Here is a 144179-nt window from a genome sequence, read left to right on the forward strand (position 1 = left end):
AGTGCACTGATTGCCTCTAATTTCCTGTGGTCTCCCTTGTCTGAACATAGATGCCTGCACAGCTCTGGCCTTGTAAAGGGAGCAAGGTGGAAAATCGAACCTGCAGTCCCAATCAAAGGGATGTGGACACTTCAGTGTAAATCATAGAATCATAGAATGGTTACAGCACAGAAGGAGGCCATTCAGCCCGTAGAGCCCGTGCCGGCTCTCTGCAAGAGCAATCCAGCTAGTCCCATTCCCCCAACCCTTTCCCCGTTGCCCTGCAGATTTTTTCCCTTCAAGTACTCATCCAATTCCCTTTTGAAAGTCACGATTGAATCTGCCTCCACCACCCCCTCAGGCAGCACATTCCAGATCATAACCAGATCATTGTGTAAAAAAGTTTTTCCTCATGTCGCCTTTGGTTCTTTTGCCAATCACCTTAAATCTATGTCCTCTGGTTCTCGACCCTTCCGCCAATGGGAAGAGTTTCAGTCTATCTATTCTGTCTAGACCCCTCGTGATTTCGTACATGTCCATCAAATCTCCTCTCAAATATCGGACAATTATATAGTTTCAGCCTCTAGAAAGGTTCAAAATGAATTTAAGATATTTGTCAAGGCTGCGGGGGGAAGGTAGTCTCAGCTCATTTCTGGATATTCTATAACATCAGTGCACCCACCACTGTTTCTGATTTGAATTCCCAGCTGATGGGATCTGCACCTGGAGTGTGCATTTATAGAAACAAGAGCCCATGAAGGGAAACCTGCTGTATTGATTGTGACTTAGCTTACCTTGACGAATGTACAAATTTTCCAACCTCCCTTCTCTTTCCCCCTCCTCCCCCACCCCATCCCATCAATTTAAAATGAAATTATATGTCATTCATTTTATTTTATCCTGGTTGACTGAAACATGAAGAAGATAAAAGATGCTCAGCGAGTTGTTGCGATCTGGAACGCGCTGCCTGAAAGGGCAGTGGGAGCAGGTTCAAATAATAACTTTCAAAAGGGAATTGGATAAATACTTGAAGGGAAAATGTTTGCAGGGCTATGAGGAAAATGCAGGGGGATTGGGACTAATTGGCTAGCTTCTTCAAAGAGCCGGCACAGGCATGATGGGCTGAATGGCCTCCTTCTGTGCTGTCTGATTCTATAATTCTATGTAAGCAAGGGGACCTACACCTTTAAGAAGCAATGACTGAATCAGGTAAGTTTGGAAGTGACCCTACTTTACACAGGCGCACAGTGATCCATTTTACACGCAACAATTGGAAAATATAGGGATGGGGTGCCCTGTCTTAATTTGCTGTATGATTCGATATGAGGACTGAGTGTTGGATAGAGCAGAGTAAGGAGGTAAGGGGATGCGGGCTTTGTCTTGCTGCCATTTATTGAAGGTTCGGGGACTCTCCAGGGGTGTCCATGGAGAGTTAATATCTTCAACTTCCTGTCTGGCTGTGGGTACATTAGCATACGCCAGATGGGGGCCCAGTCTGACAACCCAGGGCTCAGTTGCAAAACCGAGACAGAAAGCTCTCCCGCACTCAGCACAGAGCGCAGCTCAAAACTTAAACCAATTCCTCAACACTGAAACCAGAAAGAACTTGGTAAGTGACAGGGTTATTTTATTAGTAATTCAAAAGAATGTTTTCGTCCTGTTGCGTCTATCAGAAATACATTACAAATGCAGCAAAGTAAGATATATACTAATGGTATACTAATGGTATATATACTGTGTATTTGAACTTCAGTCATGACATTATATTGTTACTAGTTGGAGGGTGTAGTGGGGGGGGGGGGCGGTGGGGGGAGGTGGAAAACTAAGGCTCTCAGTTATAAACAGACTAGTGTGTAATTGCAGTCTGGGCTAGCATTAAGAGTCCCATAGAAGAGAAACAACTAACTCAGCATTGAGTACTCATCCCATGTAACAGGTAGCACTGGACCAGCACTGTGTATTGGGTCTGGCTGTGTTAACATTGTGCAGAAATCCCATCTAACAAGTATAGATGGACAAGTGCAGAGCAGGGGTCCGATGTATCAGGTATGGATGGACCAGCACTCGGTTGGGGTCTCATGTAATGAGTATGGCTGGGTCAACACTCAAAAGGGGTCCCAAGTAACATATATGACTGGATCAATAGGAGTCCCATGTAACAGGTATGAATGGGCCAGTGGGAGTCCAGTGTAACAGATATGAGTGGGTCAGTAGGAGTCCTGTATAACAGGTATGAGTGGGTTAGTGGGAGTCCCGTGTAACAGGTATGAGTGGGTCAGTAGGAGTCCTGTATAACAGGTATGAGTGGGTTAGTGGGAGTCCCATGTAACAGGTATGAGTGGGTCAGTAGGAGTCCTGTATAACAGGTATGAGTGGGTCAGTAGGAGTCCTGTATAACAGGTATGAGTGGGTCAGTAGGAGTCCTGTATAACAGGTATGAGTGGGTCAGTAGGAGTCCTGTATAACAGGTATGAGTGGGTCAGTAGGAGTCCTGTATAACAGGTATGAGTGGGTCAGTGGGAGTCCCATGTAACAGGTATGAGTGGGTCAGTGGGAGTCCCGTGTAACAGGTATGAGTGGGTCAGTGGGAGTCCTGTATAACAGGTATGAGTGGGTCAGTGGGAGTCCCATGTAACAGGTATGAGTGGGTCAGTAGGAGTCCTGTATAACAGGTATGAGTGGGTCAGTGGGAGTCCCATGTAACAGGTATGAGTGGGTCAGTGGGAGTCCCGTGTAACAGGTATGAGTGGGTCAGTGGGAGTCCTGTATAACAGGTATGAGTGGGTCAGTGGGAGTCCCATGTAACAGGTATGAGTGGGTCAGTAGGAGTCCTGTATAACAGGTATGAGTGGGTCAGTGGGAGTCCCGTGTAACAGGTATGAGTGGGTCAGTAGGAGTCCTGTATAACAGGTATGAGTGGGTCAGTGGGAGTCCTGTATAACAGGTATGAGTGGGTCAGTAGGAGTCCTGTATAACAGGTATGAGTGGGTCAGTGGGAGTCCCATGTAACAGGTATGAGTGGGTCAGTGGGAGTCCTGTATAACAGGTATGAGTGGGTCAGTGGGAGTCCCATGTAACAGGTATGAGTGGGTCAGTGGGAGTCCCGTGTAACAGGTATGAGTGGGTCAGTGGGAGTCCCGTGTAACAGGTATGAGTGGGTCAGTAGGAGTCCTGTATAACAGGTATAGCTGAACCAGATCTTTTGGTGATGATCAATGAACAACCTGCTTTGAAATCCATAGCACAGAGACCTCTGTGATGGGTTTAATTTGGGACATTTATAAAATGGGGCTTTTTCTTGGTTAAACCCAGTACGTAAACGCTAAACCAGCAATGACAGATGCAATTGTAATAAGCCTGTGCTTGAAGTCTCATGCTATTCCCACACACAAATCAATGGATGAAAAAAATGGCTGTATATTTTTTAAACCATCTGTGAGCCTTTCAGTCTGGAGAGACCTGAAAGTTGCAATCAACTTAAAACATTAATGTGTTTACAGCCTTAATATCAATATGTGTATATATATATATATATCATGAACTCATTGGGGGTTATTTTGACTTTGTGCGACAGTGTAAAACGGGTGATCGACAGTCGATTTTACATCTCTCCCAATTTTTATTTCTATTAACTTTAATGGAAGTGATAATTGTGAGAGATGTATAACAGGCGGCCGATTCGCTATCGCCCGTTTTACACTATCGCACAAAGTCAAAATTACCTCACTCAGTAAATCATTTGTACTTGATGTATCATTTTAAAATTAACATAGGTTAGAAATTACAGATGATGATAATAGCAGATGATAGCAGATGTCCCATTGTCCATCATTTTAATGCAGGCATTATTTTAAATGGCTTAACACTTGCACTAAAATAACAGAAAACAGAATGTCGTGCAAGCGCATTTAGTGTTTTCTCATTAATATTATGAGCAGTAATTTCTTGGCCCCCCTCTCGAGAACGAGTTGAATCTCTATTCCAACTTCTTTGCTTTTTCTTTGAGAGTTCGTGAGAGCTAAAAGTTAGAGGGTTGTGGGATGTTCTTATATGGAGGTTGTAATTTATTGAGCAGGACAAGAATGAGATATCACACCCCATATAAAAGTTGAAGATGCATCTACACAGAAACACATACACAGAAGTTGCAACAGGGAAATAGGCCATTCGGCCCAACCAGTCCATGTTGGCGTTTTCCCTTCACGCGAGCAATTAGTTCCAATCACATTTACCCACCCTGTCCCTCTATCCCTTCAACCCCCTTTCCGTCATCCACATATCCAACCTGATTTCAATGTTGACCTAGTTTCTGCCTCAACCACTAACTTTGTGTAAAGAAGTCTCAGCCGACGGTTTAGGTATAAACCCTTCCTCCAAAGCAGTCAGCTGTGGCTCAGTGTGTAGCACTCTTTGCCTCCTCTGAGGCAGAAGGTCATGGGTTCAAGTCCTACTCCAGTGACTTGAGCACACAATCCAGGCTGATACTCCAGTGCAAGTACTGAGGGAGTGATTCACTGTTGGAGGTGCTGTCTTTCAGATGAGATGTTAAACCAAGGTCCCATCTGCCCTCTTAGGCAGATATAAAAGACCTCATGACACAATTTCAAAGAAGAGTTCTCTCTGGTGTCCTGGCCAATATTTATCCCTCAATCAACATCACCAATCCGGATGATCTGGCCATTATCATAATGCTGTTTGTGGGACCTTGCTGTGCATAAATTGGCTGCTGCATTTCCCTACATTAGAGCAGTGGCTATACTTCAAAAAGTACTTGATTGGCGTAAAGTGCTTTGGGACATCCTGAGATTGTGTAAATGCAGGTTCTTTCTTTTTTTTTCTGGAGGGATGCTGCCTGATCTGACGAGTCTCTCCAGCGCTTTCAGTTTTTGTTTCGCATTTCCAGGATCTGCAGTATTTTGGGTTTTTTTTTGCGGAACTTGTCACTAACTTTCCCTTCCTCCTACAATCTTCAGTTTTGTGAGCTGCATGTCTCAGGCTGTCTGTGGGAATTGTAAGAGTTGAATCAACAGTCACGTCTATGAACAAGCTGTAAGATCAAACCTCCAGCTTAGAAAAAGCTCTTAGTTCCAGGAAATCATCAGTGCGGTCTACTCCCCCACCCCCGGCCCATGCCTGGGTATGTGCCAGCCTCACTTTTATCAATCCCTGTGGACTCTAAGTATTTTCCCATTGCACTTTAGCCCTCGGCACTTTGACTTAAAGGTATAATGTCCTGGCCATCCTCGATTGTTCGCTGGAGAGATTGCTGAACAGATAGCCTACCTGAACACGTTCACCCTTTCAGTTCTGAACGAGCCCCCCCACCACCACCTCCCGCAGCAGTTTCCGCAGGCGATGGGGGTAATGTGCAGAGAAAGGCTCCTGTTACTTTCCTGAACTGAAATTTAACCCATCGTGGATTTCATTGCTGGGAAACAGCCAACTAAGTTATTTTCACTGGATTTCGAGTTCACGCCAAAATCGCCGGATATAAATATTTCCGGGGATTTTTCTTTGGTGCATTTTGTGCTCGTCAAGTTGAGTAATTCTCTCAGGATGTGGGCAATCCTGACAAGACCCCATTTATTGCCCATCCCTAGTTGCCCTGAGATGATGGTGGTGGGGGGGGGCCTTCTCCTTGAAGCAGTTGCTTCTGTACAACTGAGTGGCTTCAGAGAAACATTAAAGGCAGGGAATTTCCTCACATCTACTCCCGCTCCGCCACTGTAACCTCGCCAGACGTGCGGCAAACGTGGTTTATGACCAAGTCACGGCAGGGGGAGCGGGAGCAACTCCGAGGAAACTCCTGGCCTTAAGAGTCAACCACAAGGCGTGGACTGGAGTCACCTGTAGGCCAAGGCTGGCAGGTTCCCTTCCACATTAGCAAACCTGTTGGAGTTTTTATGACCGATATCTAATATATTGGCTGGTGCAATTGCCAGATTGATTGAACCCAGGCTGGCACAACAAGTAATGGTTGGGATTCTGAACTTGCCGCCTCCGAGCTGCTAGACCAATATCACAATCGCCACCCGGCCAAACCCATCAGCAATCCAGGGGGCAATGGAACTCTTTCTAATTTGGTCATGCAGTGTCAGCACTGACCACTCCTAGAACAAGTACAGCATGGTGAGATGCCAAGTGACGCTCCCTCTACTCAGTCCACAACTGCAGTGACTGCACTTCAAAAGTAATTCATTGGCTGTGAAGGATGTGAAAGACGCTCTGTAAATGCAAGTTCCTCTTCTTACTCTACCTAACAATCGGCCCCCAGCCCCAAACTCGGATGAGTGCCCCCCGAGTGTACCAAGGTGCTGTATGTGCATGTCCAGCACCAAACTGGACTTTGTGAGCTTAAATTAAAAAATCTTGCTAAAAAAGTAATGCGAGAAGTGTAAAGAACAGTCCTTAAAGCCCAGTATTTGCAAAGTGACGCGGATGCCCTTTTCTGAATGGTGCTGGTATTTATCAGAGAAGGATGTTTGGCGTAGGCGAGATGTTTTTGCTTTGCTTGTTGCTTGGTCCAGCCCTCGCTCAGGGTCCATTTGGAGCTGATTTGAAGAATGTCAGTGATTCTAAAGAATCACTTTCTCCTCCTGCTACAATAAGAGTACATTTCGGATCATGTGACTGCCGGTATTCCAAGCCTCCGTCTTATCCAGTTTTTTGCCTCGGGAATACTTATTGTGCCGTAGCCCAGATTTTGATTATCCAAGCTGCTAACTGGCTTCTCACCGAGGGATTAAAGTATTTCAAGGGGGCTGGGATATTAATTGCAATGATGTACTAGCCCTGATTTCTCACATTACAACAGTAACTACACTTCAAAAGGACTTCATTGGCCTTAAAGCACTTTGGGATGTCCTGAGGTTGTAAAAGGCACGATATACAGTAAATGCAAGTTCTTCCTTCCTTTCTTTCTCATATTGTGCGTGTGGCCTGAGTGCCAGATTAGGATCAGTACGTTGGGCCTGCACCTATCCCAGGCACATGTCACAGTCAAAGACACAGCCAGAGTCACAGTCACATGTCACAGTCACATGTCACAGACACGGTCACAGTCACAGTCACAGACATGGTCACAGTCACAGTCACAGACATGGTCACAGTCACAGACACGGTCACAGACATGGTCACAGTCACAGACACGGTCACAGACATGGTCACGGTCACAAACATGGTCACAGTCACAGTCCCGGTCACAGACATGGTCACAGTCACAGACATGGTCACAGTCACAGACACAGTCACAGACATGGTCACAGTCACAGACACAGTCACAGACATGGTCACAGTCACAGTCACAGTCACGGTCACAGACATGGTCACAGTCACAGACATGGTCACAGTCACAGACACGGTAACAGACATGGTCACAGTCACAGACATGGTCACAGTCACAGACACGGTCACAGACATGGTCACAGTCACAGACACGGTCACAGACATGGTCACAGTCACAGACATGGTCACAGTCACAGACACAGTCACAGACATAGTCACGGTCACAGACATGGTCACAGTCACAGTCCCGGTCACAGACATGGTCACAGTCACAGACATGGTCACAGTCACAGACACAGTCACAGACATGGTCAGTCACAGACATGGTCACAGTCACAGTCCCGGTCACAGACATGGTCACAGTCACAGACATGGTCACAGTCACAGACACGGTCACAGACATGGTCACAGTCACAGTCACAGACATGGTCACAGTCACAGACACGGTCACAGACATGGTCACAGTCACAGACATGGTCACAGTCACAGTCACAGACACGGTCACAGTCACAGACATGGTCACAGTCACAGACACGGTCACAGTCACAGTCACAGACATGGTCACAGTCACAGTCACAGACATGGTCACAGTCACAGACATGGTCACAGACATGGTCACAGTAACGGTCACAGACATGGTCACAGTCACAGACATGGTCACAGTCACAGTCACAGTCACAGACATGGTCACAGTCACAGACATGGTCACAGTCACAGTCACAGTCACAGACATGGTCACAGTCACAGACATGGTCACAATCACAGTCACAGACATGGTCACAGTCACAGACATGGTCACAGACATGGTCACAGTAACGGTCACAGACACGGTCACAGTCACAGACATGGTCACAGTCACAAGCACAGACATGGTCACGGTCACAGACATGGTCACAGTCACAGACATGGTCACAGACATGGTCACAGTCACGGTCACAGTCACAGACATGGTCACAGACACGGTCACAGACATGGTCACAGTCACAGCTCCCCCTCTCCGGGCAAACAAAATGGTGGAGTTATGGATGAGTTTCTGGGGGTGACTTTTCTGTAACTTCACCTGTCTAGAAATTCCCTAATGAGACAACACTGCGCCCAACTCTCAGCTTAAATCAACCTCCAGACCTTAGGATAGTGGAGGCTGTAATCTCCCCTCAGGACTGTCAGTCCAGGTTGCATTCCATTAATCTCTTAATTGAACGTCTCCTCCTGGATTGGTGCACTTTCTCCTCGGCGATTCACTCACTGTGGAGCTGGGAGCAGCTGAGCAGAGAAAAACAAAACAATTACAAGGATTGTGAGCTGTCACTTCTTACCCGGGCTGGGCAATTAGCCGCCTTCCACTTTTGCTCACTGCCCTCAAACCCACTCCAACCATTAGGTTTAGTGCTGGTGGTGGTACATTGTGTCTCTATGAGGTATCCCTCATAGTGCCAGCTTGGCTCAGTGGTAGAACTCTCGCCTCTGAAGTAGATGGCCGTAGGTTCACAGGACTTAAGCACGTAATCGAATACCGAGGGAGTGCTGCGTTGTTGGGAGATGCCGTCTCTTGGATAGAGCATTAAACTGAAGCCCCGTCTGCCCAGGTGGATGTAGAAGATCCCATGGCACTATTTCAAAGAAGAGCAGGGGAGTTCTGTTGGTTTCCTGGCAAATATTTATCCCTCTATCAACATCACTAAAAACAGGTTAACTGGTCATTCATCTCATTGACGTTTGTGGGATGTTACTGAGTGTATTGGCTGCCATAACAACAGTATCTGCACTTCAGAAGTACTTCCTTGGTTGTGAAGCACTTTGGGGTGTCTTGAGGATGTGATAGGTGCTATATAAATGCAGGTTCTTCCTCTCCTGTGCTGTACTGGTGTTGGCGATCGGGCGAGGGAAGCTCAGGGCAGAAGAGACCCAAGGCTTCCTTGTAATGCCCAGTGGAGCACTCCTGCTCCTCCTGGCCTACCTGGAAAGCACAAAAAAATTAACTTAAATTTACTCTCAACTCTCAAGGCCTCTTCGTGCCCCTGCTCCTGTCGACCGAGGGCTTCCCCCACACGGGCTTCGGGTTAAAATTGCAGTCGGGCCCAGATGTTGTCATCGGGATTCGATCTGCACATTTAAAGCAGGACCCCGCTGCCTATCCCACGGGTGCCCGGCTCGCCTAATCAAAAACAACGGGATCGCAGCGTGTAAGTCACTGCGGCCATTTTAACTGCTCCCACGCTCTCCCCTCCCCTCTGTTTCCGCCGAACGGGCAAGTGAATACCGGCCCTTGAGTGTCTGCGGGCTATTCTACCACAGGGGCACCACAGCCGAGTCCAATCCTGCCCTCGCCTGAATGCCTCGCGATGCTGCAGAAACATCTGTTCAGCCAGCAATGGTCAGTTCTGCCATTTAAGCTTCTTTTTGTGCACGCAGGAGCAGAGCTGCATTGTCTGGGAGAGAGTTCCGCAGGCAGGAGAGGAGGCGTGTGCGTGCGAAGTTTTGTCTCCCCCTGGCGTTCTGTGCAGGCTTCTTGCATCGGTACAGGAGGCTGAGCTGCAGCTGAGGCCGCTCGTGTGTTCTTGGCATCAATGTGGAAGCCTTGGCATCGGTGCCCGTAACCCCTGTGGTGCCAATTGAGCAATGATCTTTTTGCAACAGCGAAAGCTTTCATTACCAGCGGTTACCCTGCAGCCCAAGGGATATTTTCCTGTAGCCCCCTTGGGTTTTGAGTGCACTGGCCCCTTGTTTGAGCCCTTTCCTTCTTCAGGTGGCTGTTCCCGCAACAAACACGTACGTACTGAGGAAGGAACATAGGAACAGGAGTGGGCCATTCAGCCTGTTCCACCATTCAATTAGATCATGGCTGATCTGTACCTCAACTCCATTTACCTGCCTTGGTTCTGTAACCCTGAGTACCCTAACCCAACAAAAATCTATCAATCTCAGTTTTGAAATTTTCAATTGACCCCCAGCCTCAACAGCTTTTTGGGGATGATGCCGGTGATGGACTGGGGTGAACAAATGTAAGGAATCTTACAACACCAGGTTATAGTCCAACAGTCCAATAGTCCAACAACCTGTCTGAACACCAACGACACCTTTGATTGCTGTGACCGTCTCCCAGCCTAATATATGCTATGCGATTTTAGAACCCTTCACTCACCTGACGAAGGAGGCAAGCTCCGAAAGCTTGTGATTTTCAAATAAAACTGTTGGACTATAACCTGGTGTTGTAAGATTGGTAACTTTTTGGGGGAGAGAGTTCCAGATTTCCACTACCCTTTGTGTGAAGAAGTGCCTTCTGACATCACTCTTGAACGGCCTAGCTCTAATTTCAAGATAATGCCCCTTTGTTCTGGGCTCTCCCACCAGAAGAAATAGTTTCTCTCTATCCACCCTATCAATTCCTTTAATCACCTTAAGACACCTCAGATTAGATCACCCCTTAATCTTCTATACTCAAGGGAGTACAAGCCTAGTCTATGTAAACCTGTCCTCATGATTTCAACCTTTTAGCTCTGGTATCATTCTGGTGATTCTGCACTGCACCCACTCCAAGGCCAGTCTATCCTTCCTGAGGTGCGGTGCCCAGAACTGAACTAAATGGAGTCTAACCAGAGCTTTACATAACTTCCACCCCTTTGTATTCCAGCCCCCTTGAGAAAAAGGCCAACATCCCACTAGCCTTTTTAATTATATTTTGTACCTGTCCACCAGCTTTTAGTGATTTCTGTACTCGTGAGATGTGGCGGGTAATGGGTTAACACGATGTCGCAGTTTCCCCCTGGAGTGATCTTCTGGTGTTTGCCTGAACATGAATGTTTATTCTAATCTATACAGTGCCCTGCGGACAGGCAGGTTCAGCCTCTCTCTCTCTCTCCTCTCTGCACCAGTCTGTGATGCTCTCACCCCCCTCTAACCATTCACAGAGACTTAACCCTCCAAGCTGAAGCTGCAATCACCTGACCAAAGCTTGGTTTATTTTTAACTTGTAGTGATTGCAACTGTCTCAACTCATTTCCCAGGTGATAATTTATTTTCAAGGACGTGACCCTTTCCTGGGCCTAAAGCAACTTCTACACACAGTAGCGAGTTGGCACCAGGGGGCTGGTAGTGTGTTGTACATTTTTATCACGTTGTAGTTTGTGGGATCCTGCTGTGCGCAATTTGGCTGCTGCGTTTCCCAACAATGACTCCACTTCAAAAAGTACTTACTTGGCTGTAAAGCGCTTCAGGGCATGAAAGGCGCTATATAAATGCAACTTCTTTCTTTTCTTTCTATTCATACTGGAGGCCCGTGCCACCTGTACGGAGATGACGCACAAAGAAGTACAGCCTCTTCACTCACCAACGCATCTCATTGTATCTACTGTTCTCAGCTTCGATACACACAGAGCTGCTACTGAGACACGAGTGAGATGCATTTATATTCCTCCAGCACTGTCACCTCTTAGTTGGGCGGTTCTCATGTCGTCGACAGATCTGGCAAATATAAACTTACCAGCCCCTATAGAAGAAAGGACTTGCATTTATATAGCGCCTTTCGTGACCTCAGGATAGTCCCAAAGTGCTTTAGAACCAATGAAGTACAACAAAGTCACTTTTGTGACATGGCAGCTAATTTGCACACGGCAAGGTCCCACAAACAGCAATGAGATAAATGACCAGACAATCTGTGTTTTAGTTGAGGGATAAACATTGGCCAGGACTATGACTCTATGACACCAGGAGAACTTCCCAGCCCTTCCTTGAATAGGACCTGTGAGGGTGGATGGGGCTTGTTCAACTCTGCACTGAAGCATCAGCCTGGATTATATTTTTAAGTCCTAGAAGGGGGCTTGACCCCACAACCTTCATGAACACTGAGGTAAGAGTGCTACCCACTGAGCCAGGCCTGACACCTAATATCGAACTGTTTTGGCACAGAACTGTTGACCTCCAGGATATCAATTTACGTAATGCTGAGTAGAGTCGTCTCATTTGACATACTCCCAACTCAGTAATATTGATGCTTATCAAACTGAGCCCCTCAAGGCCTGATCTCTGAGGGTCTCAATAGCACTGACCTGCGAGGTCACCTAGGTGCTGACATGAGTCTTACTCGATTGTGTTGGACCTCTTTCATCTTCTTAACAGTGACCCTGAGACACCTGCTTGCCTCTGCCATCTGCCGGTGCTTTGTGTTGAGGGCGATGGGTCACGCTGTGGGATAACTGTGGAAGAATAGGTCACCAGGGTCACAGGTCAAGTGGCGATCCATTCACAGAATGAATGAACGCAGCACCTGATTCATGGGTTGAGAGAGAATTGACTCCCCCGGACAGAATGATTTTGAAAATGGCATCAATGGTGGGGCCAGTTCCAGTGCCTGAAAGCAGTCAAAGGAACATATGAAAAGTCAGGGGTAAGCAAAGGCCACGTCCCACACACTACAACTTTAGCATTCAGCTGCATTTTGCACAGCCTCAGTTACATTCGGTCTCCACCAACCTGTTATTTCTCACTCTGTTACTAAAAGAGTTCTCTCTGATATTTGTGTTTTAAAGTTACTTTTCAGGGATGTGAATGACGCTGCCAAGGCCACATTTATTGCCCATCCCGAGTTGCCCCGAGTCAACCTTCTCCTTGAACGGCTGGTCTACTTTCTCAGCTTGCTTTCAAGTAATAATGAACTGCTCCAGCTCCGCCACCCTTGGAGAACTCTGCGTTCCTCCAACCCTGATCTCTTGCTCACCCCCCACTTCCTTCGCTCCACTATTGGCTGTGCCTTCAGCAGCCTCGGCCCTAAGCTCTGGAATTCCCTCCCATTACCTCTCCGCCTCTCTCTCCTACTTTAAGACACTCCTTAAAACCTACCTCTTAGACCAAGCTTTTGACCGCCTGTCCTCATGTCTCCTTCTTCGGCTCGATGTCAATTTTTGTCCGACTACGCTCCTGTGAAGCGCCTTGCGACGTTTTACCACATTAAAGGCGCTATATAAATGCAAGTTGTTGCTCTTGCAACAGCTTTAAGGTGTTGAGTCAGGGTTTTAAGGGAGAATCGATCTGTTGTCAGAATGAAAATAGGCAGACGTAAGATTTAGGATTCACTTTCAGAGAGACAAATCAGGGAAACTTTTTTGGTTCAGTGATGTATCAGTGGCCTCCGCAGTTCAGTGACAGGAATATTTAAAGTGTTACCGTTCAAAAATTAAACACGGCGCGATTTCTACAGTGGGAACGAGGCACGTAGTGACTTTTGTTCAAGTTCTTTGCTCTTTGTTTGCCAACAGGTGACACGCAGACTACTCAGGCCAGAGAACGACCGGGTTTGCTCTGCATTTGGAGAGCATTTAACAGCCAAGAAATGCTGCCAAGGGAAGGGAGCTTACTGCACACTGGATTGGTGTTCATCTTGTCCCTGTGCCACTTGGTTATGTCCATCGAAGTCCCGCTCGATCGTAAGTGTTACAACTTAGCAAGTGTGACGTTGCAGGGCTGAATGTGGTTAGGTTGGGTGTGTGTGTGTGTGCCAAACTCCAATGGCCAATTTCTCACCCAGCTCAACAAGCAGGGTGTATTAACGATCAGTGTGTGTTAATAATCAGTGTGTATTAATAGACAGTGTCTGTTAACAAGCAGTTTTTATTAATAAGCAGTGTGTTTTAATATGCAGAGAATATTAATAAATATTATATTATTAGGCAGGGTGTATTAATAGGCAGTGTGTATTAACAAACAGTGTATTAATAAGTGGCATATTAATAAACAGTGTGTATTAATAAGCAGTGTATTAATTACATAGAATTACATAGAATGTACAGCACCGAAACAGGCCATTAGGCCCAACAAGTCCATGACAGTGTTTATGCTCCACACAAGCCTCCTCCCTCCCTACTTCATCTAACCTCTCCTTAAATGCATCTATGCCATTCACCTCAACTACTCCTTGTGATAGCGAGTTCCACATTCTCACCACACTCCGGGTAAAGAGGTTTCTCCTGAATTCCCTATTGGATTTATTAATGACTATCTTATATTTACGGCCCCCTAGTTCTCGTCTCTCCCGCAAGTGGAAACGTCTTTTCCACGTCTACCCTATCGAACCCTTTACATAATCTTAAAGACCTCTATCAGGTCACCCCTCAGTCTTCGTTTTTCTAGAGAAAAGAGCCCCAGCCTGCTCAATCTTTCCTGATAGGTATAACCTCTATTTTAGAATAAGGAGACCAGAACTGTTTGCAGTACTCCAAGTGTGGTCTAAGCAAGGTTCTATACAAATTTAACATTAATAAGCAGTGTGTATTAAGAAGCAAGTGTGTGTTAATAAGCAGTGTGTATTAATAGTTCCTCTATCTAGACTGTGGTCATGGTTCTTATCTCTTTCACTAACCTGTTTGTTTCCTCACCTCTATGTTCCCTCAATTTGCCAACAATGGGACAAAAGCAAACCTTCAGAGAGAGTGTAAGTTCTCACCGTTTCTCTTTATGTCTGTAACTATCGGGTGCCCTGTTGAGCATGCTCGCTCTCCTGCCTCCAGCTCAAACCAAGAGTGAGGGGTTGGGTTGGGATAGACAATGACACAGATGCTGTGCTGTTAAGCCGAGCTCCAGATGTTTTTGAAATGTAGAGTAGAGGGCTGGCAGAAATCCCAGGGCTGCCCCCATCCCCATCCAAATCTCCACTGTGATGCCCCAACAGTCGAATAACCTGCAGCTACTTATTGTTTAGGCTGCACATGAAGAATGCCCATTTGGGTGAGGGTCAAGAGAGTACCAGGTGTCCGTGGAATCATGCCCAACATGGGTCAACTTTATCCTTTCTTGACAAGGAGTCCCAATGGGAATGCAACTATACAACATTGATAAAAAAGAAAGACTTGCATTTATATAGCACCTTTCACAACCTCAGGATGTCTCAAAGTGCTTTACAGCCAATGAAGTACTTTTTTTGAAGTGTCACTGTTGTGATGTAGGAAAACACGGCAGCCAATTTGCACACAGCAAGGTCCTACAAACAGCAATGAAATAATGTCCAGAGCATGTTTTTTAGTGATGTTGGTTGAGGGATAAATATTGGCCAGGTCACCTGGGAGATCTCCCCTGCTCTTCTTCAAAATAGTGGCCATGGGATCTTTTACGTCCACCTAAGAGGGCAAACGGGGCCTCGGTTTAAAGTCTCATCCGAAAGACGGCACCTCTGACAGTGCAGCACTCCCTCAGTACTTCACTGGGAGTGTCAGCCTGGATTTTGTGCTCAAGTCTCTGGAGTGGGGCTTGAACCCACAAACTTCTGACTGGCGAGAGTGCGACCCACTGAACCACAGCTGATGCCAGTTTGAAGGCCAATGAGAGGAGGCATGCCAACTTCCTGACTCTGGTGAGGGTCAGTGCCGGAGGGCACCAGTGTCGGGTCTCAGCGTGACTGCTGGGATCACGTCTCCGAGCAATTTTGGGACCATAAATGTGCTACCCGTTTTTAGCCATTTGAAGGAGCCTCCAGCTTGTGTCACCTTCATTGCTGCATCATCCACATGCAATATTAATCTCCTAAAGATTCACATTTTAGATTTTGGCTGTGAAGGGCAAATTCCTCTTGGGTCAGCTGTTTGCTGCATGAGACTGCAGCCCAGAAGCGTCTATAACCGGAGCACTTGTATCTTGGGCTCAGTAAAGACTTAACCCCCTAGTGTTAAATCCAGTCACGGTTGTTTGATCCGTCTTGTTTGTATTTCCTTGTCTTCCATTAGCAAATCGCTGCCAAGCTTAGTGTGATCTTTAGAGGCCAGGATTAGACTCTGTCGGCTGCATGGCACTGACACCTGGGTCTCCTTCCATCTGCCTCTTCCCATCTGGGTCCCCATTCTCTTGTGATATTATTGGATCCATCTGCACATTGCATCCGAGTCCAACCTGGGTCTCCTTTCTCTTCAGACGGTCTCTCCCCTCTGATATGCTGGAATGTGTGTCAAATCTAATAGAGCGTTCGATATCAAAAGCTACTTTTCACCCTCCAGCCTCAGGATCTGCATCTCTGCACTGCTACACAAGGGAGTGGTGTCACAATGGCTGTGTGCATTTCATTATGAGTTCATATCATCATTCCTCTTTTTGTTTCTGATAAAAACAAGCCCAAGGATGTCGGCAAGGATTAATTTGATTTGTCTTCTCTTCATTTCTCTCGTCTCCTCTTTTTTCTTCACTTCTCTTCTTTTCTCTTCTCTTCTCTTTGCTCTTCTTTTCACTTATCTCCTCTTCCTCTCCTTCACCTCGCCTCCCCCCTCTTCTCCTCCCCCCTCTTCTTCCTCCTCTTCTTCCTCCTCTTCTCGTCCATCCTCTCTCTCCCCAGGCTTCCGTTCCTCCTAAAGGGTTTTGTCCACAACTGGAGTATTGTGCCCAGTTCTGGGCACTGCACTTTAGGAAGGGTGTGAAGGACTTAGGAGAGGGCGCAGAAAAAAATTTCTGGAATGGTTTGAGGGATGAAGAACTTCAGTTACGTGGATAGACGGAAGAAGCAGGGGCTGTTCTCCTTAGAGCAGAGAAGGTGGAGAGGAGAATTGATCGAGGTGTTCAAAATCATGAAGGGTCTGGACAGAGTGGATAGAGAGAAACTGTTACCATTGGCTGAAGGGTCAAGAACCAGAGGACATAGATTTAAGGTGATTGGCAAAAGAACCAAAGGCGACATGAGGAAAAACTTTTTTTTACACAGCAAATGGTTAGGATCTGGAATGCGCTGCCCGAGGGGGTGGTGGAGGCAGATTCAATCATGGCTTTCAAAAGTGAATTGGATAAATACTTGAAGGGAAAAAATTTGCAGGGCTACGGGGAAAGGGTGGGGGGAATGGGACTAGCTGGATTGCTCTTGCAGAGAGCCGGCACGGACTCGACGGGCCGAATGGCCTCCTTCCGTGTTGTAACCATTCTCTGATTCTATTATTCCTCCTCTCCTCTCCTCTCCAGTCCTCTCCCCCACCCTCCCCTCATCCTCTCCTTCCCTCTCTCCAGAAGGTGCTGACTCTTCCCGCGGGGCCCTTTCAATGGCCCCGGTCGCTTTCTGATACCTTAACCCAAATGCCCATTTTTTAAATGTGTGTGAGCCTACACCGTAAGTGTTGACAGGATCCGCGACAATATTGGGGGGGCCGGGAGTCGCCGCTGGGCTTGGCCCTGTTCTCGCCCAGCACCCTCGCATATTCACTTTCCACCAGTGGCCAGCGCTCAGGAGCAGGAGCGCTGGCTGATTTCATGAAACCCTTTAGGAGGAAGGGAAGCCTGGGGAGCGACGAGGAGCTCCACAGTCTGTGGGGAAACCAGGTTGGAGCAGGAGATGGTGCGACGAGTCTCGATTTCAACTTAGAGCAGGAACTCGACAAAACAACTGGGCGTTGAGGGAAGGGAAAGAAGGTTACGGTGCTGTTCTGTCTGTACCGCAGTTTGAAACATGTTTATAAACACCGTTATATTTTGTTCTTTTGCAGTGGCCCAGCCTCCAACCATCATGAAGCAGTCTCCAAAGGATTATATCGTAGATCCACGGGATAACGTAATTATACACTGCGAAGGGAAGGGGAACCCAACACCGGCGTACGTAACTCTTCCTTTGCAGTGACGTGATGGGATGTATTCTTGCCCAGTGTCTCCGCGTGACTTCGGGGGGAGAAAGCGCCCGGAGCCCTGCAGTGCGCAGCTTCTGCCGCTGGGGCGCACCCGCGAGCAACTCTGTGGCTTCAGCGACCTCTGGTGCCTGAAACCAGGTGCTGCCGGCCAAAAGTCCACAGCAGGAACCCTCAGCCTGCGTTAATCGCGCCGTTCGATTCCGGGGAGTGTCCTCGGGACTTTACCTGCTCTGCTGCCGTAACTTCGGTGGGAGGCCCCACTCACCCGCGTGAATCGGGTTTCCGCTAAACATCCGCCAAAGTAACGTCGGCAGAGCAGAAGTCAAGAAGAAATTGATCCCAATGCGTGGTAGAATCATGGAAGGACTTGCATTTATATAGCGCCTTTCACGGCCTCAGGACGTCCCAAAACGCTTTACAGGCAATGAAGTACTTTGTGATGTAGGATAGAATCATACAGCACAGAAGGAGGACACTCGGCCCATCGTGCCTGTGCTGGCTCTTTAAAAGAGCTATCCAATTAGTCCCACTCCATTACTCTTCCCCTGCAGCCCTGCAAATTTTTTACTTTTCAAGATTTATCCAATTCCTTTCTGAAAGTTATTATTGAATCTGTTCCCACCACCCTTTCAGACAGCGCATTCCAGATCATCATAACTCTCCTCAAAATCTCCTCCAAAAATTCTCCTCATTTCCCCTCTGGTTCTTTTGCCAATTACCTTAAATCTGTGTCCTCTGATTACTGACCCTCCTGCCAGTGGAAACAGTTTCTCCCTATCTACTCCATCAAAACCCTTCATAATTTTGAACACCTCTATTAAATCTCCCCCTAACCTACTCTGCTCTAAGGAGAACAGTCCCAGCTTCTCTAGTCTCTCCACATAACTGAAGTCCCTGTTGTGTTGTGATCCAATTTGGTGTGACTCTGTTGCTCTTGGGTTCCCCCTCTCTTTCGCCTTGTCCTGATCCTTCTGTAGATTATTGGGCTGCGGTCAGGTTTATATTGCTGGTTTGCCATTCGGCCTATTTGGAAGGCCTGCTCGGTGTGTTACGTCGAGTTACATCGAAACTACAGCACAGGAACAGGCCATTCGGCCCAACTGGGCTATGCTGCACACGAGCCTCCTCTCTCCCTACTTCATCTTACCCCATCCCTTTCTTCCTCGTGCCTATCCAGCTTCCCCTTTAATGCATCTATGCTATTCGCCTCAACTACTCCTTGTGGTAGTCGTTCCACATTCTCACCACTCTCTGGGTAAAGAAGTTTCTCCTGAATTCCCTATTGAATTTATTAGTGACCATCTTATATTTATGACCTCTAGTTTTGGACTCTCCCACAAGTGGAAACATTTTCTCTACGTCTACCCTATCAAACCCTTTCATTATCTTAAAGACCTCGATCAGGTCACCCCTCAGCCTTCTCTTTTCTAGAGAAAAGAGCCCCAGTCTGTTCAGCCTTTCCTGATCAGGATCTCCTCTCAGTTCTGGTATCGTCCTTGTGAATCATTTTTGCACCCTCTCCAGTGCCTCTATGTCCTTTCTATAATATGGAGACCAGAACCGTCCAGAGGACCTGGGCAGGAGATGGATGTTTTTCTACTGGTGCAACCCACCTGCCCTCTGCCCCTTTCAGAAAAGCCAGGGCCTGATCTTTTCTGTTCATGGCCTTAGACGTGCTTTTGAATCCTGGTTGATGTAATCCTGTCAAGACAATTACTCCTTGTGTCAGGTTGTTGCTCGGATCCGAATGTCAATTAAAGTGGATGGAGACGTTGCTGAGTTCACAATGTTTATTTTTAACCTCTGCTGATTTTAATCCTTCATTCTGCAGACTGAATCTCAATGAAACTGAAAGGGAGGATGTGACGGAGGTGAACCTGTCTCACTGTAGCGTCTTTTGGCCAAATTTTTAACCAGCCTATTAACCAGGGTGTCTACTTGGCGCAGTGGGCAGCCCTCTCGCCACTTAAGTTAAAAGGTTGTGGGTTTAAGTCCCACTCCAGAGGCTTGAGCATCTTAATCCAGGCTGACACTCCAGTGCAGTACTGAGGGAGTGTTGTCACTCCCCCCCCCCACAGCCAAGTGACCATTCCACCTGGATAGTGGTGCTCCGTAGCTATTCAACTGTGGGGAGCATCACAGCCGAGCCTGACATCTGCAAGCATATACATTCCTGAAGGGGGTGGGTGTCACCGGCTGAGCAGAACCAGAGCTGACTTATTTCCCTGGGCCGGTGAGATTTTTTTTTGTTGGTACTGACTGAGATCAACTAACTCAACACACACCAGGGATCGGATCTGGGGCCTCCCTGGTCTGTATGGCTGAGGTTGTTTGTTCAAATTCATGGCTAGTTTGTTGAATGGAACTTGATAAATGTGACTATTTGTGGACCCAACCAAGAAATGAGCGTGATGCTGTCGTAAAAACCCAACTGCTTCACTAACGTCCTTCGGAGCAGGGAACCTGCCGCCCTGCCCAGTTTGACCTACACGTGACTGCGACCCAGTTTTGGCCCAGGAGTGCGTCAGCGTCTGCAGTGGGGGTTCCCGGGAATGTGTCAGCGTCTGCAGTGGGGGTCCCTGGGAGTGTGTGGGGTTTTTTTTTTTTGAGAGAGACCCTGGGTGCGTGTTCGTCTTTGCCGGGGTCCCCGGGAATGTGTTAGTACGGTGGAATTAGGGATTGAGATATCTACGTACATATTTCCCAAATAATTTTGAACAAAAAGTGCTTCTCCTGGACCTTTGTTTTAGACAGAGGCCCCTCGCGCGATCAGTTGATTAATTGGCTGACCGTGTCTCCACAGCTTTTCCTGGACTCGCAATGGGAAGTTCTTCAACGTTGCCAAAGATTCCAGAGTATCGATGAGATCCCGGTCGGGAACCCTGACCTTCGACTTCCATTACAGTGGCCGGGCGGAAGACTACGAGGGGGAGTACCAGTGCTCAGCCAGAAATGACTATGGGACCGCTCTCTCCCACACAATATTCCTCCAAGTGTCCAGTAAGATGGGGGCTGAATCTGTGCTATTTGGGTTACAGTTAGAAATAGTCATTGTCTTTAGTGTAGCATGTACGGTGGGGTATATGATCCCAGTTTCCTACTGTACCTTCTGGCGGTTTGAAAAACTGAATTCAGTTCACAGAAAGATCAGCAAAAGTGATTGTGAAGCTGTCAGACTATTGTTAAGAACCCAACTGGTTCACTCATGTCCTTTCGGGAATGGCAACTTAAACCATTCTGGGCGTATATGTGACTCCAGTCCCACACCAGTGTGGTTCACTCTTAACTCCCCTCTCAAGTGGCCTGGCAAGCCACTCAGTTCTAGGGGTGGGCAATAAATGCCGGCCTTGCCAGCAACGCCCACACCCTGAGAACGAATGCCTTTTAAACAGCAGCTCCTGTGGGCCTGTATGATTGGATGATGCACGTCGTATCTGGTAAACACCCATTTTCACCGTTTCTCCGTGTGGCCTGCCGATCGCTCATCGAAGGCACAGCAGGAAATTGGGACGCCCCACTCCGAAGTTGCACAGCCGGGTCCTTTTCTGAGTTCTGACAAAGAGTCTGTACCCGAAATATTTAGGCCCGGAATTTCCTGCGACGTCATGCCAAAATTTACACCCGCATTTACCCCGATCTTGCCAATGGCCACTCACGCCGAAATTTCCTGCCATATTCTTTCTTTAAGCCTCTCTTTTTATGTATGTAAATTAAAGTTTGAAGCCATCAAACCATCACTGATGCACATTAGGCACAGCAAGTTGAAGGGAATGCAACCGTGACAGTTTTCGATTTTCAGTGTAACTCATTCTGATGCCATAAAAATGTTTTCAAAGAAACCGAAAATACAGAGTGGGACTCAGTGAGGAGAAATACGTTTTATTTTTAAACAAATCATCATAAGACATCAGAAATAGGACTTTGGGTCCTGCTGCACCTAATATTTTGGGGGTAAATTTACATTTCAGAACTAGTGTAAATGCAGGAAACTCGTCCGAGCTGGTCCTTTGCATGGGGAGGGGGGGTTGGGGCAGAGCTGGGAGTGGCTCAAGGTTTCATCGCTGGTTTTGCTGAATCGGCGCAAAAAGATTGAGGAAACTCGGGCAAAGCAGAAAAACGGGCGTAAGCCTCTTCTGCGCAAATTTCCTCGATCTTTTGCGCCGAATAACCGGCATTGTGCCGTACTTGCGCCATTGTTGCGCCGAAAAATACTGGGAAATTCAGGGCCCAACTTGTCTCTTTGCTTTTCAGACACAAGGTGGGTCCATTAACTCAATCTGTGGGATTATTGACACCTTCCCTCACTCCGCCTTTTCCACCTGCTACCCTGCATTGGGTTATAGGTTTTTGCAACTTGATTTCAGTTCTCTGTTTTTAAAGGTTTCTGCCGGTGACATTTGAACTTTTCCTCTGTCGCCCTTTTCCACTTTCTGTCCTCCCCACGGGCGTGTAACGTGGGTGTTTTCGATCCCGGCAGAGGCCTGCGGCTTGTTTAAAGCCAAGCCAGTGCTGTTTGTTCCTCACTGTGGTGACCCATTGTCCCTGACGATCTCTTGTCTCCTGTGGTTTGACCTACAGAGGCCCCCCTGTGGAGGAAGGAGAACCTGGAGCCTGTCGTGGTTCAGGAGGGAGCGCCTGTAATTCTTGCCTGCCAACCTCCTCCCGGACTCCCCCCTCCAGTCATCTTCTGGATGGACAGCTGTAAGTTTTACCGAGGCGTGAGTTGAACTCGGGCTTTTTATATTCTGTTAATGTTTAGTGAAGTCACAGAAGTTACGTTAAAGTTGTGCCCCTTTTGTTAATAATATGCGTCCAATAACTGGAGTAAGTAGGTTGGTAGATGTGATGTTTGCTTCACTGATTATCTTTTGTTTTCAGTGTATGGGGGGTCAGGAAAATTCAAGCCAACTTTCTTCATCTCTCTCTCTCTCTTTCTTATTTCCTTTTTTCTCTCTTTGTTCCTCACAAGCAGCACGAAACGAGCTCGTAGCAAATCGCCAGCCCGTTCTACACTGCGTTCAATTTTCTTTTGCGTTGACTTAATTGTAAACCGTGCTGCTGATTTGCTACGGGCACATTTTGCGCTATTGGCAAACATCAGTTACACTCCCTTTCTTTTCTGTGTTCTCTACATCTTTGACTGCCGCACCCTCCTCTCTCTCTCACATCTTAATCTCCTCTCTCACCCTCTCTCCCCTTCCCTTTTGCTCCCTCTCGTTATCCCTCACTCTCCCTCTGTTGCTCTCCCACTCTAACTCTTACTGCCTCTTTTTCACTTCTTTCTCTTTTTCTCCCTCTGTTTCTCACACTCTTTCTCTCCCTCTCTTCACCTCACTCTCTCTTTTCTCTTTTTTTTTTCTCCCTTTTCTCTTCTGCCTCCCTCTCCTTTTCTCTCTCTTTTTCTCCCTTTTCTCTTCTGCCTCCCTCTCCTTTTCTCTCTTTTTCTCCCTTTCTCTTCCACTCTTTCTCTTCTCTCTCTATCTCTCCCTCTTTACCTCTCTCTCCCTCCCTCTGTGGTGTAACTGTACATCAACATGAGTCAGCATTCTTCAGAAAAGCAGGGGAGAAAAGTGAGGAAAATAGGGAAAAGTAAAGTACATAAGCGGCCCCATAAATTCAGAGGGCATAAAAACATGTGCCAGGGTGCGACTTACATAATGGCATGTATAACAAGTAGACAAGATGTGGTACAATGGTGAGGGGCACAGAATATGTCGGGCAGAGCTATGGTGAGGGGCACTGGTTGTAGTGGGAAGCATTTGATGAAGTGCGAAAAAGATTTGAGAGAAAGCATAGAATACACTGGGGAAATAATGCATTTCGAGGGGCACACAATGCATACTGGAACATTTCAGCAATGGACAAGAGTCCAGTGGAGAGCGCAGTGAAGGGTGCAGAGTATATCAGAGAGCGTTTCGGATCACTAAACATAAAAGCGACTCCGTACAGTAATAATCTGTGGAGCTTTGAGGGAGGAGAGCGGACAAGGCGGTAGCTTTATTCATAAGAGTTTCCTATGGAGAAGTCAGCCATAATTCAGAAAAATTAAAAAAGTTAAAAATAATTGGCTGGCAAAAATGAACATAAAGCAATGTAGATGCATAAAGCTTGAAGGTATGAGGTATTTTTCTTAGAGCTAAGTGCAAAAAGGTTTCGAAGCTGCTGTACTGAGGGGATTGGGGCTCTGGTGACAGAGGTGGCCACTGAGATTGATTGAGCCGAGTGATATCTGTCTGTTTTTAGTCATGGAGTCGATCCCTCAGGATAAGCGTGTGTCTCAGGGCCTGAACGGGGACCTCTACTTTTCCAACGTGCTGCGCAGTGACGCTCGCTTCGATTACATCTGTAACGCCCGCTTCCTCTTCACTCAGACCATCCAACAGAAAAACCCCATTACCATCAAAGTACTCACCAGTAAGTATTGCTAAATCCTCCTCCAACGGTTTTCACTCCCTGTTTGTATTTACTGTGCGCCGACAGGCAGAGGGTTTTTGATCAACGTTTTTTGATGGATTTGACGCACTGTCAAGGGATCAGTATCATGGTAGGATACAGCACAGAAGGAGGCCATTCGGCCCATCGTGCCTGTGCTAGCTCTTCGGTAGATCTATCCAATTAGTCCCATTCCCCTGCTCTTTCCCCATGGCCCTGCAAATTTTTTCCCTTCAAGTATTTATCCAATTCCCTCTTGAAAGTTACTATTAAATCTGCTTCCACCGTCCTTTCAGGCAGCGCATTCCAGATTATAACAACTCGCTGCGTAAAAAAAATGCTTCCTCATGTCGCCCCTGATTCTTTTGCCGATCACCTTAAATCTGTGTCCTCTGGTTACCAACACTTCTGCCACTGGAAACAGTCTTTCCTTATTTACTCTATCAAAACCGTTCATGATTTTGAACACTGCTATCAAATCTCCTCTTAACCTTCGCTACTTCAAGGAGAACAACCCCAGTTTCTCCAGTCTCTCCACATAACTGAAATCCCTCATTCCTGGCACCGTGCTAGTAAATCTCCTCTGCACCCTCTCTAAGGCCTTGACATCTTTCCTAAAGTGTGGTGTCCAGAATTGTACACAATACTCCAGCTGGGGCCCAAACATTGTTTTAGCATAACTTACTTGCTTTTGTACTCTATGCCTCTATTAATAAAGCCCAGGATCCCATGTGCATTTTTTTTAACATTTCTCAACTTGTCCTGCCATCAGTACAAGTGGGCCCTGCAGAATTTGACGCCAAGGAGCACATGCCCATCGATTCTGTGTGGTACAGGGTCTAGGCAGCCAGGAGCTCCCAGAAGGGATAGTGCTGAATATCACCAACTGGGCAAAGATCCCGACAAACTTAGGTTTTCCATTCATCCTAGAATTGCACGTGTTTTATTCGTGCAAATTGCTTCCTCCAGGGTGCTGCCCAGAGGTGTGCACAACAGTCTTTATCGGGGTGATTCTGCCATGCTGCACTCCCACAGTGGGCGCATGGGGCGGAGAATTGAGAGCCTCAATCTGTCACCGTACTCCAACCACTTAAAGCCACCCATACAGGTAGAGTCTACGGCCTGGAAATTCGATGACGCTGTTCCCGTTTTACAGGGGCGCGAAAGGGTCCAATATGGCGGGTGGCATTCTGAACCAGAAGTGCACCACCTGCCATGTTGGAGTAGACATCAAAAGAGGCATCCAGGACCAGGCATTAGGCCCTGTGTGTGTGCAAGTAAAGGGGCCTAATGCCTGTTTGAGGCCCCCGTTACCAGCTGCGTTCAGGAAAATGTGGCCTTCATGCGGCCTAATTGACGGTCCTTAAAGGGACTGCTACCTGCCGCCACCAGAAAGGTAAGTTTTGTAAAATTTACTTACCTGGATGTGGAGTTGGGGGGTGCAGGAGTGCTCACCGCAGCTCCAAAGACCATTGCCGGCTCCCGCTCGGCCCTTCCCGATTGCTCCCCCTCCCTCTCCCGATTGCTGCTCCCCTCCCTCCCTCACCGGATCACCCGCACCCCCCCCCCCACCGCCTCCTCTCAGGACCTGCCTGAGGGCCACTGCCAGCGACACAATGGCCCAAAATTGCAATCCTCTTCGCCGTCGAGCTGCCTGGGGACGCCCAGCAGGCGTCTGCTGCTCGCTGTTCTCGTGTAAATGAGGCCTGAAGCCCAATATCGGGTGCATCTTGGGTTCCGCCACAGGGATCGTTCCCGGAAGGCCGGCCTGAACCAATTTCCAGGCCTCTGGCTTTAGAACATGCTGCAAAACGAGACCTGGGTGTCCTTGTACACCAGTCGCTGAAAGTGAGCATTCGGGTGCAGCAAGCAGTTAGGAAGGCGAATGGTATGTTGGCGTTCATTGCAAGAGGATTTGAGTACAGGAACAGGGATGCCTTACTGCAGTTGTACAGGGCCTTGGTGAGACCACATCTGGAGTATTGTGTGCAGTTTTGGTCTCCTTATCTGAGGAAGGATGTCCTTGCCATGGAGGGAGTGCAACGAAGGTTTACCAGACTGAATCCTGGGATGGCAGGACTGACGTATGAGGAGAGATTGGGTCGACTAGGCCTGTATTCACTAGAGTTTAGAAGAATGAGAGGTGATCTCATCGAAACATATAAAATTCTAACAGGACTAGATGCAGGGAGGATGTTCCCGATGGCTGGGGAGTCCAGAACCAGGGGTCACAGTATCAGGATACGGGGTATGCCATTTAGAACCGAGATGAGGAGAAATTTCTTCACTCAGAGGGTGGTGAACCTGTGGAATTCTCTATCACAGAAGGTAGTGGAGGCCAAGTCATTAGATGTATTCAAGAAGGAGATAGATATATTTCTTAATGCTAAAGGGATCAAGGGATATGGGGAAAAAGTGGGAACAGGGTACTGAGTTAGACGATCAGCCATGATCATTTTGAATGGCGGAGCAGGCCTGAAGAGCTGAATGGCCTAGTCTTGCTCCTATTTTCTATGTTTCTAAAACATTACAATCTAGCAACCAATGATGGAGATAATAGCGGATGAATGTTTAATATGTTCATATAAAATTATTGTGTACGCTATGCTAATGCTTATTTTAAAGGAGTTATCTTCTTTGCTAAAATGGTAGGCAAAAGAATGTCACATGATCATGTGAAGCCTTCATCTGCCAAATCTCCTCAACAATAATGTCCAGGCTTAAAAACCGGGAATCCAACGCGCTCCCCTCACAGTCGTTAAATGCACTGCCCAGTGTGGGACTGAGCCTTGTAGATCAAGAAGGTCACAACTTCTATCATCGGCCTGTCTGATCTCAGCTGAGGCGGTTGTTTGGGTTTTGACTATTAACCTCAGCATCCCCGAGGCTAGAGAATTGGGGGGAGGGGGAGTGGGGGAAATCACCCAGGGTTTCCCGCTCCTGATTGCTATCTAGTGACCTCCTACCGGAAAGTTTGGCGAGGACAGTATCAGCTTTGGTTAAGATGCCCACCATAGCCAACTGGTAGGCTTACACTCAAAGAATTGGCTATTTGGCAGGAGGTGCTGGAGAAGGGATTGAGTCCATGGAGCCATAGCCCAAGCATGAGGGCGGACATTTCAGGGGCAGGAGGTAGGAGGCAGAAACACACATCTTGGCCGACTCCCAACACCGATGACTTCACTTGTTAACACCACAAAGAACCTGCCTGCTTTTGAGTGATTCTTCAGTAAGATCATCTTTAGCTGTTCAATCCCTGTAGCGGGAAACATCTCAAAGCTGTGTTCCCAGGTTTGGGAACCCGATAACAACATCCCCCCATGGTCTGACCAGTCAGCCATTAATAGCCGGACCCAAACACCAGCTCTGTTCCTGCTGTTGTAACATTATTGGTTAGATGGCACTGTTTCATGGGACTTTTTTTTTTATTCGTTCATGGGATGTGGGCGTCGCTGGCGAGGCCGGCATTTATTGCCCATCCCTAATTGCCCTTGAGAAGGTGGTGGTGAGCCGCCTTCTTGAACCGCTGCAGTCCGTGTGGTGAAGGTTCTCCCACGGTGCTGTTAGGAAGGGAATTCCAGGATTTTGACCCAACGACGATGAAGGAACGGCGATATATATCCAAGTCGGGATGGTGTGTGACTTGGAGGGGAACGTGCAGGTGGTGGTGTTCCCATGTGCCTGCTGCTCTTGTCCTTCTAGGTGGTAGAGGTCGTGGGTTTGGTAGGTGCTGTCGAAGAAGACTAGATAGGTATAGAACAAAATGAGGCTTTCTTGCTTGAGATTCTGAGCAACATTTCTCCCATTCATAGTCAATAGTTGGCAATGTACCCCTGGCACTGGTTGTTTACACAGGAACCCAGGGATCAAAGCTGAATTTTTTTTGAGGGGATCCAGGTTAGAGCTCCATCTTGGAATCACTTGAAATAAATTTTCAGGAGATGCACTGAAACTGTACAAAGGGTTTAAATATCTCAATCACAGTAAGTACTTTAAAAGACAAAAGTGAGTTGTCGTTTGATGATTGGACTCTTTGTTGCCCATTTGTGTGCGACCTATTCAGTTCTGTTGTCTAGGATTCCAACAGACACAACCCCGTCCATTCACTTCAGTTGTTGAGAATTGCAGTGATCCAATGTTCCTTTTCGTTTTACAGAGCTCGTGATCCAAACACAGCTGCCAGGAATTTCCGCAGAGATTCTCCCGATCGCCCACCGTAACTTTGGCACAAGGTCGGCGGAAGCTCCGGATAAACGCGTAAACCAGATTTGCGCCGATCGTCCTCCAAAGTTACGGCCGCCGATCGGGAGACGTCTCCCCCGCCCACCCCCACCCTTCCCGGGGAAATTCCTGGCGACAATATTTAAATATAAAGATCCAAAACCACCCATCCCATTTGCAATTAGCCCACTGCTGATGCTCAAGACGTTATTGTCCACCACCCGACTTCATTCAGAGCCAACTGCGCAATTTAAAGGTCCAAGTTCTATTATGTACCCTTATAATAATTTTGGGGGTGATTTTTGTTTAGATTGAGACTTAATTTTATCTAGAATGAGTAGAAGCCTTGACCCCAGTGGAACATTGCTTGTCGAATTAGTGAAGTTTCCAATTTAGTGGAGGTGCTTTCTTCAAGTTTCCTCCCATGATGCCTCAGTTTACCCTCCAACCATTTTGAAGACAAAGGACTCCTCCCACAATCTCCCCCCACGCCTCCCCTCCTCTCTGAACGATTTGGGGTGTGCCACCATTCTCTCCCCGAGTTCTTTGTCATAAAGCTGCCTTGCTCAGTCACGCTGCTGTTTTAAGTTTTTAATTCAGTTTTAATCACACTGAAATATTGCTGCTAACCTGTTTTGTTTTAATATGATGTGTGTTTTGATATTTTAGATATTTAGCTCACTGATCAGTAATGTATCACTGGACAGACGCTTTTCCCAATGTGTGTTTCATTCTTTTTTTTTTGATATCTTCCCCGTCCCTTACCTCCCCACTCTCCTTGATTACTTTTCTGTGTCCAATCTGCTTGTACACTCTATTCCCCCATCCCCCCCTTCCCTGCACGGTCCTCCGCAGTCCCAGCTGCTCCTTGTATCTTCTGTACCCCTGCTTCCCGCTGCTCTTCTGTGTACCCCTTCTTCCATCTACTCTCCCACGCCCCCTTTGCCCCCCTTTGTACAGCCTCCGTGCCCACACCTCCCGTGTACACTCTTGTCTTTGTGCTCTCTCTTCCACATTCTCTCCCCCAGCTCCCCGTTTCCACGATTCTCCTGCCCAGTTGCGCACGCTCATGGTGTTTTATTTGTTGCAGTGGATACCAATTATGAATCAGTGCCAACTATTCTGAATGAAACTGAATTGTCTGGTGGTGAGTTACGGCACCTTCTAGAGAACTTTGTGTTTTAACCCTCTAATCCCTTACTCAACTTACATGTGTCTTAACCTAATGTCCCAGACTGAAGCGAAACCTGAGAGCAGTATTTGATGGAAAATAAGTGGCACCAGAGTATTGCTCTCGAGGCAGTACAAAGAAGGTTCACTCGGCTAATCCCGGGGATGAGGGGGCGGACGTATGAGGAGAGGTTGAGTAGATTGGGACTCTACTCATTGGAGTTCAGAAGAATGAGAGGCGATCTTATTGAAACATATAAGATTGTGAAGGGGCTTGATCGGGTGGATGCGGTAAGGATGTTCCCAAGGATGGGTGAAACTAGAACTAGGGGGCATAATCTTAGAATAAGGGGCTGCTCTTTCAAAACTGAGATGAGGAGAAACTTCTTCACTCAGAGGGTAGTAGGTCTGTGGAATTTGCTGCCCCAGGAAGCTGTGGAAGCTACATCATTAAATAAATTTAAAACAGAAATCGACAGTTTCCGAGAAGTAAAGGGAATTAGGGGTTACGGGGAGCGGGCAGGAAATTGGACATGAATTTAGATTTGAGGTTAGGAGCAGATCAGCCATGATCTTATTGAATGGCGGAGCAGGCTCGAGGGGCCGATTGGCCTACTCCTGCTCCTATTTCTTATGTTCTTAAGTCCGCAGTCCTCTAACCTCTTCCGATGCATAAATGGAAGTGAACCATAAACGCCAGAAGGCTCGTGGAATTAGCCTTGTGCTAGTCTGACTGAAATGATTCCAACTTTCAGCCAACCACAACTTGTTTTCATCCAGCAATGTAACGCAGCGCGATGTCCCCCAATGCTTCACAGAAGAGTCATAAGGAATAGAGTTAAGGAAAGTGACCAAAGGCACGGCCAAAGAAGTAGATTTTGAGGGGTTTTTTGAAAGAGGGAGGAGAGGCAATGAGGTGCTAAGGTTTAAGGAGAGCATTCCAGATTGTGGGGCCAGGGCGGCTGAAGGCCCTGCTACTGAGGGGATGAGTGCCTGAAAGGAAAGGCAGAGTCGGAAGAGCAGAGGGTGCATGCGGGCACATTGGGTGAGAGGTGCAAGGCCATGAAGAGATTTCTGGACTAGGACAAGGATTTTGAACTCAACGCTTTAGGGGAATGTGGTTATATTTATTCCGTTCTTGGGATGTGGGCGACACTGGTAAAGCAGTATTTACTGCCCGTCCCTAGCTGCCTTGAGAGCATTTAGAGTCAACGACATAGTGTGGGACTGGAGTTACATACAGGCCTCACTGGGTAATGGGTGGCAGATCCCTTCATTGTGCCAACCCACAAATTACCATAATTCAGTTTCACAACTTGCCGTGGTGGGATTTGAACTCACAGGTAAAGAGAGGTCACAGCAGGGCAACGTGTGACCATAGCAACAGGAGTAGGACCACTCTCAAATTCGGGTTTCATTGATTCACACGACATTAGTCGGTTAAAAATACAAGCCATTGTTCCCCGGATGGCTGGCTTGTTTAAATGTGGAAAGTTGCAGGTCTGTACCGAGTGAGCTGAACTCAGCTGAGTCAGCGGTAAGCTAGGACAACTGACCTCAGTGTCTCAGGGTTAATGGGGGGGGGGGGACAATCGGCCAGGAATCCTGCTTCTGATCACAATTCAGTCACCATCGCCGAAAAGTGCGTCTGCGTAATTATCAGGATCAGACTCGGCCGCGATGCCTCCACAGTTAAATAGCCTCCCGGCTTTCACTGTCCAGGTTTCACACATGAAGAATGGTTTCTTGGGCAGGGTACCACAGGGTGCCCAGTGCCCATGGAGCTGTACACCAGCAAGGAGCCCAGTGCATTCTCGAGAGGAAGAAAATTGGCAGAAGGTAGAGATAACTCCCTCCCACCAAATATTCTACGAGTCATGGCAGCCCGGTGATGCAGCACGTTAATTTTACTAATGCCCTGCATCGTGGAGCCATTAGATGTGGGAACGGGAGGAGGCCATTCAGCCCCTTGAGCCTGTTCTGCCATTCAATTAGATTATGGCTGATCTGTATCCTGACTCCACCAACCAGCCTTGGTCAGAATCCCTTAATACTCTTGCCTAATAAAAATCTATCAATTTCAGTTTTGAAATTTTCAATTGACCCCCAGCCTCAACAGCCTTTTGGGGGGAGAGAGTTCCAGATTTCCACTCCCCTTTGTGTGAAGAAGTGTTTCCTGACATCACTCCTGAACGGCCTAGCTCTAATTTTAAGGTTATGCCCCCTTGTTCTGGACTCTCCCACCAGAGGAAATAGTTTCTCTCTATCTACCCTATCCTTTAACATCTGAAACACCTCAATTAGATCACCCCTTGGAGTTCCCATGTAGCAAGCATGCTTTGTTATGTTGGTCTCCAAGAGGAGGGATTCATAATCAAAGCCTCCTAGACCCATTAGTCAGCAGGCAATCACAGAACCGTTCTTGCAGCGACAAGAGAGCAGGGTGCCCACCTATGCTGTCTAGGCTTGCCAACTCTAGTTGGACGTAATCCTGGAGGTTTCATCACATGGCCTTCCACCAACTGCCCCACCCAGTCAAACAGCCTTTTTTTCCCCACCCGCAATACGTTTACAGCCAATAAACAAAAAATGTTCAAAGAAAATTTTTTTAAAAACAATTCCACTACGATTTTTCTCCCGGGTTTTGCTGGCGGCAGTGAACAGGAGATCAATCTTCAATTCCTGGAGGCTCCAGGACAATCCTGGAGGGTTGGCAACCCTGATGCTGTCATCTGTGCGAGAGGGTGTAACGAGGGGAAAGGCGGCTAAAGCCAATAGAGAACTAAAATTGATGGGAGAGGGATGATTCTTTTTGATCTCGACCAACCAGATAGTTTTAGATTGAACATCAATGCCCAACAAAATGGCACTGTGAATCTCCAATTGGGAAAGGACGTCAATGCTGCATGGAATTCTGGGTCTCTGAACCAGTCAGATTTCCTTCTTGTCATTTCAGCTTCTAGGTACATTAAAGTAGCTTCTTGCTTGTGGACCTGATGGAGCACAAACAGACTGGACGTGAAGAGTAATATAGACACTGTCTAAAATTCTACAACTTGCATTTTCATAGCGTATAAAACGTAGCAAGGCGCTTCACAGGAGCGTTATCACACAAAATAAATTGACGCCGAGCCAAAGAAAGAGATATTAGGACAGGTGGCTAAAAGCTCAGGCAGAGAGATAGGTTTTGAGGAAGCGTCTTAAAGGAGAGGAGAGAGGCGGAGAGGTTTAGGGAGGGAATTCCAGAGCTTAGGGCCTAGGCGGCTGAAGGCACGGCCGCCAGTGGTGCAGCGAACAAAGTCAGGGATGCGCAAGAGGCCAGAATTGGAGGAGCACAGAGATCTCGGAGGGTTGTAGGGCTGGAGGAGGTTACAGAGATTGGGGGGGGGGGCGAGGCCATGGAGGGATTTGAACACGCGGATGAGAATTTTAAAATGGAGGCATTCGGGGACCGGGAGCCATTGTAGGTCAGCGAGCACAGGGGTGATGTACTGCTGATGAAACTCATACTTCTTCATATTTTTCTCGCTCGGTTTTGAATGCACGTGGAGTCTTTGATCGATTGCAATGCGGGCTGAAGTAGCCTGTTGCTATTCCAATGCCTTTCATGGTCTAATTGGGCGTCATTGGATCAGTTGTTTTTTTGTCTTAGTAAACTTTTTTTTTCCAAAGTAAAATGCCCAATTTTCCTCCTCTACCTCCCAGGATGAGTTATCAGTCATTGCAAACCTGCTTTGGGTGAGCTGGGCCATGAGGCCCAGCTCACCCAAAGCAGGTTTGCAATGACTGATAACTCATTGAGGTACGGCTGATTAGACGGAGCTCAGCTAGACTCAAATTAGCCTGGCCTAGGCCAAATTGGGTCACAAATTAGCTTAAGGCCTATTACCCTTGCTGTTCTTGTGACTAGCACAATACTTGCAGTGGAGTGAGCAGACTTGTCAGAGACTAGTGTATCTCAACATTGGTCCATCCAGCCACGAGCAGATGGGAACCGTAGAAGGCAAGTTTAAGTGCCTGGCAGCGTAGAGGCCTACAGCCACAATCATCTGGTTCCAAGGCAAACACTCCACCAAACCCAGCAGATATGTTTGTAGATGAGGTACTGCATGACACTTCAGTGAAGGGTCCCAATCTCGCAGGTGAATGCACACGAGTGAAGTGGGAGCCTTTGTTATTTTCCATCAAATACGGTAATCCTAACAGAGAGAGCTGCATCCAGACACAAAAACTTATGAAGTGGTGAAGATATGGATTTACTGTGAGGCGCAATTGCTGTAGGAAGCTTTCTCCCAAGTACTAACCTTGTCTTGTGTTAACGATTACTGCATAAATCATGCACTGTTTTTACGTTGCTGCCGCCTTACGAGAGACATTCGGTGCAATAACATCGACAGACACGTTGACCCTGACGTCTACTCCTTCAACACAATTTACCCCAACGTGCTGCTCATTTTTATTGCCAAATGATCTTTCTCCCCCCTCTTTAATATAAGCTTCGACTGCCTGAGCTACTAATCCAGGAGCAAAAAGTCTGACCTCTCCCCAAATGCTCGTCGAGCTTATCCAGTGCAGAAACGGAAGGTCCTCAGTTCTATCCCAGGTCTGTGCTGATCCCTTAGCGGGACGGGGGCCATAATTGATCCCCAGGTTAGAGGGGGGGGGGGGAATAGTCAGTGGGAGTGGCCGCTCACGGTCGCTATCCAGCAACCCCTGCCTGAAACACATGTATATGGATGTTGGACAAGAGTAGAATCAGGCTGGGCTGTCTTGACTCACATGAACAAATAGTCAGCCAACACACATTGTCATGCTCACATGTGAATAATGCCCACTTACGCAAGCTATGGAACATAAGAAATAGGAGCAGGAGTAGGCCATACGGCCCCTCGAGCCTGCTCCGCTATTCAATCAGATCATGGCTGATGTTCTCCCTCAACTCCAATTCCCCGCCCAACCCCCATTTCCCTTGATCCCCTTAGAGTCCAAAAGTCTATCGGTCTCAGTTTTGAATGTACTCAATGACTCAGCATCCACAGCCCTCTGGGGTAGAGAATTCCAAAGATTCACAACCCTCTGAGTGAAGAAATTTCTCCTCATCTCAGTCCTAAATGGCCGACCCCTTATCCTGACACTGTCTCCTAGTTCTAGACTCTCCAGCCAGGGGAAACAGCCTCTCAGCATCTACCCTGAAGGATGACCAGTGCCCATGGAACTGGATCTCAGCAAGAATTCAATGCCTCCAGGATTTGAGAGGAGGAGAGAAGGCTTTGAGGACTCTGTCAGAAAAGTCCTGGGCTCCTTAGGCACGATGGAAAGGCAGACCACTTTTCAGGTGGTTTGGTTGTTGTATCAGTGGGTTGTTGGACACCCATTGCAGAGCACAGAGAGATGATTCAACTCGCCTCTTCTAATTGCTTGGCTGGCAAAGGTGCTCCCTTTCTTACATAAAACACACTGGGCAGGAATCACTCCCAGCTCACAGAATCCTCCAGCCATTTGCACAGCGGCACTAAAGCTTTCTGCGAACAATCCACATTCACAACATTCTGCCTCTGCGATAAAGGCAGGAGTGGGCGCAGATCAGAATTACATAGAATGTGCAGCACAGAAACAGGCCATTCGGCCCAACTGATCTGTGCTGGCGTTTATGCTCCACATGAGCCTTCTCCCTCCCTACTTCATTTCACCTTATCAGCATATCCTTCTATTCCTTTCTCCATCATGTGTTTATTTAGCTTCCCCTTAAATGTATCTATGCTATTCGCCTCAACTACTCCTTGTGGTAGTGAATTCCACATTCTAACCACTCTCTGGGTAAAGAAGTATCTCCTGAATTCCCTATTGGATTTGTTAATGACTTCCTTATGTTCATGGCCCCTAGTTCTGGTCGCCTCCCACAAGTGGAAAGATCCTCTCTACGTCTACCCCATCGAAACCTTTCATAATTTTAAAGACCTCTATCAGGTCATCCCTCGGCCTTCTCTTTTGTAGAGAAAAGAGCCCCAGCCTGTTCAGTCTGGGAAGTCAGGAAACAAAAGAAAAAAGAAGGAAGCTGAGGTACCTGAGGGGGAAACACACGCATGCGGATTGAATGTTAATATTCTGTTTTGCAAAAAAAAATTAAATTAGTGTTTAAAATGTTAAAAGGATTCGATAGGGTAGATACGAAGAAACTATTTCCTCTGGTGCGGGAATCGAGAACATGAGGACATGATCTTAAAATTAGAGCCAGGCCGTTCAGGAGTGAAACCCGGAAGCACTTTTTCACGCAAAGGGTAGTAGAAATTTGACACTCTTCCCCCAAAAAGTTGTGGACACTGAGACAGTTGGATCTTTCAAGACTGAGATCGATAGATTTATCTTTGGTAAGAGATTATGGAGAAAAGGCGGGAAAAAGGGAGTGGAGGTGCTTATCAGCCATGATCTAATTGGATAGCAGAGCAGGCCCGAGGGGCTGAATGGCCTATTCCTGTTCCTAGTGTTCCTCTCCTGTGGACTTCTCATAACGTCATTTAAAATGTGAAGGCACAGGTTCCAAAAGTGAGCATCATTTCAATCTAACCTTAGTACGGACTGACCTACATTTATACAGTCGATCCTGGTGCTGGCAAGGCCTTAGACATTCAGCAGCCAAGGAATTGTAGCCGACGCACAGAGACAAGTGCAAATCCGCTGAGGGAGAAGGTGAAAGCTAATTATAGGTATGATTAAATTGCCTAAAGGAAGACAGTGCTGTGTCAGGAGTATTTTCAACGCAATATCTCCCACGTATATTTTAAAGGAAAGAGCCCCCTTGCCCTTTAGGAGAAGTCACATTACTGTGCAGCCCTGAGGAAGTCCACACTTGAGAGTAGGACCTCTGCTGATGTCGTACATAGGCTTTGGCCAGCGGAAACAGGCACTCAAAGAACGGGGATTGGCTTCCCTCTCGCTCTCGGATTCAAATCATTAACTCACGTTCATTTTCCAACCAAGTAATTGGTAAGCAGACAATCCCCACCTAAAATGTGATTTCCCCCCCCACCGCCGTCCCAGAGGAGTGTTTTTTTTACTCGTTCATGGGACCTGGGCGTCGCTGGCAAGGCCAGCATTTATTGCCCATCCCTAATTGCCCTTGAGAAGGTGGCGGTGAGCCGCCTTCTTGAACAACCGAGTGGCTTGCTAGGCCATTTCAGAGGGCGATTAAGAATCAACCACATTGCTGTGGGTCTGGAGTCACATATAGGCCAGACCGGGTAAGGACGGCAGGTTTCCTTCCCTAAAGGACGTTAGTGAACCAGATGGGTTTTTACGACAATCCGGTAGTTTCATGGCCATCATTACTGATACTAGTTTTTTTATTTATTTATTTAATTAATTGAATTTAAATTCCCCGAGCTGCCGTGGCAGGATTTGAACTCATGACACGGGTTTGTACGGCCCATTAGGAAATCGAGCTTTTATTTCTAGGACCTGGGTCCAAACCTTATCCCATTTGATGAGATGAAGTTTCGTCTCTCTGTGGTGATTCTAATTGGAGTGAGTTTGATTCAGTCTGACCTCAGTGGATATAAATCCACAGCACAGAACTTTCTGCACCGTTCAGTGATCACACTCTGTGAGGCCACAGGATTACCTCAAGTAGGAAATGCAAATGTCGGACTGGGAACAGAATCCGTTTGGCCTTTCAACTCTAGGATCGGACTCATGGGATGAAAATCCCTTCTGTCTGTAGGGTTGCCAACCCCCCCCCTGGATTGTCCTGGAGTCTCCAGGAATTAACCCGAGAGAAAGATAATTGGGGCATTAAAAACAAAGGTGCGTTTTTTTGTCATTTTCTTCGAACGCTTTCGTTTGTAGGTGATAAAAATATTGGAGATGGGGAGAAATGGCTGTTTGACTGGGGCGGGGCAGTTGGTGGCCGGAGGTCATGTGGTGAAACCTCCAGGAAACGTCCAATTAGAGTTGGCAACCCTATCTCTGACAGCTGCAAAGTTCAATGTGAGATGGGTTTGGGCATTCTCGATCCAGTGCATGGGTCCCCAATTCAGCAGTCGCTGGCCCTAAGTTGGTTGTCTGAGAGGGCACAGGATGGCTGGTGTGGGAAATGGGAAAATGTACGGATTTAAGGGGTGCTCTTCAGAAGCTGATGTTAAATTGGGGCAGAGTAAAAGGAGCTTTACTCTTCATCCAGTATACCTGTATCTGATCTGGGAGTGCTTGATACTGACAGCGAACGGCCAATATGGAAATTGTCCCATTGCCCTGTAATAACATCCCTTATCTCGATGAGCACGGCAAAAAAAAATCACGCACAAAAAAGGCGCAGTGGGGCTGGACTTCTGGGGCTGGGGTTAAGGTACATTTTTGGGACAGTGTAGGGGGAGCAGAAGCTCTATCTCCATCTAACTCATACCACAAATGCTTTATGGCCTGGTTGCTCTCCCAAGCATCACTATCCCTCACCCCAACGAACAAAATTCATCAAAAATTTAAGAGAAACTCAGAGGATAAAGAGTAGTCTTCCTTGCTACATTTATGTGTGGCCTAGTAGTAAGCTGAAGCCTGCAGGATTCTCGATGGCCCTGAGGAAACAGATGGTCATAAATGAGTCAAACGATACGCTAACAAAAGTGATTTGAGTCAGATTAGGGATTGCCTTGACCGAATTTGACATTTGCTGCTTTCAAAAGTTATCACACCCCACGATATTCAGTTTTCACCTCGCACTGCTCTGCCCAGCTTCCAACGCTGAACGCCTTTACCTCGTCTCAGATTTGCGCATGTGGGGCGAGATTTTCGGTGGCCCAGCGCCAACGGGGAGGCTTTGCATGCAGCGAGGTGACTTGTCGGAAAATGATGGGTGCATTTGCGCTATTGACTTCTTTGGCTGGAAAATGTTGAGCAGTGAACCCCGTGCAAGGCCTCACCACTGATCACGAATCCTGGGAAGTTTTTGCCACTGTCTGTTGGGTTAATATGACTAACTATCCCAGACAATGTGACTGCTCCACAGAATCTTCCACACAGTCTGGGGGGGCGGTGGTGGGGGAATGGCCTTTTTGATGCTCCTTTCGTAAATTCTGCCATCATCAAGAAACAGGATTGGATGTTTAAAGATTTTTTAAAAATATGTAATTTGTGTGGGGCAGCTCCATGAGATACTGCCGCTGTTAACCCAATAACTCAATAACTTACTAATACTGTAGCTGCAATATAAATGGTCACTGATTGCTGTCTTCCTTTTGTTAAAGTATCTCTGTGATACTGTGGCAGGATTGTGGCACAGAATGTCAGGGAATGTACACACTTATGGTTCCCCCGTGCATTGTGTGCTGATCCTGGATACTCTGTAAGGCAGAGGCCAGGGGCTTGCCTACAGGATAGGGAGGGAAAAACCAAAGCCATTGTTTCCTCACTAGGCCACTCCTATCTGGCTCCTCAACAGTGTTAAAAGAAAGAAGCCAAGAGAAAGAAAAAAGGCCATAAATCACACCCTGACAACCCATCTGCCTCTCCAAGTGTCAGCCGTGACTCGATGATAGCACTCTTGCCTCTGAGTCAGAGGTTGTGTGTTTAAGTGTCACTCATCTAGGCTGATACTCCAGTGCAGTATTGAGGGAGTGCTGCACTGTCGGAGGTGCCGTCTTTCAGATGAGACATTAAAACCAAGGCCCCGTCTGCCCTCTCAGGTGGCTGGAAAAGATCCCAAGGCACTATTTCGAAGAAGAGCAGGGGAGTTCTCCCCGGTGTCCTGGCCAATATTTATTCCTCAACCACAGATTATCCGGTCATTATTTCGTGACTGTTTGTGGGATCTTGCTGCACAAAAATTGGCTGCCGTGTTTCCTACATTACAACAGTGAATACACTTCAAAAGTATCTTCATTGGTTGTAAAGGGAATTTGGGTCATCCTGAGGATATGAAAGATGCCACATAAATACAAGTTCTTTCTGTTAAGGTTATAATCATGCCCTCTGAGTCTATCGTACCTTACCAACCTCCATATTGTCAGTTCCCTTCATTGTTTTAAAGACTTGCATCATGTCCAGTCGCTTAATCTCGGTTGCAATAGGAACGGATTTGTCTTCTCTCAACCTCTCTTGGTATCTCAGGTTTGTAAACATTGTAATCGTCGCTGCCCTTCTCCGACTCCGTAGTGTGTTTAACTAAGAGAAACTGCCTGGATGTTTAGTTTTAACCCTTAGCAAAGTGTGCCTGAGTTAACGGCTCTGATTTTCCTGGGGTCTTGTGCTGGTGTAATGGTGCGCCTAATTCACTGGGATGCTCCAATGGCGCAAAAGAGGAAATTAGGGAGTAAGTGACTTACGCCATTGATTTTCGTGCAACTTTAGCGCCCACTCCACCATTACCCTCTCTGAAAACAGTCAGAAGTTAATTATCATTGTTCCGCCCCCCCCCCCATTAAAATCAACGGCGATTGTGATTTTCCTGCATTAAAGCCCGTTTTCACAGCACTACCACTTAGACCCGAAATTAATGGCGCTGGTGGCCTGAGTTACTGCTCCAAGATCGGGTTTAAACTCCCAGATGTTAAAAATGTATTACTGTTGCAAAGATTAAACAGCTAGGATCATTTCCTACACCCTGGATTTTCAATTTTGATATTGTCATGCCATATCTCCGGAGCCCCTTCAATTTATGAGATAATTTTCAGAATTTAAATGACCCCCTTCTCTGTTTTCCCACAGTCCCCAACCTCACTAAAGCCACTAACACAACAAACGTATCATAGAATCGTACAGCACAGAAGGAGGCCATTCGGTCCATCGTGTCTGTGCCGGCTCTTTGAAAGAGCTGTCCAATTATCCAACTATCTTCTCTTAATAACACTATAACTTGCTTATAACTATTGTTTCAACCAGTTCTGAGTAAGTTGATGTTCATACACCTCGAAAACATCTCATGCCCATCTACTCAGGAAAGTCAACACGTCATGAAGTGAATTTTTGCTGTCCACAAAGATTTGCGATCGTCAGTCTCATTCAAACACCCCCGGCTGGAAAATGGTTGGCCAAAAGAAACAGAGCAGAGTCCTGTTGTATACAAGCACCATCACAAATTCTATCCCATCGGATCCTGCCAGCTCTCTGCCCTTCATCCGGACCAGAATTTAGGGCTCCAACAATTCACCAACAACTGATGTGAGACTAACCAGCCTATAATTCCCAGGATTATCCCTGTCTCCATTTTGGAAGAAGGGAGCCACATTTGCCATCTCTCCAGTCCTCAGGCACCATTTTCCTTATCATTGAATCTTGGAAATTCATAATCAGAATCTCCACTGTTTCTTCTCTCGGGATCCTGGGACGTAAACTGTCAGGCCCTGATGATTTGCCTTCCTTAAGTTTGAGCAATTTACTCCCTTTGAATAATAACCTCCACTAACTGCTCCACACTCACCTCTGGTAGGATCTCTGCTCCCAATATCCACCTGCTCTGTGAAAACTGAGGCAAACTATTTAGTGTCTCCCATTTCCTTTCTCTCCGGTCCTATCCTTTTAATATCAATGTGCCTGGAGGAAGTTTTTTTTAATCACCCTTCATGTTTTTATGCAAATTTTCTCTCATGCTCTCTCTTAGCCTTTCTGGTCTCCTTTTTTGTAACTTTCCTATATTATTTATATTTGTCCTGGCTTTCATTTTTATTGTCTGCCCAGTAAGCATTAAATATTTTTTTCAATTTCAAATTTGATCTAACCTCCCTACTCGTGCGTGGAACCCAAACTTTCAAAACACTCCCTTATGTTTTACTTGATTTGTACCTTTTCCACCTCCTGTTTAGATATTTCCCATTGTCAATCTACTGGTCTGTTTACCAATTGTTCCTTCCATTTAATCTAGACGAGATCCCTTTTTATCTTTTGCTTTTCCCCAGCCAATTCCCCTCGTCCTCTACTTTTGTGTTTCCTTTTCTATTATTGCATTAAGCTTAATTATATTGCAGTCTCCGAGCATTCCCCATTTTAAATGAAGATGCGAATCCTTTTAACGTTCCCATTAAAGTAGCAGAGGAATGTCACAGGAATTCCCCCACGAGTAGCAAATCTTCCGTGGAGTTGTTCACAGTGAGTCAGAGGAGACGCTAAAGTGCGAGACCTGAAGTGTGATGGCTAAAGTGTGACAGGAATTAAGTGTGTCTTCTACAAGACTCCTGATATTTATAGAAAAATCTTCCACATCATGAAATAAATGATAACTGTTCTGTGTACAACCCAGATAAGGCGCTGGGTTAAACATCTGACCTGAGTTTTTGAAGAATTGAATGACTGCACTGCCTTTCTTTCTTTACAGTAAACCACGTATTTTAACAGCTGTCTTCCCAGTGATGATGTCTAAAGCCGTTCACTGAATGAGTTGGGCCTTGTTTTTCTCAGTTACTGGTTTCCTTTGATTTTTGGCTTTCAACTCATTGCTGTATATATCTGTTCCTAGCTCGACCAGTCACAGAGCAGATCCCAAGGTTCATGTCGCCAACAGGGACGTCCAGCAGCAGAATCATTCTACGAGGAGAAGACCTTTTACTGGAATGTATCGCATCAGGAGTGTACGTAAAACTAGGGCTATAACTATTTTTTAATTCATTCTCGGGGTGTGGACGTTGCTGGCAAGACGGGATTTCGTGCTCATTCCTAGTTGCGAAGGTGGTGGTGAGCCTTCTTGTTGTGGTGGGCAAACTGCTGCAGATAGCACTTTTGATTTATAAGATATTAAGGGGAACAGATAGGGTGGATAGAGAGAAACTATTTCCGCTGGTTGGGGATTCTAGGAGTAGGGGGCACAGTCTAAAAATTAGAGCCAGACCTTTCAGGAGTGAGATTAGAAAACATTTCTACACACAAAGGGTGGTAGAAGTTTGGAACTCTCTTCCGCAAACGGCAATTGATACTAGCTCAATTGCTAAATTTAAATCTGAGATAGATAGCTTTTTGGCAACCAAAGGTATGGGCCAAAGGCAGGGATATGGAGTTAAATCACAGATCAGCCATGATCTTATCAAATGGCGGAGCAGGCACGAGGGGCTGAATGGCCTACTCCTGTTCCTATGTTCCTACGATACAATTGAGTGGTTTGCTAGACCAGTTGAGAGGGCAGTTAAGAGTAAACCATGTTGGTGTGGGATTGGAGTCACATATAAGCCGGACCGGGTAAGGACGGCAGGTTTCCTTCAATAAAGGACGTTCATGAACCAGTTAGGATTTTGCGACAATCCATCAGCTTCATGGTCACTTTTACTTATACCAGCTAGCTAGTGTGAGTGAGTGTGTACATGTGTGTGTGTGTGTGTGTGCGTGTGTATGCATGTGTACGCGTGCATGCACGCACCTCCAAACGCCCCTCCCTCCACACTCCATCCTTTCGATGCCCCGCCGTCCCACGGCCAATTGGAAAGTGAACAGACTCTTCATTACCCAATTGGATAATTCTTGACTGTCAGTCAAACAGCCTTTTCCACCCCCCCCCGCCACCTGTCCAATACCTTTATAACTAGTTAACAAAAATGTTCAAAGAAAATTTTTTTAAAAACACAAATGTTTTCATGCCCCTTATGATTTTTCTCCCGGGTGCTGCTCGCTGCAGTGTCCTGGAGATTAATCTTTAATTCCTGGAGGCTCCAGGCCAATCCAGAAGGGTTGGCAACCCCCTAGTTGACTCTGAAGAGACTGTGACGGACTGTTTTCTATTTAGAACTTGTACAGAGTTAAACAAGGTCCTCCGTTGCCATTTGATCCGTGTCTCTGGAATAAATCCTTTCATTTTCAGGCCCACGGCGGATATTATCTGGTACAAGAAAGGCGGCGAGCTGCCGTGGAAAAAGGTGCGAATTGAAAACTTCAACAAGACGCTGAGGATCACTGATGTGTCCGAGGAAAACTCGGGCGAGTATTTCTGCCTGGCGTCCAATAAAATGGGAAGCATAAGGCACACCATTACAGTGAGAGTGAAAGGTGATGATTCCATTCTGATCTCTTAAGTCACTGCTCCAGCTTCCATCCCGCAGCCCCCCTCCGCCCCGCGTTCTGTCGAGGTGAATATTGCTCTTACTTTAAGTTCGCCATCTTTAGATCTCAGTTTGTTGGGAAGAGCTTCCATTGCAGAGTAGACGCTGTTAGCCAAGTAACAACTCTCATTGAATGATACAGCACAGAAGGAGACCATTCAGATCTCATTGCAGATTAATCGGCTGACCTCACTGCAGGGCCTCCAAGTCTCGTGAAAGTAAGTTGGTGATAAGCTTTTTGTAGGGGACACTTCACAGAGGGTTGCGTTGCGTTTCCACCCGTGAGTTAATTTACTTTCCCATTTATTATTGGAGAGCTTTCGGAGAGATGTCGGTGCTGAGGAACGTTTTCTGTCCTTTGCCCCCATTTTCAGCGTCAAGCGCTCATTTGTCAGATGTTGCACTGCTCAGATGCAAAGGAAAACCTCCTCTGCTTTGCGCCAACAATGTAGCTTAACCTCAACCTCAGAAGTACGATGGCCTTAGTGGGTTAATTTATGAGGAACGGTTGCAATATCTCGGCTTGTATAGACGACTGAGTATAGAAGATTGAAGGGTGAACTGATCGAGGTGTTTAAAATGTTAAAAGGATTTGATAGGGTCGATACGGAGAAACTGTTTCCTCTGATGGGGGGAATCCAGAACGAGAGGACATCATCTCAAAATTAGAGCCAGGCCATTTAGGAGGAAAATCAGGAAGCACTTTTCTCACATGAAGGGTATAGAAATCTGGAATTCTCTTCCCCAAAAGACTGTGGATGCTGAGGGACAATTGGAGCTTAGATCGTTAGATTTTTGTTGGGTAAGGTTATCAAGGGATATGGAGCAAAGGCGGATAAATGGAGTTGAGTTACAGATCAGCCATGATCTAAGTGAATGGCAGAGCAGGCTCGATGGGCTGAATGGCCTCCTCCCGTATTCCTTACAGTGTTTCCACTTCCCACACCCCGGTTGTGCTTATGCCCTCTAAGTGAGTGATAATTGGAGATTTTGTGCCCGCCAGTCTAGGCTGGAGTAGAACCCAGGTCTTAAAGGTGAAAGGACAGCATAGTGACAAACTGCACCATCCACCTTAGGAATTTCCAATGAAGCTACTGTGGAACAGCGGAAGAAAGTCTGAGGAAATTCAGGGCCCTGGTTTTCCAAATACTGCCTTTTCACCTGGCAAATATATGAACATCCAGAAAATAACAAACAGGAAAAGAGCTACTGCTCCATCCAGCCTGTCCTATATAATTGTGATGCCTTATCCATCGCAATGCATACCCCACCCTGAGCCATGCAATCTCCTGGGAGAGGCGAAAAACCCCAGATAAAAGCTCAAACAAATTGGGGGGGGGGGGTGGGAGGCACGGGAATCTGGGAGATTGCTCTCTGACCCCCCTCTTAGGCGATTGAAACTAGTCCAGGAGGCCATTCTGGCCTTGATTAACATCACAAGGTACCTCCCTCTTGTACAAGGAGATCTCCACCCCAGGCAGAAACAGATCCCAGAACCTGCACTAGGGAAAGTTTGCATTACAATGAATGCAAATGTCTGGGTTCAACATTCCCAAGTGATAGACATGGTGGGTTTGGGTGGCAGGGGGTCAGGGTAGTTGAGCAGGGTGTTTAAAGTGGTCTGGGATTAATCTAATAATGTAACTCTTTTAAAGGGATTTCCAGAGCTCCCCCGAGGGCTGAGTGGTTAAACAACTGCGTGGCGTGGGACTGAACCACACAGACCAACAAAGCCCCAGGTTTCATCCCCGGTCTTTGTTAAGTTAGCTGACCTCAGCCGGAGCCACAGCGAGAGCTTTCAGTGTCGCATCCTGAGTGCAATTTTCCGATCTCATTTCTCGTTCCTGGAAGCGGCAAAGTGTCACAATGAACATTGAAATTCCGGCACATATCTCAGGACGTCATTTTTAATGGGATCTTTAATGGGCTTGGTCTTGACCTAATGAACCGAACAAAATCAATTGGGATTTAGCCCTCATAAAGCATTAGAATAATCTAAAAATGATGATTGTACTCGTTCTATAATCTATCTAGTGTTCAGCTAACAATCAGTTTGTCATCTTTTTTATTCTCAAAGCTGCACCTTATTGGCTGAACGAGCCCCAGAACCTGGTCCTGGCTCCTGGGGAATACGGCAGATTGATGTGCCGGGCCAATGGGAACCCCAAGCCTGATATCCAGTGGCTGGTGAATGGCGAACCCATAGAAAGTGAGTTAATGATCACAGTTTTGTGGCTTCTGTCTGTCCTTCTGGTCCTGGTGTACCTCCCTAATTCTCTGATATATCCTGGTAAAATGGAGGGGAGAAATCGGGCAGGGCGAATAATGGGCCAATTCGATATCACCCATTTTACACTGTCGCCCAAAGTCAAATTTACCCCCACCATGTCAAGAATTGTTTTTTGTGAAGCCCTTAGTATCTCACAGCATGTGGGACAACACTCTAAGGGAAGGTAAATTAAACAATGACACATCTGTCTCTTTCTTTCTCTAAAGAGGCTCCTCAGAATCCAAGCCGCGAAGTCTCTGGGGATACAATCATCTTCCGGGAAGTGCAGATCGGGAGCAGCGCTGTGTACCAGTGCAACGCCTCCAACGAGCATGGATACTTATTGGCCAACGCGTTCATCAGCATTCTTGGTATGTTTAAAGGCTACATGCTTCTCCTTGATGGTTGGTGTTGAGCTGGAAGTGTTGGCTTATCACTGTGCCCACAGTGTCCCAACTTGGAGGGTTACTGCCTTGAGTTGGGATGTCCTGGCCTTGGAGGGCGTACAAGGAAGGGCAACTAAGCTGATAAATGGAATTGGACGCCTGATCTATGAGGATAGAGTGAAGGTCCTGGCAATGCTGGCACTGGGAAAAAGGCAACTTAGGGATGATCTTATCAAAGGAGTTAAGATCTGAAAAGGAACAGATAAACTGGATACCAGAGAGACAGAGGGGGAAGTCCTCTGCCCTCTCAACTCTGTACGCTGAGGATTGGTTCACTGTGCTGTCAATCAGTTACCACCTTGAATGAAATGCTCCTCCCTTGACGTGGGAGCTTGCGGGACAGGTATGTCTGTTCAGCCGAGCCCCCTGCCAGTCACGTTGAATGAAAATCATTGCAGCGCAATGGCGAGAAATACTAAGAATCAAACCTCGTCGTCTCAAAGCTGATGTAACATGCAAAAGTAAATTGTCTGATGTCTGGCTTGTCTGGTGCCTCATCTGGGAACCGTTCTATAAACCAGGGTAAGAATTTCAATGGAACATAATCAATGATTTCCCAGTGCTTCCTAATTAATATTAGGAATGGCTGTGGCAATAATTTAGATTTCACATCGAGTAACATTAAATGTTAGGTCAGGAAATGCTGTATTTAATATATAAGAAACATTAGAATTTGTTTTAAATGCTCTGCTCAGACGATGCCAGGAAATCCCCAAGTCCAATTAGCTAAACATGTTTAGTGATGCTTTTCGCCTAATAATGGTCTTTTGGAGCCTGCTCAATTGCTTTAGGGAGTCAGGGATTTTTTTTTCTTACCTGAAGTTGGCCGCAGGTTTTTTTTGCCTCCTCCAGGAGTTAGCATCACCAGCGGGCGGTGTACGAGGATAGAATGGATGAAGTGAGAATAGGTGGGCCTTATGGTCTTTTCTTATCACTCTTCCTTGCGTTCATATAAAGCATGTGATGTGCTATAGAAGCAGCCCAATGTAGGCCTGTGTAACTAGAAGTTGCTAACTGTTCACCCTTTGCATCATCCAATAGCTGGGTCCTTAGAAGGAAAAACAACAGAGAAAGGCTAATTGGTGGTTGTTCAGATCTGAAGGTGATAACAGTCTGAGGCAGACATTGAAGGGCCATCCACAATTGTCAATTTTTAACAAGAACAAAGAGTATTCTTTTACTTACCCTTTAGTCTCTCTTTTATATAGCTATATTATGTAAAGCACCACCAAGTTATCAGATGCTGGGTGAAGGGACAATGTCTACTATACTGTGCCACCCAGTCCACAGGTCCTGGTGTTATCCTTGGCTCAGTGGTAGCACTCTTGCTTCTGAGTCCAACAATTGTGGGTTCGTGCCCTTCTCCAGAGACTTGAGCACGTAAACTCGGCTGGAACTCTGATAAGTGCTATGGGAGTGCTGCATTGGCAGAGGTGCCGTCTATCAGATGAGGTGTTAAAGTGGGCCAGCCGCATGTAAATGATTCCCATTGTGGTTTTTCAAAGAAAAGCAGGCAATTTCCCTGGCGTCCTGGTTACAATGAATCCTTAACCACCAGATTAACTAGTCTTTCATCTCATTACCATTTGTTGGACTCTGCTGTGGGCAATTTGTTTGCAAAACAACAGTGACGGCACTTCAAGGTGTAATTAAATGGCTATGAAGAACTTTGGTGCCATTGACTGCAATTCTACCGTTCTTAAGCTGAAAGGACACTAAGTACTACACCACAACACCTAGTCATTAGTATATTTGGTAAGCTTGGAATGTTCTTTGTTTACAGATGTTCAACCCAGAATACTGTCCCGGCGGAACCAAATCGCCAAAGTGATTGAAAATAACCGGACAAGGCTGGAATGTCGATTCTTTGGTTCACCAATCCCCATCCTGCGATGGTAAGGGACAGGTTACTGTATCGTTGATAAGGTATTAATTTCTGAGCCATTTCTCTCTGTAGTTCAAGTGGGTCCACCGATCAGTTTTATACAGGAGACTCTGCAACTTTCAAAGGAAATCAATGATGTAAAGAGGAGGAAACATTGGAACATTAGGAACAGGAGGAGGCCATTCTGCCCCTCGAGCCTGCTCCGTCATTCAATTAGATCATGGCTGATCTGCACCTCAACTCCATTTACCTGCCTTTGCTCCATATCTCTTGATACCCTCACCTAGCAAAAATCTATCGATCTCAGTCTCAAAAGCTCCAATTGAACCCCAGCATTGACAGCCTTTTGGGGGGAGAGAGTTCCAGATTTCTGCATCCATTTGAGTGATTCCTGATTTCGCTCCTGAATAGCCTGGCTCTAATTTTAAGGATATGCTCCCTTATTTTGGATTCCCCCACCAGAGGAAATAGCCTCTCTGCATCTACCCCATCAAATCCTTTTTAACATTTTAAACACGTCAATCAGATCACCCCTCAATCGTCTATACTCAAGGGAATACAAGCCAAGTTTATGCAACCTGTCCCTCGTAATATAACCCTCAAAGCCCCGATATCATTCTGAAAGATGTGGGTAGGTCCTCTTAAATTGGCATTGTCTCCAAGAAAAATACTTGAATGAAACTTTTTATTGCTGAAGGAATGAGTTAACTCATGTGACCTTATGCATAAATGGAGCAATGACGCATTTCAACCTCGTTTGTGCCGTGCTTTTGTTTAAAAGTGAAAAATAATTTGACAAAACATTCCTCCATGAGGACAGTGAGCCTTTAATAGGGAGCACAGGAGAGAATCAGAATGGTGTGGGGTGATATTGAGGAATTGGGTTCGAATCACAAAAGGACTGGGGTGGAGCTATGGGCTAAGCAATGGTGGGAGTGGGGGGTGGGGTTTGAAGTCCAGATTGGGCCAAGTTAGCACACCACAGCCATGTCAACGTCCTCCAATGCCGCGTTTCCTTTCACGCCAGACTCAAACGATCTCAAATTTAAAAGTTAATTAATTTCAGCAATGGCCGTGTCTTTAGATAAGGAGACCAAAACTGTATGCAGTACTGCAGGTGAGGTCTCACCAAAGCCCTGCACAATTGTAGCAAGACTTCCTTACTCTTGTACTCCAACCCCCTTGCAATAAAGGCCAACATGCCATTTGCTTTCCTAATTGCCTGCTGTACCTGCATGCTAACTTTCTGTGTTTCTTGTACCAGGGCACCCAATTCTCTCTGAACACCAACATTTAATAGTTTCTCACCATTTAAAAAATATTCTGTTTTTCTATTCTTCCTACCAAAGTGAATAAGCTCACATTTCCCCACATTATACTCCATCTGCCACCTTCTTGCCCACTCACTTAACCTGTCTATATCCCTTTGCAGACTCTTTGTGTCCTCCTCAAAGCTTACTTTCCCACCTAGCTTTGTATCGTCAGCAAACTTGGATACATTACACTCAGTCCCTTCATCCAAGTCATTAATATAGATTGTAATTAGCTGAGGCCCAAGCACCGATCCTTGCGTTACCCCACATGCCTGCCAACCTGAAAATGACCCGTTAATCCCTACTCTCTGTATTATGTCCGTTAACAAATATGGATCTGCTTTCATATGTCAAACTGTGATAAATATTACAGATTTCCTTCAAACTAATCGCCAAAAAACATGCTCTTATTTCTGATTGGATAGCTTTATAACATCGAGTGACATCCCATCCTTTCTCTGAAGTTGTTCCTTTGTGTCTTGAGGTTTAAGGATGGACAGGGCAACAATCTTTATGGAGGAAACTACATCATCCACGACAACGGGACTTTAGAATTGCGAAGAGCTCGGAAGGCTGATGAGGGAACCTACACCTGCATAGCAACCAACATGCTGGGCAAGGCTGAGAACAAGTGGCGGCTGGAGGTGAAAGGTAAGATTGTTGTGTCAGGTAGTGAGGCTTCAGTCACTGTGTAGGTTTGACTTGTTGACTTGCACAGCACCTGGTATGGGTTTTGTTTTTAATTGACCTGTTTATCAGAAACTCACTGGAATGGGTTTCCAAAGAGAAAGAGATTTCAGGAGGTACTGGCTCTTTCCTTTCCTGTTTTCATTGTCAAGCTGTTTGCTTCTTTTCGGGATGTCTCAGTGGGTAAAGTGTGTGGGTTGGTGTACCCTTGAACTGAGTAGATTAAGATGGTCGCAAGCTTGATCCTCAATGCGTCAACAACTATTTTGCTTCAGCAAAGAAAGATTAAAGTGGTCCAGGTACTCAAACCATGCTCGAAGAGGTGAGATGGTTTTATCACAAATTATCTGTGATATTCGATTGACATTATGGGTTCAGTTTCCTCAGGTGATTCACTGATTAATGTATTTGCATAATGTTTGTGTGCGTACTAACATCCTCTGACCTGGATTGACAGGCTCGTATTTGTGATCTCTCCAATTGTCAGCTCCTTAGTTGTGCAATCGTAGAGGTGTAGTTGAGGTTGCTCACCCACTCCCACCGACTTCCGAGCAACAGGATACGGAGTGACGTTAGAGTTGGTCACGGAGCAAGTTGGTTGTGCGAGCTCCAAGGCAGGAAGTGGTGTGCAACAAATGGGATGGGTACAGAAAGTAACAAATAAATAGGAATTTTTATCTTAAAGGGTGTGAAGTGCATCCTTCCAATGGTATGTTTCCCCCAGTCGCATTAATGATAATGTGACACAAGCTTTTCTTTATTTCGTTTGCCATTAATTTAGACCCTACAAGGATTATAAAGGCCCCAGAATCTATCACAGTTAAGAGATCGCTTGCTGCAAAATTTGACTGTAAAGTGAGACACGATCCAACAATGAGACTGACGGTCACCTGGCTGAAAGACGACAAAATTCTATCCTTACCGTGGAGGTGAGTGGTCCTTCCTCCTGTTTGTTGCTTCCTCATCGCCTCAGGGTTTTTTCTATCCTTGCTGGAGTTGTTCTATCCCACGGGCTCCAGCTTTTTGGCCGGGACCACAAGCAACAGACTGTCCACTCTCTTTTTAATGACTCAAGTCATCGCACTTCTTGGTGTGCTGAGCAGAGGTTGGCACGGTGCAATTGACCTCAGTACAGCTGAGCTAAGGAGCACAACCATAAATCTGCCAGGATTCCCATTCTAGATTGTTGTCCTGCTGAAACGTGCACCCGTGTGGACTTTGGCCAGGATTGGATCGGGTAACCTGGCGACGCTCGGTAGGGCAGATTTTCCGAGCACAAGATGGGAACAGGGAACACCCCCCCCCCCCCCCACCGGTAGTGCGTGTCAGAAAATTGCAGGTTTAATGCCCATGAGTTTCCATCAATGGAAAGAAATTGTAGGCCAAGTGCCAATTGGTCAGTAGGTTTGGAGAATTAACCCCAGTGTCTACTGATGCATGAGAAATGGACACTTGGGGGAAGTACTGGAGGGCAACCAGCCCCTGTGGGGTCAGTACCTCACCAGCATGGGTCAGTACCTTAACTAGCATGGGTCAGTACCTCACCAGTATGGGTCAGTATCTTAACTAGCATGTGTCAGTACCTCACGAGTAGGGGTCAGTACCTTAACTAGTATGGGTCAGTACCTCACCAGTATGGGTCAGTATCTTAACTAGTATGGGTCAGTACCTCACCAGTATGAGTCAGTACCTCACCACTATGGGTCAGTACCTTACTAGCGTGGGTCAGTACCTTAACTAGAATGGATCAGTACCTCACTAGTATGGGTCAGTACCTTAACTAGAATGGATCAGTACCTCACTAGTATGGGTCAGTACCTCACCAGTATGGGTCAGTACCTTAACTAGAATGGATCAGTACCTCACTAGCATGGGTCAGTACCTCACCACAATGGGTCAGTACCTCACTAGCATGGGTCAGTACCTTAACTAGAATGGATCAGTACCCTCACTAGTAAGGGTCAGTACCTTAACTAGAATGGATCAGTACCTCACTAGTATGGGTCAGTACCTTAACTAGAATGGATCAGTACCTCACTAGTATTGGTCAGTACCTTAACTAGAATGGATCAGTACCTCACTAGTATGGGTCAGTACCTCACTAGTATGGGTCAGTACCTCACTAGTATGGGTCAGTACCTCAACTAGCATGGGTCAGTACTTCCAGGGGAGAAGGGAATAAAGTTGGGAGGAAAGGGGGAAAAATGGAAGTGTCTTAAGTCTGTCTTTACTTTCAGGATGAAGAAAGATGAGGATTCTTTAACAATCATCAATGTGTCTGAGCGAGATGAGGGGACGTATACGTGCGTAGCCAGCACAGAACTGGACAGTGACTCAGCCAAGGCACGCCTCACTGTTCTAGGTAAATTTAATGATCTTATTCGCTCTGCAATTCCAAACCGCAAGTTGGGAGTGAAGTGAATTTAATACCACCACTCTTCTAGTGAGGCAGAAATTGGACATTTCTCAATTTTTCATTCAAGCTCCATTCCCCTCCCCCATTAAAGGAAAAGGTGGAATTTTTTTTATCCCCACAGTACTCCGTCCAAGATCATAGCACAACTTCCTAGGCAATAGGGGCGTTTTTAAATGATGGACAGCCCTGAGGCTGAAGACTAATGCTTGAGCAGATGGGTCATCTGCTGGTAGTGCTTTTAACATGTTAGATGTTTAACTGGTTGGTGTTTAACCTGCTTTATGCTCGCTTGGTGCATTTTCACCGTTGTTGCCATGGTGACTGCTGCTTTTACGGCCTCCATCTTGTCGACTGAGCGTGACCCTTAGACCGTATGTTTATAGATTATTTATTTCAGGCAAGTACCATAATGCCTGAGCTGCCATATTAAGAGGAACAAATAAGAACAAAAGAAAAGTTAAGGATGAGAAAAGGTCCTTTGGCCCATCAAATCTCACCCCTTTAATGTCAGTAAAGGGTGTCTGGGTGGGTGGTCCATAGCAAGACCGGCACTGGAGGAGGTAGCAAGATGGTGAGGAAGGCAGATTCGGAACAATTCTGAGTTGCAGTATCTAAACCAAACTAGTCACAGGCCCATGGCAGACAGACCCTTTACCGAGTGTAAAGCTTCTAAGTGAAATCTGGTTTGGTATGAGTTATTGGTGGGAGGGGGCGCGTGTTTGGATCGTAAAGAGGAAAGGCAGTTTAAATCCCAAAGTTTTTTTTAGAAACCCAGTGACTAGAAGATCAAGGTGGTTTGAATTCTGAACATGGACCATCTCGACCAACCTTCCTGTTACTGGAAGGAACGATGCTGAACGTTTTAATTGGGTTTGATCTCTGACATCTGGTACCACATCTGGATGCCAATTCCCACTCAACGTAAGAGCAGTCCAAAGATGGAATAGGGAGGTGCATCACCCAAACAGGTTTCTCAGATGAGGAGATCCATGGGGGTTGTGGTGTTTGCACGGAATACGCATTGATTTTATATATTGGGCCTGACAACTTGGAAAATGGGCCTATTGAGCCTGTGCACAAGTAGCTGAGGGATAGACATCCAAGTGTGTAAACCAGCATCTTCAATATAGCATAACAGTGGTGGGCCCCTTAATTCAGGAGGGCAATTTGAGAAACTGTACAGCCCAGTGATGTTTTAGTGCTTCCAGCAACTGTGCTGGTAAAAGTTCACTATTTCCGCAGTTTGTATTTTTCTTCCCGTGTCATTAATTAAAGGGGCATTGTGGTCATGCTTGAAATTCCGATTCTATCGGAAGCAGAAGTTCAGGAAACCAAAGGTGATGGCCAACTCGTTCGGACAAACATCTGAGTACTTTCAGAGGTGGAGTCTCTGTGTAAAAGCATCTCCGTGAAGATCGTCGAGATAGAAAAATAACGGCACATGCCAAATCTTACTGATCATTCATTGTTAAAAATATAATACTGCTCCTAGAAAGACAGAAATGTTTGACCACGGTGCTCCTTCCATGGAAATTCAATCGCACCTGATCTATATGCTGCAACTTGAAAGGCCCTTTCATAGTATCGTAATCGGATACAGCACAGAAGGAGGCCATTCAGCCCATCGTGTCAGCTCTTTGGTCGAGCTAAATTGGATGTTGGTGACTGAGGTAAATTGAGGGCACCCAGCCATGTCATAATTCAGCCACAAAGTGGGGGAAGAGGAGACCACAAAACTGCAAGAATTTACGTAATAATATTTTTAAAATATGAATATAAATACAAAGTCGCTTTCAGGTGTGACTGAATGCAGTAATGGAGATGACTTGTTGGGGAAAGGTGTAACTGAGGGGAAAGCAGTCTGGGTGAACTGGGGGTTTGTCCTTCAATCACCCTGTCTGACGTCTCAGTTGCAACCCCACTGCACCTCTTGAATGTTGTCTGTTGTTGCTCAACTCGACTGGGATCTTTTTTTTTTTCAGTTGTGCTTTTTTAGGGATCAATGTGAAACTAAACTCTCTCAACCTTACTCTTACATTCACAGTTGTTCCTTCCACCCAAATTACCCCGCTTGCTGCTGTACTGAAAGGTAATCCGCTTACTAACTACATCAAACCTATTAACAATCCGTCCCGATAGTGAATGTGCGACAAGCAACATCAGACTCAACAATGGTGCAGAGGTCAAAGGTACCTGAGAACAGGCCTGGTTGTAAGTACGGCCTAACACCTTAATCGTGACAGGCACTACATTTCCTACAACGTTCCTGGTATTTTGAGGGGACGGTTTAACCAATGTATTATCAAAATGGTACAAGAAGTAACATGGTTACTGAAACTGTTTTCAGGTGTTATTTTTCTCCCTGGGGTTGCTCTCCTCCTAGGAACATAGGAATATAGGAACAGGAGTAGGCCATTCAGCCCCTCGAGCCTGCTCCGTCATTTGATAAGATCATGGCTGATCTGTGATCTAACTCCATACACCTGCCTTTGGCCCATATCCCTTAATACCTTTGGTTGCCAAAAAGCCATCAATCTCAGATTTAAATTTAGCAATTGAGCTAGTATCAATTGCCGTTTGCGGAAGAGAGTTCCAAACTTCTACCACCCTTTGTGTGTAGAAATGTTTTCTAATCTCGCTCCTGAAAGGTCTGGCTCTAATTTTTAGACTGTCCCCCCTACTCCTAGAATCCCCAACTAGCAGAAATAGTTTCTCTCTATCCACCCTATCTGTTCCCCTGTGGGCAGGATGGGACAACCTAGGTTGTAGAATCATATTTTATTTGTTCTTGGGATGTGGGCAGTGCTGGTATTTACTGCCCATCCCTAGTTGCCCTGAGAAGATGGTGTTGGTCCTTCTTCTGGAAGTAGTGATTGTTTGTAGAACTGTGTGGCTTGCTAGGCTACTTCGGAGAGCTTTGAAAATCAACCTGAAGATGTGTTTTAAAGGCAATCCAGCAGCTTTCATGACATTTATTTTTCTGGTGTTAGGATGCCTCCATATTGGTTGTTGATGTCAATCTATGTTCATCTGACAGGAGTAACACTCGAAAAGGATGGGCAGTTGGTTAGCACAAGCTTCTTTTGTTTCATGGACCTGAATTGATTCGAGTCCTAGTGTGACAGTACAGAAGTCTCCCTGATAAGAACATAAGAACATAAGTAATAGGAACAGTGGTAGGCCACACAGCCCCTCGAGCCTGCTCCACCATTCAATAAGATCATGGCTGATCTTCTACCTCAACTCCACTTTCCCGCCCTATCCCCATATCCCTTGATTCCCTCAGTGTCCTAAGTTAAATGATTTTGGGGTAGTTTCATCTCAGTTGCTTGTTAGTGTGAGTCAACAGGGTAAAACTATGCTTAATTCAGGACTATATAAGTTGACTGTTTCTTCCGGGTCACAAGAGCGATTGGGATTGAAAATGGAAATGTCAAATCGTTGGGGCAGGTGGTGCTCTTCTGAGATTGGAGCGAAGAGGGGATGTTGGGGGGGAAAGTAAAGGGAGTTTTACTCTGCATCTAGCCTGTGCTGCACTTAACCTTGGGAACAGTTGAATTTGATACTGGGTGCAAAATTTGGGAAATGGCCCTTTCCCAACACTGACATTCCTGATACAAAATTTGCAGAGCCCTGTTCTGGTGTAATCTTGGCATCAATGTACTGAGAGTGGGCTCAAGAAAGAATGATCAATTTTTATCAATTTACTGTGTGGGGAAAATCAGAGGGATAAACATGGCATAGCAAGTCAGTACCTCAAAGAGCCATGTCACTGCCTCTCCAACAAAGTCACCTTGGGCACCAAGAGCAGCATCTTGGTGGAATGGCTGAGTCACCTGTGGTACATGAAAGACTTGCTCTCCCCCACTTTTTTTTTAAGTATTTAATTTAAAAGCAAAGAAAGTTCTTTGTGATTTCTTTTCTGTATATTTATTCTAAAAAGGGAAATTTTTCCCCACTCAAGAATGCTAGCCGCAGCTGGGACTATCACCCAGATCCCTCAAGTGCATAATGCAACATAGCATTGCATTCCACTGTTGGGTATCATTGTGGTTAAAGAGGTAAGGTTGCATTGGTTGCTTGAGGTAGAATGTGACTTACCATCCTGGGACTTCTTCAGCCTCTCTGCAGGTCTCTGATTATCAGTACACCCAGTTTCACATAGAACCTGAGAGAATTCATCAGTAAGTGTCCCTAATGCCCACAGTAACCACAATAACATTACCTGATACACTAAGACCCCTGGTGTAACATGCATGGTTTATGGCCTCCTTTCTAACGGAACTCACATGACTGTGCCACACCCTCTGCCTACCATGGCCCTTACTACATCATACTCTGTTTTTTTTATATAGGCGGGGCTGGGGGAGAGGGAGGGGTTTACTGTACAGCCTAATCTATGGGTTTCTCAAGAAAAGCGCTCTTGATCGTTATGTATTGATAACAGGTGTGCAATTGGGATTCTCATCCCACCGATGATAATGAGGGGCAGCGTGGCTATGCTATTGGATCAGCAAAACTGGAACACCTAACCCATCACCATGGTGTTCACCATGGCGACACGATAGTCCAAGACAGCAGTGGGCACAAGTCAGTAGCTCTTTCTTTTATGGGGCTTCCACTGTGCCTGCCTCTTTAAGGTTATCGTTGTCTTCAAAGCACAGAGAGCACCCATATTCCCTCCTCTCTATGACTGTGGCCAATAGTGCATCTCCAAGTGTGCCCGGTGCGTTCCTCCTTCGTGCTAATTAGACTCAAAACAAAGTTTGGGCGCTGAGCTCTGGGTCCCAGCGGAGTACCTGTCCAGTATAATCCACACCAATTACCACCCCCACCCCCCCCCCCCGCCCCGCTAGCAGCACTGGAAGGGGAAGACCAGCCCCGTGACCTTCATATATTGCAGATTTGTTTTGGTATCATCGTTGGTGCATGGCACACTGCAGCACGTACCGTTAAGCTCATGTCCCAGTTTTGTACACCACAGGTGCTTGGTGCCTTGTAGAATCAGGAAGGGCTGACTGCCAGGATTGGCTGGTCCAGGAATGCCATTGTCAGAGTCCAGTGCGAACCTGGTCGGTTCTAATGCATGCTCTTTGGGTTTCAGCATCCGTTACCTTCCTTTCTCTATGGTGTCTCTCTCTTTCTCTCCCTCTCTCTTCTCCCCTCCCCCACCCTTTCTCTTTCTTCCTGTTCTGCACAGGAATCAGCCAACTGTGGTTAAAAACAATTGTTATCTGCCACCAAAGTGATTTAATTGAGTGGGTCCTGCTATCAAATAAGCAGACTATTTTATATAGACATGATGTGGAGATGCCGGTGATGGACTGGGGTTGACAACTGTAAACAATTTTACAACACCAAGTTATAGTCCAGCAATTTTATTTTAAATTCACAAGCTTTCGGAGGCTTCCCCCCTTCGTCAGGTGAACGATGTGAAACATTGTTCATCGTTCACCTGACATTAAAAACATCGTTCACCTGACATTAAAAACATCGTTCACCTGACGAAGGGGGAAGCCTCCGAAAGCTTGTGAATTTAAAATAAAATTGCTGGACTATAACTTGGTGTTGTAAAATTGTTTACAATTATTTTATATAGAGTATTAAAGCATAGAGGCAGAGAGTACAAAAAGCACGGAAGTTATACTAAACCTTTATAAATCACTGGTTAGGCCTCAGCTAGTGTACTGTGTCTAATTCTGGGCACCACTCTTTAGAAAGGATGTCAAGGCCTTAGAGAGGATACAGAGGAGATTTACCAGAATGGTCCCAGGGATGAGGGACTTCAGTTACGTGGAGAGACTGGAGAAGCTGGGATTGTTCTCCTTAGAGCAGAGAAGGTTAAGGAGAGATTTAATAGAGGTGTCCCAAATTATGAAGGATTTTGATAGAGTAGATAGGGAGAAACTGTTTCCACTGGCAGGGGGGTCGGTAACCAGAGGACACAGATTTAAGGTAATTGACAAAAGAACCAGAGGGGAGATGAGGAGAATTTTTTTAATGCAAAGACCCCGTCCGATTTACATTCCATTAAAATCAATGAAATGAAAATCAAGTGAGTTCTTTAACGGGTGGGCGATCCGCTCTGTCAGATTACCGCCCAGGAGGTGAAATGAAAGTTTACCGCAATTTGTCTTTCCATGGTTGAATGGGTACATCGTATGTACAAGTGATATGCATCCCCTTTACCAACAGTCTCCTGTAAAATCCATATACCAGGGTCTGCTCTTAAGTGTGCATCCTACAGATTAACTAGATGCCCACAGATATGCTATAAGAACGTGGCCATATTTCTGGCATTTCTGGCCTGTGGCTTAAATTGACTTGTATGTCACCAGTTCCTTTGTTCAATAAAAGAAACCCAATAATAACTCATTAGCCTCTATGCTATGAGGAAGTTCCACTCTTTAATATGTCTCATTATGTTGTACGAGGTGCCTCTCACCTCACTCTGAAAATCCCCTGAATGGCAAGTTTAAAAGTTTGAGAAATCAACATAAGTTCTCCTGTTGAGGATTATCAACCCAAATATGTCATTTTTATATAATTTTTCCCCCCTTTTTTATGTCTTGGCAGTAAAATTGCTCTCAGAATAAATCCACATATATCTTTCTCTTATTTTGCCCTATTTAAATATTGTCTCTGTCGTGTACTTCATTTGTTATTCACATCAGTTACATGCACTTGTGTATAGGGATACGACAGAAATAGGTCCCTCTATATATCCCTGAAATGGGAACAGTTGGGTTGGCATGATCTGCTTTGGGAAAGTGGGGTAGGGAAGGTTTAGCTAGATTGGGTTTGCGAAGGCTTAGGGTTGCTTTAGTTCATTTTGGTGTTGCGAGGTTGGGTTAAGTTCGTTTAGAAGATTTGGGGATGAAATTTGTCTTGGCGGCAACCTAAAACGGGAGACAGCAAATCGGCAGCTCGTTTTGCACTCCGCCCGAATTGCTTTTCCGTAGAAAAGGAAAATCGGAAGGACTGTAAAACAGCCTGCCGATTCAATATCTCCTGCTTTGCTCTACTGCCCATGGTGAATGTCACCCCCATTGCGTTTCGGAAACACGTCTGCACTCAAAACAATAACCGTCTGTTGCCTCCACTGACGTCTCCTGACCCGCTGAGTGTTTCCAGCATTTTCTGTTTTCGTTTTAGATAGGTTTTATTGGATTGGAGTATTTTGGTTTGGTTTTGAAAATTTGAATTAAGGTTTGATTGAGGAGGTTGAGTTATGGTTTGGTTTAGGAAAATTTTCGGTTTTGGAAAATTGGGTTAGTTTGGCTTGGTTTGAGAGCAGCTGGTTGGCTAGATTTGATTTGGTTTTGGAAGATTGGGTTAATTTGGTTGGTTTGGGACGGTTAGGTTAGTTTGGGTTAACTCAGCAAAATTGATCTGGGGAGGGTTTAGTTCGGTTTAGTTCAGGAAAATTGTGTTTGGGGTTTGATTGGAATGGGGAGATTCAGCTTGGTGCACTTGCTAAGCTTTTTTGACATGATTAATTTAGATCGCCCTGCACCTCCCCGAGATCTGGAGCTCACAGACCCAACAGATCGAAGTATAAGATTGACATGGATTCCTGGTGATGACAACAACAGTCCAATCACAGGTACAAAACTGGCATCTATATTAAGCAAGGCACAACAATGATTTTTATATTTCTTCTTGGCATTTTGAATGGTACCCAAAACTGACCACTAGGGATGGGGAAAGAGAACATAATTGGAGTTGTACGTACTCGAAAGCTGTCTCCTTAAAAAATCATTTATATATCAAGAGCTAATTTCGTAAAAGAAAAATTAAGATTCAACATGGATCATATTAACTGGAGGTCAACAGCCAGGACTGACGAAATCTTAAGTGTTGAGAGATACTTTCACAGAGCACAGATACGTAGAGTTAAAAAAAATAGTCACATCAGAGTCATACATCAAATTGTGAAATCTTTGAGTACCGATACTGTATGAAGTCCACATGACAACATAGATACTCAAGACCTGGGCCACAATCTTTTACAGCTATATTTGACCAGTGAAAGCTTGATAGGTATCACATATTTATTCCTGTGATAATGGAGATGCTGCACATAAAAAAGACCTTTTCTTCTGCATGGTTTCACTCATATAGGGTCATCTCCACTCAAAAGGTGTCCCACTCTGTCTGTAGGGTAAACTAAATCTAATCAACCTAATAGCCCTCCATGTGGAGCCTTGTACCACACATGTATTGCACACAAGGCTCTCAGAATTTTGGGTAAATGGTCCCACAACCTCCAGATAGATTCTACTCAATCATCTCAATAGACTGAGCGATATGTCCTTTTGGTAGGAAGAACAGTCGTGTTGAAGTGCCTGACTCTCACCTACTTTGTGATACAATTGAAACCATCACTTCCAACATGCAAGTGCAACCATTGAATAGCCTCCTGCACCTTCATGCTGTCGTCTAAGACCATGAAATTCTGAGAGTCCTTCTGCACCGGTAGAGCTACCTGGGAAAAGACGAAGAGGAACAGCCTTTAAATTTGTACAGTTCAATTCCTCAGGGAGCTAAGGGATATTTTTGAAGAGGTAATTCATCCCCTCTGAGATTGATTGCCTTTGTCTTGATGAGCCCTACGGCCTTCTCTAGGCTCTCATTGGAAGTCTTGCCAGGTATTAGCAGGCGCAGATTCTACTGGGGCTAATGTGGGTGATATTGGCGGAATTCCCAGACTAAACTGGGAATTCCCTCAGACATGCCCCCTCGCCTCCACTCACCCCCCCAGCGTAATTGGGCGGGTGGAAGACTCGCCTGCTTCCCCTGACCAGAATTGCGTGGGCTTCTTTCATGGGGTGGAAACCTGGCAGATCCACGTTTCCGCGCCAAATTCCAGATCCCCTCCTCCCCACACTGGTGGGAGATCTGCCCTCTCTCCGCTCTACCCGGCCCCCGGGAATTTCGGGACCTAATTGTCTGTCTCAAACTACGATAAAACTGCCTTGCATCACGGTACGGTGAACAGCTCAAAGGATCAAAAGGTTAAAGAGGGAGAAAATTGCAAGTGATTCCAATATGTTCCTAGAACCAGTAGTAGAAGTGATCTTGTTATTTCCATCTTTGCAGAATTCGTTGTGCAGTTCGAAGAGAACAAGTTTGAGCCGAGAAAGTGGCATAATTTGACCAGAATCCCAGGCAATATCAACTCTGCGGTATTGCAGCTTTCTCCATATGTTAACTACCAGTTCCGGGTCATTGCTGTGAATGAAGTTGGTGAGGGTGGGCCCAGCTTGCCCTCTGAACGTTATCAGACAACTGGAACAGGTAAAGATCCTGCCCTGACCTTTCTCTACCCTGTTTTCAATGGCGCAGCTCAAAGCCTTTAAAATGTGACATACAGTCTGACAGTATGACGTTACGCTGTGCATAGACACCACTGGCAAGGAGAGGAGCAATTATAAGACCATAACACCATAAGAGATAGGAGCAGGAGTAGGCCATTCAGCCCCTCGAGCCTGCTCCGCCATTCAATGAGATCATAGCTGATCTGATTTTTACCTCAACTCCACTTATCCGCCCTTTCCCCATATCCTTTGACTCTCTTGCTGATCAAAAATTTCTCTAACTCTGCCTTGAATGTATTCAAAGACTCAGCCTCCACAACTTTTTGGGGTAAAGAATTCCAAAGATTCACGACCCTCTGGGAGAAGAAATTCCTCCTCATTTCTGTCTTAAACGGGCAACCTCTTATTCTGAGACTATGCCCCCTAGTTTTAGATTCCCCCATGAGGAGTAACATCCTATCAGCATCTACCCTATCGAGTCCCCTCAGAATCTTGTATGGTTCAATAAGATCTCCTCTCATTCTTCTAAACTCCAATGAGTATAGACCCAACCTGTTCAATCTTTCCTCATAAGACAACCCTTCCATACCCGGAATCAACCTAGTGAACCTTCTCTGAACTGCCTCCAATGCATGTATGTCCTTCCTTAAATAAGGGCACCAGAACTGTACGCAGTACTCCAGGTGTGGTCTCACCAGCACCCTGTACAGATGTAGCATGACTTCCCTGCTTTTATACTCCATCCCCCCAGAAATAAAGGCCAATATTCTGTTTGCCTTCCGGATTTCCTGCTGCACCTGTATGTTGACTTTTTGAGTTTCATGTACGAGGACACCCAGATCCCTCTGTACTGCAGCATTTTGTAGTATTTTGTAGTATTTCTCCATTCAAATAATATTTTGCTTTTTTATTTTGCCTCCCAAAATGGATGACTTCACATTTTCCCACATTATATTCCATCTGCCAAATTTTTGCCCATTCGCTTAACCTGTCAGTATCCCTTTGCAGACACTGTGTGTCCTCATCGCAACTTGCTTTTCCACCTATCTTTGTATCATTAGCAAATTTGCACCTTCAAACTCAGAGGCGGGAATGCTATCACTAAGCCAACGGTTCACTCATCGAGGGTGATGGTATTGACATAAATGTACCCTATAGACCAGTTGACTGTTGACGCCACAGAACAGTTGAATTAATTTGTCTTATGCAACTTTTAAAAAGTTCTTCCACCTGGTCTCGTCGCCAGCTCCACCCTCTTTGATTGGGGGCTTTGTAAAAGGTGCCAACCCTTCTGTGACCTGGAATTAATTGGTCCAATAGGTGCAGTGCATCTCTGCTTCAATTCTCTGAATTCAATGGAGAGGGTTGTAATATCACTTTATGTTTCCCAGCTCCTGAGATGAATCCAACTGATGTTAGAGGGGCAGGAATATCACGATCCAGCATGGAGATCAGGTGGACGGTAAGCACAGTTTGTCCAGTTATTGCACACGTCTCATAAAAACCTTTTTTTTTAAAGCACTAGCCAAGGCGGCCTGTGGAGGGAATTCCTAACAGACAGTCTGAGGGAGATATCTAACTGATCGCTGGAACATTTTCAGGGAAATGTCTAACTGCTCGCTGGAACAGTCTGAGGGAGATCTCTAACTATTATCTGGGACAGTATGAGGGAGATCTCTAACTATTATCTGGAACAGTATGAGGGAGATATCTAACTATTATCTGGGACAGTATGAGGGAGATATCTAACTATTATCTGGGACAGTCTGAGGGAGATCTCTAACTATTATCTGGGACAGTATGAGGGAGATATCTAACTATTATCTAGGACAGAATGAGGGAGATATTTAACTATTATCTGGGACAGTATGAGGGAGATATCTAACTATTATCTGGGACAGTATGAGGGAGATATTTAACTATTATCTGGGACAGTCTGTGGGAGATATCTAACTATTATCTAGGACAGTATGAGGGAGATATTTAACTGCTCGCTGAAACAGTCTGAGGGAGATGTCTATAACTGCTCACTGGGACAGTGTGAGGGAGATATCTAATTGCTCGCTGGGATAGTCTGAGAGAGATGCCCAAACGCTGCCAAGGATGGAGCCATGCGTTGCAGTAATAGATCATGAGTTTGTGAACAAAGTTCCCTGAATGGGGAGCTCTGCAGTCTGAGAATGAGGAGGATTTGAGTAGAAGCCAGGGGGAGAGAGAGTGCAGGAATCACCTTACTGTCATTCTCATTTATGCCATATCATCCGGCAGAATCCTAGAGCACAGGTCACCTGCCGCTTTCTAGACTGGTTCTATTTGTTGCTCAGCATTAAACACCTCAAGGGAACTCGAGGTGTAGAGGCTAATTTACCTCAGGACAATGAAGTATAAACTAGTATGCACCTGTCTGAAGTTCTGCTGTGGTTTTGTCTGTAGCTTCTTATAAACTGTTCAACTCTTTTTACTCTGGATTTCATTTTCTGCTTTGCAGCCTCTAAATGGCACACAGATCAGCGGACCCAATCTCAAATACATAGTCAGCTGGAGACAGAGAGACGTGGGTGGAGAGTGGTCAACGGCCACAGTAACCAAGTCCAGTTACGTTGTCTCACCGACTCCCTTCTTTACGCCTTACGAGATTAAAGTGCAGGTGGTGAACGATTTTGGACCAGGTCCTGACCCAGACATTGTAATTGGGTATTCAGGTGAAGAATGTAAGTATTATTGAGTGAAACGGGTTGAGTCCTATTGCTGCTGCCACGTTACACATTCAGCATTCAAAAATACTTCGGTGACAGCGTTCTAATTGTTTGACTGCGAGTTTAAGGGGTGATTTTCTGATTTAGTCGAGGTGTCAGCCTGACCTCTGTTGGTAGCACTCTCGCCTCTGAGTTAGAAGGTTGCGGGTTCAAGCCCCACTCCAGAGACTTGAGCGCATAATCCAGGCTGACACTTCAGTGCAGTACTGAGGGAGCGCTGCACTGTCTGAGATGCCGCCGTCTTCCCGATGAGCCATTAGACCGAGGCCCCGTCTGCCCCCTCAGGTGGATGTAAAAGATCCCACGGCACTGTTGGAGGAAGAGCAGGGGAGTTCTCCCTGGTGTCCTGGCCAATATTTATCCCTCAACCAACATCACTAAAACAGATGATCTGGTCATTGCTCTTTGTGGGATCTTGCTGTGTGCAAATTGGCTGCCCCATTTCCTACATTACAACAGTGACTACACTTCAAAAGTATTTAATTGGCTGTAAAGCAGGTTGAGAAAGGCGCTATAGAAATGCAAGCTCTTTCCTTTTTTTGTTGCTGATGTGGGAACTTTCGATGCCGGGGGTAATAGTGTAAAGATTGGGGACGGACTGCAGGCAAATTTCCAACCGTGCATTTCAGTGATGGTAAAATTGAGCCACAACTGCCTGAATTTTTTTTTGGGGGGGGGCGGGGGGCGGGGGGGTGAGTGCGGGGAGGGTAGGGGGGTTAAGGCCCCCCCCCCCCCCCCCCCGACACTGGTAGCACACAGTCAGATAATCACTTTAAACCCAGCGGAGGATCGCCCAGTCCGATTAACCGTGCACCGCAATAGAATCAAAAAGTGCTGGAAATACACAGCAGGTCCGCCAACGTCTGAAAGGACTGATACCACCTCGCGTTGCAGCGGTTAAGCCGGGACTGTGCCCCCCGGGTATCTCAGAGTCTGACATGTGCTGGGAGTACTGACTTTTTGACCTGTTTTTGTGATTATATTTAGATCCCAAGGCAACGCCCACTAGTATTTCTGGAAGGATTATCAACAGCACTGCCATTCTACTACAGTGGAGGGCGTTACCACCAGATGATGTTCAGGGATATCTCATAGGCTACAGCGTAAGTAGCTGAAGGACCCCTGATTCTACTATTTAACACAGCCGCCTGCAAGATACGACTGTCATTAAAGTGAAACCTAAGAGGATTCCTTGCTGCAAAGCCTGTGTGTGTATGTGTGTGCGTACGTGTATATGTGTGCACGTGCGTGCATGTATGTGTGCGTGTTTGCATGTGTGTGCACATGCGTGTGCGCGTGTATATATGCGCGCGTGTGTGTGCGTTTGTATGTGTGTGCGTGCGTGCCTGTGTGTATTTGCGCGCCTGTGTGTACGTGCATGTGCGCACGTACCCAGGCAAAGTGCCTTGGTTATTCCCAACTTCCTATAGTCCATATTAGCCTGATGAACACCAAGCTAAGAATGGACACAGCAATCTCCAACAAATTATTCCCAGTGGCAGTTCCCTGGTGTTCATTTCTGAGCTCACTCCTGTTCCAAATTTATGTCCCAAACCTGAACAAAGCATTGAGGCTTGCTCACAGTTTTCTGCTAACATTGACATTTGGATGTATTCCATGAGCTCAAAAATAGTATCCGAAGATGTCCAGAGAAGCCTGGAAGATGTGGAGGAATGGACTTGCCAATGGCAAATTTTGTTGAACCCCAGAAGATCACAGAGGGGACTATTCTCCAAAGGAAGCAACAAGTCATGGCAGCACAGCTCGCACCCGTGATATGCTCCTCCTGCACGATGTGGGAAGTCATGGACACTACCAGTGTCCCTGGCGACCATGTGTGCAGGAAGTGTGTCCAGCTGCAGCTACTGGCTAACCGTCTTTCGGAGCTGGAGCTGCGGGTGGATTCACTGTGGAGCATCCGCGATGCTGAGACTATCGTGGATAGCACGTTCAGTGAGGTGGTCACACCGCAGGTAAAGGTTACGCAGGCAGAAAGGAAATGGGTGACCGCCAGGCAGAGTAAAAGGACTAGGCAGGTAGAGCAGGAGTCCCCTGGGGCCATCTCCCTCTCAAACAGATATTCTGCTTTAGATACTGTTGGGGGAGATGGCTTATCAGGGGAATGCAGCAAGAGCCAGGTTCGGGGCACCACGGGTGGCTCTGCTGCACAGGAGGGGAGGAAGAAGAGTGGCAGGGCTATAGTGATAGGGGATTCAATTGTAAGTGGAACAGATAGGCGTTTCTGACTCCAGGAGGGAATGTTGCCTCCCTGGTGCTAGGGTCAAGGCTTAAGAACATAAGAACATAAGAAATAGGAGCAGGAGTAGGCCAATCGGCCCCTCGAGCCTGCTCCGCCATTCAATAAGATCATGGCTGATCTGATCCTAACCTCAAATCTAAATTCATGTCCAATTTCCTGCCCGCTCCCCATTACCCCTAATTCCCTTTACTTCTCGGAAACTGTCTATTTCTGTTTTAAATTTATTTAATGATGTAGCTTCCACAGCTTCCTGGGGCAGCAAATTCCACAGACCTACTACCCTCTGAGTGAAGAAGTTTCTCCTCATCTCAGTTTTGAAAGAGCAGCCCCTTATTCTAAGATTATGCCCCCTAGTTCTAGTTTCACCCATCCTTGGGAACATCCTTACCGCATCCACCCGATCAAGCCCCTTCACAATCTTATATGTTTCAATAAGATCGCCTCTCATTCTTCTGAACTCCAATGAGTAGAGTCCCAATCTACTCAACATCTCCTCATATGTCCGCCCCCTCATCCCCGGGATTAACCGAGTGAACCTTCTTTGTACTGCCTCGAGAGCAAGTATGTCTTTTCTTAAGTATGGAGACCAAAACTGTATGCAGTATTCCAGGTGCGGTCTCACCAATAATGCTTGTGTATCGCTCGGGCGTGGCTCTCGTATTCTAATGCCACCGAAACACCCAGATCAGATTGCTACCTTGCATCTCCTTGGCATTCGCCGTGTCTTGTCTATGTTTGTACGTGTGGGATTTACCCCCAACCCTTGCTGCGAGCTTTCTTCTTTTAATCGCTTAAACCTGTCACGAAAAGAGCGCGCAAACTGATCAAGACTCTCCTTCTGCACAGATTCAGTATTGGAATGAGGGAAGCCTGCTGAAGACCAGCCGATACAGGTCACGTGTTAAGGTCATGGAGTCCCATGGACAGCGCTCACGTGCCGTTGTATCAGGGCTGCAACCGTACCACGCCTATAAGCTACGAGTGGCGGCAGTCAATGGCAGAGGTCGCGGTGAATGGAGTGAAGAGTTTGCGATAAACACCACCGAAGGAGGTAAGTGGGCGAGCCAGCCCCAAATTCCTCCCCTCCCCAACCCAACCGTCACTTACTCTGCACTTGTTATCCTGTGGTTAGAGCACAGTCTCTTCACCTCTGCGATCGGACTTTGAACCAGTGCCCCCAGAGGTGATGGAATAAGAGTCTCCTTTCTCTGCCAGTAACCATCAGTGCACAGCATAGTCAGTACTTATAGTTTGGCTGTAAAGATGGATTCAATAGGACATGGGGAATTGGAAGTGTCAGCCTGAAACAGAGGATACAGAAGATCCTTTTCTGAGGCTGGGGCTGAGGCCTTTGTTGAGGCTTTGCTTTATATTTAACCAGTGCTACATTTGAGCCGGTGGTGCATGGCATCACTCCCAGCCCTCTGCTCCATAACCAAGAGGACAGATCTAGATTTGCCAACTCTCCAGAATTGTCCTGGAATCTCCAGGAATGAAAGATTAGTCTCCTGGTCACTGCGTGAACAGCACCCAGGAGAAAAATCACAGGGGTATTAAAAAATAATTGTGTGCTTTTGTTCATTTTCTTTGAACACTTTCATTTATTATGTTGAACTTGTATAGAACCTTGGTTAGACCACACGTGGAGCACTCTGAACAGTTCTGGTCTCCATATTATAAAAAGGCACTGGAGAAGGTGCAAAAAAGATTTTACTAAGATGATACCAGAACGGAGAGTTTATACCTGTCAGGAAAGATGGAACAGGCTAGAAAAGAGAAGACTGAGGGGTGACCTGACAGAGGTCTTTAAGATTATGAAACTGTTTGATTTGGTAGACGTAGAGAAGATGCCTCCACTTGTGCGGGAGACCAGAGCTAGAGGCCATAAATATAAGAGAGTCACTAATAAATCCAATAGGGAATTCAGGAGAAATTTCTTTACCCAGAGAATGGTTAGAATGTGGAACTCGCTACCACAAGGAGTAGTCGAGGTGAATAGCATAGATGCATTTAAGGGGAAGCTAGATAAACACATGAGGGAGAAAGGAGTAGAAGGATATGCTGATAGGGTGAGATGAAGTAGGGAAGGAGGAGGTTTGTGTGGAGCATAAACACCAGCATGGATCTGTTGGGCCGAATGGCCTGTTTCTGTGCTATACATTCTGTTTAATTCTATGTATTAGGTATAAAAATGTTGGAGATGGGATAAAAGGCTGTTTGACTGGGTGGAGCGGTTGGAGGCGGGAGGTCATGTGATGAAAGCTCCAGGAATACGTCCAACCAGAGTTGGCAACCCTAGACAGATCAGAGGTTAGAAACTCAACAAGAGAATTGCAAGTGCAAACTTTATTACAAAAAAAATGTTTACTCAAAAATACTAATAGAACCCGACTGATCTCAAGGGCAATTAGGGATGGGCAATAAATGCCGGCCTCGCCAGCGACGTCCACATCCCATGAACGAATAAAAATAAAAATTTTCATTCCATTGATTTCAGCGGAATGCAAATCAGGCACGTTGTACAACAGGCAGGAAATCTGCAACGCCCAAGCAATGAAGACAAAAATTTATCCCCGGGTGTTTAAAAGTTGCTGCATATTTTAAATTTAGACTCCATTGCTTTTACCTGTGAGTAGGAACTTTCTGCAAGTTTGAGAGGTGAACGTGTGTCCAGTTCATCCTTGTGAATTCGATTTGCTGGGCTTTCGAAACCTGAGTAGGGATTTTTGGCTTTTTGACCCAGTATAAAATGGGTTCATCTTTATTAATAGACCACCTTTCTGAAATGCCCCAGAAATACAGTAGATCCGGAAGGCAATTGTTATGAGTAGTCTCCATTCTCTTTTAACTGATTTGGGTTGTCCAGTCAAGAAGACTTGTTAAGATCAGTGTGAGGGTTTTACTCCACAGGACTTGATGTCTGTTGACAGCACTGGGTGTTAGCGGTAAATATTCCTCTTTTGTGAGTTTTCTATGTCCGTCACGGCTCTCCTGACTTCTGTGTTTCCTGTTCACTTTCTCTCTTAGTGCCCGGGAAGCCAGGTTCCCTAAGGATCAGGCAACCAGACTTGGAAAGCATTACATTGCAATGGACTCACCCACCCAATCCAAATGGGATCATCACTGGTTATGTGATAACGTACCACCCACGTATGTACCCATGAAAACTGTCTAATCTGACCATCGGTGTAAATAAAACAAAATGAATGTTCAGGGACATTAATGTGAAGTTAAAAATACACTCGTCATTGCATTGTGAACACATCTTTAACACACAGAATGTAATTACAGATGATTTGGACATGGAGTGTGCGATGTCACAGTGGTGTCGCATAGATTGCAGTGGTCTGATTGTTGCCGAGGAAACAATACAGAATTATTGCCCCAGGAATAGGGTCTCTTTCGTCTTCATTTCTATCACTCCCTAGACCGCAGTCTCCCAATGTTGATGTCTAACTTAGGGCCATGGGGACAGTCGGGGGAGTTGGGAGAGGAGGACAAGTAAGGGTGGAGGCCACGTGCGCTTTTGTTAACACTGGAGGTCCTTATCTTTGGATGGATGCCTTTGATCTCATTATCCCAATTGTGCAGGGTGGATTCAGAATGCAGACAACTGGCATCGTAATGATGGTGGGCGGTAGTGCCACAATGGCAGTCGGCAATGGTGTGACATGGTGGTGGGTAGTGGTGATAGAGAGGAGTGGTATAATAGTATTGATTCTCAGATGGTAGCGGGACCAGTGAGTTGAAAGCGGCAGTGTGCAGTGACATGGCAGCAATGGGCAGAGAGGTAGCAACATTGCCAAACAGACAATAGATATTGACATGAAAGTGGGTAGGGGAGCAATGTTGGTGACAGTACTGTGGGACCTTGCTGTACGCAAATTGCCTGCCGCGTTTTCTACGTTACAACAGTGACTACACTTCAAAAGTACTTCATTGGCTGTAAAGCGCTTTAGGACGTCCTGAGGTCGTAAATGGAGCCATATAAATGCAAGTCCTTTCTTTAGTACTGAAATGGTAGTGGTGAGCAGCGAAATGAATGAAGTAGGGCAGTGACTTGACAGTAGACAGTGAGGTGACAGTGGGCAGTGTCACGATGATGGTGGTGTGAATGGGTTTGGGTTTAGTTGTCTTTTAAGGTGGAGTTTGGAACAACAGCTTTGAAACGAACTGTTACTTCACTTCCTGTATTATTTCCATAGTGACGGGCTCTCGAGCAAGACGCAATTCCACAATTCCCAGACTTCCGCCTGATATGACCAATTACAAGTTGGAGAAGGTTGATTCAAACACCAAGTATAGGTTTTACGTCCGTGCTCAAACCAGACAGGGGCTCGGGGAAGCCATCGTATTGGATTCACCTGACTTCGAAAATGAAGGTAAGAGAGCAGGGCAGAACTTTCAGATTGAATGGACTCCAGGCTAAATAACAAGTACAATCTGAACTGCAGCATTTCTTTAACGAATGAAGTGGGTGGCCTTTGTGCCAATGACAACAGATTGTGTCCCATGTGAGGATTCGGAGGAGACAAGGTGCAAGTGGTGAAATTGATTCTTGCGATATTTAATCCAAAGCTAATTTATAGGCAGGCTTAAAGACAGGTGGAAACTGCAACGGTCGTGCGACAGAAAGGTCCTGAAAGATACCAGATATCCCAAATGTAGGGACATTGCGCTGCATTAGGCCTGTTATGACCTGTTAAGTCACCCACAGGTACACACACCAGCCCTTACACACTTTAAATGGACCTTTCACTTCTTGTATACCCTGTGCATGTGCATGGCACCTCCTGACCTGTAGTCACTAAGTTACCGCTGTGACACCTTTTAATAAGAACAACAGGTTTTAGGATCACACCCAGTATTCATTGAGTCGCCTTCCCCATTTAGGTTTGAGCCATATTGGCTAATGTGTACAGTCCAAGTCTGAAGGCAACGTTAATAAGACTGATGGGCCAAAACTGAAAACTTCCATGGCGACACATTCAGTCCTACTCAGCTGATTGGCCCCAAAACGTATCAACACGGTGGCCAATCTCCAAAATGAGTAATCGTGTCCACCCTGCCGGCCAAAAAGGGAAGGGTTCACTCTCCGCTAGTACTGTACAGCCTGTGTGTTACTCCACTGTAGATGTACACTGTAAACTGAGTATGACAGGCACCTTCGTATCGCCTTTCACTCCACAGGTAGTCTAGAACATGAAGATTTCTCAAGCAATTAAGGAGGGCCATTGTGATCCCAAAATCTGATGTACTTGAACCCTCCCCTTTATCCTAATAAATATGTCTATCCTGCTTTTTTTGGGGGGACGGAAAGCAGTCCAGTTCTATCGATGCTAATAAAACGACTTTTTGCCAGTTTAAACAGGATTCAGCTGCAACCGAGGCAAGTGGGTCAAGGTTTAGAATTCAGCATTGGTTCTTTTTTTATTCATTTGACTTCAATGAAGCCAACTGAAAACGGAGGCAATTCACAGTCAGAGGTAGTGGTTAGTCGAGATTCTTTGCTCAGGTAAGTTTGGTCATGGGTGCCCCTTGTGTTGTAAAACCCTTGGTGCAGTCAGTCAGGACACTGATTTTCCATGTCCTCCTGGTGCCATCGGTCTCAAGATTCTGAGGTCCGTTTATTCAATTTACACAGGCCCCCCAAAAAAAACCCCACGGGCACAGTGATCCCGGCTGTTACATCAGGATTGCGGACCTCCGCTGCTGACCCTACCAGAGTAGAAAGGGTCTGGTGGAGCGTCACCTCGTTAGCCTCTCACCCACTGGCACCAGCACCACCAAAGGTGCATCCTGGACCCCCGCCTGCCCAAAGAGCCCGGAATATCCGGTGAATGGTTCCAAGTCCAGCGGAGTCCCAGGCAGTGCCCAGAGAGAAGTCTGAAGTTCCCCTCCATGGCTCCCTTTGTAAGGGAGCGGACAATGTCCACATACCTTTGTTTCGTTCTTCAGGGGACTTGGCTGCGATTCTGGTCTGGATCCTCAAAGCGGTCCCCATATCCACCATTGAAGGGGCCAGCATGCTCCTTTCTTCTTGGTGTCTAAAGATCCACCAGGAGAGGCTTGGGGCATAAGAACTCCAGAATTCGGTGCCCTCGACCTTGGCCGGTGAGACGCTTCATGAGGTGAGCCCTCCTGTGCCGATAGCCTTGTTTGGACAGGTGGAGGCTCCACACGCTGCAAGGCCACCAGGAAACTCTGGCGCAAGGCTGAGACCTGGCATATCCGGGAATCCTTCCACCATACACCCAGTCACAGTTTGAGTTTGACGGAAGGGCCGAGGAATTTTGGCCTCCGCGTGTTTAACTGTGCTGAGTACTCTAATGGCACCAGAGAACGGGAAGCAATGGCCACGTTGGGACTTTTCACCGTGTTGATGATTGGCCTGGCACCTGAGTAGCAGTAAAAGCCCAGCGGCCCGACATTGCGTTGCTGTTCTGACAGACTCCTGCTAGCTGCGTGATTCCCGGTCTTGCAAGCGAATTCCCACTGGGCCTTGCAAGGGAGCCTCCACCCGCACGTTATAAAGCCGTATTTCCCCCGCTCCAGCCCTCAGCTGGGACCCACCATGCGGTTAGGGTAGGGGCGTCAAGTGAGACCAAGCATTCTCGCCAACTGGGAGTTGGGGGGGAGCGATGGAGGCTTAACGGAAGTAGGTCCAACCCTGGGTTGGGGGCTGAACCCATGGAGAGGATGACCAAAATGTTTCTTAACTATTTAAAAGCAGGCCCCTTACAAAGAAGGCAGTGGAGGCTACTTCTGTTCGATAGCAGGGGGACCCAGAACCTCCTCCTTCCCCCACCCCCAGGCCTCTTCCGCTGGGGTGTCCCAGATAGATCGCCACAGGCGCCAACGGTCGACTTCTCTTGACCCCGGCTCTTGACCCTGTGAACTTGGGTGGGGTCAATGGTGGATCCTACAAGCGGCATTTACATTGGGATGAGCCCCCACCCCCCACGCCCCGTGGATTTTCGAGCTCTCGCTGTTGTGTTAGAACCCCCGATGCATAAACTATTTCTTGTCAACTGTTGCCTAAATTACTAATCTCCTTTAATGTGTATTATTTTCCCCACTCCTCTTCTGAAGACAAGGATCGTTACTTGCATAGGGTTCCACTGGTGCCACAAGTCCTCCAAGAGGACATAAGAACGTAAGAAGTAGGAGCAGGAGTAGGCGATACGGCTCCTCGAGCCTGCTCCACCATTCAATATGATCGTGGCTGATCTTCTACCTCAAATCCACTTTCCCGCCCTATCCCCATATCACGTGATTCCCTTAGCATCCAAAAATCTATCGAGCTCAATTTTGAATGTACTTAGCAGCATCCACAGCCCCTCTGGGGTAGCGAATTCCAAAGATTCACAACCCTCTGAGTGAAGAAATTCTTCCTCATCTCAGTCCTAAATGTCCGACCCCTTATCTTGAGACTATGACCCCTAGTTCTGGACTCTCCAGCCAGGGGAAACAGCCTCTCAGCATCTACCCTGTCAAGTGGCCATTCTTCATATGTGAGCCTAGACAGTGAGTGTTGGCAGATTATCTTGTCCTTAGGGGGATCACAACCAAGGCCAGTTGTGTCCTCACCACTATCCAGCAGAGTCCACTGGATCAGGAGCGGGAGCCCCGAGTCAATTAGGCTGTCTCTTCTTTGACCCCAGATGTAGAGTCTCACCCCAAAGTTACTTCCAGAACTGATCTGCAGTGAAAAGGAATCAGAATCCGTACCTTGGATTGAAATATCTATTCAGCTTCCTCAGAGAGCCTTGGGTCTATTGCCAATCGATATCTGGCAATAAATGACAGATTGTGAGTGAACCAGATGATTTATATGTGGAGTAGTAGATAGCAGACTGCAGCCTAATCAAAAGGTTCAGATGGTTTATATATAGAATAATAAGAAATGTCCAGAGTGAGTTGGGTAATCCAATCTAATTAAGGGGTTCAGATAATATATAGAATAATGGATACTTGGGAGTGAATTACTGGCTGGGATCTAATCGAGGGGTTCAGATAATATATATAGGCTGATTTGACAAGTTTGTGCTATAATCACGGACTTTGCCCATTGGCAGTGATTAATGGAAATACGTTAAAATGGACTGAAAATTGTGGGAAACGTGTCCAATGCTGCCCACAGATGAGGCATCAGACCCTTATCAACTTGTAATGTTACTCCCATGGTTTGCCAGGAATTCAATCTAATGAAGAGTGTCCAAATGAAGACCGGAGAATGAGTTATTGTCAGAATTTAATTGAGGGTTTTGAATGGTTTATATATAAAGGATACCTGGGAATACAGGCTGGAATCTAATCGATGGATTCAGATAGTTTATATATAGAATAATAGATACCTGGGAATGAGTTAGAGGCTGGAATCTAATCAAGGGTCTGACTGACCAAGCTATAAAAGCAAAGCTTGGTCTTATTTTCAAGCCTCTGACCATCATGATTAGATAATAACACACTCCAGGGCTCAGGTTATTTTTCTGGATACATGCTGTGAAGTTTGAGATGCTGAATTCTGGGTCTGTAGTTTGTATTGCTGCTGACTGCCTATGTTGTCGATATGTGATCACAGTTACACTGAAGGACTAAACACTCTGAAATAATCACTGCAAGCATATTGAGTGACCATTAACAATTGATTATGGAACATAACAGTGTGTATATTATATAATACAGTGAGTATGCATCATATAATACAGTCAGTGTATGTTACCATAAGGTGAGTGAACAATGGGCTTTTGAGAAGATGGCAATTCAGTCTTCTTTTTTGTATCTATGACTCTGTCTGCCTGTTGTCTTTTTAATCTGTAGTCTTGTTTTCTTTCCTTTTTTTCCTCCTTGCCTTTCTCTCTGAAGTCACTCCTACCGCTGAGATTGCAAAAACAGAAGGAGGTAAAGGGGGGATGGGAGATTGGGGTGGGAGGAAAGAGGGCCTGCTTGAAAGACAACATAACGTTGTGTTCAATATTAGAAAAACAGATACTGGAAAAAAGAGGGTCAAAGGCTCTAATCTAAGGGGGTGGAGTTCAGAGGTCAGCACAAGGGAAGCTCAATCAAATTTATAAATGTTGTCTGAGCCCTGGGATTAGATTAGAGCCTTGAACTCACTTCTATCTGCTATTTTTTTTAATAATATACACTGTGCGCAATTTTCTTCACGGTTGGCGAGCGTTTGCCTTTCTTGACCTCGCTGGGTACCCTCAGCAGCTCAGCTGTAGCACATCTGTGCAGTAGTGTTACCCCGGCAAGAATATACAGTAAATTCCAAGGAATTATCTGCACAGTATATATTATAACTGGGCTACACTGACTGTGGCATCATGGAGAAAGGTGTGTGTGCAACAAGATTCAACCTGGTTTATATGCTCTATGTATGTACATCACCGCCACATTCCCCTGCTTTATTATATACCCTGTGTTTATGATGAAATCCTGATAATCGTGCACTTATATATATAAAAAAAACAACAGCAAATGCTGCTGGTGATTTGCTATTCTAAGTGTTCTGTGGGGTTCCCACTTGGATTTTACATGGCGCAGTTTTGGAACGATTCTGTGAAGAATGGGTATATAGTAACGCTAAGTAGTTAGTAAGTCTACAACATCACCACTGCGGATAACTTTCTCAGCAGCACATGGACCCGGAGTATTTTGGGACGTCTTGCTCATGAGGTTCTAGTAGTTGTGAAATTCCCAGGGGAGAAGGGTAATCCTGCAGAATTATCGAACGTAGATAATTTTCGCTTAGTTTTTTTTGTGTGTGTGTGTGTGCGCACATCAAGGTGAGGAATGTTAGTGATGGTAAATGAGGCATTTTCCAGTTAGGGTACCCAATACCAAGACTAAGCACTCCCAGGTCAAGTACAGTTGCAGAGTGATGCTCTCTCTACTCTGCCTCAACAATTTTCCTCAGGTCCCACCTCAAAAGAACACCCTCTACTGCACCTAGAATCAGAGAATGTTACAGCACAGAAGGATGTCATTCAGCCCATTGTGCCTGTACCTCCATTACATTTCCCATGCCAGACATCCCATGGCCTCTCTGAGTGAGATCACCAAATTAGTGTCAGATTACAGCAGTGTTGTGCTGAGGGTCCATTCCCATTTGGAATTGGATTGAGACCGCCCAGTCCCCTTTCATGTGGGACCTCGTCAGCCAGCGGACAATGGAGACTTTCACCTCATCAGTCTGGACTGCATTTTAACCCAAACACCAAAGGTGGACCCCCACCAGCCCACAGTTTTTTTTTAAAAATGTTTATTATTATTACTTTCACGATTCCCTCCCATTTGAAGAGCTGGCAAATAGCCAAATAGTGAGGCATCAGCAGGACAGCTCCCCAATGTGGGGTAGATGCCTGCATTCTCACTAAGGGAGAGAACTCGCCTCCAACCAAAGCTGGACATTTGGTTAATGTGAAAAAAAAATGATGCGGGGGGTAAGGGGGGAATGGAATTGACACCTGCCCTACCTTCCAGCCTGTCAGGAAAGGGTTTACAGTATTTTTCCTTTCTATGAGTTTTTTGCAGTGTCGATTTTAAGGCCGAGCTGAGAGCAGCGTCTCTTGCGAGCAGACAAGATTCTTGATTGTTCAAAAACTTCCCCCCACCCTCTTCTGGCTTCAGGGCAAGCCTCTGAATCGGGATCTTGCATGATCAAGTTCCCATTAAATACTCCGGGACCCATGAGCTGCCTTTCCTGTTTGCTTGCACCGACACACTCATCCCTCGGGATAGGCACATGAACCTTGTGTAGAGCACAGTCACGCTGCCTGGCGTCTCAGCAAGTTTGTAACCACATCAGAACTACATGCGTCACCGGCTATGACAAGTGGAACTGGTGTCAAAATGATCTGGTTTCTTAGACCCTCGTTAACTAAAGTGGGAGACATAATGCGATCCACATGTAATAGTTGGCAGGGGGGGGGCAACGTGACTGGCTCCATTAAGACTGCCACTCCTCGCCATTACGTTACTCTGTGGAAACGAGATGTGGGGAATATATTTTAAAAACCAGCACATTCCTAATGTGATCATCACACCATGAGAGCACAGACTGAGAACCAATAGCTCACTTGTTCTGAAATTAAAGGGGCTGTGAGCTCCCTGCTCCTGCCTCGCTCCATCCTGACTGACAGGAATTGGACGAGGGAGGAAAGTGGGGAGCAGTGATAAAAAGGGGGCTCACATCCTTTTATTGAAAAATGGAAGAACGCCATAATTAATGACTTATTAACAAAATCGCGTCCTCGGAAATTGCAGGTGTCGAAGACATGTGTTCCTGGGATTTCATCAATGGGCCAATAATTATGGAGCTGGACAGGTGTTTGCCCACCATTTTTGTTACAGAGGGAATTTCAGCTCCTACCCTCAAGAGCTTGTGTGACTTTTGATATTGTGATAGCAGAGATGTTTGGCAGCTAGTCGCAGCACAAGGGCAGGAGTCAGGTGACGGGATGTGAACAGACTGGATGGTTACGCACAGTCACGACTTACCAGCTAACTAAGAGTTAGAGGTTGGAGCTCAGCTCACAAAATAATAATCCGTGGAGTGATGTCAGATCTCAGAACCCACAGATACGTCATTTTCTGCAGGAGTGCAATGTATACCTCACAATCCCACAGGCACATCAGGAGCTGGACAACTCCGGACCGCCTCGGGCAAACCAAGAGCGGGCTAGACAGCTTAGAACCCCATGGGCAAACCAAGAGCGGGCTAGACAACTTAGAACCCCATGGGCAAACCAAGAGCGGGCTAGACAGCTTAGAACCCCATAGGCAAACCAAGAGCGGGCGAGACAACTTAGAACCCCATGGGCAAACCAAGAGCGGGCTAGACAGCTTAGAACCCAATGGACAAACCAAGAGCGGGCTAGACATCTTATAACCCCATGGGCAAAGCAAGAGTGGGCTAGACAGCTTATAATCCCATGGGCAAAGCAAGAGTGGGCTAGACAGCTTAGAACCCAATGGGCAAACCATGAGCGGGCTAGACAAAAAGCAAGAGTGGGCTAGATCTCTAAGAGCCTTATTAACACTTCAATATTAGGCTAAACATCTTAGAAACTCATGGGAACACCAGGAATGAGCTAGACATTTCAGAGTCCCAAAAGTAGGATCGACATCTCAGAGCAGCCCAGACATCTCAGAGCCTCATAAAACACATCAGGAATGTAATACGCACACAGTCAGTATGCTGTCCGAAGTTCATAAGGGCACTAAGAATCAACTAGTCTTCCTGGAGTCCCCTGGCAAAGTACTGGAGAGAGGCCGACACATACCAGAGCTAGAGTCAGCATCTTGGGGGGTGGGAACTCCCATGAACACTTAAGGAGTGGGTTGGACCTCCTCCAAGCCCCATAAATAGTTGAATACCGCTCGTCAATGACAGAGATTCGAGTTTGCAGAATACTTAATCTGAAGAAAATAAATCAGAATAAGAATAACTTAATTCCTCAACCCAGTTCGGAGAGTCTTTGGCTGCTACCAGTCAGTCATCATTATAAGAATACTACTAATCAGAGAGGCGATTTGAATAAGATTTAAATTGGACCTTTTTCAAATTGACCCACATTTGCCCACTTCAGATCAGTTTTCACTTTGGTGAAGATTTCCTTTATGAAGTGTGAGATTCCTGATCAAAAAAAAAATGAAATCCAATGACAGCTGGGAGGCAGGAGCCATAAGGGGATGGCTTTGATTTGCTGACTTCAAACTGGAGGAAATGTTTTCTCATCCACCTCTTGAAGTCAGGCCAGGCAACTGGAGAGCGTAGCAACAACCTTTCGATGTTGGTACGAATTGATAAATTGACGGTGAAATCAAGGAACTGAAATTTGAAGTTTGAGCTTGGAAATCCAGTGGAATTAGCAGCTCCCTCTCCTTGCTCTGATTTTGCTCACTTCTGAACATAATACGGTGCCTGTTCCTATCGACTGTACCATTGATCACCCAAGTGAATAATGAGGGAGCGTTGCAAAGATACATACAGCATTCTGTCCCAGAATGAAAAGGTTATTCCATGGAACGTTGCTGCATAAATTCTATTCTGAGATTTGAGTTATGCATCAAGGAATAGACTTACTGAGCAATCAGTCCTATTATATTCACAGTCAGTGCTGGGACACTCAACCTTGATTTGTACACAATCCCTAAGTTCTAGGATAGGAATTCCACAAGGGTTTTCCGATCTCCTGCCATAACCTGGGCGAGGATTGGTGGCAAACCTGGAGCAATGTTTGTCTGGGGCTCCCACCGATCGTCCACTGGTGAACCCATTCTACCTGGTTGTCTCCTCTCCCAACATCGAAAGGTTGTTGCTATACTCTCTAGTTGCCTGGCCTGACATCAAGAGGTGGATGAGAAAACATTTCCACCAGTTTGAAGTCAGCAAATCAAAGCCATGCCCTTATGGCTCCTGCCTGTCTCCGGCCTCCCAGCTGTCACTGCAGCTTAACAGAACGTGCAGAACACACATTACCTGTCCCCAAGCTCCGATTTGCCTCCCTCCTCCCTATACTGTCATCAGTTCCATTAGCAACACCACATTCCTACACTTCCAAACATTGCCCACCTCTCTCAGTGCTGGTACTGTGTGTATAACAGTACTGACTGTCCCACTACTGACTGTGTGTATAACAGTACTGACTGTCCCACTACTGACTGTGTGTATAACAGTACTGAGTGTCCCACTACTGACCGTGTATATAACAGGACTGACTGTCCCAGTACTGACTGTGTGTATAACAGTACTGAGTGTCCCACTACTGACTGTGTGTATAACAGTACTGAGTGTCCCACTACTGACCGTGTATATAACAGGACTGACTGTCCCAGTACTGACTGTGTGTATAACAGTACTGAGTGTCCCACTACTGACCGTGTATATAACAGGACTGACTGTCCCAGTACTGACTGTGTGTATAACAGTACTGAGTGTCCCACTACTGACCGTGTATATAACAGGACTGACTGTCCCAGTACTGACTGTGTGTATAACAGTACTGAGTGTCCCACTACTGACCGTGTATATAACAGGACTGACTGTCCCAGTACTGATGTGGAGATGCCGGTGATGGACTGGGGTTGACAATTGTAAACAATTTTACAACACCAAGTTATAGTCCAGCAATTTTATTTTAAATTCACAAGCTTTCGGAGGCTACCTCCTTCCTCAGGTGAACGATGTGGAAATTTCCACATCGTTCACCTGAGGAAGGAGGTAGCCTCCGAAAGCTTGTGAATTTAAAATAAAATTGCTGGACTATAACTTGGTGTTGTAAAATTGTTTACAATTGTCCCAGTACTGACTGTGTGTATAACAGGACTGACTGTCCCAGTACTGACTGTGTGTATAACAGGACTGAGTGTCCCAGTACTGACTGTGTGTATAACAGGACTGACTGTCCCAGTACTGACTGTGTGTATAACAGGACTGAGTGTCCCAGTACTGACTGTGTGTATAACAGGACTGACTGTCCCAGTACTGACTGTGTGTATAACAGGACTGACTGTCCCAGTACTGACTGTGTGTATAACAGGACTGAGTGTCCCAGCACTGACTGTGTGTATAACAGGACTGACTGTCCCAGTACTGACTGTGTGTATAACAGGACTGACTGTCCCAGTACTGACTGTGTACTGTACCAACGAACTTGATTTTGCTTTTCTACAATACCAAATGGGGAGAAAAAACTGACAAACTGCAGTAAAACAGCTCTTTGATCAGGACCTGTCAGTCAGTGAGAAAACTTGGACTTGACGTCTAAGTGGATTTAACTGTGTGTCATTACAATCTCGTAATAATTTATTTCTGTTGCAAAACTGTCGCAGCAGCCCTTCAAAGGGTCAAAGCAGAGAGGAACAGGATGTGGGGACCACAACAAAAACTGGATAGATTTACTTTCCCTGTGTCTGAGAAACCAGAAGCTGCTTTTGGTCTGGCTTGTAAAAGGTTTGGCTTCTTTACTGTGTGTGTGTGAGTGTGTGTGTGCGTGTGTGTGTGTGTGAGCATGTGAGCGTGCATGTATACATACACACTGGGTCTTGGCGCTCAGCTCTAATGCAGGAGGTGGCTGCACTTTTGTCTAGTTTTAAAAGAATGACTCAGTGATTTACAAGTGAAGGATATGCTGGGGTTTTGAGCTGAAGCATGGCAGCGCTTGGCTTTGGAATGACCTGACGTTTTATTAAAAGCTTTGCAAGTTTTTTTGGCTGGTACGTTCAATGCTTCTCTTCTCCCCCACTCGATCCTCATTCACGTATGGCTTTCATCTTCTGCATGTTTGAGACTTGTAAGTTCAGTCACAGAACTACTCATGACTGAAAGACACCCGTTTGCAAAAATGGACAACGTTCTTAAGGGGGATTTAAACAAGTGTTGCCAATTAAAGGGCCAGTGCATCCTTTTTAAAAGCCTCTGATAAGCAGGCGGTTGTTGCAACCTTTAACAAAACATGTTTTAAAATTTGATCGGAGCATTTAATTTTTAAACAAAAGGCATATTTACAGAGTCCTAGAGTTGGTCGTTTTGCTGTTTTGTCTGAAAAAGAGAAAGCAGATTTTTAAATCTTGACCATTATTTTTGCGAGTGATATCATTCCTACAGTCTCCACTGTAACAGAACAAAGCGATTCTTATATTAAGGTTACAGCCATTCAAATATGTGTGGATGTATTTTTTTGATTCAGCCCATGTAGGCCTTAGAAAGGATGCTAGCTCTTTAAAAAGATTTTACACCCTGTGGTTACAGATCTCCCTTTTATGTGCAGTGTGTTGATGCAGTGATGGTTCTGGACAGCCGTTCATCAGGTCGGGTGACATATTGTTCGGACGAAGCCTCTGACACGATGTAAGACCAGTGGGTGCACTCTGATTGAGGCCTCACCTCATGATCCATCCCAATTGGCTCTTGCTGTCCAGGATTTTCACCCCCATTGGATGTTGTCGCACAACCCAGGGTCTTTCTTTGTGCCAGTTCCCTCACACTGTCCAGTAGGGTTGCCAACCCTCCAGGATTGTCCTGGAGTCTCCAGGAATTGGATTAATCTCCTGGACATTGCTGTGAGCAAAACCCAGGAGAAAAATCATCGGGGCTTTAAAAAAAAAAATTTTTTTTTCCATTTTTTTTTTAACACTTTCATTTATTAGTTATAAGAATATTGGAGATGGGGGGGGGGAAAGGCTGTTTCACTAACAGTCAAGATTAATCCAATTGGGTATCAAAGAGTCTGTTCCCTTTCCAATTAGCTGTGGGAAGGCGGGCCTGGAGGACGGACCAATGGCAGGAGGATTGGGAGGTCATGTGATGAAACCTCCAGGAATGCACCCAACCAGAGTTGGCAACCCTTAACTCTAGCCGTCATTCCTGAGGCCAACGATCCACTATGTTTAAAAAAAAGAAAAAAAACCGCCACAACTCCCCACGATGAACATTGAACACAGCAGATCCGGCCAGGCACAGTGCAAACAGCGTTTGCATTTCTGCGTCCAGCGCAGATCTTACCACAGCGGAGGGGCAAATTCAACAGCAAATTTCTGCAGAACAAGGAGCTACAGTGGGAGTCTAGCAGGACCCTGGGCTAAATTCCGGGGCTACTGTTTCCAATTAATTCACTATCCCTTCCCCCCCTTTCATCATTCCCTATCTCTCCTGAAAGTTGGGATATCTAATTGTCTATCCTGACCTCGCTGTAGATACATTTCAGTTACTGCTACTATTTTCATCGATGACTCTAGTTCCCCAATTTTGTTTCATATTAATATTCATACACTTTGGATTCTCTTGATTTGGCAATTTTTCTTTTTTTTTTGCTTGCCCACATCCCGAGTGTGGCTTTGACCTCTCTACCACCCAATTTTTAAGGCGTCAACCGTGGCTCAGTTGGTAGCACTCTCGCCTCTGAGTCAGAAAGGTCGTGCGTTCATAATCCCACTCCTGAGAGTATGAACACATAATTTAGGCTGACACTTCTAGTGCGACACTGAGGGAGTGCTGCACTGTCAGAGGTGCTGTCTTTCAGATGAGATGTTAAACAGAGACCGTATCTGCCCACTCAGGTGGACATTAAGGATCCCACAGTGCTATTTCAAAGAAGAGTGGGAGAGTTGTGCCCTGGCCAATATTTATCCCTCAACCAAGAACACTAAAAACAGATTATCTGGTCATTATCTCATTGCTGTTTGTGGGATCTTGCTGTGCGGAAATTGGCTGCCGCGTTTCCTGCGTTACAACAGTGGCTACACTTCAAAAAATATTTAATTGGCTGTAAAGTGCTTTGGGACGTCATGAAAGGCTCTTCCTTCCTTTCCTCCCAATTGGCATAGCACCATCCATTGGCACTCCAGTACACGGCACCACTGAACTGAACAGCCTCCGGAGCACCATTAAACCGTGCATCTCTCTTTTAAAAAGTTGTTAAGGACCATCAGTGCATCATGAGGGAAACAGAACAAATAACACTGCAAATACTCAATGTCTTTTTGAATCTAAGCGAGTTAGGGCGGTTCATTTCTGTTGTTTTTTTGTTTCTTTTTCCCTCCTCTTAGTCGTGTCAAGACTTGTACCCGTCCCAACTATTCCTGCGGTGACCACCATCACCACCGCCACCACCACCAGCGTCGTTCCCCCGATTACCACAACCACTGAGTCTGCACAGCCAGCCGTCACTGGCACCCATGTATCTGGTATCAATCTTTTCTGGTACTTTTAAGATTTACATCTGTGATGAGTCCAAAGGGTCACTGCCACGAAAGAACAAATTGGTTGTTTAAACGTGAAAGACCTCGTCTGGGTTTTAGATGATGTCCCACGACTGATAAAATGTTAATAAATTTAAAAAATCGGTGCGATATCTGACAGGGTTGTCACCACTTAGTGAGTCGGCACCAATTCTCTGTCAGGAAGATCCTGCGTTTACAAAAGGTGACGTTTTAACGTTGCACCAATACATGTGATGCTCTTTATGTGTCAACTCCAGTTGCTGCCATCTCTGCCACCAGCAGTTCCCAAACTGTACCCACTGGTAGTCACCCTAGTGTTGTACAGCTCAAAATGCTCTCACCAGCACAGCCCCCGTTTGGAAATCTATAATTGTACTGCTCAGGGTGAGACGGTAATTTTTTATTCGTCGTTGGGATGTGGGCGTCGCTGGCAAGGCCGGCATTTATTGCCCATCCCTAGTCGCCCTGAGAAGGTGGTGGTGGTGGGCCGCCTTCTCGAACCCCTGCAGTCCTTGCGCTGGTGTGGTGCTCCCCATAACATTGTTACACGGGGATTTCCAGGAAAATTTACGTCAATCATTCTGGTTTACCGAAATCCTAGTGACAACACAGCACAACAAGGACAAGGTGAGGTAAACAGGCTGCTTTCTGTGATCTGCCTGGCCTTTTAAGTATGCTAAATCTCTCTATTCATGACTGGCCATGATTTTCTAGCTTGTGAGTTATCGGATCAGCTGCAGGAGTGGAGTTATTGGTGATTGCTCAGGTGCCTGGGACCCTATCCCTTGGGCAAGTTGAGGAAGGAAGGGGTGATTCTTTTTAATCGTCTTTTGATTCTTTATTCGTCTCCCGAGGAATAATCTCGGACCACACCCAAGCATCCCATCCCTGAATCGAACTATCTTAACCCACTTCAGCACAAGCTGGAGGGATATCCGAGCAAAAATAGAGGAAATTAAATATTGGAACGTCGTGATTTTATTAAGCAATTAAAGATGCCTTTAAGGGGAAGCTAGATAAACACATAAGGGGGAAAGGAATAGAAGGATGTGCTGATAGGGTGAGATGAAGAGGGATGGGAGGAGGCTCGTGTGGAGCATAAACACCGGCACGGACCAGTTGGGCCGAATGGCCTGTTCCTGTACTGTAATTTTCATGTAATTCACCGCCCAGAACCAGCCGGGTTACCTTTAGTTTGGGGACCTCGTGTTTTGCAGCTTTGGCCTGTCTGTACGAGCCACATTTCAGATACGCTTGTGTGATCAGCCTGAACTGCTGGGAACCCCTGAAGGGTCCCGAGAATCTGTGAGATTATTCTGCGTTTCTTCCTAAGGCCTCTAGTTTACTGGAACACCGATTTTTCCCATAAGGCTCTCAATCTCTCTCCCCACCCCCCTCATCCCTTTATATCCCAGGGTTTTCATTCCCAGAGTCTAATGTTGTCTCTTTAAAGAAGTATTCCATCCAACTCTCGCAGTTTCACCTCACACCTGAGCGGAATTGTCTTTTTTTTTTAAAGGGGTGTCTTTTTGGAAAGCAGGAAGTGAGTCCCTGTGACATCACAGGACTTCAGCTCATCCCAGGGACCCAGGAACATCTAGCCAGCTTTAAAAGTCCTCATGCTCCCACCATTCAGCCCCTCTAGCCTGTTCCGCCATTCCTGCGCAGAACGAAGGGCAAAGTGTCAGTGACCGCTTCATTGGATTAAGCTTGCCGCTAAAGCAAAAAAAAACATACATTTTTAAAGCGGAGAGGTTTTAAAATATGCGAGTCAATCTCTGTGACATTGTACGCGAGGAACCAAGGCTTCAAGTGACGCGGGGCGAGAGGGCGGGAGATAATTGGGCCGGGGCGCGCAGGCGTAATTCAATCCCATTTTAAAGCCACAGCTCTGCCCTTATATTTTTACATAATACATTGATTTAATATTATTATTTATTGTTTAATAGCAAAATGTACGGCAATTTGGGAAGCAGGGTGGAGTTAGTTGGAGCGTTGGGCATTCCCTACAGTACAGGCCGAGGGAGTCACTAAACTGAGGTGCTACAGCACCCCCACTGGTGGGAGGGTGTAAATACAGCGTGACACGTTTACATAGGAAGTTCCCATTATAAATGCGGGCATGGGTATTTATAATGGAAAAAGCTGACAGGAATTGCGCGCAGACCTAAGATTTTGAGTGCATTAGATAGATAGATAAATTGGACCTGAATTTTGCATTTTGATAACGTTTTTCCTAGACTTGCTGCGTATGTTCATTCCACAGAGCTCCCTGACAGCAGCTGAATGCGACATTAAATCCGTCTCCACCCTGTGCAGCCCCACCCGGCCCTTCACAGTGCTGGAGATGCAGCTCGGCCACAGTAATGCAAAAATGATTCAATCATAATTAACAAAATCCATTATCAAGGACCGAGTAAAACTCTTCTAACAACTGATGTCACAGGGTATAGGAATGTTCGTGAGGTGTTCATGATGGCGGTGTTGCTACCGCTAGGGGTGGGGAGCGGGTGCAGTTGGGCAGGGGGAGCGTCTGCACCTCACTAGGGTTGCCAACCATAGAGGAATGCCCTGGAGTGTCCAGGAATTGAAGATTAATCTCCAGGAAACTGCTGCAAGCAAACACCCGGGAGAAGAATCATAGGGGCAATAAAAAAGAATTGAGTTCTTCTCATTTTCTTTGAACACTTCTGTTTATCAGTAATAAAACTATTGGAGATGGGGAAGAAAGGCTGTTTGACTGACAGTCAAGAATCATCCAGTCGGGTAACAAAGAGTGTTTTTGCTCTCCAGTTGGCCGTGGGAAGGCGGGGCCATCGCGAGGATGGACGCGTTGGGCGACCAATGGTGGGAGTGTAGGGACAGATGGAGGCAGGAGGTCATCTGATGAAACCTCCAGGAATATGTCCAACCAGAGTTGGCAACCCCTAATCCTCAAAATTGACAACAATTGCCCGCGTGCCGCAGTGTTTTGTATCACTAAGCTGGCCTGTGATTTGGATGGAATACTCTTTAAAACAAGTCCCCAAAATACAGATCATCCCAGAGCAACTGCAACCTGCAAAATACAGTCTTTTTTTTTTGGACCGTTTCCCTTGGAAACCGAAGCCTTTATGGTCCGTGGGGGAAGCTTCGGTTGTATTTGTGTATCTCAGTTTCTGCCCCGGTTGTCACGGCCATTGCTTGTTCCGTTAAGAGGTGAAAACGCTCTCCTGTGCCCCTCCCCCCACCACTTTGTGTGATATTGCGGTGAATGTGGTGACTACACTCCGGCCTTCTCCCCGACTTCCATCCCCTGTGTTGTCTGGTGAGAACTGAAAGCGCAGAGAAAGGCCTGGGGGGCGGGGGAATGGGGTGGGGGTGTCGTGAAGTGGCTTTGAGTTTTGCGATTTTGTACTTTCTTTCCCCTCTAACAACTAAAGCAGACCATGGCCTCCTCCACTTACTGCTACTCCCAGTTGGTTCTTAACCGTTCTCTTTTTGCGTTCAAATATGTTATTTACGTTTGATCTTAACTGCGATGCCTAGGGATGCAACGATCTGTACGTCTCTATGTGGTGCCAATTTGGGGTTATTTTCTGTAACCATCCCTTTTCTAGTCTTTCCAGCTAAGTTAGCGTGTCTTAATTAGACAAATTGGGTTTAATTGTAGGATCATAGAGACTGTAAGTTATTCGACCCATCGTACTTGCCCTAGCTTAACTTCTTCTCTCAGGTTACAGGTTAAGTGACCGCTCTGTCTTTGTTGAATCGTACTACACCACTTCTCCCTCAGCCACACGTGTGTGTGTGTGTGTGTGTGTGTGTGTCTCTGTGCTCAAGAACTGGCAGCAGAGACTGGAGACACCTGAAGTTTAAAAACACCCACACTTTTATTTTTAATTCATTCTCGGGATTGCGGGCGTCGCTGGCAAGGCCGGCATTTATTGCCCGTCCCTAGTTGCCCCTCGAGAAGGCGCTGGTGGGCCGCCTTCCTGAACCTCTGCAGTTGCAGCAGTTTCGATTCAACTGAACGGCTTGCTTGGCCACTTCAGAGGTCAGTTAAGAGTCGACCAGGTTGAGAAGCAAGAATGTGCAGTGATTTCATTCCTGAAAGCAGAACAGCCCTTTGTGGGTCCATCGGTGAGACGCGGTGGGTCACTTCTTCATTAGAGACCGGAGCAAGTTAGTCTGGTTATGTTAGTTATGGAAAGACAGAATCTTAAATGTAATTTTCTTGGTATATTGTGTCCTTGACTAATATTTCAAAAATAAGAAAACCGTGAGGCAGAATAAAGAATGAAAGGTTAAAATTGCAGAAAGTTTGCTTATTACCTCATCAGAGGGTCAACGGTCGTCTCTTACACCCATTAAATTAGATTTTCTTTGTTTGCTGAAAGACGCTGGGATTTCTTAGTGAATAAGGGTAGAATGTTTGTGAGATTATTAACTAATGTTATCGTCTCTGCCCCATTAGCCACTTGTAGTAAAGCATCCCACATTCTAATAACACTTGTGTGTGTGTGTGGGAGGGAATTTTTTCTAACCTGCAACTTGCGTCCAATTCTGGACACCACACTTTAGGAAGGAAGTCAAGGTCTTGAAGAGGGTGCAGAAGAGATTTACCGGAATGACACCAGCTATGTGGAGAGACTAGAGAAGCTGGGATTGTTCTCCTTAGAGCAGAGAAGGTTATGGAGAGATTTAATAGAGGCGTTCAAAGTTATGAGGGGTTTCGGCAGAGTAAATAAGGAGAAACTGCTTCCACTGACAGGGGGGTCGGTAACCAGAGGACACAGGTTTAGGATAATTGGCAAAAGAACCAGAGGGGAAATGAGGAGAATTTTTTTTAAACGCAGCGAGTTGTTATGATCTGGAACGCACTGCCTGAAAGGGCGGTGGAAGCAGCTTCAGTAGTAACTTTCAAAAGGGAATTAGATAGGAGAAATTTGCGGGGCTACGGGGAAAGAGCAGGGGGAGTGGGTCTAATTGGATAGCTTTTTCAAAGAGCCGGCACAGGCACGAATGTTCTCCACGCTGCACGATTCTGTGATCACCGTTGGAACTTCTTGCCTTTTGTTTGATCCTGGCTACGTGGCTGCGATTGACCAGACTGCCAAACGCTCGCACGGGGCATGGTGTTGCCCCGACTGGTTTTGGTTGCTGTTAGACTGGTGATTGGCCCCGTATGTAAAGTGTGCGTAGAGCTGCACGCTGATAGAAACTCAACAAGGAAAGACGTTCATCGCGATGGGGAGGGGTGGTGAGGGGGCAACAGTGAGCGTACAATCGTTGCATCCGCAGGCTGACAGCCAGCCCCCCCCACTAACTCTCTTTCTGATGCCTGTTTAGTGGAAGCTCTCGGTACGATAAGGAATGTCACTACGTCAGCCGGCAATGACTCCGTCAATGTCACGTGGAGTCACACGTTCCCGGGAGAACTGGCGGACTTTATGGTTGAATACATACACAGTAAGCACTGCGCACTGCGGAGTACACGGGGGAGAGGGCGGGCAGAAGGAGGGCAGCATTCTGGATGGGACATTCACCCTGACAGAGGCCCGAGGTTTACAGTTCCCAGTTCTGGGTGAATGATATTTATTTCAGGCGGTGTTGCTTGTTTCAGAACCTTACAGCCACTGAGCCTCCTCCGCTCAGGACGTGGGGGGGAGGGGGAGGCTGGTGGGGGGGGGGGGGGAAGACCCCGGGGGAGGGGGACACGGTGGCTGTAAAGTTCTGAAGTGAGCAACAATGCCTGCGCTAAAGAGCCTGCTATCCCCTGGAGAAAGGGTTTCTGACGCAGAGCACATGAGGCCCCACTTCAAATTCCGGGGCCCCCCTCCCGTGGGATAAATGCCCGATTTACATCCTCTCCCATCCCAGGAATTTTGGGGCCTGTATGCTTAATGCAGCCCCCAACACTAGTTCAACAGGGTATTCGGTGGAGGTCTGCAGAAATGGTCAGCGGGAAACCGACGGCCATTACGGAGATATCTGGTTCACATGGGCTTCCATGAAGTATCGTCTGCACAAAGCCTTGAAATTTTAGGCCAGACTAAAGGGATGAAGGTCTCCTCCATCCACCGGCAGTGAAGGTCCTCCGTGACATGAGTTTGGGCATTCTCAAACCAGATCTCAGCGGGCATGACCCACAGCACTAACCTGCCCCTCATTCAGCACTGACTGGCACCAGAGGGAAGATTTCCCACTTCCCAGTGTGTGCGCCGGGCAATGTACATTGGGAGATTATGCACCCTCCTCCCTGCACCCCCCCCACCCCCCCGCCCAGCCCACGACCTTCCGTCCCATCTGAGGAACGTCAACGCATAAAATCTCCCCTCAAATTATTGGCCATCTCGGGAAGGCCACAAGATTGCTGGTGTGTGGAAGTGGAAAAAATGTCACACGGGTGCAATGGGTGGGGGGGCTCTTCTGAGTTTGGGGCTGAGGCACATTGTTGGGGAGGGGGGCAGAGTAGAGGGAACTTTGGTCTGATTCTCACCCACTCCATACCTGACCTGGGGAACCCTTGATAGCGACAGAGAGAGGGCTGACATAATTGCAGAATTGTAGCTGTCCTGACGGTTCGTCCTCAGGCTTTTCTTGACCTGCCTCCCAAGAGTTGACCTGAATTTCTTATCTTCCCTCATGCACTACCAACAGGTAACGGTACCGTGAAACGGGAGCATGTAAAGGCCGGTCAGAACGCTGTCCAGCTCCTGGGTTTAGCACCTGGGACCCTGTACAAAGTGAGAGTGTTCTCTGTCCTATTCCCAACAGTTACCAGCGCCACCACTACCATTGAGACCAGCCCAGGTGAGGCCGGAGGGTAGCTCCGTGTGCATGTCTGCATTAGTACATATCTCGTTCTACTGCATCCTCCTGTATTATATACTTCAAGGGCCACAGAGTAGACGATGGGCATGCAAACTGATCTGAGTCAAGACATCTGATCAGCCATCGGTCCTCAAACTACCCTAGTTTGCACGTGCTTACTCACCTTTGGCTGTGCATGAATCGTCGGGTTTTATTTTTAATAAGAGATCGCCTGCATTCTGCGGCTTAAAAGCGTTAAACCATTAAAGGTTACAAATTCAAAGCTGAACTTCATGAACCAGGAGGGCTAGAGGGGATACAGAAGAGGAGGTTGGCCTGCTTTTTTGCGTCTGTTAATTTGATTGGATGGAACGCCGTGCATGACACCATGACCTCCTTGCACGTTGGTTCACGTGTGCCCTCCGGTCATTTGAAACTCTGCACCGGGAAATGCCAATTTGGAATATGTCCACTCGAGGTGCTCTTGAGCAATGGGCTACTTTCAGGACCTTACCATCAGCAGCAATAAACTGGTAACTACAGGGGAGATCCAACTCTGGGAGGGATGGTGGTGGTGGTGGTGGTGGTGGTTGGGGAGGTGGGTGCAGGGGGGTCATCTTGGACCTTAGGAGGAACTTCTTCACAAAGGTCACAAAGTACCAATGAGGGAGACCTTTCGGTCCATCTAGCTCATTCTTCTGTAGAAACCACTCCCATTCCCCAGTCACAGGTCATAAGGACATAAGATGTAGGAGCAGGAGTAGGCCAACCGGCTCCTCGAACCTGCTCCGCCATTCAGTCAGATCATGGCGTATCTTTGACCTCAACTCCACTTTCCTGCCCAATCCCCACATCCCTTGATTCCCCTAGAGTCCAAAAATCTATCGATCTCAGCCTTGAATATGACTCAGCATCCACAGCCCTCTGGGGTAGAGAATTCCAAAGATTCACAACCCTCTGAGTGAAGAAATTCCTCCTCATCTAAGTCCTAAATGGCCGACCCCTTATCCTGCGACCATACCCCCTAATACTAGACTCTCCAGCCGGGGGAAACAACCTCTCAGCCTCCACCCTCTCAAGCCCTCTGAAAATCTTTTATGTTTCAATGAGATCACCTCTCATCCTTCTAAACTCCAGAGAGTAGAGGCCCACTCTACCCAACCTCGCCTCATTGGAGAGCCCTCTCATCCCAGGAATCAATCTAGGTCCAACTGCCTTGTGAATGGCCCCAGAGTTTTGACTTCACCTAATCCTAACTCCAAGACCATTCCACGTAGTGATGACTGGGTCTGAAGGAGTGCTCCCCCATGTCACTTGCCTTTACCCCTTTATGCACCTCCATTATCATGGTATTCCCACGGTCTCACCACCATCAGTTGGAGAACTCAGTCCAGGAAAGCAACATCACCAGCTTACATTTTGACGTGGAATAACGTCCCAGGACGGACGCCTCCAGCAGCACAGCTGTGGAGTTAGTGCCAGTTTTGCTTTGGACGGGACATGATGCTGTGCCGTTGCATTAATTCTGGAGTCTTTCAGCTGAGGTAAACTTGATCATTCGCGGCTGGAGAAGCCTTGGCACTCACCTGTGCTTCTCTCCCCTCCCCCAGCTGGCAGTTCTGCTCCCTGGCAATGCGGTAACTTTCATGTTATTATGTTACCTGCACCCAGCTGGCAGGCAACTCCATTCTATTTGTTTGTTGGCTTTGCCCATTGGAGTTCCTATTGTGACCAAAGGTCAGCCGAGACCAACAACAACTTGCATTTATATAGCACCTTTAACGTAGTAAAACGTCCCAAGGCGCTTCACAGGTGCGATTATCAAACAAAATTCGACACCGAGCCACATAAGGCGATATTAGGACAGGTGACCATAGGCTTGGTCAAAGAGGTGGGTTTTAAGGAGCGCCTTAAAAGAGGAGAGAGAGGCGGAGAGGTTTTGGGAGGCAATTCCAGAGCTTAGGGCCTAGGCAGCTGAAGGCACGGCCGCCAGTGGTGGAGCGATGAAAATCAGGGATGCGCAAGAGGCCAGAATTGGAGGAGCGCAGAGATCTCAGAGGCTGGAGGAGGTTACAGAGATAGGGAGGGGTGTAGGGCTGGAGGAGGTTACAGAGATAGGGAGGGGTGTAGGGCTGGAGGAGGTTACAGAGATAGGGAGGGGTGTAGGGCTGGAGGAGGTTACAGAGATAGGGAGGGGTGTAGGGCTGGAGGAGGTTACAGAGATAGGGAGGGGTGTAGGGCTGGAGGAGGTCACAGAGATAGGGAGGGGTGTAGGGCTGGAGGAGGTTACAGAGATAGGGAGGGGTGTAGGGCTGGAGGAGGTTACAGAGATAGCACAAGTTTAGTGTCAGTGCAAAACTGCTCCACACAGACCCTTGGACCAGATCCAGGTATTAGTTTACTCAAAGAGGACTGGAGCGGGTGCAATGGGCTAAACACTGACTTCTCATTTCTGGCACTTCGATCTAGATCCAGCCCAGTCTGATGGGACAGAGATCTCTTCTCTCTGTTGGCTTCAAGGGGCCCGTATGATATGATTTTAACCAGTTCCAGTCCCGTTCCTGGTGGCAGCAGGATGGAGCTGCCCCTAATCTGACTCCAGTCAGAAACCTGATACTATGTTCAGTTTGGCTCAGCTAAACCAGAGATAAAATCTGGAGTCTCATTGTAAAACAAACTTTCAGCACCCCCCCCACTTCCCCCTCTGCTTTTCAGTCTGGCTGTAAGGGTACAAAACACGCCCCTTCACCACCCCTGCTCTTCGGAGTTAGTGACACCGATTAACTCAGCTAGAGAGAGAGGGAGAAAAAGAGAGACAGAGGGAGGGAGAGAAAGAGACTGAGAGGGGGGAGAACGAGGGGAGAAAGAGAGAGAGAGAAGGAGAGAGAAAGAAAGAGACTAAGAGGGGAGAGAATGAGGGGAGAAAGAGAGAGAAGGAGAGAGAAAGAAAGAGACTGAGAGGAGAGAGAACGAGGGGAGAAAGAGAGAGAAGGAGAGAGAAAGAAAGAGACTGAGAGGAGAGAGAACGAGGGGAGAAAGGGAGGGAGAGAAAGAAAGGGAGAGAGAGAAAGGGAGAGAGAGCCCTGTTACTCTCAGACTTTGCCCCACATTCAGGAACAGAGTAGTTGTGGTAGAAGATACAGGCTTTATCGTCTCCTCGTGACTGAAAATATATTAACGTATTTAAACTGAGGTACAGTTCCCCCAGCCCCACACATGGTTTAACAGTTGTTAATAACACCGCCCCAACTGTTGTGGGGTGGGGCTGCCTAATTAGAATTCACTGCCAACAGTTACAACAGTAAACATTATTCTGAAAGAAACTTTTCTTTCAATCACGTATCTCCCAACTAATATTTCTGCAGCGCAGTGTGTCCAGCGGTTACTGACTGAAGGAACCAGCGTGTGCTGCCCCCAGACGCAGGCTTAGACCCCACCTCCCCAACCCTCCGCACTCTGATCGCTACTTCCTGTGCTGCTGCTGTTATTGGTGCATGTTTCATGGGTCATGCATGTACTGTGAGATTGTGCGTTGCATGTATTTTGTGTTTGCGTGTGTGCGTGTGTGTGTATTGCTGGAGCTGCTGCTTCCTGCCTGTTGCTTGTTGGCCCCTACGTTACATGTTACGTTACACCAGCGCCTCCTGCTCAACCTCGTAACGTTGGTGTAAACAGTGACGGTTTTTATTTCACGCGCTGCACGAGCCTTTTTGAGTTGTGCAAAATGTAAACATATTGTCCGTTCCAGCACGGGTTGCCAACTCTTTTTGGACGTATTCCCGGAGGGTTCAAACTCCCCACCCGGGTCAAAGTCCTTTTCTCCGCCCCTCCCCCCACCACATCTCCAATATTTTTATAACTAATAAACAAAAGTTGTTTTTTTAAAAAAAATTTTAATGGTTTTTCTCCCAGGTTGCTCACAGGAGATTCCTGGAGACTCCAGGACAATCCTGGAGGGTTGGCAACCCTATTTCCAGCACCTTGTCCCAAGGCTGAGCGCTGATCTTCCGTATCAAGGGTTTCAACAAGCTGTGCCCCCCGGTGTTGGCCATGTGCATTGCTGGGGACAATTGCAGCCATTATTTGCTGATCTGTGTATGTTACCACCACCTGGTGGCTTAGATGGACATTGCCATTGCAGTTTGACAGTTCTATTTGTCATTAACAGTCAACAGATTGGCTTATTTATGGTAGAATGTTTCTGTTGACAGTACCATAAAGGTGGAATATAGTCAGTGCCTCTATTTCCTCTCTATTGTCAGTGATGATCCATCTCTCATTGTTCCATCGCTCTTGTGAAGTCAGTGTGAATGATGTATCCTCAGCTTGTAGTGTTATTAAGGCACTCTGATGGTCCAGCTGGTTAACGGCAAGTGGTTAACGGAGTCCATGTAAACCATTCGACCCCAGGCTCGAGCCCTGAGTCCCTGCGGTGTTAGCTGATCTCAGCTCGGGGCAGCAGCTTGGGTTTGGGGGAGGGGAGGGGAGGGAGGGGTAACATTCAGCTGGGTTTCCCACTCCTCATTGTCCAGTGGGTGTTGAGTGAGGATGGGATTGGGTTTTCCTGTGAGACCTCCCCCCCCCCCTCCCCCCGCTCCTGTGCCCTGCCCCACCGCAGGTGAGCGCTCTGTATTAGGCTCATCCATGAGAAATGGGCATTGGGTGAGGCCATTGCTAGTCTCTATGGACTCCTTGCTGCGGTCTGGCTCCCTCTTCATCAGTTACTCTGCAGTACCTATCCCAAGAACCCATTCTTCAACAGTTGGCAGGGTATTCAGTGTGTCAGCTTGGCTCAGTTGGTTGCACTCTCACCTCTGACTAAAATTCCCCTCTGAACCAAAAGAAAAGATCAATTGGTCATTGATCTCATTGCTGTTTGTTAGATCTTGTTGTGCAACGAAATGGCTGCCTCAATTGCCAATATAAGTGACTGAATTCCAGGATAACTCCTTGTGTGTGAAGCAGTTTGAGCCGTTTTTTGGCCAACGTAGTAAAGTGCTAGAAAACAACTTTCTTTATTCAGTAGAAAGGGACATCACAATTGAACTGGGCCCCAGCCTCCCTAACTCAGACTGAGGCACCCTCACTGCAGCCCTGGGTGAGGTCAGCAAACACCGCACGGGCTGACCCTTGAACCTCTGACCTCCTCACTTGACCTGTGTGGTCCGCTGCGCACTGCATTGAGCTGCCGACCCATCGGAAGAGGTCGAGAATCACGTTGGAAAAGTTTGGGGCGTGACGGTGTGGTGGGAGTTGGCGCTGTCATGTGTGGAGGGGGAGGGGAGGAATCGATGAATGGGATCATTCGCAGATGGACGACTCGTGCAGTCTGAGCTACAGCAACTTATTCAGAGTTTGCGACTCTGTAACTGGGGGGGGAAGATCAGTCGACCATGTGAGATCGGGTGGGAGAGCGATGAAGTTTGGTCTATCGAGCCAGCAAGGCCCTGTGAAACCCACCGTTGAATTTGTGCGCCTGGAGTTCTCTTGGGGCGTCTCCGGCTCTGCCTCCGTGGCTTCAGTGGAAGTTTGGCAGAAACCCCAGTCACCCACAGAAACGGGGTTCCCACCGCAATTCCGCCAAAGTTACGGCAGCGGACCGCGAGCAGCTCCGAGGAAATTCCCGGCCAACGTGCTAACGATCGACGCCACAGGGGTGGGTTTCCTCGGGGAAGCCTCCCCGCTCCTCCACCGTGACCTTGGCCGCACCTCCCCCAAAGTTATGGGAACGGAGCGGGAGAGGCCTCAAAGGAAACTCCCGGCGCACCATTTTAATCATCGTACCAAACAAGCACACGGTGAGAAACGGATTTGCCAACTCACCTGTGGTCACCTGTTTAATAATTCATCGCTCCCAATGCACGTTGGGGCTTTAAGTTTGTGTCATGTGGAAAAAACGGTGTCTTGTGGAATATTGCAAATGCACAAATTATCTCAAAAAGTGGCCACGCCATCTGTTGTATAAACATGTGGAGAGAGCTCCGTGCAGCAGGACATCTGATTCCAGTTTCCAACTGGGTAAGTGGTATAAACAGGGTTTAACCCTGAGTTGAGACACAGTAACCATTTTAATCTGAACCCAGACACAGTAACCGTCTCAAACACACCAAAGTCTTAGGCATTTGATTTGAATTCGACTCAAAGTCCAGTCGCTCTACTGATGGAACCTTGAGCTCTTAATCCAGGAGCTCGGGTTCAGGCCATACCTGCTGTTCAAACTTAATCTCCTCTCAACATTTACAACTCCTCGACCAATGCTGTAGTTGGAGGACCTCTCAGTGTTGGGGGACCTCTCGGTGTTGGAGGACTGGAGGACCTCTCGGTGTTGGAGGACCTCTCGGTGTTGTGGGACCTCTCGGTGTTGGAGGACCTCTCGGTGTTGTGGGACCTCTCGGTGTTGGAGGACCTCTCGGTGTTGGGGGACCTCTCGGTGTTGGAGGACCTCTCGGTGTTGGGGGACCTCTCGGTGTTGGAGGACCTCTCGGTGTTGGAGGACCTCTCGGTGTTGGAGGACCTCTCGGTGTTGGGGGACCTCTCGGTGTTGGGGGACCTCTCGGTGTTGGTGGACCTCTCGGTGTTGGAGGACCTCTCGGTGTTGGAGGACCTCTCGGTGTTGGAGGACCTCTCGGTGTTGGGGGACCTCTCGGTGTTGGGGGACCTCTCGGTGTTGGGGGACCTCTCGGTGTTGGGGGACCTCTCGGTGTTGGGGGACCTCACGGTGTTGGGGGACCTCTCGGTGTTGGGGGACCTCTCGGTGTTGGGGGACCTCGCGGTGTTGGAAGACCGCACGGTGTTGGGGGACCTCTCGGTGTTGGAGGACCTCTCGGTGTTGGGGGACCTCTCGGTGTTGGGGGACCTCTCGGTGTTGGGGGACCTCTCGGTGTTGGGGGACCTCACGGTGTTGGGGGACCTCTCGGTGTTGGGGGACCTCTCGGTGTTGGGGGACCTCACGGTGTTGGGGGACCTCTCGGTGTTGGGGGACCTCTCGGTGTTGGGGGACCTCTCGGTGTTGGGGGACCTCTCGGTGTTGGAAGACCGCACGGTGTTGGGGGACCTCTCGGTGTTGGAGGACCTCTCGGTGTTGGAGGACCTCTCGGTGTTGGGGGACCTCTCGGTGTTGGGGGACCTCTCGGTGTTGGGGGACCTCTCGGTGTTGGGGGACCTCTCGGTGTTGGGGGACCTCTCGGTGTTGGGGGACCTCTCGGTGTTGGGGGACCTCTCGGTGTTGGGGGACCGCACGGTGTTGGGGGACCTCTCGGTGTTGGAGGACCTCTCGGTGTTGGGGGACCTCTCGGTGTTGGGGGACCGCACGGTGTTGGGGGACCGCACGGGGTTGGAGGACCTCTCGGTGTTGGGGGACCTCTCGGTGTTGGGGGACCGCACGGTAATGGAGTGCTCCATGGGTTTTTGGGGACAATGTCAGTGATGGACTAAAAGGGCAGTCTGGTAACACATGCTGTGGCAGCACGGAATTCATGCCCAAGATTCCCCACATGGTGAGTTCCTCATCTCCACCTTGCCACCAGGGGGAGCCTGTGAGCAGAGGCCAAGTGTCACCGCTGCAAAGGTCGGGAAGGAAAGTTGCTGGGACAGTGCCCTCCGACCTGCAGCCTCACCACCTCCGACCTGCAGCCTCACCACCTCCGACCTGCAGCCTCACCACCTCCGACCTGCAGCCTCACCACCTCCGACCTGCAGCCTCACCACCTCCGACCTGCAGCCTCACCACCTCCGACCTGCAGCCTCACCACCTCCGACCTGCAGCCTCACCACCTCCGACCTGCAGCCTCACCACCTCCGACCTGCAGCCTCACCACCTCCGACCTGCAGCCTCACCACCTCCGACCTGCAGCCTCACCACCTCCGACCTGCAGCCTCACCACCTCCGACCTGCAGTTACAGGCCGACACTGGGAGTCAGTCACCAACTGATCATAATGGCAGGGATCGTGAGCGGCCTGAATAATCCAAGAGGAGGAATAAGATAAATTATCGGAGGGGAAGAGTGACGAGCAGGGAGCAGAGTAACAATCAAAATAACCAAAAGGAGAATTTAGGTGGGAATTGAATTTGAGGAAACTCAAACTTCATCAAGATATGTAGGGCGGCTTTAGTGGAAGGTACAGCATTGTGTTGGTCTGGTGTTGTGTCTTCAGGTGTAGTGAGGCTAGTCCCTGGTCTTCAATAATGGGATGGATTCTCCTTTATAACGATGTCCTGATGTTATTTCTTCCAGCCTTCACCAATAGTCATGTAGACATCGCCACGCAGGGTTGGTTCATCGGACTGATGTGCGCGGTGGCCCTCCTGGTGCTGATTTTGCTGATTGTGTGCTTCATTAAGAGGAGCAGAGGAGGCAAATACCCAGGTAAGAGGGTAGAAATTAAACCGAGGGCGGGCCTGCACCAAGATGCTTTGGGGTGCCGGCCGGGTGTGCCCAGTGGGAGAGGTCCCGACTCCCAGTCAGAGGGCCAGGGCCCACCCTCACCTTGTGGCCCGAGTTTCAGCCAACCTGCAAACTGGAGAGTTTTTTTCGGGGGGCGGGGGGAGGGACGAGGGGGAGTCATGGCCAAGCCTGACCCTGCCCTTCCTACAGGGGCTGCTGGGTGGTGATCACGCACTGCAAACCTGGCAGATTTTCCCCTCAATAGCCCAGGGGCGGCCGTAGAAGTACACCCCACACAGGAGTCTGTATCTTACATCGAGTCTACAGCACAGAAACAGGCCATTCAGCCCAACTGGTCTATGCTGGTGTTTATGCTCCACACGAGCCTCCTCCCTCCCTACTTCATCTAACCCTATCAGCATATCCTTCTATTCCTTTCTCCCTCATGTGTTTATCCAGCTTCCCCTTAAATGGATCTACGCTATTCGCCTCAACTACTCCTTGTGGGAGCGAGTTCCACATTCTCACCACTCTCTGGGTAAAGAAGTTTCTCCTGAATTCCCTATTGGATTTATTAGTGACTATTTTATATTTATGACCTCTAGTTTTGGTCTCCCCCACAAGTGGACACATTTTCTCTACATCTACCCTATCAAACCCTTTCATTATCTTAAAGACCTCTCTCAGTTCACCCCCTCAGCCTTCTCTTTTCTAGCCTGTTTAGGCTTTCCTGATAAGGATACGCTCTCAATTCTGGTATCATCCCAGTGAATTTTTTTTGCACCCTCTCCAATGCCTCCATATCCTTTTTATCCTCTTCAGGAGGAATTTGGCCAAATCAATCTTTCAAGGGTTAAAGGTGGGACACTGATGGAGCCCAAACTCCAAAGATGCTGTGAGTGAGGGGTGGAGCAGACTCATTGCTTGGGGGGGGGGCGGGCGGATTTTCCTCTGCTTTGCGTCCAGGTTATGCTTATTTCCTGGGCACATGGTAGGTGCGCTGGTCCTTGGCACCAGATCTCCACCCCTATTGCTTTGCACAGTTACTTCCAGGGTCCTTACATGGTGAGGGGTGTGCGGGTGAGGCCTAGCCCCTGGCGCACGCACAAGATTTTCCACGGGAGGGAGAGTTCTCCACATGTCCCACCTCATCCCGCACGGTTCTGGTCTCCATATTTTAAAAAGGATATAGGGGCACTGGAGAAGGCGCAAAAAAAGATTCACAAGGATGATATCAGAACTGAGAGGATATCCTTATCAGAAAAGACTGAACAGGGTGGGGCTCTTTTAGAAACATAGAAACATGGAAAATGGGAGCAGGATTAGGCCATTCGGCCCTTCGAGCCTGCTCCGCCATTCAGTATGATCATGACTGATATCTCAATACCATGTTCCCGCTCTCTCCCCATACCCCCTGATGCCTTCTGTGTCTAGATTCTTTTTTCTCTAGAAAAGAGAAGGCTGAGGGGTGACCTGATAGAGGTCTTTAAGATAATGAAAGGGTTTGATAGGGCAGATGTAGAGAAAATGTTTCCACTTGTGGGAGAGACCAGAACTAGAGGTCATAAATATAAGATAGTCACTAATAAATCCAATAGGGAATTCAGGAGAAAATTCTTTACCCGGAGAGTGGTAAGGATGCGGAACTCGCTACCATAAGGAGTAGTTGAGGCGAATAGCATAGATGCATTTAAGGGGAAGCTGGATAAGCACGAGGGAGAAAGGAATAGAAGGGTATGCTAGTGGGGTTAGGTGGAGTAGGGAGAGAGGAGGCTCGTGTGGAGGATAAAGGCCGGCATAGACAAGTTGGGCCGAATGGCCTGTTTCTGTGCTGCAGGCTCGATGTAACTCCTGAGTCTCCATTTTGGGCTTGGGCCCGGTCCCTCTCTGATCAGGGAAAGGGCAAAGTGCAAACGTGCAGAGGCGGCTTTGATCTTCACGGCTGGAGACGTTCTGGTGGCAGTTTTTGTTTTTGGACGGCAGGACAAAGCTCTCAGAGCCAGTACTCATCACTCCCACGGACCTTCCGGTCCTGATTTTGGACATGGGCCCCTGCAAATAGGCGGGCCCAGTTTTAGAACAATGTCGGGCCTCTGCAGATGACCTGAACCCAGAAATTCAGGCGGGTTCAGGTCGGGTCGGGGCAGCGCTTTTCAGGTGTGTTCTGCCTGACTTGTGCTCCGCCCTATTATCTCAGTCTCCCATAATTGTTAAGTGTCAGCTGTGGCTCAGTGGGTAGCACTCTCACCTCTGAGTCAGAAGGTTGTGGTTCATAGTCCCACTCCAGTAGACCTGAGTACAAAATCCAGGCTGGCACTCCCAGTGCAGTACTGAGGGAGTGCCACAGTCTCAGAGGTGCTGTCCTTCGGATGAGCTGTTAAACCGAGGCCCCGTCCTCCCTCTTAGATGGATGTGAAGGACCCCACGTCACTATTTGAAGAAGAGCAGGGGGTGTCCTGGCCAAAATTTTTATCCCTCAACCAACATCACTAAAAAAAAAACAGATTATCTGGCCATATTGCTGTTTGTGGGATCTTGCTGTGCACAAATTGACTGCCACGTTTTTTCCTACACTTCGTTGGCTGTAAAGTGCTTTGGGGCGACCTGAGGTCGTGAAAGACGCTATTCGCAACATTTTAACATGTCTTTTTTTCCCTTCTTCCTGCAGTTAAGACCACTGAAGAGAATCAACGTTCACAAGACGACAACGGATACTTGTACGTCATCACCTTTATCTTGTTTTGTTAATACTGAGAGGCGCCCCCCGCCCCCCCGTCCCCCACGCCCCCCCCACCCGGGCCAGGCATGGCGATTCTGTCAGGCTGCCTCCTCTTTGCCTTGTGAAAAGTGTGAATCACTGCACCTCCTCGTTTGCACAATTGCATGCATCTCGGGCACATGGCAGTACGGTCGTCACCTGTGGTTGAAAGGGCAACCTTAGAAACTCAACATAAGCAGACAGGGGGAGCATCTCTGCATACAGACACTGACCCTTGTACTTACTCTACCGGGGCGATTTTAACCCTGCTCGCCTGGTCCAAGGTGGGGGTCCTGTCGGAGATTGCGGCTGTTCTGCCGGGACGGCTGCGTAATCTCGGCCCCTGTACGCTGGGCCCCAAAGCTCCATCGTACAAAGCAAGGGAGCCCATCAAGAGAATAAGCTCAGATTCCCCAACGTAGAGGATAACGGGCTTTGTATTACAGGTGAACTGAGGCGACATCATAAACTACAGGAGCAAAGCTCAAGGGTCTACCATCATCGTCTCACCCTGCTACACTCTGTGTTATCCAATGTAACATAAATTACTTACAAGCTTAAGAGTATCTTAGTTTTGCAGTGAGTGCAGTGCACTGCAGACTCAATCGCCCAGCAGTTTTATTGACGAGATCTGTGAGTTTGGACAGTTTCACTCTTAAGTTCTATCTGACCCCTCTCTGCCCAGATTGGGCCACCTCTGAAATTAGCGCTGTTGCCTCATTGATGGACAAATCCTAAATCAGAACGCTGTTAGCATCAGCGACTTGAGATATCCGCAACTTAATGGGAACGTACGTGACCCTTGAGGGGCCCATGGCACGCCCCAAAGTGTCTCACGACACACTCAGACACTCTGAACTAAAGCGTAGCAGAAATAAAGCCATTACGTTAACACGGGGTTGTAGACAGTGCCGAGTGTTTCTGCAAAGTTCGTTCTTTCTACAAAATGAAAACCAGGGATCATCAAAACAGTTTCTCTGAAAGATATCAGTTAAAGCATCTGTGGTGATTTAATGGACCAAGATAACTGAGCCAGTGTAAAATGCTAAAATGGTAAATGTCAGTGTTCGTCTGTTAAGGAGGAGTTCAAACATTTAACTGTTTTCCCCGGTGATTATACTATGTAGAGTTTAGAGGGCCCAGACTAAAGGTTTGGTCTTAATCTGTGAGTCTCACCATCAATGCTGCTTGACCCACACAGCGTTGGGATAATCTTTAGTATTATTTTGTATCCTGCTTCTTCTCCCCTTCCCCCCTCACCATTCAGTTTTCTCGCCTCCTTTCCTGAAGGTGCCGACTCACCCCGGGGCAAAGTTTCGCAGATGCCAGTCTCGTCCTTCACCCAAGTAGCCATTGTCCGTGTGTGAGACGAGACTGAGAGTGTTGGCTGAGGTAACCCCTGACCCTAACCACATTCTAAGCCCAATCCTGCCCTCTCCCCCCACCGCCGTTCACACACCCGGTACGGGTCACTCGAGCTGTCCTCGCCTAAAGTCCACACATGGACACTGTCCAGCTAGGGGGTCGCTGGATAGCCATGAGGAACGGGAACCCTGGCCTGAATGTCCCACCTCTCCAGCCCAAGGGCATGTGTAGCCCTCCAGTTGAGGTTGTCAAACTCTGCCCAGACCAGGAATCAAAGCTGCGCAGTCCAGCTGTGAGACTCTCTCCTCAATTCAGTTCCGATTTCCACTCCACTCTTCGATGTGTTCCATTTCCTGTCTATTCACAATTCCACTGCTTTTTTCAGTTGAGCCACCGGAAGGCTGGTCTGTGCTCAGAAGGAGAATTCCGCTCTTGAAGGGAGTTGTCAAGTCCCACGGTATGAGAGAGCTGAATTCCTCTTCGGCAAAGATTTTAGAAATTACGATCAACGCTATTTTCATCTGAATGTTTAGCACACTCGTAAAAATTCCTCTCTGTGCTACTTTAATGCGGGCGATAAGAAAGGAGTTTGGCACGAGTGTCTTACGTGTTTGTACGAGGACGTCGATCGTAACTCCTGCCTGACGGTCATCTGACAGCGATGATTCATTAATTCTCTCAATTCAATTCTGCTGAGTCTTCAGGATCACCAGGACTTGCTGTTTAAACCAGAACGTTAAGAAAAAAAATCAGCAGAACTAAAATCGAGTGGTTTTTTTTTTTGGGAAGGTTTTTTTTTAACCTCCTCTGCCAAAAGCAGTGACCCTTTGGGGAGAGCACTCCTCCACCTCAATAAATTATCCCTGCTGCGTGTGTAAGCCCGGATGGTGAGTGTGATCAGGCTGTTGGACTGTAGGGGAGGGGTATAACAACCAAGCCGTGGCCCCTGTCCTCACCCAGCAGAGCTCACGATAGGTACAGCAATCGGAAGAGGGGATCCCACGTTGATTTTTTCCCTCCCACTCCTCCTCCCAAACCTGGGACAATTGAAGCCAAGTTTAGTGCCCCCCAAGAGTGCCACAGCCATATCAGCGAACTCAACAAAGACCAACAATTGGATCTGGTCCCTTCCTGGCCCGTGTGACTCAGTTCCACTTGGTTCATTTGCCCACAGATGCTCTGGTGGCTGAAAGGGGTTGTTGTGATGTTAAAGTTGATGACAGTTTGGAAAAGTTTGATTTCTATTCCCCCCCTTAAAAAAAAACGAGATAGTTAGACTCCCTCTTTAACTCAGTTCCAATTTTCATTCCACTCTTTGATGTGTTCCATTTCCTGACATTCGTAATTCCAGTGTATTGCCCCAATCTTGTTCTGCAGTAAAAGTGTCTCTGTGCATGCTAACACTCACCAATGCCTTTATGTTTCTTTATTCACCGCTCCCTAGACCCAGGCTGGATAAAAGGTATTACTGTGATCTTCAGAATTATACAAACCAGTTATCTCTCCTGTTCATGAGTTCTAAAGCAAAGGAATTTCACTTACGCACTGGGATACTGTGTGGATAGCAATCGATTAAGAACCACTTTTCATTTATACACAGAGCGCAGTGTGGGTAGTGTTTGACGCCCTGATTTGCTCTGATGGAAATGGCAGGATTTGTAAGTCACAAGTGTAAAATGGGTTAGGAGCTCAAAAAATCTTGGGGTTGTTCAAGGTGAGGTGGGGCCCACTGCAACAGAGAGGAACGACCATCTAGCACCAACATGAAGTTCATCCCTGCCTACATTTTTATTTTAATAAGCTCTATAACCCAATGAAAACCCTGGGTCTGGGACTTGCCACAAGTTTTCTGTGACCACCTATGCCATCAGGTATCTGAATAAGAAATGTTCTCTCTCAAAACGTGAAGTATATCCAGAAAGTTGAGAAAGCCATGCTAGGAGATTATTGCTTTTGACAATGTTTGTGTGTGTGGTCCACATGAGGAGGTCCTAATGTGGTCAAGCCACCACATGGAAGCACCGTCACCTCCAAGTTCCCCTCCAAAGTCACACACCATCTTGACTTGGACATATATCGGCCGTTCCCTCAGGGTCGCTGGGTCAAAATCCTGCATCTCCCTACTTAACGGCGCTGTGGGAGCACCTTCGCCACACGAACTGCAGCGGTTCGAGAAGGAGGCCCCCCACCACCTTCTCCAAGGGCAACTAGGGATGGGCAATAAATGCCAGCCTTGCCAGCAACGCCCACATCCCGAGAATGAATTTTTTTTAAAGTGGGGAACAGGATTGGGGGTGAAGGGGGGTAGGGGGCAGAGGGAGGAAACCACATTCTGCACGCGGCACCCAGCCAGGTGCTCACAGAATGGGATTGGCCTAAACTTCAGACTAATTGCTCTTGGTCAGGAAACATCCTGTGTTGCAAAAAAACAGGAGAAAAATAACGTTTTTTGAGGTGGCAGAGATGACAAAGTTCAATTTTGTTATAGCCTGCAGGTTTCCAGATTTATGCAGGGAGATCCCAGGGCCTCTCGAGTCAACTCCCAACTGCCGACCCTGTAGCTAAAGGCCTTAGCTGCACTGATCTTTTACCCTGCCTGAGGTAGCTACGTTGGGAGTCGACATGTTGGTTGGCATGGAAACCGCCTAGATGGCATGATTCACTGGAATGATTCCAGGGCTAAAAGGGTTAAAATTATGAGGCCAGTTTGCATAGACTCAGCTTGTATTCCCTTAAATATAGACGACCAAGGGGTGATCTAAGGTGAGGTGTTTGTGATGAATAAAGGATTTGATAGGGTAGGTAGAGAGAAACTACTTCCTCTGGTGAGAGAGTCCAGAACAAGGGGACATAACCTTAAAATTAGAGCTAGGCCGTTCAGGAGGCATTTCTTCACACAAAGGGGAGTGGAAATCTGGAACTCTCTCCCCCAAAAAGCTGTTGAGGCTGGGGGTCAATTGAAAATTTCAAAACTGAGATTGATAGATTTTTGTTAGGTAAGGGTATTAAGGGTTACGGAACCAAGGCGGGTAGATGGAGTTAAGATACAGATCTAATTGGATGGCTGAACAGGCTCGAGGGGCTGAATGGCCTACTTCTGTTCCTATTTGAGGTAGAAAAAGTGCAGTGTAATTTATTGATGTGGGCATTTTATTAGCAGTCGCTTTATGAAGACTCTCATGTTGGAATTTCTACCCCATAGCCTTTTGGGAGTTAGCTAAAAAAAGTATTGAAAGGAATGTGTACAGCATCTGATATAACTGTATCAGTTATGCCAACCACTGACACTGTTTGAATGCACTGAACTTGGGGAAATGCTTCTTTTTGCCTACATAGGGCCATTGCCCTTTGCTATAATCCTCTAAAGGGGGACATCTTCACATGTAAACAGCAGCATTCCCGATTATTAGTCATTACTCAACACTCCTGCGTGCTCTGTTTTTAGCCAGACGTTAACCCATTCTAAATGGACAAGTTAACGCTGTCTGAAATAGTACACGAGAGTTGTCATTGCAAGCGCAGTACTTCAGCAATCGGAAAATATCTCCCAGCAAAGCCCATCCATGAAGAGGGTTTTCCACAAGTGAAGTAATTCTCTAATCGATCGCTACCCGCATAATATTCCATTCTCGATCCCGGATTTGAGGAAACAACCAAATGGCCACAGCATTACCTAAGAAAGCATGCGCAATCTCCATGGAAATGGTCATAGACTAAACCGACCTGGGCCAGTGTAAACAGTGCTTTGGGTGCCCATTAAGGACAAACATCATCTAGTTTCTAGATGTCGGGCACCTCCTCAAACTCTTTAAGACGCGGTGCCAGCAGGTACCTTTATTACTTTGGCCTCATTCTGTTTAGATATTGATCATTCCAAAACATTCACACCCTGTTTAATAAGTGTTACATGCATGAGTCATCCCCCGTTTCCAACGCAATGACGTAAAAGCATGTTGTGCATTGAAAACATTAAGTTAAGATGATGAGATTGGTTTGGATTTCTGGAAGGCATTTATGGCCGGACAAACCAGCATTATTGAAATATGGTCAAAACTGAGGGCAAAGTGCAGATTGTGACTAAGTGTTCAAAAAAAAACTCTAAGAGAATCCAATGATGTGTTTTCTTCTCCTTCAGTTGTTGGTTTGTTTATTCAAAAAGAGTTATAAGCATAACGGCAAAATATCTTGGAAAGTGCATCAAGAACAAAATGACTTAAAACACGACTTGAGTTTTTAGCGCAACTTTATAACCCAGTGAGAAATTTGTTGTCTTGTGTAATAGAATCATTGGCCAGTAAAAGAAATCCAAACTCTTTTACATTTGTCTTGTCAACCACTAAACCTCGAGATATTCCTGAGCCAGACACAATGCACTAAACTCTTGTCATGTTGCATGGAAGCCTTTGTGGGTGCAAGTGTAAATGCTGATAGATGGGAAGTAAGGTTTAAGGTGATCATGGTCTGGTGCTACAGAGAGGGCTACCCCAAGCAAGTGAAGGAACACCCGCCCTGCCTACGAAAGGCCTCTGAACCTAGCTGGAGTGATCAAAATGGCTGAGGTTCATTTTGTGATGGATTCAGTTTGAATGTATTTTCTCTGGTCTATAATGAAGATGATTTTAGCTTCTGGTTTGTTTTGAGAATGTTACTTGCCACTAAATGCCTGCTGTACATTTCTGCCCTGCACCTTCAATTTCTGCTCCCTGATTGGAATTGAAATGCGTCTTCTATTAGGGATTGGGATTAGAACAATAATGGGATTTGAAAAATAATCCAATATTGAGATGATGGTTTAAATAATGGGAAGGGTTGAGATCTGTCAGGTTTGGGATCAAGTTGAGGGGTTTTTATTAGGAATGGAATTTAAACTCTTCTAATTGGGGCTAGGATTAGGATTGAGTTTCTTGTGTTTGGAATTAGCATTAGGATTGAATCTGAAACTACCAGGTATTAGAATTAGGGTGGAATCTCTTCTGTCATGGATTATTATTGGGATTAAAGACCAGTGGCCATTCCTTGTGATTAGTCTTTGTTTCGCAAATCTCTGAAAGTCCTTCAGTCCTCAAAGCACTAAAAGAAGGAAATGGCTGTAAAATGAATTCCATGTGATCAAATGTCAAAGTCCTAACCAATCTCTTTCTGTTCTGTTTGTCTTGTCTGTGTCTCCATCTTCTGTTCTGTTTCTTATTCATTCCACCAATGGGAAATGCAGGTCTTTAGAAAGGTAAGGAGACATTTTAATTTCTAAAGTATTTTTGGAATTATTGGTTTTGAGTTGTGTGTGATGTTTGGCCCACCAGAATATCAAGCTCACAGTGTGGAAGACTCATTTCACTGCAAAAAGTCAGTCCTGTATTGTGGATTTAAGGCAGTGAACCAAAAAAAAAGAGCCCAACCACCATGTGGAGATCCTCCAGCAAGGACCACGTGATTTTTTTTTTGGGGGGCGGGCTCCCAAACCCAACATTGGGTGAACATGACTTATAAGCCGTACGAGGGCTCTCGGCGGTTCGATTGTTGCTGACGTTGCCCCCTTTCGCTCTTTCCAGCGACAACGAGGACAGCAAAAAGCCTCAGGGCAGTCAGTCCTCGGTGGACGGGACAGTGAAGCAAGAGGAGAGCGACGACAGCATAGTCATCTACGGCGATGGTGACGAGAACTCTCGCTTCGGTGAGGACGGTTCGTTCATCGGTCAGTACGCGGTCAAAAAGGACAAAGAGGAGACCGAGGGTAACGACAGCTCAGAGGCCACATCTCCGGTCAATCCCGCCTATTCCTTGGCGCAAATGTGAAGAGAAAGATGAAACCCAACAACTGGAGCGTATGGGCACAGGTGCTACCAAGACAGTAAATACATTGATTTAACCACCAATATCCGTACATATGGAAAAAAAAAGTTTGATTGTCCAAACTTGATGGGCCAAGCAGTGAAGGAGACAAGGGATGTTGCGTGAAGAAAAAAGGGGGAATAAAAAGAGGCAGTGTGGAAGGTACAGTGAGTTTTCAGGTTTTGGAGAAACATAGCAGTAGATCTCTGAACCCACCATACATTGCAGATATACTCAATAACCTAGTTCTCAAGAGAAATCAAAAGTCCGGAAATTGCTATTTTTTTTTTTCCCCATCCGTTTTAGATTACGAGTGACCCCATTTTTGGTTAATTTGTAACACTGTGTGTAGATGATGCTAGCTCGGGCTTTCTCATACTCCAGTTGCAGGCTCTGTCCTCGTGCTCTAGATATCACCAGGCCACAGCTCTGCACTGGAGGAAGATTTTTTATCATTTATGCTTTGCTTTCTAACAGTGGGACAGAATGCAGATTTGACTTAATTGAAGATGATATAAGGAGAGATGTCTCTATGTTAACTGGTGCCTCTCAGGGCTTCCTTGTTTTATATAAAATGCTTCTTAAAAATGAAGGTCGAACCAAGCCTGCAGAGCTGTCCAACGCTGCAGAAATATTTGGAGTGACGTTTAGTCAGAGCAACATAACTTGCGAAGCTACTTACATACATGGTGCCGTTCAAGTGTGACACACATCAAAGTAGATCATTCCTTATGAGCGCCATTTGGCAGGTCAAGACCTGGGGCAGACATTTCGTCAAGAATGTTCCCTTGAGGTCTTTGGCACGTTGAGTGCTGCATTCTTCTGTCTATTGAATGATCGATTCCACCTCTCCTCCGAATCCATGATGTCACCAGAGCAGAACGTCCTGGTCTCGCCATTGGGGAATGTTTTAAGAAACATAGGAAACAGGAGCAGGAGTAGGCCATGTGGACTCTCGAGCCTGCTCCGCCATTCAATCAGATCATGGCTGATCTTCGACCTTGACTCCACTTTCCCGCCCGATTCCCATATCCCTTGATTCCCTTAGAGTCCAAAAATCTATCGATCTCAATCTTAAATATACTCAACAACTGAGCATCCACAGCCCTCTGGGGTAGAGAATTCCAAAGATTCACGACTCTCTGAGTGAAGAAATTCCTCCTCATCTCAGTCCTAAATGTCCGACCCCTTATCCTGAGATTATGCCCTCTAGTTCTAGCCTCTCCAGCCAGAGGAAACAACCTCTCAGCATCTACCCTGGCAAGCCCTCTTAGAATCTTACATGTTTCAATGAGATCACCTCTCATTCTTCTAAACTCCAGAGAGTATCGGCCCATTCTACACAATCTTTCCTCATGGGACAACCCTCTCATCCCAGGAATCAACCTATTTCTAGAATGTCTCCCCCTGAGGCTGCCTCATATCAGAATGAAACAAGGGAGGGGCAGTGAAACTGCACAGACATCTCACTTTATACCATTCGAGATTATGTGACAATTCAGATGAGTGGACGTTCTCTTAAAGGGATTTCATTAATTGCAGCCCTATCTCATCATGCTTAACTGTAAAACAGTAGCAGCTCTGAGTGATTTGCTGTTGTTTTCAAAGTAGCAACCCCCAGCTCCCAACTCGTCAATCCTCAACTGAAGTGACCCATCTCCATCCGTCAGCAGTTTTGGTTATTGACCCTCAGGTCCCATCTTTTCTAATTAGCAATCCTTGGCCTCCTCTAGTCAAGTTAACAGCTCATTTTCTCAAATTAATAACGCCTTCGCTACTTACTCCAATCACCACCCTCGTTCCTTTGAGGTAGAAGCTTCACCTACTGTAACTCATGTTCTGGATTGACCTTTGTCCAACTTAAATACAAGAGGGACAGGAAGGGTTGGAAACTTAGGTGATGTTGTACATACAACATCTCGAAACAATTGAAGCAATAATGATGTCAAGACTTGCACTGTCTTAATCTTCAGACTGAGGCCTTTAATTAAGTTCTGAACCTTGCTTAATGTGGCACCTTTAGAGAATTCAAGTAAAGAATTATTATTTCAGTGCCAAGATCAGTTAACCTGTTGAAAGTCAAAACTGGATTTCCTTTCCACAGAAGCAACAATATCTGTGTAGATGACATCCTGGCGGGTATTTTTATTTTACTCAATAACACATAATGCTTACCTAAAACTAGTAGCTCTGCTCTTAAGTTCTCAGTGATGTGTAGATATTTCCAAAGTGGCAGCTTCCAGCACCAACCTTTTCATGTTAGCAACACCCAGTCCCCACCTACTCTGGTTAGCAACACCCAGTCCCCACCTACTCTGGTTAGCAACACCCAGTCCCCACCTACTCTGGTTAGCAACTCCCAGTCCCCACCTACTCTGGTTAGCAACACCCAGTCCCCACCTACTCTGGTTAGCAACACCCAGTCCCCACCTACTCTGGTTAGCAACACCCAGTCCCCACCTACTCTGGTTAGCAACTCCCAGTCCCCACCTACTCTGGTTAGCAACTCCCAGTCCCCACCTACCCTGGTTAGCAACACCCATCCCCACCTACTCTGGTTAGCAACACCCATCCCCACCTACTCTGGTTAGCAACTCCCAGTCCCCACCTACTCTGGTTAGCAACTCCCAGTCCCCACCTACTCTGGTTAGCAACACCCATCCCCACCTACTCTGGTTAGCAACACCCATCCCCACCTACTCTGGTTAGCAACTCCCAGTCCCCACCTACTCTGGTTAGCAACTCCCAGTCCCCACCTACTCTGGTTAGCAACACCCATCCCCACCTACTCTGGTTAGCCACACCCATCCCCACCTACTCTTGTTAGCAACACCCATCCCCACCTACTCTGGTTAGCAACTCCCAGTCCCCATCTACTCTGGTTAGAAATACCCAGTCCCCACTTACTCTGGTTAGCAACACCCAGTCCCCACTTACTCTTGTTAGCAACACCCAGTCCCCACCTACTCTGGTTAGCAACACCCAGTCCCCACCTACTCTGGTTAGCAACTCCCAGTCCCCACCTACTCTGGTTAGCAACTCCCAGTCCCCACCTACTCTGGTTAGCAACACCCATCCCCACCTACCCTGGTTAGCAAAACCCATCCCCACCTACTCTGGTTAGCAACACCCATCCCCACCTACTCTGGTTAGCAACTCCCAGTCCCCACCTACTCTGGTTAGCAACTCCCAGTCCCCACCTACTCTGGTTAGCAACACCCATCCCCACCTACTCTGGTTAGACACACCCAGTCCCCATCTATTCAGTTAGGAACCCCTAATCCTCTCCTGCCCCTGTTAACCACTCCAGCCTCCAGCTACCCTTGTTAACAAGCCTCCAGTCACCACCTACTCATGTTAGGAGCTCCCACTTATTTCAGTGAGCAGGTTCTAGTACTTGGGTTTAAAATCGACTCATTCCTTCCTACATTTGAAGATGGATTCCCCTTTTTGAGGCAGAATGGTGGTGAGGTGGGACTTCACTCCACCCCTCCGACCCCACCATGACCCCTGGGTCAAGGGTCACTTAACACATAGGGCGGACTCCCAGTGGGAGACTAAAGCCTACAAAGATTAGTGCTGGAGACTGAATTGGAGGAAGAGGAGGCCTCTACTAGGCCTTCTCCCTTCATTGAAAGATTTGGGGGCCTTCCCCACTTCCCCCCCCCCCCCTTCATTCCAGGCCTACTGCCACCTTCTTCAGCTGGTCCTGGGGTAGTGGCAGTGAGGGGGCAGATGGCAGGAAATATCCTCGCCTCCCAGCTGGCATTTGCTTGTAGCAAATGGGGAAGGGATAGTGGGCAACCAATGACGGTCCAGCAGGGGCAAGGGTGGGTGCGTGAAATGTAGCTCGGGATCGGGAATACTGTGGGAGACTTCACCGTCTGATTTCAGGCGGGATAGTGGAGAAATATCCAACCCTTGATATTCTGGGCTCTTGGTTGCTCACAGGTAGAGGTTGCTTCGTGGTTGCTGCCTGGATTAAAAAGATCATTCTTTTTTTAAGGAAATCAATGTCCTCGAGTCTTAAAGAGACTTTATTTTTGCAAAATGTAAATTCCATCTGATTATTTTTTTTGTTAAGTTAACAAAAAATCCTATTCTTTCCAAAGATTTCCATATCCCACTGCCTCCTCTAGCCTCCACTGTGCTTTGAGACTTCACCTGGGCAGGTACTAGTTTGGAGATGGGGGAGGTTGGCGGGAATTGAACTTTTAGGGGGTAAGTTTAACCTAACTCGCTGGCAGGAAACCCACGGGATCGGGGGGCGTATTTTAGACCCCCCCCCCCGATATTGGCTTCATTGGAGAGTGCTATCGGGCAGGGTGTGAAACCAGCATTGCTCCCGATCTCGTCAGTTTCCCGACGGGCGGGCTAAAATTGTCCCCTCTTATTGTCCGTGCTGGATATAATTAACCAGGAATGGCAGGCTTGCTATCGAAGCCACTCAACAAAAGGAAAACAAAGTTAAATGGGCTACCCAGTTGCGTGCACAACAATACTAACTATTAATGACCGCGCCCCCCCCACAGTGATAGACGCTGCTGGATGTGTCCAAAGAGAAGCTGTATGGATTAAATATTACTCTGCCTTCCTTCAAGAGATTGCTAGCTCTTTTCTTCTTCAAGTTTTCCACTTGGAATTTACCATGTTCCATCTTGTCAACTCCAACACTTCAGGAATTTGCACCACTCAGACCTTCGTGTGTCAAATTCCCTCCCCTTTCCTCCACCCCCAACCTAACCTTGACCTTTTACTAAAAAATCATTTACAGTATCCATGGCAAAGTAAAAGCCGTCATATTACCACCTCGCCCCGCCCCAGGCCACCACCCCTCTCCCAGCCCCCCCAGGCCACATAAGAAATACGGCCCCTCGAGCCTATTCAACAAGATCATGGCTGATCTTCTACCTCAACTCCACTTTCACCCGATCTGCATATCCCTTGTTTCCCCTAGAGTCTGAAAATCTATCGATCTCAGCTTCACCCAGCCCACCAACCTCCCCCTCTCTCTCAGCCCACCCACCCTCCCCCTCCCAGCCCACCACCCCCTCCCACCCAGCCCACCAACCACCCCCCTCCCAGCCCACCACCCCCTCCCACCCAGCCCACCACCTCCCCCCTCCCAGCCCACCACCTCCCCCCTCCCAGCCTACCACCTCCCCCCTCCCAGCCCACCACCTCCTCCCTCCCAGCCCACCACCTCCCCCCTCCCAGCCCACCAACCACCCCCTCCCAGCCCATCAACCCCCTCCCTCCCAGCCCATCACCCCCTCCCACCCAGCCCACCACCTCCTCCCTCCCAGCCCACCACCTCCCCCCTCCCAGCCCACCAACCACCCCCTCCCAGCCCATCAACCCCCTCCCTCCCAGCCCATCACCCCCTCCCACCCAGCCCACCAACCCCTCCCTCCCAGCACACCAACCCCCCCCTCCTAGCCCACCAACCCCTCCCACCCAGCCCACCAAACTCCCCCTCCCAGCCCACCAACCTCCCCCTCCCAGCCCACCACCCGTCTTTCCCTCCCACTACCTCACTTCCCAGCTGCTCTCAGGTTAAGTTGAAGATAAATTGAAATGGCAGATTAAGAAGAAAAGAACAGTCATTTGTAAATGCGGGTCGGTTGGCATTGCAGGCACAGGGAGATATCAGGGACATGTCCAGTACAGACTAACTGTTGACTGGCGCACATATTGCACGCACGCGTATCATACCAGGCCTGTCTGCCGTCTGTACAAGAGACGTGCGCCTCTTATACAGAAAGTGTGTGCCCTTTATCTAGGTTTTGTGCCAATGTAAGATGCTAAACAAACAAATACCAGCTCCTTCATCACCAGATCAGCCTGCCTTCTTCTCAGACATTGGCTCCCGCATCGCCCAGTACGATTTCCCCTAGCCCCGAATGCCATCGCGTCTTTTTGTGTCAGGTATGCCGTTTAACCAGCACACTGGAGCTGACACTAACTCCGCAGTTCACAGATGCCAGTCGGCCCCGGTAGAAAAGATATAATGAACGGTACCTTGTTGGATGTTCCTTGCCCGGCCTAAGCTGCACTTGTTGAGTCGGCTCCTTCCCGTGAACGTAGTCGGGTCAGGATGAAGTTCATCCTATTCGTTCTCGTCTTCACCCCATTTGTTCTTGTCTCCTCCTGCTCTGAGTCACACCATGATTGCTGTAGCCATCAAGCTTTCTCCACCAATAACTCAGTCTGTGCGTACTGTGCCTACAACGGCTTACATGACATGAAGTGTGTAATTGGAGAAAAACAAGCTGATTGGAAGCCCATCAGGCGGATGTGTTCATGTGTACCAGTTTATCATTTACAGCCCGAAGGGCACTTTACTCTTTGTCTACATTTCTACAGAGAATTCTTTTCATATTTAAGCACATATCTTTTATATTTTAGTTTACGGCAAAACTTATCGATGAACCTTGTTTGTAGGTTTATTCAGGCAAGCAATGGTTATAAGATCAAAAGCTGATGTTCATTCACCAAGTCAATGAGATGTCTGGGATGGATTATCCTCAGGACTTTCAATGCTGTTTGGTGTGACGGGGGTGGTGGGAGGGGAGAGATGGTGGGGCCCAGTAGTCACGTGTTAACCAGGCCCAGATAGGGAACTTATTGTGCGGGAAATGATGGGCATCAGCCTGGGCCCTACATCCTACGGAGTGTCGTGAAGTATTTTTTTCTGCGTTCGAGTTCTATCGAGTATTTAAACTTTGTTGCTCTGTGAAGGCTAAGCATTTGCAGTAAGCAACTGGGTAGCAAGGAATAAAATGAGCTTTAGTTGTTTTGATAGATTTTGGGAACCTCATTGTGTAAATTTGTCTCAGTGACAGATCGATGCATATTCCACAGCTGCTAGAAAGTTCTGCAGGGAATACAAGCAATAATACAGTGGGAAGAATGCACAAGGCAATGGGGACCTTGGGTAGAGTTGCCACTTGGCCGGTTTGGTTCGAACGCTCCTGTTTTTTGAGTGTGTTGCCCAGAAGTTTCTAAGATGAAAGCCAGATGGAAAGCCTGGGCGTTCCCCCCAACCCCCAACTTGCTTTTCAAGGCTATTGTCGAGGTTACTAAAGCTTGTGATGAGTTTTCGCCAGCGCCAAAGCAAACCTCAGATCTTCAGCCACGACCCTAACCCCTCCCCCACCCTTGCCTTACCCCCCGTCTCTATCCTGCCCCCTATCCAATATTTCCACGCGGCAATAGAAGCAGCCCTGGCCTGGAGTTCACTGCTCGTGCCCACAGTGAAGTGTTCCGTTAATTCTACGGGGGGGGGCGGAGAGGAGGGGAGGGGCACGGGTGCTTGTCAGGAACCCTGAGTTGTGGCCCAGATTACTTTTTGCCCGCTGTCAGTAGGCCCATTCCTCCAAAGCGCATTGTGTAAAATTGCAGCTACTGACCATTGGTGCCGGGAGCTACATTCTGGTAAACCTGGCGTCGTGTGAGAGGCGCCAATTGAAGTCGCAGTGAGTGTAAACATGACTACGGTGTGAACCTTTACACAGTAAATAAAACCAAGACCCTGTGCCCTTCACCTGGTGATCGATTAGTCACTAGAGCTGAGGGTTTTCATTTTTTTTTTTGCTCTGCACTGCCTTCGGAAACTGCAAACCGGAAGAAAGTTCTGGAAGTCCTGAGGATAATAATGGGCTTTGTCTTTGGCAGGTGACTGAAACATTCATTAAACATTTATAACGCAATAAATGTAATCGCTCGTCGACATGCATTGTGTAAAGAGTTTCCATCATTTATATATAAATGGTTTTCTGCAACCCTATCCTGAAGGTACAATAGCCTAGTATTAAAAATATGTCAATGTAGCAGAAACCATCCTAATGACCACCTTCTTCGAGAAACCCACCAGCCTCGTCTAAAGAAATCGGACCGTCCATCCGCAGAAATCAGATGCGTGGGATCATTATAGACGGAACTTGTAGTACATCAGCGTTAAATCAGTTCATTATTGTTGAACCTCCTTCTTGACCTTAAGTAAGATGTTCTACTGCACTAAGAACCAGGGAAATGGCAATAAAAGAAAACATTTTTCTTTAAATGGGAATCTCACTGAAAGAGACAGCATCCCCCTTTCCTATTTCTTGCTCCTGTAAGTCTCAGTTCTGCCTCAACTATCATAGTATCACAGTAGGAGACAGCACAGAAGGAGGCCATTTGGTCCATTGTGTCTATACCGGCATTTTGGTAGAGCTATTCAATTAATCCCACTGCCCTGCTCTTTCCCCATAGCCCTGTAAATGTTTTCCCTTCATACACCCCCATGTCTCTCTGTGTACGTACACCCCCAGGTCTCTCTGTGTACGTACACCCCCAGATCTCTCTGTGTACATACACCCCCAGATCTCTCTGTACATACACCCCCAGGTCTCTCCGTGTACATACACCCCCAGGTCTCTTTGTGTACATACACACCCGGGCCTCTCTTTTCCTGCACCCCTCCTTTAAAATTGTACCATTTAGTTTATATTGCCTCTCCTCATTCTTCCTATCAAAATGTATCACTTCACACTTCTCAGCTAAATGCGTGAGTCATTAATTTTGGTTAACCGAAAAAACACCTCTGAAAACCACAGCCACTTAACAATAAACTGCCCCGGTTTATCGAGAGAGGTCCCACCCCACATGCTGAACATTCTCGTTCTGATACTGATTGACCTGCTGCACATACCCAGCATTTTCCCACTTGACCACCTTGTTCTCAAAAAAAAAATTCCAAGTCACGTATTTTTTTGATTGAGCCCTTTGATGGCCCCTCCCAACCTTCTAATATACAATGCAACGCTCCCGATGGAGATTCACAGGTTCATATCCCCTGGTTTCCCGTAAGGTTTGGAATATCAGATGTTAATTAAGTGTGTCGTTAAAGAAATCAAGGGAATGATGGAAAGGGGAAATTTTGCGCTTCTGGCACAGATGATCACAGGCACGGAGGGCGTTAGAATATGGGGTTCAGAGGAGCATGCAGCTATTATGCAGCCCGCCCGATGTTCTGCACATTCATTTGGGAGGGGTTAAAATTGGACACGCAGCATAGTCTTGTAAACCTTTTGTTTCCTGTCACTTTTGTTTGGTGGAGAAACCACAGCGAAGGATTTTGAAACCCATGTTTGGCGACAGCTAACGTAGAATTACATAGAATGTACAGCACAGAAACAGGCCATTCAGCCCCACTGGTCTATGCCGGTGTTTATGCTCCACACAAGCCTCCTCCCACCCTGTTTCACCTCACCCTTTCAGCATATCCTTCTATTCCTTTCTCCCTCATGTGTTTATCCAGCTTCCCCTTAAATACATCCATGCTATTCACCTCAACCACTCCATGTGGTAGCAAGTTCCACATTGTAACCACTCTCTGGGTAAAGAAGTTTCTCCTGAATTGCCTCTTTTCAATCTAGGTGGCGTCCTACACTCTGGACCTTGGCCCTCCTCGTAGGTTTCTAAGTTTAAAACAAGTCATGAGGCCATTCTGGAATGATGTTGTTCCATCATTGGGAGTGTTGCAACTATCATTTTTCTTGGAAAATGACACCGAAGGAAGTTCTCAAAGTAACGACCAGTTTTAAGTACCTGATACTGTAATATTAAAAATGTATTATATATTTTGGCACAGCTGCTTAGAATCTCTCTCATGCCACTAGGGAAAATAGTCAATGTTAGAAATTGCTCCCCCACAAATGCAAGAATCATCAAGGATGAGAAAAAGCCATTTGGAAATTAGCAGCATAGATGGGTTGTTTGGTTAATGGACAGAAAACAAGGGTTAGGGTTAGTGGGTTTGGAAGTGGTATAGCCCAGATATCAATACTGGATCCCCTTTTGTTCTTCGTATATATGGACGGTTTGGGCTTGGGTGTAGGTGGCATTTACTAATGACACAAAAGTAGGGGGTTTGTCAAACAGCGAGGGGGATTAAAAGACTTCAGGGGGACATGGACAGATTAGAAGAATGAGCAAGACAGGCGGCAAATGCAATTTAATGTGGAGTAGTGCGAGGTAGTACATTTTGAGAGGAATACAAGGAATGAGACTCGATGCAAAGACGTTGAAGGGTGCAGACGAACAGAAAGACCTAATTCAAGGACATAATTAGCTGAAAGTGCAAGTGGGGGTAAACAAAGCTAGAAAAAGGCAAAAAGCATTTTGAGTTTTATACACATAGTTAGCTTGCAATTTTGGGCGTCCCATTACAGACAGGACATTAAAGCCATAGAGACCATACAGCGCAAATTCACCAGTATGATGGGGTGGATGGGAAACTATAGTTATGAGGAGAGTCTTGCAATAGTGAGACTATTTCCACTGGAGCAGGGAAAGCTAAGAGGAGATTTAATAGAGGTTTTTAAAGGGTTTTTATAGGATGAATAAGGAAAGACTATTTCCTCTGGTTGGGGAATCAGTGCCAAGGGGTCATCAATTTAAAACTGTCAGTAAGAGAGTGAGGAGAAACGTTTGGAGAAATATGTTTACTCAGAGAGTTGTTGGTGCATGGAATGCTTTGCCAAAGGGAGTATTGGAAGCACAGACAATTTTTTAAGAGAAAAATGGATAAATCTTTGAAGCAGGAAGATCCAAGGCCACGGCAAGAAAGCAGGGCAGTGGCATTAGTTTTGGATTGCTCCAGCAAAGAGCCAGTGCATACTTGATGGGCCGAATGGCCTCCTTCTGTGCTGTGGCCCACTGTATTCAGAAAGAACCGGAGAAAGAGGACCACAGTAATTACCACAAGAATCATCAAACACTAATAGATACCACCTTTATCGTTCCACATTAAAGATGCTGTCTCTATAGGGAGATTTGTTTTTTGTACAATTTGGTTTGATACTAACCCACGTACATTAACTAAAAACGCTGTGTCTCTAATAACTTTGATTCGTGTGGCATTGTGCGAACAGTGTGAAATGTGGGTGAGGAATCCTGGACTAAAATGCACATTTTTTTTTTGTCCTGTTTATAAAGATATTAATATATTCCCTGTATAAGATATTCCTATTGCTGAGAAACTGACATTCCCACAGATTGCACCTAAGACAATAACGTAGAGTAACATGAGATGGCCATAGAGTGCGTAGATGAGGCTAATAAACATGGTTATTTAAACTGACTGCATGGGAGGTCGAAATAGCCAAACCATCCAGATATACTGTTTCCTCTGGGAAAACTGTAAAGAAAAAATAAAACTGACTGTTTTTGTATAGAAACAAACTAAACATAAAATAAAAGCATATTGTTCTTCAAACACACTGCCACAAAGCGTCTGATTCTCTTTTTTCATTATTTCGACTGCTGTTCCAAAGTGTCAGGCTCTGCTGAAAGTCAACTTGATTTGTTGGACCGTTCCAGATAATTGGAGAGAGACTGCAATGTGCTACAGGTTGGGGGTTTGGGGGAGCTGCAATGAGATCAAGAACAACTTGCATTTATTTAGCGCCTTTAATGAGTTAAATCATCCCAGGTTGTTTGAGGAGAAAAGGAGCCAAAGGTGGAGATGTTAGGAGGGGCGACCAAAAGCTTGGTCAGTGAGGTGAGTTTCAAGGAGTGTCTTAAACGAGCGGAGGGAGATGAAAAGGGAGGGTATTCCAGAGCGTGGGGTCTGGGCGGTTGAAGGCACGGTCTCAAGTTTGGTAGGGCAAAGGAAAGGTTCTGATGCAGGAGGCTAGAGGAAAGGAGAGTTTGGGAGGGGTATGGTTGTAACATTGGAAGAACTTACAGAGATAGGGAGGGGCAAAGCCATGGATTTAAACACATGGATAAGAATTTTAAATTTGAGACATTGGGAGCCAACGTAGGCTGGCGAGGACAAGGGTAATGAGTGAGTGTGACTTGGTATGGGATAGGATACAGGCAGCAGTGTTTTATACTGGCTGAAGTTTATGAAGGGTGGAGAATGGGAGAAAAGTCAGGCAAGCACGAGTCAGGAGGTGACAAAGGCACGGGTTTGGGTTTCAGTGGCAGATGGACCGAGGTAGGGGTAGAGGTATATTCCTAGTCGCAATGCTCCCATACACCTGGAAAAAGCTCTACTCTGGTGTACCAGAGTGAGTTATAGGTTGAAAAACCAAGGAGGCTCCTTGCAAACACTCTGAGTCAACAAACCCAAAGGAGAACCTTCCCATCAGTTAAGAAAGTTTAGGATTTGGAGGTGCACAGTAAGGTTTTGAAGTGCAGGGTTTCTGATTGGTCTTGGACAGGATAGAGTGTTGAGCAGCCTGACGATGTTGTCGGGCTGCGTCTTTTCCATTTCAATTAGGCTCTCACCTAATTGAATGGAGCGAGAGCTTCGACGTGAAAGTCAGCAAAGTTAGCACTGTGGGAGAACCTTCACCACACGGACTGCAGTGGTTCAAGAAGGCGGCTCACCACCACCTTCTCGAGGGCAATTAGGGATGGGCAATAAACGCTGGCCTTGCCAGCGACGCCCACATCCCATGAACGAATAAATAAATAAACCTCATCTTTGTTCCATTGCCCTCAGTTAAAGGCACCGTTACTGGTTTGCTATTACGCAACAACAGGCAATAAAATAAATCTTTAATGTCACCACTGTTCAAATCATATAAGATGAAGAGGGAGGGTGTCCCAGGATACTTTCCTTTATTAGCCAAGGCACAGAATATAAGAGCAGGGAGGTTATGCTAGAACTGTATAAAACACTGGTTAGGCCACAGCTAGAGTATTGCGTACAGTTCTGGTCACCACATTACAGGAAAGATGTGATTGCACTAGAGAGGGTACAGAGGGGATTTATGAGGATGTTGCCCGGACTCGAGAATTTTAGCTATGAGGAAAGATTGGATAGGCTGAGGTTGTTTTCTTTGGAACAAAGGAGGCCGAGGGGAGAATTAATTGAGGTGTATAAAATTATGAGGGGCCTAGATAGAGAGGATAGGAAGGACCTATTTCCCTTAGCAGAGGTCAATAACCAGGGGGCATAGATTTAAAGTAATTGGTAGAAGGATTAGAGGGGAGCTGAAGAGAAATTTTTTCACCCAGAGGGTGGTGGGGGGTCTAGAAATCTCGGTGGTAGAGGCAGAAACCCTGATCATATTTAAAAATTACTTAGATATGCACTTGAAGTGCCGTAACCTACAAGGCTACGGACCAAGTGCTGGAAAGTGGTATTGGGCATATAGCTTTTTATCGGCCAGCACAGACACGATGGGCTGAATGGCCTCATTCTGTGCCATAAATTTCTATGATTCTATGAAATCACAGGGGATTGTACCACAATGTGTGGCTATGTCTGTGACTGTATCACCAGGCCTGTTGCTAAATTGGTATAGCACAGCAACGGGTGATCAGAGCAATTGGCAGAAAACAGTTTGCAACTATGTCACTGCATTAACCGATGATGAATTGTGATGATAAGGACTCTTCTTGGGAGGGACGGAGAGCATATCATGACTTCATCTCGTCCCCAGTTTTGCCATTTGAGTCCAAAACAAAAGCAAAATACTGCGGATGCTGGAAATCTAAAATAAAAACAGAAAATGCTGGAAAAACACTCAGCAGGTCAGGCAACATCTGTGGAGAGAGAAACTACCTGAAACATTAGCTCGGTTTCTCTCTCCACATTTGCTGCCTGACCTGTTGTGTTTTTCTATTTGTAATTTGAATGATTAGCGCCTATAGCCTGTTTTCCATCAGGGTGACTTTGCTGCTTTGTAGAAGAATACAGGTGACTACTTCTCACTCCTCCAAAAACGCAACTGCAGAGAGTTCTGAGGTAAGTCCTGATTTTAGACATGGGGCAAACAAGTCCTTGCTTAAAATCAGAATCCCGGACAATTAATAATTCAGAGGTGGAGTCAATGCTGTATCTTTTTCTATCTTCACCACTTTTTGGAGTGGAACTCAAGTCCATCATGCTGATAAATATTCTTTAGTGGAACAGCTGGCATAGTGGGTTAGGCACCGAGATCCAGATGTGAATCCAGTCCGAACCGATGAAATCTTCTTTGTCGGATGGCATTGAGGGTTCTACATGAGGCTGAGCCACCTAAACCCAATCCCTAGTTAGTGTGAGTCCACAGAACAAAACCGGCCCTAATGGGCACAAGGTTGGCAATCTTATTATGGGAGGCCACACTGATTGAGTAGGAGGTGCTGCTCCGAGGTTGGGGTTAGGATAAATTGTTGGCGGGGGGCAGAGAGCAAAGGGAAGTTATATTCTGCACCAGCTATGCTATTTCTGATCTACATATTGATGCAAAACTTGACAAAAGTATTCCATTTCCCAGAACTCATGTCCTTCACCTGGATGAACACAAAATACGGCCCTTCCCCCAATTTATTTTTTGTTAACAGTGCATTGGAAACTACTGAGGATGTTGCATCATGTCCTGTTTTGTAACTTCCTGTTTCAATCAGCAATGCCAGGTGTAGGTAAGTGCAATGTTTAAATCTAGCTGTGTTTTCCAATGTAAACCAGGCCTGGTCATGTAATTTCTCAATTGAAAATATCACATCTATTTTGCTACTACTGGGCCATGGCTGATGTAAATTATAATAGAATAGTCATGAAGAGGATGTCATGTGTTCCTATTTACCTCAATTGCCAAATCGGGGGTTCTACAAACATAAGAAGTAGGAGCAGGAATAGGCCAGACGTGACTGGCTCTTAACAGCCCTCTGAAGACACTCAGTTGTAACTAGGGACGGGCAATAAATGCTGCCCTTGCCAGCGACACCCACATCCCGCGAATGAATAATAATAAACAAAAATCTGTGGAAATCACGGATGCCACACCATGTTAAAGGCTCTCCACGCAGAAGTCCTCCCCTGCACCATTGGAGATCTGTGGTGGAGAGTGTTGCATGGAGCAGTGCCGACAAACAACTTTTTAAGCCACTTCATGGACCTTCCCCCCCCCCCCCCCCAGGCCGCCTGTAACTTTTGCAACCTGGAGGAGTCCGTGTTCCATGTGCATACGGAGTGTGAGAGGTTGCAGCCTCTCTTCCATTATTTGAAGGAGGCTGCTCCTCAATTTCTGGCTGCACTTCAGTCCCACGCTCCTGATCTTTGGCCACCCGGTGGTGGTGGGGGGCCGGGCAAGTCGGAGGGTCTCCTCGTGGGTCTGCTCCTGGGCCTGGCCAAGGCCCTCCACGACTGGTGGGCACCGCAGGGGCTGGAGGGCATAGTCGACACAGGAAATAATATTACTTAATTTGATAAGTTTGTATAATTTGAGTGATATTAGTTGTAGGGGACACTTTTGTTAGATTTATTTTAGTTGATGACACTGAGGTAACCGAGTGTCTCCTTACGGGTTCACCAACAGAGGCACACCATGATAAACATGAAAATGGACTCTCAATATAACAGTACTTCTCGAATGTACTACTTTGGGCCATTAATGACCCATATTATCTTCACCAAGCTTCACTCGCTGCTATTGCACTCCCATTATATGTCAATTCTCAAAAACACTGAGATGAATCAATAAAGGTAAACATTTGGAAATATTGTACTCCGGCGGGAGTCTCATTAATAAATGCGAATCGGGGTCCCCTGATGTACGTGGTACCCGGTGGCATTTTAACCAGCTCCTGGACGCCCACTAGGAGAAGGTGTGAGGAAGCTATGGAGGTCACCTGAGGCGGCTTTGCTTACGGTTAATCTGAGGAGGTTGTGCGTTCTCTGGGTGTTGTCTGCTCCGCTGTACCTCCTGAAATCTCCATGATAAACCCCCACCTTGAGGTCCCTACACAACAGCACCATCTCAGTTACCAGATCTGTCAACACTGGGCAAATTCTAGGTGTGAGATTTCCAATCATGAGTGTTGACTTGCAATAAAAACGCAAACAAGATTAAAACAGCACATTGTTCCAGCAGTGGCTCAGGGAGTTTATTCAGTCAAGAGGCTCGACCCACAGACTGTGCTGAGTTAGCTGATCTATGTGGGGGGGCGGGGGCAGTATAATCAGACTTAGTAGGCTGGTTTAGGGAGGAGAGAAATGAGCTCTTAATCATTGTAGAAATACCACCACCAGAAGTACATCTGTTGAAGACAGAATTGGACTCAGCTGTCATGCCGCCACAGTCGAGCAGCCTGCTGACGGCACTCTCAATCTTCACACTTCAATAACAGCTACCTTGGATGAGGTACCAAAGCACTTGTAGAACTGCAAAAGAGTCAATGCCTGCAGGAGAGAAGGGAAGAATATTCATGAGGAGGAAAATAAAATGGCTACTGCATTTGGTACATGGACAGTAGTGCACGGCAATGTGGCATATCCTGTTTGTCTTCTCCCTTCTAATCCACTTATCTCTCCAAAGAATGAATTACCTTCAGAATAATGTATGTTCTATTGTGTGCAACAGTTTCCATTCATGTTGCCCACTATAGGCTGCCCTTCATCACTACAACCTGCCCCACTCTCTGATACAAACCCCATCATCACCACTACAACCCACTCCTCTAATACAAACCCCATCATCATCATCATCACTACAACCTGCCCCTCTAATACAAACCACATCATCACTGCAACCTGCCCCTCTCTCTAATACAAACCCTTCACCATTACAACCTGCCCCTCTCTCTCTAATACAAACCCCACCATCACTACAACCTGCCCCTCTCTCTAATACAAACCCCATTATCATCATCATCACTACAACCTGCCCCTCTCTCTAATACAAACCCTTCATCATTACAACCTGCTCCTCTCTCTCTAATACAAACCCCACCATCACTACAACCTGCCCCTCTAATACAAACCCCATCATCACTACAACCTGCCCCTCTAATACAAACCCCATCATCACTACAACCTGCCCCTCTCTCTAATACAAACCCCACCATCATCATCAATTCTCCCATGTGTGCCCTGCTGTTAAAATAGGCAAATCATTTACCTGTTTTACAACATACTCATGTTGTGACCTCACTATTAAACCCCCTTTTTGTAAATTTCTCCTCGTTCTGCACCCAGTTTCTCTGTAGTTACTAGTGGAGCTCACATCCCAGTGAGGACAAATCCCTAATGACCAAGATATGATGAAGGATTGTCTTACCACAAACCAATGGATATTGAGGTTTGACCATATGAGTTGAAAATGGACCTGTTAATGTGAAGGTAGCAGACAGCAACTAGACCATCAAATTCACATTCAACTAGGTACACTCTAACCAACGACTGAGGTGACATTAATACTTACATTAGTTTGAGACTATGAAGCATACAATGGGAATCCCTGGTGGGGGAGTCCAGGACAAGGGGACATAACCTTAAAATCAGAGCCAGGCCATTGAGGAGAGAAATACTTTTTCATGCAAAGGGTGGTAGAAGTGTAGAACGCTCTCACACAAAAAGCAGTAGATGCTAGCTCAATTAATAATATTAAATCTTTTTGCTAGCCAAGGGTATTAAGGGATATGGAGCCAAGGCGGGCGGATGGAGCTAGGAGACAGATCAGCCATGATCTCATTAAATGGCGGAACAGGCTCGAGGAGCTGAATGGCCTCCTCCTGTTCCTGTGTTCCTATATGTTCCCTCTGTATTTATGTTATTTGGAAGAAGGAAGAGACCCAGAAGGTGAGGTTGCTCCAGAAGCAGATTTGCCACATCCATCATTGATGAAAACTCACATTTTGGATAGAGGTGGACTTCCCTGAGTTTGTCTGAGGATCTGTGTCTCCATTGGCTCCACTTTACCAGAGAGGCCATGACCGACTATTGCCTTATGCTGCAAATTGGCCTCCAGACAAACTCTACCGCAACAACGGTACTGGTGGTGGCTGTCAAGGTCATTATAACCCTCACTTTTTATGTCTCTGGATCCTTCCAGGGTTCCCAAGAGGATATCGACCACATAAGTCAGTCAGCAGTGCGCAGGTGTTTAACACAGGTTACTGACGTGTTATTTCCAATTCAGAACATTCCCCCCGGACAAGAAGCAGCATGAGAGGCTTATGCATTTTTTTCCATATGGCAAGATTCCCCCAGTGCCCATGGCGCGTTGATGGAACCCATACAGCTCTACTGCTCCCCGCCCATAACTCAGGCATCTTCACAAACTGCAACAACTCCCTGTATGTGCAGCTCATCTATGATCCAACAGCATAGAATAAAGCAGGTCAATAATTGGTTCCCAAGCAGCAATGTCAATGGTTTTATCTTAGGGCAATCGATGATAGCTCCATTATTTAAGTCAGACAGAAGAATTCAAGAATTTCAGGATTTTTTTTGGACCATTTTTATACAAAAAAGGTTTTCAAAAGTGTTACTTTTAAAATGTTGGGTTTTTAAAGCATAGTGTATTCACACAAGGCTCTGAGATAATAGGTAGTTAAGATGCTAATAAACTACCTTTGATGTTGTTTCTTCATAGTCTGTAAATAATAAGCAATTCATTAGCCTGTCTCTGCAATCGGAAAACACCTCACGCCCATTGTGTTGGATAGTCTCTGATTCTTATCTGGCGGTGAACAGCAGAAGATACAACATAGAGATATCGGCAGTCAGTTTTTGAATCATAAAACTACGAGATACTTGGGCCCAGCAGGGGCTGAAAGAAGGTTAGAATGTGGGAGAGAGTAATTAGAAATGATTCTGCTGAAGTCAAGCACGGCAGCCCGCTAATGTGAGGAAGAGTCATGTATTATTACATGGAGACAAGTTGCACTGATTCAAATGAGTGAATTTGATCATAACTTTCTTGTATGTTCACTTGCTGTGAAATAAATTAGCTTAATCATTCGTATCTGGCCTCGTCTCACTGAGTGCTTGCTCGGTGCAACTTTGGAGAGATTGAAGATGCACGCAGGAGTGAAAGAAATGAATATCCAATTGAAATCGTGGGGGGAGACCATTGTTAAACCATTGGGTTACACTATTATATTGTTAGATATTGAGCGGTACAGGCACACCCCAAAATGTAACACATTGTCCCAGATTCTGCTGGAGTCAGGCATCTCGTGACGTACACCAATAGTTAGACTTTTTCAAGCTGAAGGGTGCAGGATAATGTTTTTGCCCTGTGAAGTTGCTGGAAGCGCGAGCTGATAACGGGGTATCTGGGACCTTGGTAAACGACGGGACCAGCAGTCTATTCCTTAACCATTGAGATTTAAGGATTGAGAAAGAAACAGAGGAACAATGGAGAAGGAAATAGAGTGAATTAGAGCCAAATTAGATTCAGAAAGTGAAATAAAGAGAGGGAAAGAAAGATTGGATTAAGAAAAAAGAGACAGAAAGGAAAAGTAAGAAAAAAAATGTAAAAATTTTAAATTTAAAATTTTTTTACATCCCTAGGAAGAACTTACTACCTGGAGGAATGAGACTCCATAGTGTAAGTCGTTCCCTTTCTGGACCGGAGAGGTTGATTGGCATTGCAGGAACAATTAGCATGTTGTTAAAAGGGTCTTTGCGCTGTTAAGTACCATCTCTAACTTCCTGCGGCGAGTTACATAAGAACATAAGAACATAAGAAATTTATTTCAAGAGTTTATTTCAAGTTTAATGTGCAACTCCAGCACGCTCTTAAAAGTCACGGGGAGGTTGAGGGCAAGATGCCGTCTTCGCGAGGCTAACGGTGGAGCGGCCCAAATCGTCCAGCGACTTCTGACGATTCACAATAAACGGGCTATCTTTTCCTCACCCCAAGTTGCTGGACGATTTGCACACTAATAACGGCCACCGCCATTAAACTCACCATTATTTTGGCAGCAAATTCAGGGCCATTGAGACCGTTGATAGGACTGACTAGTATCACTGAACTTGAGAAACGTTGACCATGGCTTATGATACCTTTCAGACAGCCATGAACACCAGCGGAGCAGAGACACAGTGAGGATCATTATACAACACATCAGCATTCTCACTCATGTCCGAGTACTGTCGAGCACAAGTCCTCCAGATCAGTGTTGTCTGCCGCATGCTGCACCCTTGTGTTCAGTGTTGTTTAAAAGTTGGTTATTTCTTGTCACATCCCATGCAATTTATTTTTATTAAAAGCTTTAGAACATAGCTAAAAATAAAAAGATTGAATTTTTTTAGACCATAAGTTGCATATCAAAAGCATTCTCTGAATCCAGAGCATTTGGCTATATCAGAATTAATATTGAGGTATTTAAGATGATTGAAGGAGTTGAAAGGGTAGATAGAGAGAAACTATTTCCTCTGGTGGGGGGAGTCCAGAACAAGGGGGCATAACCTTAAAATTAGAGCTAGGCCATCCAGGGGTGATGTCAGGAAGCACTTCTTCACACAAAGGGGAGTGGAAATCTGGAACTCTCTTCCCCCAAAAAGCTGTTGAGGCTGGGGGACAATTGAAAATTTCAAAACTGAGATTGATAGATTTTTGTTAGGCATGGGTATTAAGGGTTACGGAACCAAGGCGGGAAGATGGAGTTAAGATTGAGAACAGCCATGATCTAATTGAATGTTAGAACAGGCTCGAGGGGCTGAACGGCCTCCTCCTGTTCCTATGTTCCTAGAATCTGACTCTCTGTCCGTCAGTCCCTCACGATGCTCACGTGGTCACCCTGAATTGTATAGGAAGGAATTGTTCCCAATTTTCTACCAAGCATTTTCATAACAATTTTACAAGCAACGTTTGTTGGTGAGACGGGTCTGTAACTGGCACAAAAAGATCCATCAACTGTTTTTTATTAAAACAATGAGCGGGGATGGGGGGGGAAGAACCATCTTTTTCGTCTCTGGCAATGTCCAACTGTCCATGAGTCACCGTGTTACCTCAGCAGGCCATCTGGCATTGGGACACTGGCTCCTTTCATTGAAGCATCGGAGAGAACTGAGAGAGAGTGAGAGAGGACCATTCTACAACTCGCATCCCACGTTTTTTGAGGAAAGAGTACTGGAGTTGAACTTACTTTCAACGGAGGAGAGAGGGTTTAATCCGTGAACCAGGTATTAAAATGCTGAAAGGCACAGATAATGTGCACGTAAGCAGGTTGTTTAAATAAACTGTGATTCCCGGGCTCAAGCACGACAAGGCTCGATCAAAGTCCCATCAAAGCTGGTTGATGCTATAGAGCAGAATAGGTATGGATAATTAATTACATTATGGTACTCTAGCTCCAGTCTTGTTCAGATAGTCAGGTTCGCTTCAGTGAGTCGGGTTGATATCCTCAAGTCTTTTATTTGCTTAATTGCCTTCGTAGTCAGCTGGGAGTTTTGCTGAGCTTTCTCATCATGCAAGGAAAACGGCAGTCAGTCAGTACCACAAAGAGAATAAATAAACCAGGCCAGGTCCATCGTGGCGCAGACGGTACCTGATCCAGTGGAGGGGACAGGGTCCGTGGGCTGGTTACCTGTTCTCGTTATGTATTTTTTACATGAGGATAGGCTTCTTGTTTTATAATCGCACAATCGCTGTTTGGTAGTGGTGTCCTTTCGAGAACATTCACCTCCGCAGCCCTCTGCACATTGAGTCCCTGGTCTCAGTTGTGGAGCGACCGAACATGAGGGAGAAGTTTGACCCAGTCGACTTATGGCAATCTGACAAACCTCCAAGTAGCCGCCTTAGGAGCGTAATTGGGAGAAGAGTTCTCAACCAGGGACTGTTAGAAGGTATGGAAATCGAAAAGGAGGAAGAATATAATGTAAAACAGGAGGGCAGAGAAAAGTAAATCCAAAAGTCCCCATGCGATATCAGCGATGGAAGAGCCTTCACAGAAAAATAGTTTCCTCGTTCTGATATAAGAACCTACACATTATAAAGGATTTTTTTTTGAGTGCCAGGAATCAACTTGTATATGTATTGACCTGACAGTAAGGGGACACAGCACTAGAGGGTGCTGAAATGCAGCATCGAGTGACTGAATTACTATTCACAGGCAGTCAGAAATCTCATCCTAAAATAAAGATTCCTGTCCAGTGTTTTTTCCTGACTGCTGGTTGACTGGATCAGACTGGCCTCTGGTTTAACCCGACTAGGCTCACCAGGACATTGGTGCCCCGATCAAGAAAACTCCAATGGTATAATTGGAGACAAACGCCAATCACCTTTGTTCACTCCAGCAATGAAATAAATTCAATTCCTCCATCCTGTTTATTTGATGGTCCTGCTTTCACTGACAAATCTTTTTGTTCCAGTTTTCTTCCCCTCTCTCCTAATGTTGCTGTTCTTACTGGGGTACAGGATCCACAGCCCTCCACTACCCCACCCAAGTGGCCAGTCTTCATGGGTGAGCCTAGTCTTCATAGGTGAGTCTAGTCAATGAGTGTTGGTTGGATATCCCTCCATGAGGGGCATCGTAGCTGAACCTGATCTTGTCCTCACCACACACACACACACACACTGGGAGGTCACTGGATAGATGGAAAGGAAGACAGGCTTGCATTTATATAGCGCCTTTCATGACCTTAGGCACTTTACAGCCAATTGAGTACTTTGTGAAGTGTAGTCACTGTTGGAATGTAGGAAACGTGGCAGCCAATTTGCAACAAACAGCAATGAGACAGAAACTCTTGCTAATTTTTCTCCTTCCTAACCCAAAGGCACGGAGGCCAGGTTAAGATCTCCTAACACCTGAGATCAGCAAACTCACTACAGACTGATGATGCAACCTTACTGATTTGTGCGGCTCGGTATTATACACCAGGCAGTCCATTCGCCCACTAAACCACTGGGGGAAGCTGTGCTACTGACCTCGTCGCCAAATGCTTACTCATTTATTTCCTCATGGCAAACCGTTGGTTTAATCCGGGAGTTTTACCTAAATCTAAAATGACATGGTATTTGAGTATGTACACGAGGCAAGAAGTCAGAGCACTAAATCCATCTTCAAAACGAACAACACATCTATAAATCCCCAGGGGCAACACAGATGAACTCACCAGATGGGTTCCCGATGTTATCCGGTGAGTGTCTCAGGTTCACAAGTCTTTGTTCTTCACCGGTAAGAACTTCAAAATACCGTGTGGAATGTTAGATGTGGATTCGCACAAAGGATCATAAGGACATGGACTACTTTACCACAAGTGGCTATTGAGGCTGAGATTATAACAACACTTAAAGGGGAGTGGCATAAATATTTGGAAAGGAAGAATAGAAAAGGATACAGGGATAAGGGATTAACCTCACTTGTAAAGCGAGCACTAGCACAGGCACAATGGGTGAATGGCCACCTTCTGTGCTCTAGGGGCTGAATGACTTGACTGTTCGGGCAGAGTCATGCCATAAGTCCAATGGCAGTCCGGTGGAATGGCCTGTAACTCCACCGGGACCCAGATATGCCGATCCCGGCCTTAAGCGTGAATGCCCAATGGCCTTGGTTGGGGGTGGGGCCTCAACCCACCCCAAACGAGCCCACTAACTCAGAGGGGGCGGAGTCAAGAGCAAGGACTCCCTAGGCGGGGAGCTCCCACTTCCCCCGCCCTACTGGGACCCAATGCATGTTTGGAGGCTTGCACGCCAAGTCAAATGAGGTGCCAGCCATGGTTCAGTTGGTAGCTGTCTCACCTCTGAGCCAGATAGTTGTGAGTTCAAGTCCTACTCCTGAAACTTGAGTACAAAATCTAGGCTGACACTTCAGTGCAGTACTAAGGGAGTGCTGCGTTGTCGGAGGTGCCGTCTTTCAGATGAGACGTTAAACTGAGGCCTAGTCTGCCCTTTCAGGTGGATGTTAAAGATCACATGGCACTATTCGAAGAAGAGCAGGGGAGTTCTCCCGGTGTCCGGGCCAAACATTTAATCCATTAACTAACACTTAAAACAGATGATCAGGTCATTTAGTTCATTGTTGTTTGTGGGACCTTGCTATGCGCAAATTGGCTGCTATGCACAAATATTACAACAGTGACTATGTTTCAAAAAGTACTTCATTGGTTGTAAAGCACTTTGGGTCATCCTGAGATTATGAAAAGCGCTATATAAATACAAGTCTTTCTTTCATTCTTTTAAAAGTTCCTGATTGTGCATCTGCCCCCACTCAGCCCACCTCTTGAGTACTTCAGACATACCGCCTACAATGACATTGGGGGATTGTGAAACAAATACTTTTGGATGATCTCCGCAAGGTCATTGAGCAAGTCCACATTATTCAATCAGAGGCCCCCAATATTTCTGGTAACTGAGTAGCAATATATTTATGTAAATTAAAGGGATAAGCCAACTTGAATGTCAGATCATCTGAATTGATCTAGATGTAGGCTCTGAAGAGGAAACCCAACTTAGGACCCCTACATCTTGGGGCTTGCACCTCAGTTGTTAGTAGGGAGTTGGACTAGTTTAGCAGATGGTTTCCTGAAGACTACTCTGATGTCCAGGTGAGCTAGATAGTCCCCAAACCTATTAAGAACATAGTGAGTGATACGTGCTTTTACACAAGGAAAATAAACCATCCAAGTTAAAGAATGGTTTACTGGTAGTTAATATAACTGATTGGGAACATCTTCAACGTTGAAACTCCCAGGCTGCTGCTGAGTGATGGCTAAAAGTTGGCCATGTAGATTACGTATGGAAAGACTCTTTGAATGAAATCCTGAAAAGGATTCCTCTTCAAACTGAAAGTGCTTTACAGAATGATAATATGAATAGAAGGAAGAGGTCAAGAGCATTTAATTTATGGAGAGGTTTGTTAGGACATGGAATGCTCTACCAGAAACAGTGATGGGAGCAGAATCCATATTAACTTTTAAAAAGGGAAGCGGACACATATCTGAGAAATAAAAATATTAAAAAGTCGAGGGAAAGGGCAAGGGAATCGGACTAAGTGCATAGTTCTTCCAAAGAGCCGGCACAGGTACGTTGGGCTCCTTCTGCGCTGTAAAATTAATCTGGATTTCGTTCAAGAGGAAGCTTTGATAGTTATACAGAAAGACACAAGTTATGGCAATGCTCTTAGATGTTGACAATCAAAACTAGGCTCTGACTTGTTTGGGGTTTTTTATGAGGAGGAAGAGTTGTAACTGTCTGACTTTAATGCATTATTTAATAATGGAAGATGAAGTGTATTGTAATTTTAGTCTTATAAAGTTGCACTGATGGTTGACAACTTTTCCAGGCCGAGGTCAGTTTGGGTATTGATGTCTCGAGCAATGCTTTGATCCACATGTTTGCTGTTGCCAACACAGGCTGCACTATGATATTTTATTTTTCCTTTGTATTTACACTGAGGTGTGATAAGGTTTTTGAGATGGCACTGATTGTCTTCTCTCCTGGCACCTAGCTATGTTGTAATCAGAATGTGTCCTTGGGTTGGAGCTAATTCATAGAATCGTAGAATGATACAGCACAGAAAGAGGCCATTCGGCCCATCGTGCCTGTGCCGCCTCTTTGGTAGAGCTACCCAATTAGTCCCACTCCCCTGAACTTGTAGTGACATCAATTTCTTTAGGAGTTTGAACAGATTTTATAATTATTTTACCTATTTGTGAAATTGTTTCGAATTTGTACTCACTGACCTAGTGCCGGGAAATTGAGGAAATCCCGCCCTCCCCTTCACTTTTTACACAAACATTCCCTGGTTGGATTTAACGCAGGTTCGTTGCAGAGTAAAGCTCCCTCTACTCTGCCCTAGCAATGTGCCTCAACTCCCCCTATTGCCCCAGAGTGCCATTTTCACTTTATGGCTCCTCTGATTGAGATTGCCGATTAGCGTCAAGTAATGAATGTTAAGTCACTCCCACAAGGAACTGTCTTGAAACTGACCCAAACTCGTTTGACTGGGGCCATCGCAAGTGGGACATAGAGGAGAATTTTGTCCCATCAGTCTGGGCTGGATCCGATCCCAGGTCCCCAGCAATGAAAGCACAGCGAAGAAGGAGGAAGAGAAAGGAAAAGATGCAGAATTGATGGATGTGCACACTGTGAAGTGATAGCAGCCAAAACAGACAGTACATGAAGGCACACTGGTGTCAAACTTTACTTTGTGGGAGACCCCCCCCCCCCCCCGAAAGATGGGATCAGCTACCCAAAGGAAAAGACTATTATTATTGACAAAAAACACATTTCATTAGTATACTACAACAGAGATAAAGTGAGTAATAAGTCAACAAATGCAGAAATCTGAAGAAATGTGATGGCTTTGGGGACTTTCTGGAATCCCCTTGTGGACCCTCTTGGAGCCAGGGGTATCTGCTTCTGGCAGGTGAGGGTGCCTGACATGGGCAGGGACTTGTGAAATTAAAGAAAGAAAGACTTGCATTTATATAGCGTCGTCCATGACCTCAGGACGTCCCAAAGCGCTACAGACAATTAAATACTTTTGAAATGTAGTCAGTGACGTAATGTAGGGAAAGGTGGCAGCCAATATGTGCACAGCAAGGTCCCACAAACAGCAATTACCCCCAAGTGTGGAATTAGATACTTAATGGAGTACTCAGGAGGTTAAAGGAGGCAGAGATAGTGACCAACAGAACTAGCAATGAGCAGAGACAAATGGTAACAATCACACAGGAACAAAGGAACAGCAGGAGGCCATTTAGCCCCTCGAGCCTGTTACGCCATTCAGTGAGACCATGGGTGATCTGTGACCTAACTCCATATACTCGCCTTAGCCCCATATCCCTTAATACTTTTGGTTAACAAAAATCTATTAATCTCAGATTTAAAGTTAACAATTGAGCTAGCATCAACTGCCGTTTGCGAAAGAGAGTTCCAAACTTCTACCACCCTTTGCGTGTAGGAGTAACATGGAAACATAGAAAATAGGAGCAGGAGTACACCATTCGGCCCTTCGAGACTGCTCCGCCATTCAGTATGATCATGGCTGACCCTCTATCTCAATACCGTATTCCCGCTCTCTCCCCATACCCCTTGATGCCTTTTGTGTCTAGAAATCTATCTAGCTCCTTCTTAAATATATTCAGTGTCTTGGCCTCCACAGCCTTCTGTGGTAGAGAATTCCACAGGTTCACTACCCTCTGAGTGAAGAAATTTCTCCTCATCTCAGTCCTAAATGTCCTACCCCTTATCCTGAGACTGTGACCCCTTGTTCTGGACACCCCAGCCAGGGGAAACATCCTCCCTGCATCCAGTCTGTCTAGCCCTGTCAGAATTTTATATGTTTCAATGAGATCCCCTCTCATTCTTCTAAACTCGAGTGAATACAGGCCGAGTCGACAATCTTTCCTCGTACGACAGTCCTCCATCCCAGGGATCAGCCTGGTGAACCTTCGCTGCACTCCCTCTATGGCAAGTAAATCCTTTCTTAGGTAAGGAGACCAAAACTGCCCACAATACTCCAGGTGTGGTCTCACCAAGGCCTTCACCTGACGAAGGAGAAAGCCTCCGAAAGCCTGTGATTTTCAAATAAAATTGTTGGACTATAACCTTCTCGAGGGCAATTAGGGATGGGCAATAAATGCCGGCCTTGCCAGCGACGCCCACATCCCGTGAACGAATAAAAAAAAAACCTGGTGTTGTAAGATTCTTTACATTAGTATAACTGCAGTTAAGTGTTTCCTAACTTCACTCCTGAAAGTCCTGGCACTAATTTTTAGGCTATGTCCCCTAGTCCTAGACTCCCCAACCAGCAGAAAGAGTTTCTCTCTATTTACCCTAATAATATCTTGAAAACTTCAATCAAATCACCCCTTAATCTTCTAAATTCCAGGGAATGCAGCCCTAGTTTGTGTAATCTCTCATCGTAATTTAACCCTTGGTATCATTCTAGTAAATCTACACTAGTAAGTCATTGTAGAACAATATAAAGAAAAGAGAAAGCTGGAACAGAAAGGTGGGAACGGAGGGCTTACTAACCATCATCTCTAGATTGTAAAGCAAAATACTGCGGATGCTGGAAATCTGAACTAAAAACAGAAAATGCTGGGGAAGGTCAGTAAGTCAGGCAGCATCTGTGGAGAAAAAAACGTTAACATTTCAGGTCGAAGATCTTTCGTCAGAACTGGAAGATGTTAAAAGAGTTCAAGTTTTTGAACAAGTACAGAGCCAGGGGAGGGGGAGGAAAGAACCAAAAGGAAGGTCACTGATAGGGTGGAGGGCTGGAGTGATTAAATGACAAAAGGGATGATGGTGCAAGGCAAGGAGGGTGGTAATGGGACAGGTAAAGAAACAAAAGATTGATGAGTAGCAGCTGTAAATGGCAACAACAGAACCATTACCAGCACTAGCTGACCGAAAAAATGGGAGCAGTGGTTATGATCTGAAGTTATTGAAATCAATGTTGAGTCCGGAAGATTGTAAAGTGCCTAAAAGAAAGATGAGGTGATGTTCCTCGAGCTCTCGTTGAGCTTCATTGGAACAGTGTAAGGGACCGAGGTCAGAGTGGGAGTGGGAAGGGGAATTAAAATGGCAAGTGACCGGCAGCTCAGGGTCACGCTTGCGGACAGAGGGGAGGTGTTCAGCAAAGTGATCACCCAGTCTGTGTTTGGTCTCCCCAATGTAGAGGAGACCACATTGTGAGCAGCGAATACAGTACACTAAATTGAAAGAAGTACAAGTAAATCGCTGTTTCACCTGGAAGGAGTGTTTGGGGCCCTGGACGGTGAGAAGGGAGGAGGTGAAGGGGCAGGTGTTGCATCTCCTGTGCTCGCACGGGAAGGTGCCGTGAGGAGGAGAGCTGGTGTTGAGGGTGATGGAAGAGTGGACCAGGGTGTCACGGAGAGAGCGTTCCCTCTACATTGAGGAGACCAAACGCACATTGGGTAATGGCATTGCTGAACACCTCCGATCTGTCCGCAGGCGTGACCCTGACCTGCCGGTCACTTGCCATTTTAATTCCCCTTCCCACTCCCACTCTGACCTCGGCCTCTTACACTGTTCCAATGAAGCTCCACGTAAGCTCGAGGAACATCACCTCATCTTTCGTTTAGACACTTTACAACCTTCCGGACTCAACATTGATTTCAATAACTTCAGATCATAACCACTGCTCCAATTTTTTCGGTCAGCTAGTGCTGGTAATGGTTCTGTTGTTGCCATTTACAGCTGCTACTCATCAATCTTTTGTTTCTTTACCTGTCCCATTCCCACCCTCCTTGCCTTGCACCATCATCCCTTTTGTCATTTAATCACTCGTGCCCTCCCACCCTATCAGAGACTTTCCCTTTTGTTCTTTCCTCCCCCCTTTCCCTGGCTCTGTACTTGCTCAAAAACTTGAACTCTTGTAACTTCTTCCAGTCCTGACGAAAGGTCTTCCACCTGAAACGTTAACTCTGTTTCTTTCTCCACAGACGCTGCCTGACTTGCTGAACTTCTCCAGCATTTTCTGTTTTTATTACCCATAGATTGTCTCATCTACAGTTTGTCTCACCTGTAACCGAATGCTCCATCACTCGGACCGAACTTGCTGCTCCCTCCCTTCTCCCCCAGGATGCTTTTGAACCAAATTTACTGAGCAACTTTTTTTTTTGAAGAAAATTGACTGATTGGGGTAGATTTTCAACTTGCTGCCTGGGTGTAATACTGGTGAGGCGAGTCGGCCTCCCGTCGTAGAGACCGTCTGATTCTCATGACCATTGATGCCGATGGAAATGAGAATCGGTCAGTATATAAAATGGGTGGTCCATCTGCAAGGCCGGTTTTAGGCTCAACATCTCATTGCTGTTTGTGGGATCTTGCTGTGCGCAAAATAGGCTGCTGCGTTTCCCTACATTACTACAGTGACTATGCTTCAAAAAGTACTTCACTGGCTGTAAAGCGCTTTGGGACGTCCTGAGGTTGTGAAAGGCGCTATATAAATGCGAGCACTTTCTTTCCTTAGATTCTAACTATTGACAGGGATTTTTAACCTGTCAGCACTTCTGCTTTGTTCTCACCCAACATTTAGTTACCTGTTCAGTTGCTCTATATTTAAAACATGCATTGTTGACGCTTTCATCAACATTCTGACTGAAGGCATGTTTAAAATGGCATGTTCATGACTGAAGGCATGTTTAAAATGTTCCTTCATTGTCGCTGGGTCAAAAATCCTGGAACTCCCTATCTAACAGCACTGTGGGAGAACCTTCACCAAACGGACTGCAGCGGTTCAAGAAGGCGGCTCACCACCACCTTCTCAAGGGCAGTTAGGGATGGGCAATAAATGCCGGCCTTGCCAGCGACGCCCACATCCCATGAACGAATAAAAAAAAAATGACTGTGTCGATACTTTTACCAATCGCGAACCCAAAGCCATGGCATTTTTGGGTTCCTTCGCTGCGGAAATATCACATCCTCGCTAGAGGATCTCACTGTTTGTTCTCAACTTATGAGGTGATGGGTAAAAGGAGAAACTAAACTGGGTCAGGTGCAATAGAGAGATCTCCACTGCCCCCCCCACCAACCTTGTAATGTTGTTTGATCTCCAACTCTTTGTAATGCTGTTTGCAGACGTTCAGCTGGCTACTGCTAAAGATTTTGACCTCATGGCACTTAGTTGCCTAATTGCTCTCAGTATCCCAATGGACATTGTCTATTTAGTATTGAGAACCTCAGATGTCCAGTGGCTTTATAATTAACCTTTGGCTTGACAGATGTAGGTCTTGCCCTCCAGAGTCCCAGTTGTCAAACAGTCAATCAGTTGCCTCATCTCCTCTGGGGGCTTTACGTTGTTGAGCAGAAATCTCACAGGAGCCAGAACATGCAGGAAGAGCCATTAGGGGAAGAGTAATGTTCTTCGAGACCTTCATTATTGGAAAAATGTTGGATTTTGTTGATGTGGAAGGTTATGAATTATCTGCCTTGTTTTGGAACTCTGACCACTGTGATATTATGAGTGTTTTTGATTTGCCACATGCTTAATATTGTAAGCTGATTTTTTTTGCGAAGAAATGACTCTCGTTGTCTAAGTGCATGTCAGCAGTAATGTCCGGGTAATTCCTCAGGGAAGGTAAATGGGATTTTACACACACAAAACTGCCTCCTAATTGAAATTATTGTGAGGAGAATTTGTTGTACTGTTGTTCAGATCCAACATTTATATGGGATCCAAATTGCCCTTCAAGGGACATTGTTTTTCTATTATCCCAGCATTCATACGGAACCCAGATTGCTCTTAAAGGGGCAGTATGTTCCATTATGCCAACAATTATATTAAACCCAAATTACTATTAAAGGAGTAGAATTTTGTCCTGCTTGGCCCCGTAATTCCTCAACACATTTATTGGTGTTTCTCAGTCACCTGTGGTCTCATGCTGAGCTGTTGTTTTGAGGCCATATCAGAGCAAATATTTTGTATGATTTTAAGAAAGAAAGAAGAAAGCCTTGCATTTATATAGCATCTTTCATGTCGGGATGACCCAAAGTGCTTCACAGTCAATGAATTGGTTTGAAGTGTAGTCACTATTGTGTAGGCACATGCAGCAGCCAATATGGGCACAGCAAGGTCCCTCAAACAGCCATGAGGTAAATGACCAGTCAGTCTGTTTTTGGTGGTGTTGGTTGAGGAATAAATGTTGGCCAGGACAGTGGGAGAACACCCATGCTTTTCTTCGAATTGCAACATGGAATCTTTTATGTCCACCTGAATAGGCAGACAGGGCCTCGGTTTAATGTCTCATCCGAAAGGCGGCACCTCTGACAGTGCAGCACTCCCTCAGTACTGACCCTCCGACAGTGCAGCACTCCCTCAGTACTGACCCTCCGACAGTGCAGCACTCTCTCAGTACTGACCCTCCGACAGTGCAGCACTCTCTCAGTACTGACCCTCCGACAGTGCAGCACTCTCTCAGTACTGACCCTCCGACAGTGCAGCACTCTCTCAGTACTGACCCTCCGACAGTGCAGCACTCTCTCAGTACTGACCCTCCGACAGTGCAGCACTCTCTCAGTACTGACCCTCCGACAGTGCAGCACTCTCTCAGTACTGACCCACTGACAGTGCAGCACTCTCTCAGTACTGACCCTCCGACAGTGCAGCACTCCCTCAGTACTGACCCTCCGACAGTGCAGCACTCTCTCAGTACTGACCCTCCGACAGTGCAGCACTCTCTCAGTACTGCACTAGGAGTGTAAGCCTGGATTTTGCGCTCGGGTCCCATGTAACATCAAGACATTCCAATGCCATCATAAAAGGTGAGTGCTGCTTTCAGCCTATTAGTGATGTCACTGGAGTGTAACATGTACAGAGGAGGACTGTGCACAATGTTTGTTCTCCCAGTTGCTCAGTTGGTAAGTACACTGCTGACCTGAGCCATACTGGCGAGGAAGATTTGATCCTTGTTATTTGCCTAGGTAGAGAATCTCACCTGAGGCAGCAATCAGAGCATTAAGAGTTAGAACACAGGAGGAGGCCATTCAGCCCCTCGAGCCTGTTCCGCTTTTCAATTAGATCATGGCTGATCTGTACCTCAACTCCATTTACCCGCCTTTGCTCCATATCCCTTAATACTCTTTCCTAACAAAAATCTATCAATCTCAGCTTTGAAATGTTCAATTGGCCCCCAGCCTCAACAGCTTTTTGTGGGGAGAGTGTTCCAGATTTCCACCACCCTTTGTGTGAAGAAATGCTTCCTGACATCACCCCTGAACGGCCTAGCTTTAATTTTAAGATTATGCCCCCTTGTTCTTGATTCCCTCACCAGAGGAAATGGTTTCTCTCTATCCACCCTATCAAATCCTTTAATCATCTTAAACACCTTAATTAGATCACCCCTTAATCTTCTATATTCAAGGGAATACAAGCTTAGTCTATGCAAACTGTCCTCATAATTTAACCCTTTTAGCTCTGGTGAATCTGCACTGCACGCCCTCCTAGGCCAATATATCCTTCCCGAGATACGGTGCCCAGAACTGAACTCAGTTCTCCAGATGCAGTGTGACCAGTGTTTTATATAACTGTATAAAAGAAAAAAGAAAATAAAGACTTGTATTTATGTATTGGTGGTAGGGGATTGGCCACCCGTTATGCATCTCAGTCTATTTTCCGTTCCATTGGCTTCAATCAAATGGGGCCAATCTCATATCACCAGTTTTCTGACCCCAACAAAAGTGAGAATGACCCTTCGTACTTTGCCAGGTCTCTTAGAAATGTTTCAAATTGCGCCACAGACAATAAGGAAGAACTTGCATTTATATAGCGCCTTTCACAGCCGCGGGGCATCCCAAAGTGCTTTACAGCCACTGAAGTACTGTTGAAGGGTAGTCACTGTTGTAATGTAAGAAATGCGGCAGCCAATTTGCGCACAGCAACTCACTGAGCCACGAGACAATTAATTACTTTGAAGGGCAGTCACTGCTTTTGTGGAGCCAAACGCGGCAGCCATGTTCCACACATCAAGATCTCACAAACAGCAATCAGATAAAGGAATCGTTCATCTGTTTTGGTGGTATTGGTTGAAGAAAGAATGTTGGCTCTGACACGAAAAGAAGCTTTGGCTCTTCTTTGAATAGGGATCTTTAGCATCCACTGTACCTCCTGAACATCAGTAAGACTCTGCTGCCTGTATCCTAACTCGCACCAAGTCCCGTTCACCCATCACTGCTCACTGACCTACACTGGCTCCCGGTCCACCAAAGCCTCGATTTTTAAATTCTCATCCTTGTGTTCAAATCCCTCCATGGCCTCACCCCTCCCCGTCTCTGTAACTCCCTCCAGCCCTACAACCCACCCAGATCTCTGCGCTCCTCCAACTCTGACCTCTTGTGCACCCCCACTTCCTTTGCCTCACCCACCATTGCTGGCCGTGCCTTCAGCCGTCCCGGCCCTAAGTTCTGGAATTCCCTCCCTAAACCCTCTCCGCCCATCCTCCTCTCTCTCCTCCTTTAAGTCGCTCCTTAAAACCTACCTCTTTGACCAAGCTTTTGGTCACCTGCCCTAATGTCTCCTTCCTTGGCTCAGTATCAATTTTTGTCTGATTACGCTCCTGTGAAGCGCCTTGGGAACAATTTACTACGTTAAAGGCGCTATATAAATGCAAGTTGTTGTTGAACAGGCAGATGAAGACTTCATTTGATTTTTCATCTGAATGACAGCACCTAAGTCAGTGCAGCACTCCCTCAATACCACACGGAAATGTTAGGCTAGATTAAATGCTCGGCCTCGTTGCTTCTGGACCAGCGAGGGGGAAAGAATCAACTAAGGCTCGTCACTGACCTAGTAATGGACTCAGCTATGAGGCAGTGTGTGGTAAAATAATTTACTTAGTCAAATGAAAAGTAGCTGTTCGGGTGAGATTACTGGAACTGTGCTTCAGGAGAGAGGGAAACAGAAGTCCTGTCTCCCTAAGGTTGTTGAGGAATGAAGAGTGTTTGAGCCTGTTTCCTACTGGGTCTGAGTTCACAGCACGAAGCTGCTTTCACTTTGTCTCACTCAAAAGGCCTATGAGGTTGGCTGTTGTGTGAAATGTGAAATTTCACACTGGTGCAGTGGGCTTTGCCTCTTTCAGTCGGAGCTCAGTACAAGCGGTATTGT

The 144179-nt window shown here is 46.5% G+C and overlaps 1 protein-coding gene across 1 annotated transcript; it reads left to right on the forward strand.

Annotated features, from left to right (window-relative positions):
- The first annotated feature begins 1529 nt into the window (after window positions 1-1529).
- On the forward strand, window positions 1530-115272 carry nfasca (neurofascin homolog (chicken) a). Its single transcript, XM_068007659.1, has 31 exons — window positions 1530-1588; window positions 13515-13682; window positions 14669-14686; window positions 17703-17808; window positions 20644-20840; window positions 22419-22541; window positions 24084-24254; window positions 42103-42214; window positions 43432-43616; window positions 45747-45878; window positions 46166-46309; window positions 48168-48279; window positions 50067-50233; window positions 51051-51198; window positions 52507-52631; window positions 54730-54774; window positions 60190-60291; window positions 61788-61985; window positions 63397-63467; window positions 64494-64716; window positions 65749-65864; window positions 67868-68072; window positions 70049-70171; window positions 71227-71403; window positions 84581-84718; window positions 90086-90205; window positions 91397-91549; window positions 99785-99916; window positions 102603-102651; window positions 109270-109281; window positions 109607-115272. The coding sequence occupies exons 2-31, from the start codon at window positions 13589-13591 to the stop codon at window positions 109848-109850; spliced, it is 3942 nt and encodes a 1313-aa protein (XP_067863760.1). The 5' UTR covers window positions 1530-1588; window positions 13515-13588; the 3' UTR covers window positions 109851-115272.
- Window positions 115273-144179: the final 28907 nt, after the last annotated feature.

The sequence above is a fragment of the Heptranchias perlo genome, chromosome 27 (genome assembly GCF_035084215.1).
Source record: "Heptranchias perlo isolate sHepPer1 chromosome 27, sHepPer1.hap1, whole genome shotgun sequence".
Lineage (NCBI taxonomy): Eukaryota > Metazoa > Chordata > Chondrichthyes > Hexanchiformes > Hexanchidae > Heptranchias > Heptranchias perlo.

What these genes read in the sequence shown, in the direction of transcription:
- nfasca (XM_068007659.1), top strand. Translation starts at nt 13,589, where the DNA reads ATGCTGCCAAGGGAAGGGAGCTTACTGCACACTGGATTGGTGTTCATC. An exon ending in CATTACAGTGAGAGTGAAAG is followed by an intron (nt 43,617 to 45,746) that starts GTGATGATTCCA and finishes TTATTCTCAAAG; the next exon opens with CTGCACCTTATTGGCTGAAC. An exon ending in TGGGTATTCAGGTGAAGAAT is followed by an intron (nt 64,717 to 65,748) that starts GTAAGTATTATT and finishes GATTATATTTAG; the next exon opens with ATCCCAAGGCAACGCCCACT.